Source organism: Rhipicephalus microplus, chromosome 3 (genome assembly GCF_043290135.1).
Source record: "Rhipicephalus microplus isolate Deutch F79 chromosome 3, USDA_Rmic, whole genome shotgun sequence".
In the NCBI taxonomy this organism is placed as follows: domain Eukaryota; kingdom Metazoa; phylum Arthropoda; class Arachnida; order Ixodida; family Ixodidae; genus Rhipicephalus; species Rhipicephalus microplus.
The window spans coordinates 215,669,645-215,813,823 of record NC_134702.1 but is presented as its reverse complement, the minus strand read 5'-3'; the positions used below and the strand labels follow the sequence as shown (position 1 = coordinate 215,813,823).

At 45.4% G+C, this 144,179-nt stretch overlaps 3 protein-coding genes across 3 annotated transcripts; 1 reads left to right on the top strand and 2 right to left on the bottom strand.

Moving 5' to 3' along the window:
- Positions 1 to 56,443: 56,443 nt before the first annotated feature.
- Positions 56,444 to 62,913, top strand: LOC142804128 (complement inhibitor CirpT4-like). Its single transcript, XM_075890713.1, has 3 exons — positions 56,444 to 56,945; positions 61,204 to 61,315; positions 62,724 to 62,913. Exons 1-3 carry the CDS (start codon positions 56,849 to 56,851, stop codon positions 62,812 to 62,814), a joined length of 300 nt encoding a protein of 99 aa, XP_075746828.1. The 5' UTR covers positions 56,444 to 56,848; the 3' UTR covers positions 62,815 to 62,913.
- Positions 62,914 to 66,609: 3,696 nt separating this feature from the next.
- LOC119170252 (complement inhibitor CirpT4-like) lies at positions 66,610 to 114,527 on the bottom strand. Its single transcript, XM_075890712.1, has 3 exons — positions 114,316 to 114,527; positions 67,203 to 67,323; positions 66,610 to 67,009 (listed from the first exon to the last, which is right to left on the bottom strand). The coding sequence occupies exons 1-3, from the start codon at positions 114,416 to 114,418 to the stop codon at positions 66,919 to 66,921; spliced, it is 315 nt and encodes a 104-aa protein (XP_075746827.1). The 5' UTR covers positions 114,419 to 114,527; the 3' UTR covers positions 66,610 to 66,918.
- Positions 114,528 to 126,902: 12,375 nt separating this feature from the next.
- Positions 126,903 to 130,443, bottom strand: LOC142804127 (uncharacterized). Its single transcript, XM_075890711.1, has 3 exons — positions 130,149 to 130,443; positions 129,662 to 129,755; positions 126,903 to 129,390 (listed from the first exon to the last, which is right to left on the bottom strand). Exons 1-3 carry the CDS (start codon positions 130,299 to 130,301, stop codon positions 126,995 to 126,997), a joined length of 2,643 nt encoding a protein of 880 aa, XP_075746826.1. The 5' UTR covers positions 130,302 to 130,443; the 3' UTR covers positions 126,903 to 126,994.
- Between the last annotated feature and the right edge of the window lie 13,736 nt (positions 130,444 to 144,179).

Below are 144,179 nucleotides of genomic sequence, written 5' to 3'. Positions count from 1 at the left end.
ATACTTGAGGCGCCATTTCAACCATGTGAAGGCGTTAAGCCCGGAGCATAGCGCTTACTTTGCACGTCTTGCGCTATGCTAGACGCCTTTACACCGGCCGACCGCCCGGTTTTACTGCACAGTGGAATCGATTTGTTCACAGTTTTTTTGTTCGCGGTGCCACCAGCTCTTGCTCTAATGATGGTGCGCCTGCCATCAGCGTTTTTTTGGTGCTTCTTTTACGCTACTTGCATTGTTCTTGTCTCCGATCTTCGCAGATTCTGCCAATAGTTTTTTATTGGCTGGAACGGCACCACTAGACCCAGAGACGCAGATGGTGTTGCGCGTGTCTCCGTCCATCTTCATGCCAAAACCGACGTTGCAAGAGACACCATTGACTACTGGGCCCTGTTCTGATGCAGGAGCAGACGCTCCGGTGACTTCATAGCTTGCGTCTGTCACTGCATTGTCAGCTGCCTCGGTCGATACAGCTGCAGAACCTGGTCGTGTGTCCACAGGTGGCGGTGTAGATTAGTCTACTGATGTTGCAGATTCGCAGTTCAAATTAGCTACGACTTGATCTCCGCAACCTTCAGCAGCGTCCGCCGTTTCCGTCACGTCCATAATGTGATCCGTCGCATCCTCGGCTTCCGTTGACGTGGTCACTGAGGCGCACGAACGGACGCATTCCACGTCCCCGTGCCCAAAACGCCGGCAGCATGAGCACTGTGGCACCTTACACTCGCGACGCACATGTCGTGTTCCACGGCAACGCAAGCATTGCATAGGCCGACCGAGGGCTACCAGTAGGGCTAATTAACCGGCGACTTACATCTGATGAGGCAGGTCCTCAACTTTCATACCGCTTTTCGGCTGAATAAAAACAGCGCAGGTCGTCTGATTCTTCTCACTTACTCCTACACACCAGAGTTCCCGGGTCACTTCTGTAACTTTTCCGAACGCCGCCAACGCCGTCCGGACAACTTTGTTCGCAACGCCGTGTAACAGCCAGCGAAGCCGCAGCCTCACCTGCTGCTACTGAGGGTCGATAACAAGACAGCGGCGTCCCTTGACCTGGAGTTTTTTTTTTCAGTTCAGTCATCCTCTTCGTCACCTCCTGGCTGTTAAAGGGGACGTCCCACACATAATTGATCTAATAGGCAGCAAATGCTGTTATGTCGGGAAACAGCTGTTCCTTGTCAGGGGCATCCCGGAAATCTTCGGCCTGGAAAGGCCTCACTCAAATATCACCGTGCAAAAACACTGTGTTCTAAAGAACACGTCCTGTTGGCACATTCAGCAAGATGATCTCAAAATTCTTGTCATTTTCGTTTAAAATATCTGTTCCGCGGCCACCAAGAACCGCATTCGCTGCTCCGCAGGAGCCCATGGTTCTCGCCTCTGACGCATGCGAGTGTTGGCGAAAGAATGAGCCACCGAAAGGTACCTTCTTCATTCAAACGGCAAGCTATTCATATCTACCACTTACCGCTGTTGGCGGGCGTCTCAAGGTGAAACTATTGTGTTTTCAGCATTACCAGCAGGATGGCGCAATGAGCACGCGGTGGCTCTCATATCTCATGCGTACTTTGGCCTGCGTGTTGAATAAGGGGGTGTACGCTCGATCTCGCGCACTTATCTTGCAGTGAGGAAATTTGCACGTCTTGACTAGCCCGTTAGTTTCGTCGGAACAATCCTGTTGTAGTTACCGGACGCAAAAAAGTCACTGCAATCGTTCCACAGCCTCCGTTTGCGAAAAGGGCGTGCTTTTCAGACACAACAAAGTAATGGCTTTGACGCTTATTCGCGTAATCTGTACCTTTGAGTTCGTTTCGTGCGTTCTTTGTGCGCGAAAAACGCCGGGCACGTTTTGATCACTTAACATTTTGCATGCGACCTCCCATTTTGTTGCTATCTCGTTCATTGCTTCGCCTTTGTGGCAAAGCTGTGACTTCTTCATAACATTTAAACTGGCGAAGAATAGACGAAAGGTGGGGTGGTCGAAAACATTTTTACTTTCAATACTGAACCAGAGAGTTAGGGCATAATGCATGCTCAAATGGCAAACCCTATTCTGGGAGGCCAATAGAGTTAACAACTGCCCGAGAGCGCCTCACCAAGGAGCATTCACTTTCCTATGTGGAGCAGCTGAGCATGTACTACTTCTAAGGATCTCTAGTTGAGACGGTGAAATGCGATGAAAAAGGAGGGAGGCTTGTTGGGGCACGAATCTATAACGTGATAGGTGTCAGCCAGGACCTAACAGGTAGAGCAGGTGCCACTGATTTCCGGGAAATTATGCCTGGTGTCCGCGGAGATGAGGAAGGTGTTCGTTCGGAGGCAGCTTACTATTCAATCGGTCGTCTGCTTTCTCCAGACCACGTGTGGAGTCCGGGTGAAGGCACCGCGAAGCCCGTAATAGGCCAGCATTTCGCTGAAGTGACTCAGGTTTGTGTTTGCAGGATTCGTCCCGGTACATGCAGGGGCACAGGCACCGATAGGAGAAGCGTGTGCACTGGCATTCACCAACTCGTTGCCGGGCAGGTCATAGTGGCCTCAAGTCTGTAATATACGAATGGAGTGAGGATTAAAGCGCAAAAGAGCTGCCTAAAGTAGGTGAACTGGAAGTGGGGCGATAAATGTACTTGGAACAAGCCGAGCACAAGTCCATCAGAATAGCGCGCCAGGTGGGATGTGACCCGGTCAAAGCAATGGCGACCTCCTCAACTTGCATCACAGTGTTGACTCTGAACGAGAGGTCATCGGTATATTTTTTTTAATCTGTGATCACCGTGGTCGTAAATGACCTGAGCAGCAGAGACTCGAGACGTCCACGTGGAAAACGCTAGGGTGATCGGACTGTCGCGCCTGAAGGGCCAACGAAGATGCTAGTCTTCGGCCAGAAGGTCGTTCGGGGTTCATGCTGCGGGTTATTGGTTCTACTTATAGCTTCTGACGCCAATTCTGGTATGCGTTTTGGAGTATCTTAGTGAGAGATCTCATTGCGGCCGAGCCTGTGTAGCAGACAGTATCCTGAGGACGTCTGTGACAGACGATTGATTTGGCTTATGGAATGAGCTTCCCACAGTTTTGCAACGCATGAATGGATGGATGAATGGATGTATCTGGCTGTGCCATTCAGATCGGGCGTTGGTTGACACCGCCTAGCCATGAAGTGAAGTACTATGGCTGTGTGTTTCAAGGATTAAATTTCACTCGCGTCTCAACTGTAGCTACCAATCAGTTAGCCTCCACGTGGTTATTTCTACCCGTTTAAAGTCTATTTTGCCTTCATTGTCCCTAAATCCCAATGCTTTGAAAAATTTGGTGCTTTTATCTTTGACAATAGGGCGAAGCCCTTTACAGAACAATATCCAATGTTCAGCCGTTTTCTCCTCTTCTCCACACGCACTACATATCATGTCTGCGCCTTCGTATTTTGTTCAGTACGTCTTGGTTCGCAATACTCCCGTTATAGCTTCGAAGAGCAGAGAACTACCTCGAGAATTTTTGAAGATCTTTTCCATTGCAATTTCCTGCTTCAAAGTTCGGTAGGTCTCCAGTGATGATTTCATGAGCATTCCCACCTATCACATGTCCCCCTCTGTTTCCTCCACCTTCTTTACCGATGTTTCCTTTTGTCTTGGTATTCTGCTGTTGTCTAAATACTTGCTTGACAATTTTCGAGTTCGTTTGGTTCATTTATTATCGACCTTCTTCATGTACAAGTAACTAAAAACTTTTCTTGCCCAACGCTCCTCTCCTATTTTTCTCACTCGCTCTTCAATTTATATCTTGGTGCTAGCTTCCCTGCACTCAAACGATGTCCATCCCATGTCTTCTTGTACCCCCTGATTTTTGATATCCCCCTGTGCTCCCAAAGCCTACCTATGTCCCGTTGTTTAATTTTCAATGTTGCTTGAACTTCTGATTTCAGGCGCAAGACCGCATTGCCGAACGTCAAACCCGGGACCATGACGCTTTTCTAAATCCCTCTGACAACGTCATATCTATTGTAGTTCCACAGTGCCCTATTTTTCATTGCAGCTGCATTCCTGGTGCCCTTAGTCATTACGTATCTTTCAGGCTCCCTAAGATACTCAGCCCCGTTATTTATCCATACGCCGAAATATTTGTGATTATTCACTATTTATAGCGTGATTTTCGATATCGAATGTTCACTGCCTTTTTTATCATTGAAAATCATGATTGCCGATTTTTCCCTGCTGAAATTCAAATTTAAGCTATCTCCCTTATTACCACGGATGTCTAATAACCCCTTGAGATCTTCATGTTTGGCTAATAATACTATATCATCTGCATTCGTCAATGCTGCTAATAACTGTTCACTGTGTTTTCCTTACTTGGCAAAACAGAGCTCGAATGCGAATTGACTCCCCCCTAATTTTGCTTCGATTCCCCTAAGATACAGCATAGATAACAAAGGTGACAAGGACTCGAATCATGTGCAGTGAATACCTGAGTTCTTATCGCATGATGTTTGCTATGGCATAAGTGAATCAACATTCAAAAGAAAATACGATTCAACAAAAAAAAGGGCAGATCCCACGTACAGTGGGAATCGATGATATGCGAAACATGAATGACAAATGTTGATGAGTCACTTTAAAATTGAGCGCAATGTTACAAGGTGGAGGTAAATGATGACGTACATGACTTCCGTGTCATGATTATCATGTTTTGACGTGTCGTTTACTTTCGTCATCTATCCACGTCACGTGATACCACATTTCCTATATGTGGAGCTAGCGAAACAGCCGCGAGCACGCTATGAGCGGGTCACGTTCTTACACGACACGCGTGTCAGGATTATCATGTTTGCAACAGTTGTATACTTCGTCATTGACGTCACGTAACATAAAACTAGGTACATATGGAGGTAGCAAAACGGCCGCGAAGGGCCCAACATACACCAATGTAGCATTGACGAGCGCATACGCTGGGCACAGCAACGCTACGTTAGCAAAACACGAACATTCACCAGGCGCGACCAGCGTCCGTCAGCGCGGCCCAATGGCAAACGGCGCGAAATACGACATGCTGCATTTCGCGCCGATGCGTTACCTGGACAACACTGCGTCTCCCTCTTTTCGTGACGGAGGGATGCCGGACGCGCTGAAACGCGCACAAGTCAAAGCAACCAAGCGCGGCGCGCAGCTGCGAGTATATGGCAGGACCGGTGCCAAGCATGGCAATGGCGTTGTGACGCGACGAAATGAACGCCGGCGAGCCCGCGCACCGCGTCACATCGAAGTGTATTGGCGCCTTGACTGTGGCATGTAGACATGTTCTCACATTACACGCATCTCATGGTTATCATGTGGGCACCAGTCACATAGGTACCTGTCTCATCTATTGGCGTCAAGTAATAGCAAATTTGGCATATGTGAATCTAGCAAAACGGCCGCAAGCGCATCATAAGTGTGGCATGTAGTCATGTTTCTACATAACACGCATGTAGTTATTATGTTTGGATGTTTCAGTTACCTATGTCGTCCGTTCACGCCGCGTATTACCGAGTTTGGTATATGTGAAAAGAGCGAAAAAGCCGCGAGGGCAGCATGAGCGTGGCATGTAGTCATGTTGTTACATGACATGCATCTCATGATTATCATGTTTGCACAAGTATTATACCTTCGTCATCCATTCACATCCCGTAATACCAAATTTGGTATAAGTTAGGCTAGCGAAATGGCCGCCAGTGCAACATGAGCGTGGCATGTAGTCATCTTGTTACATGACACGCATCTCATGATTTTCATGTTAGGGTCTGTCGCTTGTATTCGCCATACAATCATTACAATCATGCCAAACCATACCAGTTTTGCAACTTGCCATGTGAATGAATCCACCACAAGAGCTGCAAGACTATGAAATGTAAATCATGACATTCATGACATAAATGTCAAGATTTTCATGTTGTGACTGGTACAGTATGTTCTTCATACAGTCATGTCTTGGCATACCAAGTTTGGTATGCATACCATTGTCGAAATGGCCAGGAGAGCTAAAAGTCGTAGGCGGCTAGATAGATAGATAGATAGATAGATAGATAGATAGATAGATAGATAGATAGATAGATAGATAGATAGATAGATAGATAGATAGATAGATAGATAGATAGATAGATAGATAGATAGATAGATAGATAGATAGATAGATAGATAGATAGATAGATAGATACCCTCAAAGTCGCCGAAGTTCGCTAAGAAAAATGCTTTGCATTTAAAACAGTAGCGTCCTGCATGCGGAGGAGTACGGGCAAAAAAGGTTATCGATCATCCCAGTGTATAGCCGTTGCAAAGTTAACTTAGACAGTAAAAAACCTGAAAGATACTGTAGCTTATAATGAGGGAAGCATTCAAATGCTGTATGACAAGTATGATGGAGTATTTGCAGCCGTTAAGAAACAGGATAACAAGTTGTCAGATGTGAAACGGAACATTGATTCCGCATAATCAAGCTCAAACACTCAAGAAATTCTATACATAAAAGGTCAACTGAATGAACTAGAGGAGCATATCAGAAAGTCTAGTTTGGGAGCCAAGCAATGGGCGCGAGAGAATGACGTCCGCTTTGTGTGCTGTGCAAACGGCAAAGGTCCAATGAGACGCGAGGATGGTTTTGCTACCGTTATCGTAAAGAGAAGACAGGATTTCGCGAAATTGGCTTGAAACAAAGATCTCTCGCAACTGTACTTGTTAGGAACCATGTTTATGTTGCCATAAGATCTGCGTAAATACATTGGAGACATCTATATGTCTGGCATAAATTTTTCCCAGCTAAACTGGCAGTGCGCGAGAAACAAATATGCATCGTCAGATTCTTTGTTTTCGGAGATTCATTTCCGTTTTGATATCCGAATGCTGACGAAGACTTGGTACGCTAATAATGATAATCTATTTTCTATGTCTGGTTACTATGTGCATTGTGTTAATTGTGCGCACAGTTGTGGTGGTGGTGGTGTTTGCTTACATGTAAAGAAAACTTTTGATTGTGAACTCTTGACAGAATTTTGTTGTTCAGAACCTGATTCTGAAATGCTGCCTGCTGTTCTTGGCAATTACGTCAACTCAATTACATGCCGTACCCCACCTGAAACTATGAGAACTTTCACAGCTCGTTTGGGGAACTTATTCGAGCATTCTATGCATAAAAACTATTTAACTGCTTGTTGTGGCGACAATAATGTTGATATGCTGTCCAATAAAACTTCTAAACATAAGATGGCACGTTTGTTTGATAGCTTTGGATTGTCTAACATAATAATATACTAAAAATGGTTACTGCCAATTCATCTATAATAATAGATATCTTTTTCACGAACGTTAGTTCTGAGAATGTTAAAGCTGGGACAATTTCATGCGACATAAGCAATCACCTTCCTATGTTTTTTTAGTTATTAAACAACTAGTAAAAAAGAAACAACTTTTATACCATTGCATTCTATAACAATCAAGAATAAAAATAAACGTTATTGCCGAATCAAGAAGATTCGAGCCCGGTGTTTTTTAATGGGCCTCAGCACCCACCGTGGATGCAGTCCTGAGGCCTTGTGTCGAATCGGCATTCTCGGCACGCTGGACGGCCCAGAGTTTTGCTGTCAGGTTCGAGCTGAGCATTGCGGTCTTCCAGCGCGAGCGGCGGCTGGCGCTGTAATAGAGAGATAAATATGCGCTGTTCGAATGGTCTATTAGTCCCTGACACTCCCACAGCATGTGACTAAGGATGGCAAGCTCGACAAGTGTTGTGCATCTGTTTGCAGTGTAAATGTCCGGATACATGGCGTGCATGAGTCTGGGTTCCTGTTTGAATTTCTTTATAATTGTCTGAAGAGTACCACTTGCGTTCTCTTAAGTCTTTCGTGAGGGGAGGGGTATATGCGCCTCTGTAACTGATAGTGTGCGCTGATATGGTGAAACCTGGTCATACAGACCTTCCATGGCCACACGTTTGCAGTACATCGTGGGGGCTCGTCGTCCTCTGGCGATGCTCTGGCCGTCCTCTGGCCGTCCGTTCACCCGTCTGTCTGTCTGTCTGTCTGTCTGTCTGTCTGTCTGTCTGTCTGTCTGTCTGTCTGTCTGTCTGTCTGTCTGTCTGTCTGTCTGTCTGTGTGTCTGTCTGTCTGTCTGTCTGTCTGTCTGTCTCTACTTTTGGCTGTTTATCCACGCTTAACGACACCGGGTACTCTGAACGGACCAGCCGATACCCCAAACGACCGACCCCATTCGCAGCGCCCACTAATGTTGCTCTAGATTTAGCGTTCATACTTCTGCAATTATCAATTAAAAAGCAATCATTGCCCGTATCTGAGCCACCACAACACGAGTATATTCTGTATGTGCGTCTTTTGCTAGAAAAGGCATACGTAGGTAATTCTAAGGACCGTAGCGCTGATTACGCTGCGCTGACGATGCAACGCTTGCACGAAAAGGCGAGCGTTTCCAACGCTTTGCTAAGACGACACGGTGGTGGCACCTACCCGTCGCGTTGCGTTCTAAACATTACCACCTCTGAGACAGGCATGCGCGCCCGTCTCAGAGTCAGGTGCTTCGTTTTTCAAGAAAACTGCCATATAGCGCTCATGCCTCACGTGTGACATGACTTGATGCGGTAGTTTGCCTCCGCTGCACGCTCGAGACACTCTAACGCAGCACCTCCAGATTATAATTCACCAATTTCTCATACAGAATCTCAAATAAATGTTTTGTTCACTCTCCTCACACGAAAGGCTATCGTCTTTTGATGACATTTGCTGATTTACAAGCAGATACGGGGCCAATCTTCTTTGGCGGTATAACGCGTGGCATCAGTGAAAACCGCTTCAGTGTCATTGGAGTATCTTTGGGTATTGCGTTGCGCCCTGGCTTTACGCCGTCCCGCATGGTGTTGGGGGTGCATGTTTCGAGGCGATGGGGCACGTATACTCTCTCGCATACCAATCTTGGAATTTCGGCACCTTGATGCCATGCTGCGTATCGTGTGTGATTCCGAGTTTTTCGAGCAAGTGTTGGGTTAGATTTTGGTGAGGTTTTGGAACCTGCCGTGGCATGTGTGAAAGAGTAGCCGTGTACCAGCTGCGTAGGGCGTTGCGTGGAACTCTCAGTCTGCGTCAACTGTAGCAATAATCACTGATGGCTAATCTAAACGTGTATGAAAATCCGTTGTCAGGAAGACGTCCGCAAAGAGAACCTCCCGTGAGCACGACGCCAGGTCTTGAATGGGCGCTCGAGCTGGGAAACTTGTTGCGCCTTCACGAGTTCCTCGAGGGTGTTATGCAACTCTAGCTGTAGGAGTTTGCTGGTGCTAACTCCGGGTGCCAGTTCCAACGTGAACTTGCACGTATTGCGTAGGAGTGCGTTAAGCTTGACTTTTTCCGCAACTATCTATTTGTGGAACGGTGCTGCGTACGCTAGTTGTGAAATGACAAAGGCTTTCATGAGTCGTATGACGCTGCCTTCGCTCATGCCCGAATGTTTGTTCGTGGTGCGTCGGATGAGTTGCATCGTGCTCGTGGCCTTTGCCATTATAATGCGCTGTGCTTCACCGTCGCCGCCATTCTGCTCAATCATCATCCCCAGTACCCGGATCTTTACCATCGGGATTGGTGAGCTGTTTGATGCTGTTAATTTGATTTCTTGTTTTTCTGAAGGGACGTAGTCTTTGGGCGGGCGTCCCTTTTTGACCAGACTATAAAGCATTATTCAGCATTTTTCAGCAGGTCAGGTGTGCCGTGCCTATGACGTAGTGTTCACCGCAGTCTATGGCCGCCTGTAAGCTATTCTCGATCTCTTTGTCACTACCAGCTGTCGTTCCGGTTGTAATATCGTCCGCGTATAGCGTGTGGTGCAGTCCATCAATTTGATGTAATCGTTCGGGTAACCCCAGCAGGGCGAGGTTGAAGAGCATCAGCGAGACCACCGAGCCATGCGGTGTGCCCCAGCTCCCAATACTGATATGATGTGATAATAGTTATCCCACTAGCATACGTGTGGTTCTTCTTGGGGGGGTAAGTTTCAGACGTAGCTGTGCACTCGGATTCCGAGATTCGGTCTGTCTATTCGTAGCACTATAGTGCTGTGTCGAACGTTATCGAAGGTCTTCTTTAGGCCTAATCTGAGAATGGATGTCGTTGAGCCTCCAGGATTTTCTAGGATTTGAGGTTTCAGTTGCAGAATGGCGTACTGCGTCTACAGATGTCTTCTGAACCCAATCATTGTTTGTGGTAATAGGTTTTTGTGTTCGAGGTAATCTGTTAGTCTATTGAGAAACTCAGGCACCATCAGTTTACCTACACACGATGTAAGGAAGATATGGCACAGGTTTTCTAGCTGCAATTTCTTTCCGGGTTTCGATATAAGTGCTTCTTTCCGTTGCTGGGGTGACTTTCCACGTACCCAAAACTAGTTAATATAATCTGTGAGTTTCTCTAGCGATATGTAACCGAGATCGCGCATTGCCCTGTTCGATATTTGATGTAGACCTGGGGCTGACTTGGTATTGTTTGAGGAGGGCCCCCTCAATTTCGGCAATTGAAAATTGTGCGTCTATGATGGCGTTGCCTTCTCCCTTGTAATCCAGATGTACTTGCGGTGGCGTTTGGGATATGTAATGGAGTTCAGCTTCTCTTAGGAAATCTTACTCTGTTCCCCCGTAACCGTGTAGGATTTTGCATATGCCTTGCCTCTGTGTTGTCTTGGTGTTGACGGGATCTATGAGGTACCGCAGTATTTGCCACGTGCAACTCGTAGTGAGTTGACCAGGCATATCGGTATATTTCTCTTCCCGTTTCTGCTGCTGGAGGTCAAGTGCGTGCTTTTCTATTTCTTTGATGAGCTGTGATATCAGTTTGCGCAGTCTCCGATTGTGTCTGTTGTTTCAGCGGCGCTGCAGTTGGGTCTTGGCTTGCCACATGTGCAGTAACCGGGTGCCTATTCTTTCAACCAGCTGTTGTCGGCATCGTTGGCGTCACCCGCTCGAGGTCCCGCCGATGTTGGTCGGTGCATTGTTATATGACTTTGATGTCCACAACCTGTTGTTTGTCTCGACTTTTGTCGTAGTTCCCAATTGGTGACATTCATTTGGCAACCGGCCTTGTGTTCTTGTGGACCACCTTCTGCTTCTATAAAGTGATAGTTACTACATAAGTCTTGCAATGTGTTTCTCCAAGTCACTGTTCCTGTATTGCACGCAAAAGTAAGCTCCGGCTGGTGTCGGTGCTCACGCTGTTGCCCTGCCTAGTTGGTTCCATGGGTCAGTGACCACCTCGAGGCCGGCGAGTTGCGCTGTTTCCCACAAATTCCTGCCTTTCGGGTGATTGTGTTTGTAAACTCACGCTTTATGCACCGCGTTGAAGTCGCTTCCAATGAAGAGTTGTTGCCCCGGGGTGATATCGAGTGCTCGTTTGAACAGGACGTGGAAGCGGTGTTTGCAGCATCTTTAACTGCTATAGACATTGAGTACGATGGTGCTGTTGGGCGTCTTACGCGGTGGAATTAGCTCTACGAAGATGTTTTCAATATTCTTGACTTGGGTGTCGTGTTCGATAACCGTGATCTCTCGCTTGACCAGCGTGGTAACGTTTCGATTCTCCACCTTGCCTGTTATAGACTGGTACCCTGAAATTTTTGTAGGGCCGTTTCTTTTCAGCAGTATGACGACGTCTGGGCGTTTGGGGATCATTTTCAGTTATTGTGTCAAGTGCGCTCGTTTTTTTGTAACTTCTTCAGTTGAACTACTATAATATGGTTTTTTTTTCGAAGAATGTCGGGCCATGCTTGTGTGGTGCTACATGTGTGGTGCCCCTTCGCTATGCGACGTCACCAGCGTGCTGTTGATAGCTTCTAATCTGGACAATCTGAGATAAACGCTCTCCAAGCTCTGCTGAGTTGTACGCGTGATAGTCCCGGTGATAGTTTCCTTGAGACTGCTGAAGCGAATCTCGAATGCTTTCACTCGGGCGTCAGCGGTTTCTGCGCGCGTGCGCTTGGGACGTACTGCCTTTTTAAGGGAGAAAGCGGGGCAGCGTTTCGTATCGGGGACTTCAACCTCACCGTTATCTATGAGTTATTCTTATGTTTCCTGCAATGCCAGGTGATCAGTCTCGCTGCAAGCGGCACACTGGAGCTTTTGTACAAGTTCGTATTTTGCGTGAATCTGTGCCTGCTTGCATTCCGTTTGCTTTTGCATGGTTTGTATCGTCTGTGTTAACTGAGCTATCTCCGCCTCTATCTTAGTGTGTATTTTGCCGCCAGCCTCCGCGTATGTTGCGCGTTTCCCTTTGACCGCATCTGCAAAGCTCACCTAATCGGTACTCTTGACGTCCCTTGTCATGGTCCGTCCAGGTGTTCGGCTGCAAGCCTGGCAAAGCTGCTGCTTTCGGGGTCTAGGTATGCGGCTACGAGATCGGGATAGCCTTACTCTGGGGAATCTTGGAACTTGAGCGGTGCTTGCCGGTGGAAACGGTGGTGGCAGCGGCCTCTGCCTTCTTGGTTGCCTGGCGTCGTTCCCCTTGCCTCTTCGTCAAGATCTAGGGTATCTTGACCCTTGCGTGTTAGATGCGGTCCGCCGTCATGTATGCAGCACCGCACAGCTGGCAACGGGGGGAACACTGGCTGCTGGGGCCTGGGTTAGGGGCGTCGCAACCATGACACACTTTGTCCTTGGAATTTTGGCACACGTCCATAGGGTAATCAAGTTTTCCGCAGCAGTGACGCATGTTGACTTGCTTGCGATACAGGGTGCAGTGAAGGAGAGCGCCGCCGTACCTACCATAAGTGGGCACTTGCGGTCCTTCACACGCCATGATGACGGTCAGGGTGTTACTGAGCCGTTTGGCTGCCAGGGCGTGAGGGTTCCGTGCGTGAACGAGGTTGGTGTGAATGAACTTGGCGCCCTCTTCCAACGGGATGCCCTGGACTATTCCCATCACCGTGTAGTCGGTGGCCGTCTTGTACGCAATAACCTCATGGGGCCGATCACCGATGGTGACAGCTTGAAGCAGTCTTTACTTATAGGCGGGAGAGGCATGGGGTGTGCTCACGACGATGATGTTTTGATGGTTGTTGGAGCACACTGTGTCCTCCCCTGCTTTATGCGCCGGTACGTTGGCCCCACGGCAAATCGCTGAAGCGACGCGCATGGTTCCAGTGGTGGCCATGTCAAGCCAGTAGCATGTTGCGGGCTTCGCGGTCAGGCCGTAAAACGTCGCCACCATCAAAACGACAACATCGCAGCCTTTCCGTAGGTAAACGCTTTTTGTAAAACAAATGAACTTGAAACATAAAAATAAACAACTTTCTTGTTAGTTTTTATGCAAACATATTACAGGCCAGTAGAAATGTTTAAATATTTGTTTGCGAAACGAGAGTGGCTAGGGCGGGAGCAGACGACAGTAGCAGACGACTCATATGCGGGAGAATCAGCCGGTGCAGCCGCCGCAAGCTGCATCAGTTCATGAAGGCATCGAATTATCACGCATATTGTGGCGCGAAATGGTGCAGCAGCTCCTCAAATAATGACGTGAACCACCTTTTCAGGGTTTCTACAGAAACAGGTACGTTCATCCACGTTATTTCGTATGAATGCCGCTGACTAGTTGGGGGCGAGCAACAACGCGCGGCGCAATTAAACAACGAATCCGTAACGTGAATCGGTGAAAAATAAGTTTTATCGCTATCAGTGGCATCAATATGTAAGTTTTCTTTGATATTTGTCCACACAGTTCATGAGAAATAAAATTACAACAAGCATTTATTTGCTCGCGAAAACAATCTACTGCGCAATACTTTGGTCGGTCATTATATTCGCTACCACACTCTTTACAGTGAGCCTCTTGATAGAATAGGTGAACTTCACGCCAGGCTTGAGAAAGCGTAGGTAACCTGGGCGTAGTTACATTATTAGCTTCAGCGTACATATAGGTATGTATACAAAGAGGTCGCAATTCTCTCCAAATCTCCTTACTGAATGCTGCAGCAAGTTCGCGGCAGCCTGAGGATTTATGCGACACGAAATAAGTATGTAGGAACTAGGAATTGTCAATTTCAGAAACGGTGAGGTTGTTGTATCGGGAATTACCAGAAACAGACTAAACACGATCCCCCCCTGGGGGGTGTCAATTCACACGTGCGCTCCGAATGGTTGTATCGTCCGCGACCTCCCGGTGCTTGCGTAGAGCTCTCACTAATTGGCCCGCTGTGCTGGAACTCCTCTGGCCGTCTTCCAGTCTTTTTCTTTCATATGAAACTTCGCCTCTCTCTCTATCATTTTTAATCCCTTCTTATACCTTTCCTCGTGAGCTGAGTTACGGTAATCACTTTGAATATTTCTTTTTTATACATCACTACCTCCACCCCCCCCCCCTGTCCCGGCCGCAATGATTACCCGAAATCAAATCCTTCGTGTACAACTCCCTGGTGAAAGAACTGAAACTCTTCCACGTTTTTTCGCTTCTTGATGTGTCATACACAATGTCTCTCTCTCACAAACACCAGCAGCGTAGCCAGAAATTTTTTTCTGGGTGAGGTAGGGGTCAAAGCATACTTTATTTATGTTCGTGCATGCATTTGTATGGGTGCATGTATACGTACACAAGCAAAACTCAAATATTTAATGGAGATTCCCCCCCCCCCACACACACATATATTTCATTTTCGGGGGGAAACGCACACACACTCACACACACGCCCATTTTACACACACATATATATACATATATATGAGGTTCAACCTGTGTACCATCCCCTAATTTTCAGATTTGAAGCGCGGCTTCACTATGCCAACCGGCCGGACCTGAAGAAAAAACCAAAAAGGAAAGTTCATGCCACGTATATGCTGTGCTCGAAGCAATCCACAAGGGACTGCTTCTCCAGCGATGCTTGCGAGAGGCTCGCCCGTGGAGCAGTCCCCTCTGTGAAAGTGCAAGAGCCTAGGCTTAGGCCCTTTGTGCACCCAGGTGAATAGAAGTTGGCATTCACCAAGCATTACTGTTGCTCTTTACTAACATCCACATAAATGTCTCCAATTCGTTTGAGTTCGTAATTGCACCTAACGTATTACGTTTTATATTACAAATTTTTTTCAAGAGATGAACGAGCATGGTAAGCCACACAAAAGGGATATTCTGTGCCACAAGACTGGCGCAGTGCAGTAGTCATTCCAGTGTTTAAGGGAGGAATCCGAACGATGGTGAATAGTTACCGGCCTATATCACTGACATGCGTCTCTTGTAAACTTTTAGAACACATAAAAGCTAAGGATATAATTTGTTACTTTGAAAATAACTTTATTTTACCCTCACCAGCATGGATTAAAATCAGGCTTCTCCACTATGACACATCTCGTGCAGACGATTCACGATTTCGCTAAGGCAATTGATACTAGGGAGCAGATTGATGTAATAGCCATAGATTTTGCCAAAGCCTTTGATAAGGTGCCACACAATAAGCTAATTTACAACCTGGAAACAGTCGGACTTAATGTCACTGTTATAAAGTGGATTAAGGCATACCTAACTGATCGCAAGCAGCAGGTAAAATTGGATGGGCATGTCTCTGACTCACTGTCAGTGCTTTCGGGAGTCCCGCAGGGATCTGTTCTGGGACCACTTTTAGTTTTGGTGCATAATAATGACATCTCAGCTCTTATGGAGCCAGGTGTGAACCTTAAACTATTCGCAGGTGACTGTTTATTTTATTCCACTGCACGAACCAAAGAGGATCAAGGTAAAATTAACATATCTTTACGGGCCTTGAGCAAATGGCGGGAAAAAAAGGAATATGAAAATTATTTCTTCTAAATCGACACGCACACATATTACAACAAAAAGAGTCTTTTACTTTCATACACCATCGGAGACAAGTGTTCGATAAATACTACTCAATTTAATTATCTAGGATTAACGATCACGAAAAATTTATCCTGGAACATACACATTAACATTGTTTGTTCAAAGGCATATGGGAGGCTATGTTTTCAACGAAAAAAACTAGCAGGTGCAACAGCCGATGTGAAGCTTGCGGCTTATAAAACCTTTATAAGGCCTGTTCTTGAGTACGCGTCGGTGGTATGGAGCCCTCATCAATAATATTTAAAGAAACAAATGGAAAAAATTCTGAGGTACGCGGTGCGATTTCTATGCTCCCGGTATCCAAGGACGGAATCAGTTACAGAAATCCTCCCTTCTTCTGGCCTCCATTTGTTAGAAACGTGAAGACAGAAAAATCGTCTGAAACTATTATTTCCAATTCTAAATGCCCAAATAAATATTAGCAATGAAGTATACTTACTGCCACCAAGTAAAAAGAGCTCAAGAAGCAACCACAACAGGGCTATTTAAACGTACAGGACTCGTACGGATAGATTCAAATACTCCTTTTTTCCTAATACGATTGAAATGTGGAATGAATTGCCGGTGAGTGTTGTTGACCAGAACGATTTGTCAAAATTTGAACAGACCTTGGATGATTATCTGTACAATTGTAGCGTTTGATCTTGATCCATCCTGTATTTGTGTATTTGCTAATAATGTTCTTTTTGCTATAATGTTTTGTTACGTTACCCTCTCTGTAAGGACTCTCGCATGAGAGCTGACAGTATTGCTAAATAAAATAAATAAATAAATATTGATTCTGTTAGTTAGGCATTGCTTGGGAAGTACATATGATTAAGAGAAAAGTCTGCAATGTAAAGGTGAAATACTTGCTTCAGCATTTTTTAAAGGCAAAAATCGGTCTGTGTGATGTGCATATGCACTCTGTGGTACAAATTTTTTTTGTTACAGATATGTTCGAAAAATACCCTATGTTTGAACACGGTAAGCACTTACAATGTATTCAATGTAAATGTACCCGCTCATAGTCTTCTAAGCCGATTTCTGAAATATTGAGAGTATTTTGTCACTGCGGACTACTGCCGAGCATCAATCGTGGCAGAAGCACAAAACAGCCGTCAAGGAGGTAAGAAATCTGCATTTTTAATGTGCATCTGTGCATTTGAGAGTGTAGTTTGTTTCTTCTCATAGTGACGCCACAGTTTCACCTTTACTGGGAATATGTATCATAAAACATAGTTTTCCCTGTTGGGTTGCCAGCAGCTTTCCAGCCGTGCTGAAACACGACTTGTGCTCATCTGGAAAGATTCTATTTGCTCTATTATATGGCTACAGGCTCCTACTTTATGCATGGCATCTCAGTTGCACTGGTTTACTTCATATAAATGTTTTGCTTGTGATTTCATTACCACGCTGGAGCACAAACAGTATGATGACATGTTATCATGTACTAGTGAACACAAGCAGAGAGAAAGAGACAGTGAGAAGATTGTGGGAAGGCAGACGGGTCAGCCTAAGCTAGTGTGCTCTAGCCTATTACTCTGCGCGAATGAAAGAGCAAAATGGGAGAATAGGAAAAAAATTGTTATGCATATATGCGATGGCTGTGTACAAGAGTTGTTTCACTTGAGTAGCAACTATTCAGACCACCAGCATAAAAAGCTGGTTTGAAAACTTAATTTCAGATGCACACATAGTTGTGATGTATACCTATCGCCTTTGTATGTCTCATTCAATATTTATTTTTTGTAATTTCATGCCGATGACTCTCACGCAGAAGCCATACTGCCCTGCTCAACAGCCGCTGCAGCTTTGTCGTCACACATACCAACCACAGCCACACAATTTGGCACACCACCCTCATCAAAGACAGACAGTGTTCCAGATGCGTGTACGTCTGTTCACTGAATTACATGTTGTTTCACAAAACTATTGCACATTTAACAGCTGTAATTCCCCGATGCAGTTAGGCAGGCATAACATGTAAGGTATAATGATATGAATAACCATGTTTTACGCCTATTGATGAAATTGTTTGGTGTTTGAATGTAACATTCTCATGAGGCAATATGTCAGCCGCACAATAGATTTCGAAGTACCTATAGTTCCAAGATAAATATAGGCGATTAGTAAACCCAAATCGTCTCGTAGAGTGTGGTGCAACAGTTAGAGCAAAGTGTAATGGATCCACCTCCTAAAGAGCTTCAGTGACGGTTCTTTGATTTTAAAAGGTGCAAAACAGCACATGTAAGAGTATTAAGTGTAGCGAAGCACAATGTTTTTCATAAATACCTAAAATATACAGCTGTATAAAAAAGCGAGGGGAAAAATTACCACGGGGTGTCACTTGAGCCAATGATTCAACAAGCAGCCTTGAAAAAAATCTATAATTGTGGTAACAAAGGCTACAGTGACACCCCGTGTCATAAATTTTTTCATTACCTTCTGGTTTCCCCCTTTCTTTAAACTTCTGCCTGTCTTGCACACGAAGAAGTCTTGTTAAAAACCATACCCTATTGCAAAACCAGTGCCACTGGGTACCAGCGTCCAGTGCCTTGCCTGATTATGGGCCCAGTATGGCACTGGTACCAGCGCCTCCCAGCGTAGGTACTGGGACGCTGGAGCAGCAGCGTCCCAGTACTCTGTGCAAAATGGCATCCCAGGGATAAAACGGGGGTCCCATTCGCCATTAATAAATAAATATATTAGTAAAATTACGCTCAATCACAATAAAAATACAAAAACAAAAATTGAAAAAAAAAAATAAAATGCTCTTTGACCGGATTGAACTCGCTACCTCCTGATCTCTAAGCGAGTATGCTTCACACTACGCTCGCCAAAACGTGCTTGCGGGGTTGTAAAACGACAATTATCGGAAGAACGCGCCGTTCAACTTTATCTTTACAAGTCGCACAGTCGAGACTGACACGACATTCCTTTCCAAATAACGATTGCGTCTTTATTCGACAGTGACGAACGGCTTCCGGGCACCGAATGACGTGCAGATGTTAGCAAGAGCTAAATGTTTTTTAAGCATCTACATCTTAACTCTGAAAAATCTCAAATTATCTGGAGGAACAGCCAAAGATTGTCAGCTGTTGCTGCCGATTGTTTTTTTTTCCTTTGATAGTCGTTTCTAGGTCTTGCTACTGGTCAACAAGTACAGATGATTTACATATCTTGTTTGGTAGATATCAACGCACATGAGTGAATATTGTGTATTTTTTTTCGCGCAAGCGACAATTTAGCAGTACACACCCGGCGTGCCAGATTACATATTTGCAGTTATATCGATAACTGCAACTAAGAAAGCACCGAAGAAATGATTATTGCAATCCACTGAAAAAGTACGCCAGTATGTTAGTTAACTAACACGTACCAAATTACCAACTCAAAATGACGCGTTCTTACGCACGAGCCAGAGAAGTACCAGCTGCTGCGCTCAGAAGGAAGCTTTCGGTGACAGCCTACGTTGCTGAAAGCACGACACAATGATTGTCGCCACTTCTTATGCGGGCACCGCACACGCGGATAAATGGTCGATTTAGGCTCAGGGATGCCTAAACTGTACTTTACAGTCATTCTTACACTTTAGAATTGTGCCTGCTTAAAGTGAAAGGCGCTGGCAGCAGGTACACGGACGCGGGCGGCAAGATAGGCCTCGCTGGGAAGGGGCACCGGGTAAGGCTGCTTTCGAAGCAGCAGAGTTGCGATGCCAGAAGTTTCTGCGTTTCAGCTTCGCGATATTTCTAACTGTTACCTAAACTGTACCTAAATTAAGTGTAATGTCAATGAATGCCAGAATTGCATTTACGGAGTGGCGATAGTGAGCGACAGCCGTTTTTTCTGGCCTCCGCTTGCAGTATACAGCGGGCGTGCCAGTGTACAGATATCTGCAGTTATATCAATACCGACAATTAAAAAAAGAACGATATAAACACCAATGCAATCCGCTGAAAACCTATGCCAGGGAGTCAGTTCACGAAGCGTACCGAATTACCAACTTAAAATTGCTTGTTGTTACATATCAGTCGGGGAAGTACCGGCTAAGTGCGGCCGGCAGCTTTCGGTGACAGCCTGCGTAGCTGAAAGCGCAACGTTCGATCGTCAGCGCTCCTTGTGCGAACATCCACACATGACAAAATAGTTGATTTAGGTTTATGGATGTCTAAACTATACTTTACAGTTATTCTCACACTTTAAAGTTGAGTGTACACGAAGCCAGAAGCGCCGGTAACATATATACCAACGCGGCTGGCATGACAGGTTTAATGCTCGCTGGGCCGGGCACTGGGTAAGACCGCTCTCGACGCGTTGAGTTGGTATGGTTGAAGATTCTGTATTTGAGCTTCGGAACATTTCTATTCTTACCTGAAGTAATTAAAAGGTAAGCATGACCAGACATACCTTTACGCGGTGTGGCGGAATCGAACGACAGCTTTTTTTCTCGCCTCTGCTGGGAAACCTTGCGAAGCGATAGAGGGAACTCATTTACACTTCCTCAACTTTGCGGCAAAAACAATTTGCTGTTTCTGTTAGGAGTGGCGTACAGCTACAGGTTTAAAAACACTGCAATTTGGAGTCGTTACAGCAATACACGGATGATGCGAATATGGCCGGTTAAGCAGGGGCATATGCGAAAAAAGGTGCATTTTAGCTGTTGCGATACGTACGTGCGCTGAAAAATTACGAATGCTTGGTATCTATAAGAGTAGCATCTTTCCCTGCCGTCGAATCAAGCGTTTCATATTCAACGATACCGAAACCAACCACGGCACACGCTACAATAACATGCACGCTGCAGCTGCGCCGGTAGAAACAGTGCGTGATCCACTATTCACCAGCGCTTTCCAGCGAAAATTATAGTGCTTCCAGCGCTTCACAGTGCGCACCAGCATCACAGCGGTTGAGCCAGCGCCCCTACCAGTGTGACACATCTTTTTCTCAGTGCGCCCAGCGAAGTTCCAGTGATTACAAGCGTGTATTAATGTCTCCAGCGTGTACCAGTGCCAAAAAACATACTGGCATCACGCTGTTCTTGCAAAAAAAATCGATTGTTCACCTACAGGTAATAAGTTATGTCATTTATTTTATTTTCATACTGCAAGATGCATTATATCACAGTAATAACATGATTAAAATGGTTTTCAAGGTCCTGCTGGTTCCAGTGGCCTCTCTGGGCTTTCACGAACTACACTGACTGCAGCAATTTTCGCAGGTTTTCGAAGCACACCGAAACCAGCATGTAGAAAAAATTCTTCTATGTGCACCCCTAGAACAAAAAACGTATGGATGACCTTGTGAATCGAAAAAACAAGTATCGCAAGGCATTGGCAAGAATTAGATGGTAAATTGCAAAATGATTGGGACCACAATAGGCTTTTCTTGCCGTTGGTCTCCGCGATTGCCAGAGCTATCTTGGAGGCCTGGGCTGCCTTTCGTTGCACACCATTAGCAGTATATACAAATGAATGACAACCATCAAGAGAACATTCTAGCAGGCGTAACAAAGCAGTACAATGAACTGGGAGCGAGAGATCAATGAAGAATGAATTCAACTGCAAAGGTGGAAATCGCCAGGGCTATTCGTGCCGGATGAAGCGAGCTTCGTACCGCTCATCGTATGATATATTTGTCGTGTATGCACTTCATCGCTTTGGCATCATGTGTATGGCCAAGTTTAACGCATTGAAGTGTTACAGAACGCACGTGGGAGTGCTTTCGTGGGAATCGATGTCATGAGATACTAGCTTTCACTTCATTTGCCAGTCGCAGTAGACCGAAATAACTGAAATCGTCTATCGCATTTTACCCGCAGTTTCTTTTGATGAGCTTCCTACTTTTCCGAAGCAAGGTTAGATTGAAAGAAGGGGCTTGATAGGTCTTTAATATTCAGGAAACCGCACCGCAAGAACAACAAAATAAGAGGGCCCATGCAGATTCGCTTGCGTACGGCTCTCTTTGCACTACCCGTTTATGACCGGACCGTCGATGAGGGAGCTGGCGGCGGCGTTTTTCGCAGCGCCGGTGGGGCAGAGTCTGACGTTCATATACTCGAGTACAACTTGTGAAGATCAGCATCAAATATTTGTTAACAAACACATATAGCTCTCATTACTATTGTCTCTCAAAGAAAACGAGTCCTTAAATGTACTTTTATTTCCTTCATATTGCCACAAGGCAGTAGTAGGATTGGTGCATAAAGCGGTAGAGGGTCTCTGCCTTGAGGAAAGACTGCGAAGTGGATAGAGACTGGTCCCAGCCCACCAGAGTGCCAGCCATTGTCGTCGCGTGTAAACATCCTAAATATATGCAAATACACGTTTTTTTGTCAGATTATTGGTGGAGGCGCTGGGTACGCCCGCCTGGCTTTCCCGGCAAACCAACACGGAATTTCGGATTGATCGCCACCTTAATCTTCCTGCAATGGCTCAACAAGCCCACCCACAAGAGCAACAGCAGCCGCAGCAGCAGCAGCTGGCTCCTCTGATTTTCCTGCCTCCCCGAGACCCCGGAACCTTCTCGGGCACAGGCAAGGACAAGGGGAATGTCGACGATTGGGTCGCAATGTACGAGCGCATGAGCGAAGACTATAGGTGGGACCCCACGTTGATGCTGGCCAACGTTTTATTTTACTTGCGGGATACGGAACTCACCTGGTATGAGACGCACGAGTCGGAGTTGACCAGCTGGGACATTTGTAAACTAAAGCTTGTCGAGTTGTTCAGCAGGCCATTTGGACTAAAGCAGGCCGAGAGGAAAGACGTGGAATGTCGCGTGCATACATCGACGAAATCGTATGTATCTTTTATACTGAGCGTATTGGACCTCTGTCGAAAGGTGGACGAGAACATGAGGAAAACTGACAAAATCGCCCACATATGGAAGGGAATTGCCGATGAGGCCTTCAATATGTTGATTGTTAAAGTTTGCGACACCGTCGACGCGTTTGTGAAGGAATTTCAGCGCTTAGAGCACGCCAATAACTGCCGCATAACCCACCAGTTGGTGTGTCTGCCTAATACTGTAGCCACTTCGACCAGCGAAGACAGCCCCAAGTTGACGCAAGCTAAACCGTCCGAAAATGTCACCCGAATCGTTCGCCGCGAACTCGAAGGAATGGCTCCTGCAGTTATCACTTCCGATGGCCCTCAAGACAACGCATCCACTGTCTCCCTCATCCAAGCCGTCGTTCGCCAAGAAATAGCCAATCTCGGCATCGCACCTGTTTGCACTGTTTGCACTAACGAGAGTTCGGATTCATTTAACCAGATCCCGGTGTACCCTTCACGCTACCAGAACCCTGCTGAATGGAGTACGTCGGATGATAGACCGATCTGCTTTCACTGCTCTCGCGCCGGACACATTACGGGCTACTGTCGCAATTGTTGGACATCCATATCATCCTGGAACACTGGGACATAGCGTCGCTTTGAAGGCAACTCTCGTCGGTTTTCTACTCTGTACGATCCCCAGCCTGCTCCTACTAACGTTCAGTGCCGAAGGTTCAGCCGGTCACCATCGCCCCAAGGCCGTCTATCTCTTTCGCCGATGATTCCTAGATCTTGGTCCCCTGCACGACCTGGGCCCTCAACCTCGGGAAACTACACCATGCAGCTCCCGGAAATGACGCTGCATTAACGACCCGGTCTGGAAATCCTCTGTTGAGGATTCCTACAAATTGCAATATTTTGGACTTTTTGGTGGATGACGTATACGTTACAGCCCTCATAGACACTAGCGCACAAATGCAACCATGAGCGCTGCTCTCTGTTATAAACTGCGAAAAGTGATCACGCCTCCAATTAAGTGTGCAGTAATGCTTGCCGATGGAAGCGTATCTACCGTTCTCGGCATGTGCGCCTCTCGCGTGTGTATTGCTGGCCATCAGACCATCGTATTGTTCACCTTGCTTGAGCAGTACCCACATGACGTGATTCTCGGTCTCGACTTCCTCTCTGCGCACTCCGCCCGTATCGACTGCTCGGCGGGCATTCTTCAGCTGGAACTGCCTTTTGACGCCGCTGTTGCCCGTGGTGCTCAAAGTTGCCTTTGTGCCATCGAGTTCCTGCATCTTCCGCCACAAGCCGTGACTTACGTGCAGCTCATGTGTGATCCGCCTGTGCGCGATGGTGAATATGTCGTTTCACCTATAACCGACGTTGTGCTAAAGCATTCCATTGCTGTCCCGCACACCGTGGTGAGAGTACGCCACAACCAGACCCATTTGTCTCTTTTGAACTTTGGTTTTCCGGTGCACATGCTGCCTGCTGATATCTATTTATTGATTTATTTATTTTTGATACTGCCAGTATTATAAGAGACCAAAGCAGAAGGGCATCAGTTCAGGGATACACAATACAGTTTTCAGTTTCACGTTTATACAGCGACATATTTGTCAGAAAGTCTAAGAGTGGCTGGAGGCAGAAATGCCTGTAGGGGTCTCGAGGCAAAATTCAATAAGTACATTCTGAAAAAATGGCATTAATCGTATACGAACACTGAGCAATCGGTACATACATAAAGATTGCATAGAAGACAGCTCTTATCTAGTAGACAATACAACACTAGTTGTACACAAACACAAGAGCACTGGGAACAATACACCAGAAAAGTACACACTTGGGTAACTTTGAACTAGTGACTGCACCCAGCAAAACAAATTCGTTTACGTGCAATTGGACGCGAACATTTATTCATAAAAAATAACCGCTAGTAAAAAGACAATACAACACTAGTTGTACACAAACACAAGAGCACTGGAAACAATACACCAGTTAAATACGCACTTTGATAACTTAGAAACAGTTACTGCAACCAGCAAAACAAATTTGTTTACACGCAATTGAACGCGAACATTTGTTTCACAAAAATAACCACTTGAAAAAAGCGATAATACGGCTCATCAAAAGAGAAAAGGGTAACTGGAAAATTATTTGCAGAACATGTCGTCGATTTTCGAGGTAAACTCTGACAATGACTGTATACTGGTAATGGAAGAATCTAGACTATTCCATTCTATTATTGACAAGGGAAAGAATGAATGCTAGAAGCAATCGTTGTTCAAGGTGTATTCTGTAATAGTTAACGCATGTCTGTGTCTTAGTTTTCTGGATTCTACTAGGGAAATAAGTTTTGATGCATCAATGCGGCTGCGGCTATGAAGGAAGTTTTTAATCGTGCCAGGTTTGCTCTTGTCGCTAGCGTAAGAAGACCGCAAGAGTCTAAAAGGTTAGTGGGCGAGTCGGTGCGTTTATACTTGTTGTAGAAAAACCTTACGGCCTTCCTTTGTACCCGTTCTAACCTTGCGATATGAGTGGCATATTGAGGGAACCAAACAGTGTTGGCGTTCTCTAAAATTGGACGAACGAATGTTGTGTAGGTTAAGGGTCTAGTTTGTGTCGGTGCAAGTGGGCGACGCCTTCTTAAGAAAAACAGCTTGCGCAAAGTGGCAGCTGTGACGTTATTTATGTGTGCTTCCCATCTCAGATCGGAAGTTAATGTGACACCGAGATATTTCTGCAGCTTGACTCTTTGTAAAGGTGTGTTGTTCATTGTGTAAGTAAACTCAGAGGGTGCCTTTTTTCTGGTCACCGTCATACATACTGTTTTTGTTAAGTTTATCGACATTTTCCATTCTTCACATCAGTGAGCAATTTTTTCCAATGAACTATTTAGTGCCTTGTGGTCATCGCTGTCTTTAATTTCCCTGTAAATAACGCAGTCGTCAGCGAAAAGCTTCATTTTGCAGTCTATGTCGGCTGTAATGTCATTTACATAGATAGAAAAAAATAATGGCCCAAGGGCGGAGCCTTGGTGCACACCTGACTTTACAGAAGCCGTCCCTCATAATGCGCATTCGTAAACCACAAACTGTTGTTGGTCGCTAATGAAATTTTTTAGCCAATTCGTATTCTCTCGACCCCCTATTATGTTTTCCAGTTTTGAAATCAGTTTTGTTTTGTATGACAGACACGACCGAACGCTTCCGGTAAATCAAGCAGTATTATATCTGTTTAGAAAATGGTATTTATACAAAGGGCAAGATCGTGTACACTTTCAGTAAGCTGGGTTACAGATGATAACCCTTTCCGAAAGCCGTGCTGGTGGGGAGGCAGAAGATTGTTATTAAACTAGGCATCATACCGTCGTTGCAAGAGTGCGATATTTCCGAACTGTCAGCTGAGCAATCTACTCCGAACGTCAACCTGCTCACTGCGACCAGCCTCTCAAGAATTGACATAGCCAAAATGATAGCGCCAGATCTTTCGCCCTACGAAGCACAAGATCTCCACCCTCTCTTGACATCCTATACAGACATATTCGGCCTTGACAACCGCCCTTTAGCCCAGACATCAGTTGTGACCCATCACATCAACACCGGCAATGCCAATCCAATACATAGCCGCCCTTACCATGTCTCCACTGCTGAACGCTCTATCATCCAGAAAGAGGTCGAGGAAATTCTTGCCAAAGGCGTCGTCGAACACTCGTCTAGTCCGTGGGCATCACCGGTCGTCCTAGTCAAGACGAAGGACAACACATGGCGGTTTTGGTCGACTATAGACATCTCAACAATGTCACTAAGAAGGACGTTTACCCCTTACCAAGAATAGATGACGCCCTAGACTGCCTTCATGACGCAAATCTTTTTTCGTCCATTGACCTTCGATGTGGTTATTGGCAGATCGCTGTTGACCCACGGGACCGAAAAAAACAGCAATTGTAACCCCCGAAGGATTATACCAGTTTAATGTAATGCCGTTTGGTCATTGCAATGCGCCGGTCTTCTTTGGGCGCATGATGGATTCCCTTCTGCGCGGCTTTAAGTGGTCCACTTGCTTATGCTACTTAGATGATATAATTGTTTTTTCAACGACGTTCGCGAGCCATCTTGAGCGACTGTCCAGTATTATTCAAGTATTCCGCAACGCTGGTCTCTAGCTGAACTCCTTCAAATGCCATTTGGGTCTTCGTGAAATAACTGTACTTGGTCACCTCGTTAACGCATCTGGGGTACAGCCCGATCCGGACAAAATTGGCGCAGTGACTCAATTTCCGGTACCCTAATTTGCTAAGCATGTCTGGAGCTTCCTTGGTTTGTGCTCCTATTTTCGCCGCTTCATCCGGAATTAGCCCGATATTGCGCGGCCTCTCACCGAGGTTCTTAAAGATGACGTCCCATTTATTTGGAATTCGCCTCAAAGTGCTAAAGTGCTGCGTTTTCGGCGCTCATTGCAGTTCTCACGACTACGCCAATATTAGCCCACTTCAATCAGACTGGGCCGACGAAAGTTCGTACTGACGCGAGTGGCCACAAAATTGGTGCTGTTTTAGCTCAGCGTCAGCATAGACGTGACTGCGTCATTTCCTACGCCAGCCGCCTTTTGTCCCCTGCCGAAAAGAACTATTCCATCACCGAGAGAGAGTGTCTTGCTCTTGTTTGGGTGGTCACTAAATTTCGCCCGTTCCTGTTCGGCCACAGTTTTACTGTTGTAACTGATCATCATGCACTCTGCTGGCTTTCGTCGCTCAAGGATCCCACGAGACGTCTCGATCATTGGTCTCTCTGCCTCCAAGAATACACCTTCTTGGTCGTGTATACATCTGGTCACCTCCATCAAGACGCCGACTGCCTGTCACGGTATACAGTGGATCCACCAGACGCCAGAGAGAGAGCTACTGAGGCTTGCGTCTTATCAATAACAGACTTCTTGATATCGCTTCTGAGCAACGCCACGACCCGGATTTACTTCCCATCATAGAAAGCCTGAGTACCGCTACTGCACCCACTTCTCTGAACTTGTATTTCATTCATGAAGGTGTTCTCTACCACCACAACATGCGCCCTAATGGTCCTGACCGCCTTCTTCTCATGCCTTCGCGTTTGCGTGTAGATGTTCTCCGACAGCTTCACCATGAACCTGCCGCTGGTCCCCTAGGAGTCACCCGCACTTATGATCGCGTCCGGCGCCGTTTTTTCTGGCCACGCCTATATCGCTCTGTGAAAAGTATGTCGCCAGCTGCGACCTTTGTCAACGTCGAAAACGACCAACATCGCTTCCAGCTGGCCTACTTTACCCTATTGAGATTCCTGGTGAACCATTCTACCGCGTAGGGCTTGACCTTCTCGGGCCGATTCCCACTTCTGCATCCGAGAACAAGTGGCTTGCCATGGCGACCGACTACGCGACACATTACTCGATCACCCGCGCTCTCCCAACCAGCTGCGCTACCGATGTCGCCGACTTTCTACTGCATGACATCATTTTGCACCACGGCGCTCCTGACAGCTCGTTACTAACCAAGGCCGATACTTTTTTATCTCGCGTCGTCCAGGATATCATACGTTCCTCTTCCACGAACTGCAAGTTCACAACGGCATACCATCCACAAACTAATGGACTTACAGAGCGCCTGAATCGCACTATTGTCGACATGTTGTCGATGTATGTTTCTTCGGACCATCGTGACTGGGACGCAACGTTACTCTACGTCACCTTCGCTTACAACTCCTCCAGACTTGACACTGCAGGCTGTTCCCTGTTCTACCTTCTTTATGAACGTGAACCCTCTCTGCCTCTTGATCTACTCCTTCCCGCTTGTTCAAGCTCCCCTGTCACATACGTCCGCGATGCCATAGAACGAGCCGACGCAGCACGACAGATTGCCCGAGAACGACTCATACTTTCTCAAGCCACTCAGAAAGATCGATGCGATCGTCACCACCTTGAATTTTCGCAAACATCCGGTTCTCTAGTAGTATTGTGAACCCAATGTCGTCACATCGGCCTCTCAGAAAAGCTTTTATTTCGCTATGATGCACCATACAAAGTCCTACGCAAGGTCACTAACCTCACCTACGAGATACAGCGAGTCGTCGATAAAGCGCACTCAATGCCACCACCATATACTGCTGTGCACGTTGTAAGACTGAAGCCTTATGTGTCACCCAACACTCCCCTTTTGTAACAAGTGCTGGGTCGGCGCTTTAACACCGCGGGGTAGTGCCACAAGGCAGTAGTGGGATTAGAGCATTAAGCGGTAGAGGGTCTCTGCCTAGAAGAAAAGACTACGAAGTGGATAGAGACTGGTCCCAGCTTTTGTCACGCTTATCACGATTATCACGAGCGAAGGCAGTTCTCGAACGTGCAAGTAGCTGGTCGTGCTTGCTCTAGGGTTTCGGCCTAAGTTTGTGTAGTGACTGTGGTTTCTTAGTCTTTCTTAGGTGTTCCTATAATGCACTTACAGCTAAGTAAGCGCTTTTAGCGCTAGAAAGCGCACTCAGATGCCGTTTTCTTCACCTGGACCAGGGGCTTTCCTCTCGTCTGCTTCACTTCCGCCCTAGGAGATACCAGTGGATCATTTTGCGCACAGCGGCATTCTCGCAGTTACTTTGGCCCTCATCCCTAGCAATGACGGCTTTATTCGGAAGAAGAATCTCAAAGTGGTCCTGGCGGAGCTTAGAGCGGTGACGTCTCACTTCCACAGCATCACAGAGGTCCGCCAGTTTGGCAGAGGTGGTATTCTATGTTTTTAATCTGATCACCTCTGTGTCCAAGACCTACTGAAGTGCTCGAGTTTCGCGAGCAATCCGGAAAGCGCCTTTATTCCCCCGCATCTGGCATGTGTGAAAGGTATTGTTCGCGGTGTCGATGTTAACTTGACCCCGTCTGTGGTATAAGAGATGTTTCCCGTGACTGGTGCTATCTCCGTTTATAGGTGTGCATGACTGGTAGAGAAGCAGAAGATCCCGACTGAGTAGGTAATTATAACCTTTTCTGGAACGAATCTCCCAAGCGAAATCAAGGCATGGCCACTAATATACAGAGTGGAATGGCTATCACCACGGCCACTCCAGTGTACGAAGTGCTGGCGATACGGCCACACTATTAAAGGATGCAGGTCAGAACTCAGATTCCGGGTGTGTGGTGACAACCACGAAACAAATGACTGCAAAGCTAAAGAAGAGAAATGTTGTCTCTGCAACGAACAACATTGTGCAGATAGTCCTGATTGCTCCGCTGAGACTCGAGAAATACCAATTCTTGAAATTATAGGACATAGGCGCTGTTCTAGACGAGAAGCCATAGAGGAAATACAGGCCAGAACTCAGGAGTATGCCAGTATTGCAGCACGACATATCTCGGAAATGAATGGATCGATTTCCCTGAAATCGCGGAGATCATGAAAATGGCTCTAGGAAAAGCCATGGAACGACTGGGTTCTAACCTTTGTGATTCTCTATCTCAAAGTTTGGCTAACCAGATGACTCGCATATTTGGAACAACGGGAGAGTCAGGCCTAGTATCCCAATATGTTGAGAGTTCACGACCAATAATTGACGGTGAATCGAAAACTGCGCCATCGTATTATCTGTCTGCAGGAGCCTCTGCAATAGGCGTCCACAGCCAAAATGAGGAATTTGAAACTGCACCATCGTATTCTCCGTCTGCAGCACCCTCTGCAGTAGATATACAGAGTCAAAGTGAGGACCAAGATGCAGATACAATAAATTCAGATGACATGAATTTGGACCCAATGTCCCTGAAGCCATCTAAATCCACTCTGTCAAGGAAAACTAACTCACCAAAACAGACAAAGAACAAAACGTATCTGAAGGAAAAGGAGAGCCTTTCAAAGAGAGATTTCTTGGAAAAAAGCCCCGCCGTGGTGGTCTAGTGGCTAAGGTACTCGGCTGCTGACCCGCAGGGCGCGGGTTCGAATCCCGGCTGCGGCGGCTGCATTTCCGATGGAGGCGGAAATGTTGTAGGCCCGTGTGCTCAGATTTGGGTGCACGTTAAAGAACCCCAGGTGGTCTAAATTTCCGGAGCCCTCCACTACGGCGTCTCTCATAATCATATAGTGGTTTTGGGACGTTAAACCCCACATATGAATCAATCAATCAATTTCTTGGAAAAAAGCATTCTAGATTAAGCTGTAGCGGAAGCAGCTCTTCTGAAACCATAGGATTGCTTAAGATTCTCCATTAGAATTGCCAATCAATTTATTCTGCATCTACGGATTAGGTATACTTGACTTCTAAATTCCCTCCTGATATTGTAGCTTTTCAAGATCTGTACATAATTTGTTCCAGTTAAATAACTTGCGGTCTTTCAGGCTATACCGTCCTTCAAGAGGTGGGGGTCTAGCTTTCTTTATTAATAGTAAATTTAGTCTGAAAGTCAAATGTTCATACAAACATATGTCGCCAGAATGCAAAATTTTGGCAGTAGACATTAAATTACCCAACTGCAGTCTTTTCACCTTAGTTATTATGTATTTTCCGGATGTAGTTCAAGACACACGAAGTTTGGATCTAGCTACAAAGTCATGGTACAAGGACAAAGCTTTAGCTGGGTACTTCAATTCCCACCACACGAGTTGAGGTTTTAACACTGATCTGAGTGGAAAAAGCTTTTGGGAGTGGACAATGGCTAATTACCTGACTTTCCTCAACGTCAGAACCCCCACATTTATTCGTAATAATTCCAGGTCGGCCTTAAATTTAAGTTTGTCAGTACGGCCATTACTACTTCTTGGAAAGCGCTAGAGTGTGGCACCTACAGTGACCACTTACCAATAAGTATTGAAATTTCTTGCCCGATAAATCCATCTTGTCGAAACGTAAGAGTATCTGTAAATTACGCTAAATTTAAGAATGATCTGAAGTCAGCAGTGGCTTTTCCCTCAGAAAAGAGCGATGATACAAAAGCACTGAAGGTAATACAGTCATTGAAATAGCCTACAAAAGAGCGGAATTTACTGTTGAATCGACAAAAAGGGCATATAGCCATTGGTTGAATGATGAATGTACAAAAGAGCACCGACGACGTCAGGCAGCTTGGAAGCAGCTCTTACATAATCAATCCCCCAAAAGCTGGGCCGATTATAAGCTCATTGTTGTGGGCTTTAGATGAACGGTAGCTCAAGATAAAGAATAATATGACAGAATACATGAATACCTGTCGATGCCTAAACATATGAAAACACTGTTCTGATATAGGAGAGCTCGAAAAATCTTGCCATCACCAGTTAATGCAGCTTGTGATAATCTGTCGGCGCAAGAAATGACCACTACTTTAGAGGCAATCGGTAAAGGTCTGGAAAGCAGATATACCTCAGTAGTGCCAAACAACTGGCACAAGTCTACGACAAAGTCTCACTTTGATGAAGTGACACAGACTGAAAAATCCAGCGGGATTAAACATTGACCCTGTGCGTCTCCTGGCCCAGATGGAATCAAAGTACCCATGATTATAATTTTGTTCTATTTATCGCCTAGTGACATCGCCAATGTTATTAATTACTCCTTAAAAAACCTATGGGTGCCACAGGATTAAAGGATAGCAAAGGTCATTCCTATACTAGAAAATCCGGGTGTAGGACTAACAGTCGATAATATCAGACTAATCTCTCTAACATCTAACATGGCCAAACTAGTAGAGAGGGCCCTACATAGCCGAGTAAGTATCTGGGTGGCAGACAATTAGGTAACAAAACCGAACCAAATTGAATTTCGCAGTGATTTCTCTATTTGGTGTGCCCATGCTGATTTAGAGAGCCGAATACAGCTCGCGCGAAAAAGAAGGCAATCCGCTGTTTTAGTAACGCTTGACTTAGCCAAGGCGTATGACAGTGTGGAGCACTTCATTTTGTTAAATACACTAAAGAGATTGAATTTCCCACAATATTTTATTGAGTGGGCGGCAGAACTTTTAAAATCAAGAGAACTCTACTGCGTCAAAAATGGATGTTCCTCAACTAGATTTAAACAAACGCGCGGAGTTCCCCAAGGAGCAGTCTTATCTCCAGTGTTTTTAATGCTTTATTGAGCATAATCTCAAGAGATCAAGACGTTAATGTCTACATTAATGCTGATGACATCGCATTCTTTGCTGCTGACTGTGATATTTACTCACTGCAACCTAAATTACAAAGATCTATTCACATGTTAGAAATTTGGTTGTTGTCGATTTCTTTATCGTTAAATGTCAGCGAAAGTGCGCTCTTGGTGATTCCGCTTGCAGACCCAATTTCAATTTTAATTCTATATAAACAGGAACACATCCAGCAAGTAGACTCTTTAAAATATTTCGGAAGCATTTATAATGACAAACCTAACTGGGATCCACACGTAGAGTATATAAATACCAAGGCACAGCGGGCTTCAGGCTCACTGCACAAGCTATGTAACTGAAAATATGGCTGACGGAGGCACACCTTGATAATGTTGTACAAGATGTTCATGCGTGCCATTATGGAATTCGGATGCATACTTTTCTCGGGTGGCCCTGCTCATAAAACAAAACCTCTAGTTGTCTTGGAGCGAGAAGCACTGCGAATGTGTCTGGGACTGCCTAGGTTTGTGGCTATCAACGTACTGTACCAGGAAGCGCGCCTGCCTACACTACTTTGTCGATTTCGATTTTTGACCGTAGAATCATTTTAAAAATGTTATAGCTTACCGGCAAAAAGATCTCAATATGCTTTTATCGCAAACACAGACGCATTCTTTCTTGCTCATTAGACACGGTTTCACACACCTCTGATAAGGTTTGTACAAAAGAATCTACAAAGTATAAATGTGAACATTAGACATGTAATTGAAACTAATGACTTGAATTGTCTTGTTATAATTGAGTATGTTGATATATTTCCCCAAAACGCCAAGTTTAAATCTCTCAATAATTTTAAATAACATATTATTAGATTACTTGGAGCATGCAGAAACTAAAAATATAATAACCACAGATGCTTCAGATAAATAATCAAAAGGCAGGTGTAGGCATTGCCTCTGATTCGCTTGACTGATCCTTTTCAGTAAGACTGTCTGATTTTGCTCCAGTTTTTTAAGCGGAGCTCGTGGCGATTATTTTAGCTCTTCGAAAACTTTTGCCAAATCAAAACAACACAGTCATAATGACGAATTCTCTTTCAGTTTGTGCAGCTCTCACAGCTTCAGTGAACTCTCGAATTCTAAGAACATTCAAAATATTAGTGCCCCCGCAGTTGAGACTCCTGTGGTTACTATGGGTTCCGGGACACTGTGGATTAGGATTAAATGAATTGGCCAATTCCTTAGCAAGAGCCGCACTTGATGGCCCAGTTTTATTCATACTGCTAGATGTTGAATATATTACAGCAATAACATATCGAAAATCAGCAATCTCCACTGATATAACAAAAAAAAATAACTACATGGATAGAATATAACCACCTCAAGTTTCCATGGTGACCCCACTAGAGCCAGTCCTGAAAGCTCGAAGTTTTAATTACTGAATTTCGATGTCATGTCCCCCCCCCTACACCTGTATCTACACAGAGCTTGTCAGACAATATTACCCCTCTGCGCATTCTGCGGAGAAATGGAATCACTAGAACATTATTTTTTGCATTGTCGCCGATACGCTACACTTCGAAAAAGGTTACTAGTTATTCCATTTCTGAAAATAGGCGTTATATTGACGGCGGAAACTTCACTAAGCTTTGGTGCCTCAGTTTTGGGACATTACCACAGGGATGCTTTCAATGCAGTTTGCGATTATATTCCGGCAACCAAGCGTATACCTTTGTGATCTTCAATCAAATATTTAATATTTATTATTCCCACCCCCCCCACCAAAAAAATTCTAAATGGCAAAGTGAAGTAAACGCAGCTGAGTGACAATCGCAACACTTGAAATCTCAAAATTTCTCAACTTGACTTTTCAATTTTTTTCTCGTTTGCTCTCTTCTTATGTGGTTTTTCTTACATTAGTCATATTATAATACAAACTCATTACACATAGTTAAACTGATCGCAGAAAAACTGCACTACGCCTTCTTGGCCAATCCCCCTGAGTGGGTATGAGCCATCAGTCCAGGGAAACAAACAAACTGGTCCCAGCTCATCAGTGTGCCAGCCATTTTCGTCGCGTGTAAGCATCGTAAATATCGGCAAATATACGTTTCCTTGTAAGAATATAAAGCGAGGGTCTCGTTTTGGCAGACTTTGTGGCTTCTGGTACAACGCAAGAGCATATTGGTAAACTGCCAGCTCGTAATCAGATCGCTTGTGCGGAAACCAAGCGTGCCCTCCCCTTTGAGGCTTCGTTCTCCCAACTTGCTTGTTAGGCGAAAACACAGCCACCATGATATCGCTGCCAGGCCCTTTTGTCAGGCGCGAGCAATGCGTCAGTGCGGCTCCTCGACTTTCAGGCCTCTGGCAGCTCCCTGGCAGCCAGAGCTACCCAGAGGAGCAGCCAGCTGATTCCGGTCTGGACAAAAAAGAGCGTCGCAACCAGAGAAAATCTAAAGTTGCCCGAAGATTGCAAAATTGAACACTGGGACAGCCAGCGTAAACGTAAATAAACTCTACTGTCGTGGCAGCAAACGAAACAATGCGCCACCAAGCTGTGAGCTTTTTTTCTGCATTATCCACGTGAAAATACGTAGCTAAGCTCGCCAAAAAGCTGAAATATTATCCCCGAGCGAACGCACTTGAGGCAAGACTTCGTAGGCACGCACGATCTCTCGCCGCGTCCACGAATGAAACAACCAGCTGACACACGCCTCCTCGTAAACGATGCAAGGTGAGCTGCCGCGAAGCTGACAGCTAAACACGCTCAAGTGTTTTTATTACATGTAACGGTCACTGCACAATACGACGCGAAATCACGCGAAAGTGATCGTGTCTCCAAAAGAGGTCGACGATATATGCCTGCTCAGCTATCGCACATTATATGTCGCAAACACGTGTTTACCAACTTGTGTTTTTTTCTAAAGTGTAGACATGCATAGGTAACGGTACCACAAGTACGAGTCGTGTCTAAAATAAACTTTTCCACGACACGTTTCCGACTCGTTTTGGTACTTGCTTGGGACTGCTTTCTAGGCCTAAAAGGTACTAATTTGTGTATCAGCTTTCATTCGACCTACTTGGTCATAACAGTACATACTGTGCTACATTATTCTGAAAAGATGAAAAAATACGCGACAATAAAATAGGCAACGAAATGACGTATACATTTCTGAATCCCACTGCGTTTTTTTTTGCTCACATAGTAGCATATTTCACACACATATGCTAAACCATAGATTGAAGTGCACTCGCACGCCATTGGCGACCGGCGAAAATCACAGACTTGAAGACAACAGTCACGATCTAGGGCCTTCTATCCCCATCGAAGATCGATCGTGTAGTCAAGTTCTAAGAGGTTCACGCACGCAAACATACGACGGAGTGAGCTAGTTCAACCACAATTGCTTTCGCTAAGTGTACAGAAAATAGGCACGCCTCCACAAGCGAATACTATCGAAAAAAAAACACTAACTCCGAAGTTGTCTTCATGCGTGCGTACGAACGTCTAGTACCGCGGCCGCTGGAGCACGACGCAGTTAGCAGGCAATAGTTCACAGCGTTGTTCACAGAAGGAAGCTTCCCAAGGAACATAAGAAAAGCGATGAACAGTAGCTTCAGACACTCGCCGCGACTCTTCATCACCTGATCTCGCAAGGTGGCACAGGCTTTATAAGATAACGCCACGCGTAATGACAAGCGAAGGCGCAGTCGACAAGCGCCCACATTGCAGTCCATGGAGACCTCACAAAGATGGCGCCGAGCACGTATTTTATCTTTTCGGCATCTGCTAGCCCAAAACCTGCTCAGAACCTTCGAGAGAGCTTCCACGACAAAATTGTCCTAGAGGCATCTGGCGGCCCTCGGGCTAGAGTGTACTAGAAGTGTTGCCTGCACTCGAGCTTCCTTCGGGTCGCAAAAATTGCAACCAGAGAAAAACGAACGCAACCGAACGTGTGCTGTGGAAGGGGGGGGGGGGGAGCAGCCTGAAAAAAATGAGTGCGCTCTGTGTGGCTCAGGCAGCCTGTGGGTAGGCGCAAGTGGAAACTCGAAAACCTGACCAGACCTGTATAAATAAAAATATAAGAGGCGTAATTCGACAATGAAATTTCGTGAAGCATACTTACAAATTGCGAGTGGAGACCATTTGTTATTTCAAAGAAAAGTAACGTGACAAAATTGATTAACTGGCAACCTAATTTTTATGGAATACTGAAGTAAACAATATTAAGAAATCAGCATTCAGTGAAAAAAACGTGTCAGGGAAGATGAACATTGCAGGGCCATCCAGAAACCACCACACTAGAGCGTCCCTGTGGTGGTTTCTGGATGGCCCTGCAAGTAAGTATACCTCGGTGTCCTGGGACCCCTGCAAACCGCACTGTATTCAAGTGGTTAGTAATTAAATAGTCGAAAGTATTCCAAACGGAAGACACCCAATAAGAAGTTAAAGTTAATGATCTACACAAGTAGAGTGTTTCAAGAACGATAACAATTGGCGAATTATTCTTTGAAAGAGGGATTTTTTGTTGAGGCTTTTAAAAATAAATGAATAATGGTTTTCTCTACGTGAAGGTTTCACCATGAAAACAGTTCTTTTAAACGTTGGGTTGGCGTACCTGTAATTGCTCCCACTAGTAGGGCACTGGTCGATGAAAAGTTTTTCTTGTGCGGCCTTTCAGCGCCTGTACTCTCGCTCACAATTACAATCTCTCCAGACCCTTATAGGTGTACTTCTATAAGGATTTAGCGAACTGCGAGGTTTTGATAGTGCGTTTTAACACCGAACAAAAGCTCAAGGCTTTAACATCATTTTCAAAGTTATTGAAAGAGAACAAAGCTCACAGCGACCTTTATTAAAATTTTTTCCTTGGCTAAGTACTGACTTTTTCAATTTTAGTGAACAGTCTGGTAAATTGTAGGATTTGTTCAATTTATGTGACACATACCCTTTATGATGACGATGATGATACCTTTCTGAATCGAGTAATGCACAAGGAACGATTTGGTGAACAGTTTTGCTCGTAAATGTACTTACGGCTCGATAAGAAACCACAGAACACTACCTTCTTTCACAATTGACGGGCAGGTGTGTCGCGGCTCTGCGGGTGGAGCTGACATTTTTTTTTTGCTCACGTTGTAAACGAGTAAAGCATTCTGCTTTTATTCTACGCTTGAAATATGGGGAGAAAATTTACCCGCAGTGCTTTGGACGGGCACCTCTGCAATTGAAACATAACCATTGGCTGCGTGGCACTCGGCGAGCACCACTGTTGCAGTGAACAAAAAAAAAATTGCTCAGAAACCACATAGCAATCTCATCTGCGTATTAGCAAACTTCGACCGACTCGAGGAATACAGAGCGTTTTTCCCGACTCACTTCTTTGTGTGCGTCGAGGAACGCAAGACAGCGTAAAAATAGTCTTTCTCGGGTTTTTTCCCCGCCTCTCAACCACTACCCGTCTTTCGCAGTCACTCAAAGCTTGCCGTAACTTATCGTTTATCGCTACAGACGCGATGCGCTATTTGCGCAGTCTAACGTTTCGCTCAACACGAGGCCATGACCGCAGACGTTTGACAAGCAGCTGCGCTCGAGAAGACAGGCGAAAATTTAAGGTCGCTTTAGTCGCACTCAATCAAGGGGCTCTGCAACACTTTTTGTGCATGGTCACTAAACGCTGTCAATCGGTAGTAGAGGCTCCCGACGACACGCGAGCCAAACAATATAGCGAAGCACGCGGCCGAGAATTCACAAATAATTATGAAATTGAGCTAAAGAATTAGGGGACCCTAACGCATCGCCTTTAACAGTTCAACGTGATAGTGCCACCCTGTTCCTGGTGCGTAATTTAAATACTTATAGTAGATGACGACCTAATAATTATTATAAGCTCCACACAAAAGGCCTCATTGCCCTTACTTTCTATGGCTACGCGCTACAAATGAAGTAGCTCCCATAAAGTGGCCCTAATTTTCACGCATACAATCATTATCTGACAATACTTCATTGGTATTGAAATCAAGATTCCGAAGCTCGGTAAATAAACTTGATAAGACACGGACTTTCACGTCAGCTTAGTAATATATCTGTTGTTTATTTATTTATTTATTACAATACTGCTGGTCAGATCTTCAGACCTTAGGAAGAAGTTGGTACAAGTGAATACAAAAAAAGGGTTACAATAAACACATATGAAGCATTGCGGCAATAATAACAACAAAACAAGAAGAGTACAATGAATTCATACAAGCAAAGCAGCAAGCTATTTCAATAACCAGTGACAACATAAATGCTTAAACATGTGGAAGAAAGGCATTATTCGCACCCTTCACTGCGCTTATCTCAGAGTCCACGAATAAGCCATTTACATCTCTTGAAGGCGATGTTTCTGCGCATGCCATACTTTGCTTTCACGGGGAAAAGCAATACATTCATTCTTGGTTTATTGGTACTCTATTTTTTAAACTGGTTATCTGTATGCGTAATACAATCACACATCACATGTAAAATAAAAAAAAAATTATACAAAAAGTAAGGCTTCCTAGTCAGATATCGTTAAGCATGATACAATGTTTTAAAACACGAAATCTTTCTTTCTTTTTCTGCTCAATAAATGTTTTAGCCACTTCGCTTCAGTAGCGATCACGATCAATGTAGCTGATCATGATTAATCGTGATCGCTGCGTCGATCACGATCGATGCAGCAATAATACATCGCTCACGCCATTTCCCGATTTGAAGAACTTCGCAAGGCGTTTTGCATGCAAGACGTTCGTACATCGAGCGTAAAAAACGCGCTTACGCAGTGGACACTTCAATCTGGCATGTAATTATGAGCCGATGGTAATACATTTTGTTCGAATGAAACTGCTTTGCCAATTGGCTCTCGTCAAAATAATCAGACACACACAAACACACAGACACACACGCACACACACACACACACACACACACACACACACACACACACACACACACACACACACACACACACACACACACACACACACACACACACAAGGCTACATTCCTGGTTGGAGCACCTGCAACCCAGCGCGCCACGCGTCAGCCGCAACCAAAGAGAGTTTCCTTTCCCAGACATGAATGAGGCAACCCATGTGTTCGTGCGACGTGACACAGTGAAAGCGCCGTCGACTCCGGCGTACGACGGGCCCTTGCGTGTGCTTTCGCGATCGCACAAAACTGTGACCATTCGTGTTCGCGACAGAGAGGACTTCGTTTCTCTCGATCGCGTGAAACCGGCTCACCTCATGGACAACCACGCACATTTGCTCGTTTTTTTTTCCCAGGCTCCGCGGTCTAGGGGGGACCCCTTCTAGCGGGTGATGACGCCGGTGAGCGCGATAATTTTATTTGTGTGCGCATACCGATTCGTATGCCGAGGCGCACGGTGCAGACGCGGCCAACATGCCTCACGTTATCTCCGGAGGGCCGCGGAAGATACGCAGCCACGCCCCTTTTGGTTGTTGCTTTCAAAGCCTGTTTTCCTTGGAGAACAAACTAGTCTTGTCCCAAACTTCAAGGAGTGTAGGTGCCTTCTTTTCGCGCCTCCGTGGGGCGAGTACGCTACAAAGTGTACGAGAGTACGATAAACACACACTTTAGGAGTACGACACACACACACACACAAATACACACACACACACACACACGCACGCACGCACACACACACACACGTGCGCGCGCACACACATGCACGCACGCACGTACACACACGCACGCACGCACACACACACACACACACGCGCGCGCGCACACACACACGCACGCACGCACGCACACACACACACACACGCGCACACACACACACGCACACACGCACATATATATACATCCCAAGACCATACTTTGCTTTATATTGCATACACTGGTGCACACCTGGTTTGTTTACTTTCGAATTGTGTCACGCTAGCAGGTTCTCTCGGTTGCCTTTTTCTGACATAAATTCCAAACTTACATCTCCCACATAGTTGCACAACACAGCGCATATCGCAAAATATCAGTAAGATTCCCACGCTGTGGCACCAAAGCAACACACTCACTCAAACAAACGTGGCAACGTTGATGCCATGGCTTTAGCGGGTGTTGCGACTGTCCCTTCCAGCACCGGAGAACCGGGTTGAAGACACCGAGGCAAAAGGAAGGGGGACTTGAAGTCTGATGAGAGTTTATTTACATCATGTACATTTCGAGAGCCTTATAGAAGGCTCTCGGTGGCTCATTATGTAGAGTACTTTCTCCCCAAATCCCTAGATGGGGGAATGGGTCGGGGCTTCAAAGTCCAATAACACGTCATACAGCAATTCCTAGCTACATCATGCCAGTACCACCCTCAACATACACACATACACAACACAAACACGTATGTGGTCCCAGCGATGCTGCCTCCCCTGGCGAAGCTTCCTTCCCGCGAGCGGGGGGCTCCGGTCGACCATCCATGCTTTGTCGGACGGCGGTCACGCGCTCGGCATCTCCGAGGGCCAATGCTTCGACATCTAGTGCTGATTTGAGCGTCGGCGGCCCATCAGTCATTCAGAGCGTGGTGATCCAAATTTCATTTCGGTGGAAACGCGGTACTGTGGCCTTTCCTCCAAGTCGATGAAAACCAGCTGGGCGTCTTCACACTGCTCCTTCTCTCCGCAAACTGAAGCCGCTGCCTTTCTTTGATACCAGCGCCCACGGAAAGGGTAGGGCTCGTCGAACCAAGCACGGGCGTGTCCTTCTTGTCTCTTTGTTGTCGTTTTGTCCTCATGCTATAACTAACGGGCGGTAAATCACAAACGTGCTCAATTCACAAAACGCAGCTGCGCACATTCAGACTCAACCTTCGCCTTACTGCACATGAATGACCGCGATGACAATCGTTGAGAGCAGTCACCCTCAGGCGATACGCTTGGTGCATACAAGTGACGCAGAGAACGGACACCGTGTTGCTGCTTCACGCTGCCGAACCGACGAAACGCGATGAAGCTCTGCCGCCTCGATACACTTCAAACACTGCAAAATCATAAATGCCAGCATCGAGTGACGGTCAACGAGGATGACGCTGAGTACGAGTCATGATGATGATGATTCCACAGCCATGGCTCGCACCCACACAGGGGGATCGGCCAAGAATCGATGACCTAATTCAGTAAGATTTTTTAAATTCAATATTGAGACCACCCACCAGAGAAAAAAGAAAGAAAAAGAAAAGACAGCAAAGGCAGAATGAAAAGAGTGCAATAAGTGTGGATCACTCGTTCAGATCAGACAATCATTGATTACCTTGAATAGAAATCAGCGTGGTTAAACAAAGCTCCTCTGTATGTTGGAATTTTAGGCAGGAATATAATCACGCAACTAAAAGCCTGATTCTTTTTCTTGCATTAAGGTACTTGCAAGCTGCATAGAAAACGTTCTTGTGGCTGAAGCCCAGATCGGAAGCACCGAAGGAAAGTATAATTTATATTGTGAAGTTCAGCCCCAGGCTAGCGAATGGGAGGACTAAGAGTGTTTTCGTGAGCAATTTGTATCGGTGACATGATAACAAATAGTTCTCTATTGTTTCTGATTCTGAACAAAAGTTGCATAGCGGTGATATCACCAGACCAGCCCTATGTGAATAGAAATTTAACGGGGGGACACGACATCGAAATCTGGTTATTATGGTTTCCAACTGTCTTGTAGGACACCAATGAGTTTTCCACGGAAATCCTAGGCGATTAAATTCTGTTGTTGATATTATTGCATTCATAACGTCTGCAAGAAGCGCAAGTTTTCTGTATCTTGCCGCAGTTAGAGTGGCCTTTTCGGGAAGGACTGATAGTACTGGCCCTTCCAATGCTGGCCGTGTTAGAGAATCGGCGATTTCACTTACTTCTGAGCCGCAATGACCATGTACCTATACTAACTTTAATAGCTGCAGCTGAGGAGGGCTAGCATAAGGAGCGTCTTTAAAGCCATCGATTTTGTTGACGCCGTAATCGACGTACAAACTGACAGGGAATCCATGATTATGATCGCGTTATCGGCATTCAAAGGTAGCTTTCGCAGCGCTAGAACTATTGCCAACAGTTCAGCTTCAAAAACTGGGGTTAACCCGGGTAATAATAATGAAAAAGACCAGTCAAGCGAATGGGAGTATATACCTACACCTCTCTTTTCATCCATTACTGAAGCATCTGTGGCTATATTATTATTCGTTTCGGCGAGCGCAAGATAATCCTGCAGTCAGCCATTCAACACCCTATAGGATTGTAATTTGGGCTTGGAGAGAAAAATCTCATCGATTTTGTTTTATTTACAAATACTGCTGTCTCACAGTTCGAGACATTGCAGGAGTGGGTCCATAACAGTGAATACACACTAAACTAACAAAACACATGGTTTGGTAGTTCATTCAAAAAACTATTGGTAGGCAACTTTCGGAGAGAAACATCCAGATTATTCTACAATTCCACTGTGAAAGGCAAAAATGAAAACTTAAAACAATCTAGAAATGGCATGAAGGGTGTGATGTTAATGGGGTTTGACCTGCGAGTGTTTGCAACGGAGTTGTCAAAGGAAAAGGGCATGTCAATGGTGATTATCTTGTTCACGATTTTATGTAAAGTGCCGATACGCTCACAAGTACGTCTGTGTTCGAGTGATTTGAGTGATAGACGTACAGCGTGTGACGAAGGCGAAAAATTGTGATCATAACGGTGATATATGAATCTTATTGCTTTTTTTTGAACACCTTCCAAGTGTGCTATGTCGCATGCGCAGTGAGGTGACCAGACAACGGAGGCGTATTCAAGAACAGGCCGTATCAGGGATTTGTATGCTGTTAGTTTGCATTCGTGAGTTGCATCTTTTAACGTTCGCTAATCTATCTTAATATTTTGATTTGTAAGCTGCGCCGCAATCACATCTCGAATTTTTACTTTTATCCTATCTAGTTGTTTCTGGACAAAAGCAATCTGAGGTGTTTGAAACCGTGGCCAATGGGCCAGAAAAAATGTGTCTGGGTCCTTTACAAAAGCATATTCAGATAATCTTGGCGCATAGCTATAAAATTTCAGAAACGTCTGAACCGCTAGGATACGAAAACGACGAGGCAATGTAGGTAATCATGCTTCCTGATACAAAACATTGATTGTTACAAACCTAGGAGGTCCTAAACACAATCCCAAGGATTCTCGTTCAAGCATAACCAGAAGCTTCATTTTGTAAGCAGGGCCACCTGAGAACAATACGCACCCAAATTCTAGCATTGGTCGCATATACTTGTTATATATCATCCCCATTGCGCTTCTGCGTAGACCATATCGACGGCTGCTGAATACCTAAGGCGCATTGTGCTTTACATTCCATGCTTTCTATGTGGGGAGTCCAGTTTAGGCTGGAATTATAAATTACTCCCAAATATTTAAGAGATTCCACCTGCGGAACGGGCTATTGTTTATAACATATTGAAATTGAGATAGGTTCTGATAACGGGAATATCAATACTGCGCTCTTATTTACATTTAGGTCATACAGACTGCATCTAGCCATCTCTCCAGCATTTTCACATATCTCTGTAGATTTTGATATAAAGATTATATGTCACTATGTGCCGTGAAAAATGCAATATCGTCAGTATATAAAAGCACCTTCACGTCCTGGCAATGCAGGATAGTGCTAATTAGGATCTTAAATAGAACTGGCGATAATACAGCGCCTTCGGTGGACGAAATAGCTTCTTCACGAAGAAAACGCCACACTCTCCAAGAACCTAAAGGATGCTTGAAACGACACATCGTCTCCCCTTGCGAACAACACCTGCTGATTTTGTCATTGGTTCATCCTGACTGTTACGTTACGTCATGGTAATGTGCGGACGCAGTTGGACGAGCATATTGCAAATGGACAGTGATGCACTTCACTTTTTATTCTTATCTTGCCACCGACTATAGTGCATGAAACCTGTTAGAATTTGCTATGCAGCTACTACGTGGCCTTAAGGAAATGAGTGGACTTGCGTGTGTGCCTTTCGTAGTAGGTATCCGCTTTTACTCACGGAGCCAGTGTGATAATCACATATTCTGACGCCCGTTGGCGATGAACGCTTTTACTACGCATTTCTACTGCAATATTTCATGTTGCATTATGAAGCAAGTATACAAGATGCGTGTGTTTGTGAAGCATGAAAGCTACTTTCCCTGGATTTCCAGACAGAAGTTCTCACTGTTTTCGCAAGAGGAGGGGTGGCCGTGTGGTAGATGATCCGCTTACCACGCAAACGTACCGGGTTTGATGCCCACTTGAACCCAAACAGCCTGAGTTCAGTGCCCACTCTCCTCCTGCATTTTTTACATTTTATTTTCATCGTTCTTGATTTTTCGGTTGCGCATAAAATGGTGATTTCCCGCTCAAAATCAATGATGCCGACGCCGGAATATCTGCGAAATGAGCTCTGAGGCACTGTCTCGTTAAAATTACATTGTCTTTTCCGACAAATGACCGAAGACGCTAAAAAATTGTTTGTAAAAAGCCTATTTATGAGCCATTGTCTGATTTTACCATAGTGCGCTTGGTCGTTGCAAAGATCGCCGCGGGAGGCCATGACTTGTCCATACATGCACCCGCGATCACACTGAAAAACCGCAAATTCAAAGAAAAAGTAATAAAAAAGTGCTCAAGGCCATGACGCGCGCGTTGATGTATTCTTTATATCGCTGCCATCCCTCCTTACTTAGCTTGCAGCCTTTTTATAGGGATGAGAGAAGAGAGGGTGAAACTGCAGCATGCGACAAATCCTTGTAACTCCTCTCGTACGGAATGAATTCCTAAATTTTTTTCGGCGTTGCATTCGTGAGGCAATAAGCTCTTCCATTGAATTTATTCCACGCTTGCTTGAAAAAGTGTTTGAGGGCCCCTTCAACGTCATCCTAATAAATATAATATGAGAAGCTTTTTGCAGTGAACTGGCTGGTATTGCTTGCATAAGTTGGTGCGTCGCGCAAGCGAAGCGGATATGGTGCTAAGCCGCTGACCCACCGGTCGCGGATTTTATTCTGACCACCGCGTTTGCATTTCAATGGAGTGGAAATGCTAGAGGCCCGTGTACTTGTCAGTCAACGTTAAAGGACACCAGATTGTCGAAATATCCTGAGCCACACTTTATGGTGCCTGTCATATACATATCGTGGTTTCAGCACGTAAGACTGCAGATTGTTGTTGTTGTTGTTGTTGTTGTTGTTGTTGGTGGTGGTGGTGGTCTTGTTGTTGTCGTTGTCGCCGCCGCCGTCGTCGTCGTCGTTGTTGTTGTTGTTGTTGTTGTTGTTGTTGTTGTTGTTGTTGTTGTTGCAGCAGAAGTTCTGCTTTGGGCATGCTTCTTTCCCACCGAGTAATAGGCCGAAAGGCACGATGTGGTAGAGGGACGGTGTTCGGAAGCAGACCCGAATGTATCAGGATCGATTTTTTAATTTTCAAGGATAGAGGAAAATGTATTGCACTATAGTATAAAAATGCGCTTTCAAATATTCGGTCCCATAGCCTAAGCGGCTGGTGAGGGGGGGTGATACAGAAAAAAGATGCACGGATTATAAGAACCTCGGCGTGGCGCCCACATTTTGCATGAGTCGAAAATGCTAAATGGCCTTGTGCAAACACGCGCGCATGTTAAAGAATCCGGGGTGGTTGAAATTTCAGGAGCACTCCAGTGCACTCTAAAAAAGTTAGTGACTCCTTTAGGGTATAGCAGGGACTTGCCATGTATACGGCTCCCTTGAAAGGGGCACATATGCTCTTTTGTATATATGCCAAGACTGTCCGAAGAATGTATTCAATGTAAAAGGGGGTCTTGAAGGCGGGCTGGTACATGATACTACGTGCAAAGAGATACATCATACTGCGTTGAGTAAAGACGGGTCTAAGTAGAGGTAATACGTACAAGAATAGAAGCTCTCACGAACAACTAGCGCGTATCAATTACGTAAGAAAGTGTATACCGAAAGTGTGAACAAAAATTACAAAATCATGAACTGCTACGCAGAGTGCAACAATCATTCAATAAAGATAATGTGTCTCTTTAAAGGGAGTTTTATACGTGGCAAGTCAGGGCCGAGCGAAATGAGCCAAGGAACTCTTTTTTATACAGTGTACGGCGTCTCAAATAATCATATTGTAACATGTGAGACGCGAAACCTCATCAATTACATTGACAAAAAATGCCGCTACGGTGAATTCCGTGGAGTCAATTGATTTCATCCAAGCGTCGAAGCTTTGTAATGTACACCAGTTAAAGCTACTGGACTTAGATAAATTCCGTATTACCGGGTGTTCAAAGCGACCATTAACTATCGTTGAAGATACTCAGAATGAGCGCATTATTCTCGATACAGTTCATGATGCCAGCACTCTGCTTGTGAAAACACGCTCTCGATATGAGCGAATACGATAATCTAGATTGTGAATTTTCGCCTACCCTGATTTCCTGTGTTGTTGCGCGACTGTTCTGCTATGTCTCGCATGACTGCCGAGTTCAGTCAAATAATTTTTTTGTCTTTTTTTCTTGTGTTTTCAACTGCACAGGCACGAGAAACCGCGCGTAGCCGAAAAGCACAAATTTCTCATTGGCTCAGCGCTGATATTATCTACGTCTAGGGACATTTGAAGAACAAGTTAAAAAATTGGACCAAAAAAATGAATCACTTATCATCCCTAATCTGGTTGAATCGGGCTGTGACATATTCAATATTGTTTGAAAAGTGTGTTGTTTCATTGTCTTATCTGATACATCAATCTGTCTTCCTGTTCTTTTTATTTCTTTTTTATATGAAAGACTTGTGTGTCTGCACTACTTTAAGTGTATTTTGTGTTGCATGTTTTTCTTACACTATTCAATTGTTATCACTAATGTGGTACTTGACATGTGAAAGTTTTATTGTCTATTGTATCTGCAAAAAATGCGTATCGATGATGAAATACTGGTGCAGAGGCCTTTGTCAGGTGTATGAAACTCTTTTTGCCTCTCTATTCTTTTTTTCATTCCAAGAAATAAAATAGGCTTATTACTACCCCTACTGGTACTACTACTTCTACTACTACTACTACTACTACTACTACTACTACTACTACTACTACTACTACTACTGCTGCTGCTGCTGCTGCTGCTGCTTGTTTTATGAAAAGATAAGTGGCGAGGGGGACATGAATCTTGTAGAGGGGGAATAGAGGATGCTAGAAAGTTAACAATTCCTCGTCTATGAACTCCCAGTTGTTTAGAGGCCCTTTTAGGGATGTCTTACCTGTGTAATGACGAAAAGCGTCAACAGACTAAGGCACTTGCAAGGAGTGGAGGGCGGGGGAAGACAAAGATCAGAATAGGAACAGCCAGCTTAGAAGGAAGCGATAGCTGTCAGCCAGAAAGAGGAGATGACTCTTGCTGCTGAGCCTTCTTTATGCTGCTGAGCTTGGACTTTGTCCGGGGGTTTATCGGAGCCTCTTGTGAATTTGACCAGTGTTAATTTCTGAGTGATATTCATTACTATTGTTTAGACAATCGCAATTGTGCTAGTGACTAATTAGTCTCCTGGTCAAGGGCATAACCCTTCGTCAGCCTCTTTGCCTATGATGAACTGCGCTTGGAATGCTCTTTTTACAGTTGTCTTAACAGCATCCCTGTTGCGCTGGACTCTTCTTCGAGCGGGAAACTTATCAGGCTGAACAACCCGGGAGCTGTCCAGGCGGAGCTCCAGGCCATGACATCGCACTTTCAATTGATAAGCGACATTCGACAGTTTGGAGGAGATGATGTTTTATGTATATCGTCAATTTCCTCGTGTGCTGCGGACCTCCTTAAGTGCAAGGCATTTGCGTCAGTTCCAGTGAGTGCCTTCATTGCTAATCAGTTGGCATGTACAAAGGGAATCATTTGAGCAGTCGAATCTCGATTGTCACCAATCGAGACTCGGGAAAAGCTGTTGGATGCTGGCGTCATAGCCTTAAACCGGTGCAACCGCATAGTGAATGGTAAAAACATTCCCTCCGAATCGGTTATTGCCACTTTTGTCGGCTATTTTTTGCGATCTGAATTGAAAATATGGCCACTCATCTTTTGTGTAGAACGCCTAGGTTCTACACAAAAGATGAGGTTCTCGGGCTTTTGGCCAAAGTTTAGGGCGTTGCAAATCAAGTTCCTGATGCCGAGTATGTGGTGCTGACCATCCCTCTGATAAATGAACTGCTGAGATAAAAAAGTGCTCTCTATGTGTAAGAGACCATACAGCTGATTAAATATACTGTAGGCGAGGTCAAAGGAAATCCAGTTGCTAGAAATAACGGATAGGCAAAAATGTTCACGACGAAAGCCATTGCTGTTGTGAAACATTGAACCTTCGGATATGCTGGTATTTCTGCGACGCAAGAGTCAACAAATGAGGTCAAACTTTTGCAGCCTATTGAGTCAACAGTTGAAAAATCAATGTCGAAGTCGATAGATTAGGTAATCACTACTGCAACTAAGTGTGTCTCGCAAGTGTGTGGCTCACCGGTGACACAGCTACATTCAAAAGCTGCAGCACCGATGACCAAGCTGACGCCTTGCGCAACAACAGTAGCAGCCACAGAGGTGTCAAATTCAGCACCGTATCAGGGACATAAGGCAGGTCCAACGCCTACTGTATCAGAACGTTCCATTTTGAAAGAAGTAGGGTTTTCGGTTGAGATGGAAGTTAGTTATAATAGCAGGCGTCAGAATCAAACTGGTTTCCCAGTAAAATATCCGTGCCCCAGTGATAAAACCAAAAAAGGTAATTCTAATGCTGCCCGAATTCCTAAAGAAAGTATTTTCGAAACAGTTGTTGGCGATGTCGTTCGCGCATCACCATAAATTTTTCAAAAGTTCTGTAGTGGAATCGTCGTTCTTTGTTTTCTGCTTAAACAGTTTTGTTCTGCTTAGTTATTCAGTTGTATCCCGACGTTATTATATTTCAAGAAACCTGAATTATGCCTATTAGAAAATTATCACTTTGAAAATTTTTTGATATTTTGGTCAGATAGGCATTCACTAGGGGAAGGTGCAATGATGCTAATATCGAACAAAGTTTGCCACGCAGTGAGTCTGGATTTTCAGCTTATGTCTTCGCACTTCGAAATTCTGACAATTGATCTCTACATGGCACGATGCCACCATTTCTCAACTCTAAATGAATATTTCCCCTCAGGCGTACACAATACACAACAGTTGGACGGTTTCCTAACAAGATGCAAAAATGAAATTATTCTCACTGGCGATTTCAACTCCCATCACATGTCATGAAATTTTAAAACAGACCCTGCTGGTACGCTTCGGTGAGACTGGATTACGCATAAAAATTTTACCTGCCTAAATATGAAGCAGCTAACGTTTGTTTGAAGTCGAGCACGATCACTGTTAGATCTGACGTTCTGTATCGCAAGTGTTTTGTTGAAGTTCCCGAAGAACAGTTGATTTCGCTTCAAACAATGATCAACAAACACTTCAGATCTTGTGATTACGTCGGCGTCCACCAAGAGTGCTCCAGTACACTGAGTGTACGCGCGACTACAAAAGAAGGAAGGCTGCATAGAGAAATATTATACGAATTCATAATTCACTAATTTGGTAGTAGTATGAATTCATTGTGGCAACATTTAAACGTACAGTATCACGCGTGAAAAAGCAATATTGTAAGAATCACTTTGACTATACCTATTTAAATAAAAATATCGAGCACTACTCAGTTTCTTACGTTGCGCAAAGAAAAGTCCAAAGCCAGAAAATGTGGGCTCAATAGTTTGCACCTCAGAAGAATTACAGGAAACAATAATTCAATCAGCTCGATGGTTAAAAAATAGATTAGCACCGCGCCTTCCAACATCGGTTTATACTCCAGCGATTTTTCCGTACTTATGGTAGCAGTATAGATTTCCGTAGCAGTATGGATTGACAAATTAGATCAGGCTATGTTAAGGTTGCCAAACTCCGCACCAATGACAGAGTTACAAACCTAATGCCAAAAAATATATCAGGAATTTATCAAGGATCCATTAAGCCTAATTACCTACTCATTTAAAAAGACATAAATGGCTCATGAATGCAAGATTGCTAAAATCATACCACTGCTTAAAAAGCAGGAGGCTTGATATACTATCAACAATATAAGACCAATAGCATTAACATCAAATGTAGTGAACCTTATTGAAAGTGTTCTTCATGGTTGTATAATAACATTTGTTAATGAACAACAGCTTTTAATCCTCAGACATAATAGTTTTATATCTGGAAATTCTATCTGGAATGCGCACGTAGACCTTGAAAGTTTGGTTCACATTGCTCAGCCTAAAAAAACAGCACGCTGTTTTAGGTACCTGAGACATCTGTAATTCATACGATAGTGTTGAACAATCGTTTACCGTGCCATGGACTCCCTTCTTACATCGTAGCAGAGGTAGCAGAATTTTTAAAAGAAAGGGAGTTTTACTGCTTTAAAGGTGGCTCTTCTTCCTTGAAGCACAAGCAGACGCGAGGCGTGACCCAGGGATCAGTACTTTCACCAGCAATATTTAACATATTGATGTGTGCTATTACTATTCGATCATTATGTTTATTATGTTTATGTGGACGACGTTGGTTTTTTTTCCTATAGATGCTGACATACATCGCCTTTACAATAATTTACAGTCGTACTTTCATGAACTCGAGAAGTGGCAAAGTGTACTACAGCTAAGTCTTGATACCAATAAGTGTGCTATTCTGGTTTTTCTTTTAACGATCTGGTGAGAATATCTCTGATTTACAAGCTGAAAAATATCCCGCAAATGGATTCAGTAAAATACGCCTGAGTCATATATATTGAGGAACTAAATTGGCAACATCTTATTCAATATATAAGAACAAAAGAACCACGGGAAATGGGTGTATTTAACAGGCTGAGCAGCCACAGATCGGGTATGAGAAGAAAAGCACTCTTGATTGTCTGCAGATTGTATTTGCGACCTGTATTAGAATTCTGCTGTGTTGATTTTTTCAGGACGCCCACATACAAGCTTCGGCCACTAGTCCTATTAGATACAGAGACTCTACGGCTGTGCTTAGGCTTTCTAAAATATGTGGCGAAAATATTATGATACCTGGAAGCGAGAACTCCACCCTTGTTAAAGCGATTCAACCTACTGACGGTGCTGATTTTCGTACGGTTTTACAAAACACTGTCTAGTCATACTAAAATATTATCATCTTTAATCCCGATTTAGTTTTCTCCCAGCACTGGCCAAGATTACGCAAGCCAGAAATTATATTTGTACAGACAATACTTGACTCCCTTGATGTACAAATTCGGGATGTGCGTCTTTTGACCACACAACCTGAATTCGCAGATATTGTCTACCATGACGTTTTTTAGAACTTTGCGAAATTATTACCTCACGGAATTTTCAATGAACTGTTACAAGAGAATATATACTTTGAAAGAGTAAAGTGTTCTTTGAAAGTGTAAAAACTTGAGCTTGTCAGCATGAGCTTATCGTAATCAACAGAGTGGTTATACGAGAGAAGAACGACAAGAGGACCGAGTTTTGTCGTTCTTATTCTCTCCTATAACCAGGCTGTTTCCTACGACAAAAAAACGTCATTCGTGCTATCTGGTTCAAAGAACTTTATCGATTTGAGTTTTACACGGAAGATGACAGCCAAAACACTGCACCTGCTAAACAATACAAAAGTTCTTGTATATTAGTGAATGAGTTGCCTAAACAGGCAAAAAAGTTACTACGAAGGTAAATTTCTACAGAATACGAACAACCGCAAGAAGCAGTGAGAGCTACTAAACTTTTCCTAAACAGGTAATCTAATGATACGCCTATTACTAAAGCAAATTATAAGGGTCTTAGTTTTTCGGCGCCAATTAGATCGCGTATGCTTTCTCGAACGAGTTCTCTCTTGTTTATTCTAATAACTACGGACATGTTTAGTTCCTTAGCACTTAACGCCACATGCCACAGTCATTCTTTATATCACCCGCTGCGCCGAATGAAGTGTTTTCCACGATTAACAATCCTAAAAATGCCGGACCTGCTGTAGATAGCATCTTCGTGAAATATTTAAAACTAGTTGCACGTTTTGTCTTGGACAGGCTGCATAACATTGTAAACCTGATGTTTAAACAACGCTTATTTCCTTCTTTCCTGAAAAATGCTAAGAGTGTTCCGATTTTTTAAAAATGTTGACAAACAAATAGTGACTATCGCCCAATCACTATTTTTTCCTGTCTTAGTGAACACATAGAGAAAATATTTGTTAAGCGTCTTAATGAATACCTAACTACGTTCGAGTTGTTGAAGAATAACCAATTCGGTTTCCGCCCGGGAAGTTCTACTAATCTTGCTGTGTTGTCTCTAATTTATACATTAAAAAAATGCATCGATTCTGGAAATTTAGCAGGATAAGTTTTTTGAGACTTGAATAAAGATTTTGACACAGCTAACCATAACTTAGTGATATGACATAACTGGCCCTGCGCTAACACTCCTAATAATCTATTTACTTGACAGGCAAAATACGGTACACGTAGTGGATGCATATTCAGCAACTAAATGCATTAACCAGGGTGTACCACAAAGCTCAGTTTTAAGTCCTCTGTTTTAATTTTATATGTTCTTCCTGATTCTCCTAACCCCTCCAATCACTATCATGGCATCTTATATAAAGATGACACCACCACATCTTCATCCAATCAATCTATCACTGTTCTTAATTTTAGGCTGAATATTACATTGATAAACATTATGAATTGGTGTAGCAATGACTTTCTAGTTTTAAATTATTTAAAAGCCAAATATATGGTATTTATGTCTGCTAAAAACCTAATAATGATTCTCAAACTAAATATTGGGTCCCACTCTATACCTCCTTGCAGAATGTCCTTTTTTTAGGCATACATCTTGACCCTAAACTCACATTTCACCGTCACGTCCACCATCTCAAGCATAAGACTTTGTTTGGAGTCCACGCGTTATTGAAAGCTGGCCTTTTTTTCTTTCTCGCGAAGCTCTGCTCGCGTTGTACTTTGCTTTCATTCATAGTCACATTAACTATACGGTATCGCTTCATGAGAAAATGCATACGCTTGTGACTTGTCATCAACTCAACACATCCAAAATTAGTCAATATGCATCATCACTTCCACTCCATAGAATATTAACATGTCTCTGTATTACTCCGCTCATACAACATCTTGCCGGTCATTTATTTGTTCCATTCAAGATTTTCATCTTATTTTACATAATGCTTCATAACAGCCTCGCGCTTCCATTTATGTCACGAGTGTTTTTGCACAAAAAGAACTTTACGAGATTTGTAGCAAATAAAATTTTTTGTCACCCACATTTCGTAGCAATTTCGAAAAAAAAGCACCTGCGTTCCCTGCAATTTCACTTTTGAATGATTTGCCTACAGCTATCAAATCTCGTATTTCTCTGGCAACCTTCAATTATGACCTCAAACACCGCTATCAGAACTAAGGGTCTCATGTCACATCTCTTTTCATATCCACTTATTTCTTTACTTGTACCTTTGTTTTTCTCTTGATGGGCTTTTCATGTTCCACTGATGTAATTGTAGACGCTTTATCTCATTTTTTAATTTGATTCATATTCCATTAACTTGTTTTATTAGTCATTACGCTCTGTATTTGTATACTTAACCAAGGGTCCCTCTACAGTTTCCTACATCAAGACCCTTGCCTGTATATATGTTGGTGTGGTTGTATTTTGTTTTGAAAGCAATAAACTGAAACTGGAACTGAAAAATTAAATGCGCCTGTTATGTTTATTCAAATATTGTTGCAATAAATTGCACGATGCTGTGCAGCAGCGGAAAATGGCACGATATAAAAAAGCTACTTTTACCACACGAGCACGAAACCTTTTGTTTTGTTTTGTTTTTCATTTGCACCAATATTCTTATATATATCATATCACAAAACTATCATTTTTAAAGGTTACGGAAGTGTGGTTGCAGTGGCGCTTTCAAGCGAACAGAATGCGCAGTTTTGGTTGTCTCGTTTTGAACATATTATACTTATTGTAAGGGGTCAAGTGGCCAACCAGGCATTGCAACAGCTTTCATTCCGTACTATGTAGTCAAGGGGCTAGCAAGGGGGGGGGGGGAGAGCATCGCAAGCAGAACAGTTTGCAAGTTTTTGTGTTGCACGGACTCCTCTCCTTTCTGGAAAATAATTGTTCTGCGACAACTCGTGTTTTTGCCTAAGTACAGTGAGTGAAATATTCTGCTGTATTGAAGCTGAAAAATGACTAAGATATTACTCGGGGCAGAGTTAGTTTTCGTCTTTCGCCTACTGTGTGCTCCTCCTTAAAATAATTGTGCGGACGCCGCTGCTTTTGGTATATGCTGCGTCGCACGTGCGTTGTTTCCCTTATATATATACTTAGCATCCAGCATGATCGTGGGTGCCTTCATATCAATATAGAGCCTATTTCGTAAACAATATCAAAAAGTTAAGAAGTCCCCACTGATTGGCCACGCTTAACTATTGCGATTCACACTGCACTTCATCTGTCGATATAGTTACGTACTATAACACTTCTTTTCTGTGCAGGCTTTGGTGGTGTAATCTGCCTACGATGTCTTGACGAAGCCTTTTGTCCTGAAACTAATGTAGGCGTTTTTTTTTCGAAATAATGAAATAAAACAAGAACCTGCTGTCATTTCAGGAAATGACGTTTCACATGATGCCTTTAGACACGACCACTACAGTGATCGCGTGGCCAAGTCTCTCATGCATTCGCCAAATGCGAGGCGAAACCCTACTCTTCCTCATTTCCTTCATATGGTTCTACTAAATCCCCCCCCCGGCCTCAAAAGCTTTAGGGACCAAACATACTGGTTTACCACAATATCTAAGACTGGACAGGCGCGCGAGCTTTTTGAACGTGGCATCTAAGTGTTGCAGTGCTGCCAAGAAAGGCCCACACTTCCCCAAGGCATGGTGTCATATGCGGACGTCATCATATGACATCACAAATCTTGTCACGCTATGACGTCGCTTCTCAATGCCATTTTATGATGAATATTTTGTGCCTCTTCGTGTTGACTGCGACACCGCCGACGGCCAATTTACGTGTTTCGTGGGGCAGCTTGGCCTTTCGCCTTGATAAAAAAAGCGAATGTGACCTTGTTGTTTAAACGCATGGCGGCATAAACCATGACGAATGCAATTTAACTTTGGCATTAGCACAACTTGTCACGGCTACACAGTCGAGGACATTTGCCGCGTGAGTCCAGGCAATTGTTCATAATGCTAGGATTGCTTTGATGAAGGGAGCGTAGTGACTGTGTCGTCCATAGAAGCTAAAGGTAATCGTGTCATCTATACCACGCTAACATAATCCATGGGATTGATAATGGCCTGTTACACGAGAGATGTTCTCATCATTGGTAAAAACAGTTGCAGCATTTTGCGGTCGCTGTGTACTTGACTCGAGTGGTTAAGCACAAGCTCGGGGGCCCGGGTTCAACTCCCGGCCACGGCTACCACATTTAAATGGTGGTGCACTGCAAAGATATCCCATCTCCCTAGCTTTAGGAACAAGCGTTTGATAATGGTCCGGAGTCCACCGATGCTTACGTAATAATCATATTGTGTTTTAACACGTAAAACTCCAGCGACTCTTAAGTAAATGGTTAAATAACGGTGGCTTCTATTCGAACGATGCGTGCTCACTCGTCGCTTCTATATTCTTTATTCGAGGAAGTAGTTGCGTTGGAGCTATAACTAACACGCAAGAGTGCCATAATTTAATGGATCACTTATTTATTGCTTGCGTGCATACGAAGTGTAGGCTTAACCATTTTGACATCTCGTTGCGCGTGGCGACCTTGACAGCTTGTCCTGCCAGTTTCTTTCCTTTCGGCGTTTTCCTCGCGTGTCGTATGTGGTCTATGAGCGTCCGTATTGTTATGGGGTCAAGGTGATGTGTCAAGCTGATGACTGTAGACGCACGGATAACCATGAATTGGACAGTGGTGGCGTCGCCAACACGGCAGTTGTCACGTGTTCACTGATTTTTGGGAGAGGAGGAAAGGCAGGAAACAAATAGGTGAAACACACCCGGAAGAGATCACAGCATAGTCCGCTGGTTAGTACAGCGACAGAAACTGCTTTTCATGGCTCTCACGAAGGCAGTCATCTTCTCGATGGCTCTGTGCATGTGGCGCAGTTCTGACGGATATGCCGCCATCGGAAAAGTCCCCGTGCAAAACGGTAAGCCCTCAGATTGTTTCAAGGCATAGTTGAATGCAGTATATGTCGCCCAGTGCATAGGCGTGCTCTCAAGGAAGGAGGGGCCTTAGTGAGCTAAATCTGCCCCCTTTTATCAAAAGGGTGCTGCAACGAACCTTCGTCCTTCTTTGCTGGGGAGCTCTTTTTCGCACGCCTAAGGCTCTGAGTGTATGCGTATGCTCTCTTTTGTCCGCCGTCGTCTTCAAGCGTTTTACCTCGATTCATACAGTACCTATAGGCCCGCTTCTTTACCCAGCGGGTTTTCAGGGTTGGTTGATGAATCATCTTTTCAGATGCGTCACGTTTCAGGAGTTATATTGAAGCTTGACATGACATGTGTGTAGCCTTTAGTGAAAGCTGAGGACATTTCGCCTATAATTACCTCTTTAGTGCGAAACACTGATGCGCACGCGTAAACCACTCTGAGTTGAAAAACTAGTGAGGGCTTGCGAACTCTTCACTTATTTCTTAATCAAACATGTAGGCAATAAGAGCACTATGGCCTGCATTCACAAACGCTTCTCGTCTCGAAAGTCGACCTCAAGAGGTCCTCGAGACATTTCACGATGCAGAAATTACAATGCGAAACACTCCTCAAGTATCTCTTGATGTTGAGCTTCGAGTAGAGGAGCATTTGTCAATATAGGCTGAAGTGTTACGCACACTAAAATGCTCAAAAAGAGGTGAAGTTGCTTCGTAGCACGTGATAGTCGCTACGACACGCTTATGAAAGAACTGTACTTAGGCATTTTATATGTCGCGTAAACGTCATGCGCACCGTCGTATGATGGTGTTAATGAGCGTAAACGCAGTCTAGGGTGGCAGAACAATGTATAATCCTGCCTGGCTAGAAGAATCGTATGCGTGACTGACGGTTGTCTGTAACGCTGAATATTGGCAACAGTCCATGGTTGGTAAATTGAAATACATTAGGAATTTTTTTTTCTTTCTACAGAATAAACCTGTGTTATATATCAAACTAATGGGAGCATGAATATATATATATATATATATATATAGTTATAAACTTCGAGAATAGTGCAGTATAGGAAACAAAACAATAAAATATTTATTTAATCCTAACAGTTTCGGCTGGTGGACCAGCCTTCTTCGGAGGATCCTCCGAAGAAGGCTGGTCCACCAGCCGAAACTGTTAGGATTAAATAAATATTTTATTGTTTTGTTTCCTATACTGCACTATTCTCGAAGTTTATAACTTTTATTACGGTAGCCGGAAGAAACTCTGATCATCTATTTCATCTATATATATATATATATATATATATATATATATATATATATATATATATATATATATATATATATATATATATATATATATATATATATACATATATATATAAATATATATATATATATATATATATATATATATATATATAAAGGAAAGAAGTGTATAATTATGGGCTCGTTTTTCTATGTTTTGACACAATACAATGAAATCTAACAGACAATAATGCCAAGGAAAGTATAGGGAAGGTTATTAGACAGAAGTGTAGGGTGAATGGAAGAAAGAAAAGTGGGTGAAAAAATAAACTTCTGTGATCAGGAATCGAACCTATGACCTTCTAATAACGCGTTCGATGATCTTACCACTGAGCTATTACGGCGCCCTTCGCCCATCCACTTTTTTGGGTTTATATGTGAATTTAAACGTGAGAGTGTCAGTGAGCGCCATCTGTAGCCAAGCGGCGAGTGCGGAACACCGTTCTATGAGCCTGTGTGGCGTCACGTAGCAGGTGAGCATATTACGGGTGGGCAGCTGACCAATAGTCCCTCATATACAACATAACGGCACCAAGTCTGCCAGTACGAGACCCTCGTTAATGAATAAGAGAAAGAAGTGTATAGCTAAGGGCTCGTTCTTCCGTGTTTTGACACAATATTAATGAGATCTAACAGACAGTAATGCCAAGGAATGTATAGGGGAAGTTATTACAACCAATGGAATGTAAATAAGAAAAACGAAAAGTGGGTGAAAAAATAACCAGCCGTGAGCAGGAATCGAACCTACGACCTTCGAATAACGCGTTCGATGCTCTAACCACTGAGCTATCACAGCTTTTTTTTTTCTTTATTGCCTGTTTTCGGCTCACGTAAACAATACACATATTAACAGATAATTACACAACACAATCCAAAACATTGTAAAAACCGTGGCTCAAATGATGTGGCCACGCATCTGTTAAAATGTTTTTATCGTCGATAGTAATTCGACGCGCGGCAACCATTCTGGGGTGAATTCCTGCAACTTTTGTTCATCCACAAAATTTCTTATATACTCTTTGAAGTACTGGGTGGGTGCTCGTGCATCTACATCAAAGTGCATGGCTGCCATCCTGGATTTCCAAATGCTATGAAGAGCCATAAGCATTATCATATCATATGGGGTACCGTCGTCACTTTGTATTTGCAAATAGCGGATGCCATGTGCATCAATGGGGAAATCTTTTTTGATTGTGCGCTGGAGCACGTCCCAAAGAAAGATAGCATCCCAGCAGTCAATGAATACATGCTCAATTGTCTCCTCCTTTCTGCATATTATGCAATGCGTGCCCCAAGGAACGTAAAACCCCTTTGCAGCCATCCAGGTTTTGACGGTCAGCGTACCGGTATGTAATTTAAAAAAGAAATTCTTAGCACCTGGCGATATTTTCATTGCCTTGACGCGCTTTAGTACAGTGTGGCCATGGCATACATTGTAAAGGGACCGATACAAAGGCACTGGTAAAAACACAACACATAGGTCCTGAGCTATCACAGCGGCCTTCCCTCCATCCACTTTTTTGCGTTTATATGTGAATTTATATGTAGGAGTGTCAGTCAGCGCCATCTACAAGCCAAGCGACGAGTGTGAAACACTCTTTTATGCGCATGTGTGGCGTCCCGTAGCACGTGAACTTATTACGAGCGGGCAACTGATCAATAGTCTCTCGTATATAACCTAAAGACACCAAGTCTGCCAGTACGAGACCCTTGTTAATGAATAAGGAAAAGAAGTGTATACCTAAGGGCTCGTTTTTCTGTGTTTTGACACAATATTAATGAGATATAACAGACAGTAATGCCAAGGAATGTATAGGGCAAGTTATTACAACCAATGGAATGTAAATAAGAAAAAAGAGAAGTGGGTGAAAAAGTAACCTACCGTAAGCAGGAATCGAACCGACGTCTTTCAAATAACGCGTTCGATGCTCTAGCCACTGAGCTATCACGGCGGCCTTCCCGTTCGATTCCTGCTCATGGTAGGTTATTTTTCACCCACATTTCTTTCTTCTTATTTTTATTACATTTGTTCTAATAACTCCCCTTATACATTCCTTGGAATTATTACATTTGTTCTAATAACTCCCCTTATACATTCCTTGGAATTATTGTATGTCAGATCTCGTTAATATTGTGTCAAAACATGGAAAAATGAGCCATTAGGTATGCACTTCTTTCCCTTATTCATAAACAAGGGTCTCGTACTGGCAGACTTGGTGCCGTTAGGTTGTATACGAGGGACTATTCGTCAGCTGCCCACTCGTAATAACTTCGCGTGCTTCGTGACACCACACAGGCTCATAAAAGTGTGTTCTACACTCACTGTGGTGGCTACAGATGGCGCTGACTGACACTCCCACGTTTAAATTCACATATAAACTTAATAAAGTGGCTGGAGGGATAGCCGCCGTGATAGCTCAGTGGCTAGAGCATTGAACGCGTTATTCGAAGGTCGTAGGTTCGATTCCGGCTCACGACAAATTATTTTTTACCCACTTTTCTTTCTTATTTTGATTACATTAGTTCTAATGACTTCCCCTATACATTCCGTGGAATTATTGTCTGTTAGATCTTGTTATATATATATATATATATATATATATATATATATATATATATATATATATATATATATATATATATATATATATATATATATATATATATTTATTTATTTATATATATATATATATATATATATATATATATATATATATATTTATAAATATCCTGTCTTTAGAGGGTTAAGAAACGAGGGTAACTCTAATATCCTTAATTATTGGTAGGCAGCTGACCTTGATTCTGGATTGACGACTAGCTCAATCCAATACTCTTTTAAGTGATGGCGAAAGTGAAAAAAACCAAATAATTTTTCTCCGCCATAATAAACAGTGAGTCACTCTAGTTCATTTCAGAGTGATTACTTTTTCTGTACTCGCCTTTTTCGTTCAAGGTAGCTGTATGTACAACGGAACGGAAGTACCTTCGCATGAGCCACTGAAATTGGAGCATCCCTGCGAAGAATGGGCGTGTGACCTAACTACAGGGGAACTCTCCACCATAGGGTGAGTTTAAAGCGTGCATATATGATGCATAGTCATTCTCGTATACACATCCGAAAATCACTGATTGTATAGTTTCTGGTTCGATGAAGAAATAGATAGCACGAATGCGCCTTCCTCGCACGCATTACTCGTTTCAGGTTAGCTATAATGCAACGGGGACGGTTTGATTTTCTCACTGCACAAGCGCAAGATACTGTAGCGATGTGTCAATACTCGGGAGGCAGAAATAAGTAAATGTCTACGTTATATTCGCAGTACGCGTGATTTGTGCTCTCATGACAACTGCTCTTCCAAGGACGTGTGGACCGTCCGACCACAACGACACTCACCTTGTCATAGTTGCGTTTCAAACATGGCAACACACAGTCACGGCACGAAAGAGAGCGCATTTTTTTTATGGTATGTGTCCTTACTCGCTCCTTAAAATAATTACTAAACTTGCTAACATTCACCCAAGAAAATGTTCTCCTAGGTGTAGTTGTGTCCAGCTCTGCGCGTATTTATTTACCTACTTTGCACCTAAATTTTAAAGAAATAGCAAATAGGCTGGCAAGCACTCTCATTAGAAAGCAACATCCGTCATGTGCATATCGCAGCTCCTTCAACACAATATGTGCACAGGACCCAACATATCCCCGTTTCCTTAAGTATATACCACCATTGTTAAGCAGCCGAGCATTGCTAATTAAGGAATATAGCCGCAGACCTAAAAGCGTGTAACCACCGATGAGTGCCTGTTTCTAAGAGGGTGCGCCAGAACCGTCCAGCTCTGCTTAACATTGATGAGCAGAACACACATGGGCTACCGTTTATAGACTTATTTTCGCGCTTTAGTGATGTTTGGCGAAATGTTGGTAAGTTTTGTTTTTACTTCCCTATCTTCCTTCCCACGCTGTCATCTCTCATGCCTGAAGAGTAGGCAGGCACTGTGTCCCTCTAGGTGGTACTTATCAGCCTGCCCCCTGCACATTTAATTTGTGTCCTTGTGTGTTGCTAATAATAATAATAATAATAATAATAATAATAATATAACTTACTTTACTTCAATTGAACTTGCCTGTTTATTCAATGTAGCGGCGTTTACACTTACCAAATAACTTTCGCGCCCTCCGCATCTGCTAAAACTACCAAATTGATCAGTTTAGCAACGTGATAGCTCTGTTGACACGTCAGTGCTCCGTTCAATTCCACGAGCTGAGCTTTCTATTCCTCGATTGTAAAGTTATTGCTTGCCGCAACCATCACGCTTTTCTTTCGAAACCTCAACGTCATTTTAGAGGGTTGCGAGAAACTTCAGCTTGATGGGGTACGTCTCTTTGGTGAATCATGGGCTTGGACGAGTTAGAAAATTTAATTACAAGCTTTTTGTACTCTTCAATGAAATCAGAATTCCCGCTTTTTCTTTCAGGTGCCATCGAGTGGAACCGGGTCGCGGCTGTATTGCACTCAAAGGCCGAGGAGTTTATCCAGATTGTTGCGAGCAGATCGCTTGCTACTAGACGTCAGCGTGATTGCGTTTCGCTGATAACAACGCACGCATGAGAGAACTGCTGCATTCTATTGGTTTCGCTTTTCGAATAAACAGCGGATATCTATCATGTGACGTTCTGTTATTAGACATTCAAGGTCATCACATGCTCAGACCCGAAGCACTGCGTGAGAGGCCTACAAAAGGTCAAACCATACACAAAAGCAAGAATCTCGTCATATACACCGATATGTGAATGGATCTTAAAAAATATTGATTGACGTCATACTTTCTTCAAGGAGAGATAAATTCGTAAAAGTGCAGTGAAGCAATTTTAACACAGGCTCACGTGACATCGACACATGAACAAATCAATATGAGCCTTTGAAATGTATAGTCCTAATTCAGTCCTAAAAACATGATTTTCTGCTTCCTTCTTTCTACAGTGTTTGTTTCTTTGTTTGCGCTAATATTTATCGATTAAAGCAGAATGACCGTTTTGAGTAACACACCAAGATCCAAGCTTTTACCAACTACTAGTATGAGACATAATTGATGCTGTAAATATCACGTCCAAAGAGGCTAAAAAAAATTTACATATGCCTAGATATGTTGGTGCTGTCAGAAGTTCCAAGCAGGTGCGCTTTACACTTGTACAATTGAAATTCTGATCGCTTTTCGAACTCGACTTAGTGGTCATTGACAGGAGGAATAACCAGAAACTTCTTTTGGGGGAGGGGGGAGCTCATTTTTGATTTCGAGGAGGGCACCCACTCAAAATTGTAAATTTTTTCTCTCTTTAGGCCATGGCAATTTTCTTTTCTTTTTTTTTCGGCAGGGGGGGGGGAGCTGACATGAGTATGGTGGCAAGAAGGGGGAGGTGGTTAGGAACAAGAAGTGTGCTCAGCGCTCTACGTTTCCCTTGACAGAAAGGGTCTCTCTGCGCGCTAGAGAAATTTCCTCAGCTTGGAAACTGCTGTGGTAAACAAAACTTCTCTTGAAAGGAAGCCTTTCTCTGCTTGGAAATGAAGCAAGAGTAAGATCCATGCTTTAAAACTTACGCGTACTGTGTGCAAGCTTCATAAGAGAACAAGTTTTACCACAGTACTATCTCGTGGTACAAACGTAAATTGCCGCCGGGTGTCATAACATGCGGTTAATCACAGCGGCTTCATAGTTTGAAGCCGCCCCCCCCCCCCCCCCCATTGCAAGAGGACCGCACCTTACCGCGCTTATTCCCCCAGGGCCACGTAGTGGTTGCATAGCAAGTTCGCAAACAATTCACGCGAATACTTGCTCGGGCTTTGAAGCATGCTATTCATTACACGGCATGCAGCATATGTGGCAACTGCCCGCATTTTCCGCTATCGTGTTCAACCCTAAAGGCGAAGCTTATGAGTCACCCAGATTTTAAATACGATAGTTTTCTTGGGGACCTTCGACACAAATTTTGGTCTGTCTGTCTGTCTGCCTGTCTGTCTATCTGCTTAGAAATTTGGCGCAACCTCGACTCACGCAAACACTCACACAAGCACACACACTTACACCAGAGCAACACACACGACACGCAGCGCTGGTGTAAGTGTGTGTGCTTGTGTGAGTGTTTGCGTGAGTCGAGGTTGCGCCAAATTTCTAAGTATATGATGTATAACCAACTAGCCCAACAACAAGTTTTATTATGTCTATCTGCTGTCTGTCTGTCTTTACACTTGTCTGTTTGTCCGTTCTTAACGGTACCCTAAATGGCACCAAAGTGGCCAAACGATACTCCAAACGGCCGACTCCATCCACAGCGCCCACAAATATTGCTCAAGATTCACCGTTCTCACTTGTGAAATTGTCAATTAAAAGCAACTATTGCGCATATTTGAGGCACCATATAAGCACGTCAATATTTTGCATGTGTGTCTCTTTCTAGGAAAGGCATACACAAGTAATTCTAAGGACCGTAGCGATTATCACGTTTCGCTGACGATGGGACGCTTGCACAAAAAGTCAAGTGTTTCCAACGCTTTGCTAAGACGACGCGGTGGTGGTACCTACCCGTCGCCTTGCGTTCCACATCTTATCACCTCCGCGATGGGCGCGCAGGGCGCGCGCACTTCGTTTTCTGTGATAACTGCCGGATAGCTTTCATGTCTCACGTGTGACGTGACTTGCTGCGCTCGTTCGCCTCTGCTGCACCCTCGAGGCATTCTAACGCAGCGCCTCCAGAATACCGTTCACCGATTTTCTTGCGCAGAACATCAAATAAACGTTTTGTTCCCGCTCCAGATACAAGGCTATCGTCTTTCGACGACATTTGCAGTGTAACATGCAGATGCGGGACCAATTTTTTAATCTGTTCTCTCTCCACCAGAATCATTACGCGTACAACGTGATTGCAGTGCTTTCAGAATTGGGAGCTATGGAAGCTGTGTACTTCCAGTGTTTTCCAGCGCACTCATAATCAGACTAGATTTGACCAATGACGTCATAGTGACGTTGTGATGTAACTAATTTTTGCAATCTGGCATGCCATATAAGTAAACGTTCATTGAGTTTCATACAATAATACATAGAAAGGAGCCTGACGCTGCGTTCGTGTACCCCTTCGTATACATTCTGGCAAGTACGGGTTTCGGGTTGGATTGAGTATGCTACGGATCTGTTTTTAGAGTTTCAGTTTAGTACTTCGAGCAGCGTGGGTAGTGCGGTATGTTGCAAAGCACTTAAGCGGGGCCTTGCAGTTCAAAGGGACTCACGACCGCGTGGTGTCTTCGATTTGCTGTGCTGTTGGAGCTTTACAAGTTGTTTTTGACAGTTTAAGCGAGGCGTCATCCACTCACCACTGCGCAAATATGTGCGTCCGATGCCGGTGCAGGATATTGTATCGTGTTCATGTTTTTTCACATTTGGTTCTTGTCAAAACTGCTGTAAATCGGCTGCAAAACGACAGAGAAGACAAGTAAACTCACCGTCACGCTCGTCTGACTCGATTTTACAACGAAACTAGAGGTGCGTTGGTGGCAGACAATGCACCCGGACAGATGCACCTGGCACTGCAGCACACGATACGTTAAATGTTTCTCATATAATACTGTACTGCTATTTCTATAAATAGATGATGCGTATTTTCCAGCGTGAAATAATAATGTTTGTTTTCAAGCGTTGTAAAAAAATAATATATCTTGATGCTAAATTTGGAACGCAATGGCAGGGCTATGCATACTCTGGTGGTTAATTTATTCATGTTTCACTTCTACCTCATGGTCACAAAAGCTTTTTGGAAAAATATTTAGGTACAAATAATAAAGCACCTTTCAATTCGTTTTAATTTTTGGAAATTTAACATACGTTTGCTTTGGCCTTAGAGTGAGGTGAGCAACCCTTGATAAGCTTGAAGCCGTGGTGGCTGAAGTTATTTTTTAGGCTTCAAAGTTTCAAGCACAACGATTTTCTTTAAACAAAATAACCGCGTCACAATAACTACAAAAAATGAAGAAATCAGTGCCAGAAAGATAGAAACAAAGCAAGGATTTCCCAACGTGGATGCATTTATAACACCGATGATGATGATTGTGTTTTCGGAATTATCAACTTATACCTTTGATGAAAAATAACTTTTGCTTTGCCTTTTATCACTTGCCACCCTCCTGAACTTTTTAAGCTTGTTACCCCTCTTAGAAGTGGTCAATCCCACCCCACATCTTAAAGCATGTGCATTAGTCATTTAAGTGAGAGAGGTGCCCTGCGCGGCAGATAGTTTAGGAAGAAAAACCTTGAGAAACATTCACAGCGCTAAACAACCCTAATTAAGACTAGTAGCCGGAAACTTCAAGGAAAGTTATTTATAATAAGAGTATATTTTAATATTATTTTTAAAAAGCATCAGAACAGTCAAAAATCAAAGTCTCAGAGGGCTTGCAAGGCAGAGCCGACGGATAGATTTGTATTAGGTATGATGTAAGTATGAAGAAGGTGAAGCGGAATATTTCCGTCGACGTCAATGCATCAATACCGGCCTATACGGTTAGAACTGGTGCTCAGATTGGCAACTTGATCCACATGCTAAGAACACGGCAATGTAAACATCCAAATTAGTGCTAGAAGTTCCCGTCAATCTTTGATAGCCTTTCCGTAACCAACGAAGCTCTCAATCGCAGATCAAATTTTCACAACAGCCTGGATAGACACCGGTACCCTTGACTTTTTGGCAGCCGGCACCAGCCCCCACGGTTCCGCATCTGAAAGGTGAAGAAAGGAAAATAACAAAAAACAATGTCGTCATGTGGGACTGCAAAGCGCAGCAGCATCAACCGCTATGACATTTTACTGATCCATTATTTTATCTTAGAAACAACTGAGTGATGAGGTAAACAATTGTTTGCTAACTTCATTGACTTGTGTTCTTGTGTTAAAGATTGAGCTAAAACGCACCCTTCTATTGAAAGGTGACCGGTTTGCCCATCGTGTGTGCTGCAAGTCCACATTTCGCAAGGCTCTTCCAGGCTCAGGGGATGCCCTGGTGCTACTTTTGTCCCGTTGAAATCACATTCACCTGAAAAATGTAACAAAATGAATGCGTTCATCGGCTTCATAAGGGGAAAGAAAAGAAAAACGAAAAGATGCATGGTAGCCAGTTATCGGACTGACTGGCTACGCTGTACACAAGGGAAGGTGGTCAGGGGAATGACAGATGATCGAAAAGAGTGTTTAAAAAAAAGAAGACGAAAGAACACTAATCAGTGGGCACGGTGAAGCGGCTGGAAGGATGCTGCTGACGAAACACTTCTTTTTTTTTGCTGTACAGACCATGTTGTTCATGCTCGCCGGGCTATCGGAACCTTGCACTGCCGGGAATGAAGTTGCACCGACTGCACTTGTCACTGCTGGCTACTGCCCACTGCCCTCATTGAATCTGCACAACCTCAATACGCCCCTTCTTAACAATGCATGTCTGTGACGTCTTTGTTGCATCACCCTTTCAAAGACAGGCTGCATAGTTGGTCCTTCAGTGGGCACGGTGAAGTGTATGGAAATATGCCGCTAACGAATCGCTTCTTTCTTCTTTGTTGTACAGGCCGTGCTGTACATGCTCGCGGAGCTATTACAACCTTGCACTACCGGGAATGAAGTTGCGCCGACTACACTTGTCACTGCTGGCTACTGCCCATGGGTCTCATCGAATTTGGACAAGCTGGATACGCCCCTATCGGACGACGCACGTCTGTGACGTCATTGTTAGATCACCTTTTTAAAGACAGGCTGCACAGTTGGTCCTTCAGTGGGTATGGCGAAGAGGCTAGAAAGATGCCGCTAACAAATCGTTTCTTTCTTTTTTTTGCTGTGCAGGCCATGCTGTTTATGCTCGCCGGACTATCGGAACCTTCCACTACCGGGAATAAAGCTGTACCGGCTACACTTGGCCTGGCAGAGAGTAAATAGAAAAAAAATATTTGAACTGGGGATAAAAAGTTTATCTCGGTGGAGTATTTGAATGGAACAACTGTTTGTCGGGCGAGGTGCAACTGTGAGGGCTAACGGTAGCCTGGTAAGGTGTAAAAGTGGGGAATAACAGTTGCCCGACAAGGTGTAAATGTGAGGACAAAACATTAGTCCTTTGAGGTGATTTGTGGGACTAACAGTTACCCTAACCGATATGCTGTAGATGTGATGACTAAATGTTACTACATTGAGCTAGTCTGTGCGGAGTAACTATTATAGCTGGTGTCGTTAGTTTCTAAAAAGAATAATCGTTGTGGCAGCCCGATTAGTCCCCAAAAGGACACACCACACACCCTTTTAACACCCTTTTGCCTTTGAGTGTACCAGAGTTCCTCAAGTCAGAGCGTGGTAAATTTTGGCACTACATTAAACAAAGTAATGAAGCAGTTTCTAACATACTAGTTGTTGAGGTCTTAATAACTGCTCTGGCACTAATTCCTGATCATTTTAATAAATACTTTGAAAATGTCTTTTTCGAACCACAGTATTATGAACTGCGCGACCCTATTCCTATAAAACGACATGATGTTCTCATAACTCGTGATGGATTGATTAATTTGGGGGGTTTAACGTCCCAAAACCACCATATGATTATGAGAGACGCCGTAGTGGAGGACTCCGGATATTTTGACCACCTGGGGTTCTTTAACGTGCACCCAAATCTGGGCACACGGGCCTACGACATTTCCGCCTCCATCGGAAATGCAGCCGCCGCAGCCGGGATTTGAACCCGCGACCTGCAGGTCAGCAGCCGAGTACCTTAGCCACTAGACCACCGTGGTGGGGCCAACTCGTGAGGCTGTTCTGCAAATGTTACTTAACGTTAATCCTAGAAAATCGCCAGGGCCTGACCCTATTAGTAACTCATGCCTACTTTGCTATGCAGAACAAATTACTGACTACCTTACTGCCCTTTTTGATGCATCACTCAAATTTGGTGAGATGCAAGACGAATGGCGTATAACTCGTGTTGTGCCAAATTTGAAACAAGGTGACCCCCATTCCTTTTCAAACTACCGACATGTTTCTATCACTAGTAGCTGCTGTAAAATCTTAGAGCATATTGTTGCTAATCATGTTAACACAATTTTATTCAAAAACAATATTGTGCCGTCATATCAACATGGTTACCGAATAAATGTATAACACGGGTTCTAGTTATATCTGGGCAGACTGTGTTTTGTTTAGATTTTAGTAAAGCCTTTGACAAGGTTCCTCATGAAAAACTTTTGTTCAAGCTCAAATAAATTGGGCTTCTTTCGGGAATAATGTGGATACATGTGTATTTACGCAACTTAATACGCAACAAATTACGCAACTTTTAACATCCAAATCTCGACAGATGATCTCGACAGATGATCTCGACAGATCTCGTTTAAATCTCGACAGATGATCAACCAACATTTCTACACAAAATTCTTCCCGGTTATGTTACAATGAGTTTGTTCATCTGTGTGAAACGGCTATCTTCTAGAAAAACAAGTCAAAGCCATAAATATTTACTGGCGCTTGTATTTGCTCGTACTAGGGCTTTCAAAAATAGTGTTTCCTCAGGACTATTGCCGACTGGAACAGTTTACCAATAAGTGATTTCAAATCCGAAGATATTGAAACACAACTTGAAGTCTTTTTTTGTCTAGTTTACTTTCGAATGATGTATGATTAAAGCTTGTTTGCAGTGGCCGAGTGAATTATTTGTAGGCTTTTGCTGCGCATGTTTATTGTTTGTCTTTCGTAGCACTGCTACCTAAGAGCTCTAGAAGTCATCTGATAATGTGCTGTGACAGTGTACGATTTTTATTTTTGTTGTTGTTCCTCCTGCTTGGGCCTAAGTATAAGCCTGCAGAATCTGTAAATAATAATACAATATACGACATTGCATGAAAATTCTCTCAAGACCAATAGTCCGTGAGAAGTGCAATAATGCTCTCAAGAACTTCTGTGCCGATGATGGTCTCGGCCATTGTTCTAAGACCCCTCCTTTGACAAGGAGCGATCTTCAAGCCCTGTTAACGCTTTCAAAAGTTATTTTCTTGGTACACTGAAGCGAAGACACTCATGGGGAAGGGTCTGAATTGCCTCATCGCAGCTACATTTATTACATGTCAGGTAGCTGGTCATTTCCATTGATTTTCAGCAAGCATTTGTGAAGACCATACAAGCCACAGGCGGCACAGGGGCGTCTTGTCAGGTATTCGAGGTGGGCGACGGAGCTGAGGACTTTAGACCATAGAGTAACATAAAAACTTCAAGTGTGGTCACTCGGGCCAAAAAGCGACTGAGCTACGCAGCTTCACTCCAGCTATAAGATTGCATCACATCACTCACTGCTTCAAGAAAACAGGCGCACTAGTTCTTTACTACAGTACATTTGCTAGAGCATTATACGTCTACGTGTTTTTGCGACCATGATAACGGCCTAAATTCATTTTTATTGTCTGTGATTGTGCGGTGCGATATCGTCGTGCTAGGATCAGGCATAAATTGGATGAATGAGAAGTGCACATTGCGTCGACGCGATGTCAACATTTGTCACGCTCCGTGTTCATGAGCGTTTGCGGTAATGAAGAAGTGCGGGTAGCAGAAAGAACGCGCCATAAAAGATGTGCGATAACGTACCCAGCGCCATGGTCTTCGTTTGTTTCGTCTGCCTATCAGCCTGGCTGCAGCTAGTTACGAACGCTATCAATACTACGGCCGCTGGATCAAAGCGCACAGGTGCGGCCTGCTGCGTGTAGCCGCCGAGTGTTGGGGACGGAAAGAGAGCGTTGTCGACAGTTCCTGCTGGAACTTTTGAGAGCGGCGCTAGTAGTAGGAGATACTTCGGCGAGGCGTGCTAATGAGAGCGCGCTTTTTTTTTTTTTTGCGAAGCGGTGTGAGTTTACGGGCAACGATAGCCAACAGTCGGATTACTTGTGATGATACCGGCTCATTGCGTTACACTGGCGAGTGAAAAAGCAGATAAAACGGCCCGAAAAGGACTTCAAAAGCAAAACTACAGGCGAACCTATTTCACTAAGTCAGATGCTTCCCAGCTGGCTAAAAGGCTTGCTTCCGAAGAAAAGAAGAGGCTCTGGAACCTTCCGACGCATCATTATGCTTTTCTCTACTATATCGGCCCGCATCTAAAACTAGGACTCCCATCCAGAATTCCTTTACACCTGGAAACTCTCTACCATCGACTCAGACTGAGCAGCGCTCATGAAAACAACTTACGGTACCGCTTTGGTCAAGTGGAAAGTCCATACTGCAATAACTGTGACTCCATAGAAACTAGAACATATCGTGTTTGAGTGCCAAGCGTGCGCTCTATGAACACTGCATGCATCCGTTAAACCAAAGAACTTTACCGGTTGATTGTGTCTTGGACCCTTTCCCCAGCTTCACGCAAGACAGGCATGCGATGAAATTTTTATTTACGTATTTAGACAATATCCGTCATCTAGACAAACTGCAGTGGCATCTAGAAAACTCGTCATGTCATTCTGTCAGCACACGTCCCCACCGAAGAGACAAAAAATGTCTGTATCTTTACTTTTTCCTTTCTCTTTTATTTTAAATATTTTCCTCTCTCTCTCTCTTTTCTTGTCTTTGAGTCCCCAAATCTTTTCCCAACGCAGAGTAGCAAGTCAGTGGTATACACATGCCGGCTGAATTCTCTGTTTTTCGATAAAGAGCTCTCTCTCTCTCTCTCTTGTGGTTCTTACAAACCAAAGCGTAGATCAGCTGGGTAGCTTGAGCGACAGCATGCCGAAGAACTGTTCCGTTCCCAGCGCACGTCAAGCGCAAAAAAAAAAAGATTCCAATTTGGCCTATCATGAATTTCCGTTAGATGCGGAATGCCTACAGGCTTGGCTCAGAATCATCTCCAAGCTGGGTACTGGAGGAAAGGAAACGAGGTGCGTACCAAGCGACCATTCTTTGGTTTGTTCCCTGCACTTCACTGAAAATGACTACAAGAAAGATACTAAACTGCGATTGCTCTTAGCAACTACTGCCCCAGCGCTGTTTCCGAATTACCCTTCAGATATCCTAAAGATGTGTGCTCCTAGGATTAGGAAGCTGCCTCGACGAGAAGTAGCAGATGGCGGTACATAAGCTCGCACGAACAATAATGCCCGAAGTGGCTCAGATCAAAGCAGGCACGGATATGTCGAGTCTGAAGAGAAGATGAACATGTTGCGGCTGCGGCATTTTTGGAGGCAACGTCTGCCTTTGCGCTGCGTACTGAAAGCGAGCACAAAACAAGCTCATGTACGGCTAAAATGACCCAGACAGACCTTGATCTGAAGCGGATAATGAAAGAGACGAGGAAAAAAATTAATATTTTGCAGCAGAAAATCACCCGCCTGAAGAACTCACTGCAGACGTTGCAAAGCGAGCATGATACGGTCCGTGAATGGCTACAAGCTCTCGAAAGCAACAAAAAATAAAAAAAAATATCCTCCTTTTTTCAAGTTTACTAAAAGCAGGCACCTTTCCTTGTTTAGAATTACAGGGCACCCTTCCTTGTAATCAATACCACGTTTCTCGTTGTCTTTTTCATTCTTTCTTTTTTGCTTTTTGCATCAAACGGAGTATTTCATACATGTTCATCCTTGCTGGATATTTGGACGCTTACAACATCAAAATTGAATAATTTGTAAAACATACAGCCGAATAAAACAGGTAAGTTCTAAAAGAATCACCATATATATGTACGCCACTCTTTTTTTCACTTAATGTTACTTTTCCCGCTGTAAAAAAACGCAGATCGTACTCTTGCCTTGTTAGGCTAAGGCATGGTATGCACTCTTTTTTGCATTGCGATTTTGATAGAAGCTGGTGTTTTTACTTGGTTTTATTACTTCGCAGTTGAGCTGTGAAGCGTGCAAGGTTCTCCTACAAAAACCAAACCCATGTGGTGGCATGTATGATTTCTTGAACAAGAATATTAATGGGCATCTTCAGTATCTGAAAGTAGAGATACTGCAAATTCGCAAGCTCACATGTCATTTTGTCAGTGAAGTGATGAAGCATATTGAAGTCCGGAGAAGTGTACACTTGTGTAAACTTCTTCACTCAGCCCTCGACCAATATGTTACAGTGTGCGCTGCACTACAGTGTGGTTCGGGCAGCCCTTTGCACGCGAACCACATCCACTATGTCTGTTTCTGAAACTGCGCTGCTTTGACCACGGCTTGCCAACGGGACACGCAATGTCAACGCAACTGTGGAATGCTTCGTAAAGTTCGGCACACAAGCCCCTCTTGAGGAAAGTGCTCCGCCTTTGAAATCAGACGGCACACACTAACTCTATTTTGGTAACGTGAAAATATTCAGCTCTGAAAGAAGACACGTGCATACTTAGACCAGCGAGTGAAATAAAAAAATATTTGGTATCATTCTTTTCATTCACAAAACACTGCTTTTTCATACTTTTGCCGGAAAGTTGTAGTATTGAAATAGCACAAAATGTTTTGCGATTGAGATTGGTGGAAACATTGCGCAATACTCAAATAGCCCGAAATCCTGCAATGGCGCTTTTGGTACTATGTTTAAAGGAACTTGAAACACAAGTATCAGTCCTGCGACACGAACACGGGACAAACTTCGTCATTAACACATTCTAGTTTTCAAGCATGAGGTCAAAGCTGGCTGCTGCCGAGACGAGGATGTTTAGTAACGACCGGCCCGTCACTCGCAGAAAAAGCAATACCCTCTGCATCGGAGGAACAGTCCTGTTGTAGCGTAAAACGATGAACTGAGTGGGCACTAAATTTCACGTGTCCACTCGCAGAACTTCGACGGGAACACAGAGAGCCTGCAAGCGCTCCACAGGCGCGGCTTATCCGACGCGAATTGTCCTTGAGCAGAGGCGCTATAGTGGCAGCCAAGTAAACTAGGCCTCTCCCACGGTTGCCGCAGCACGCAGCATGCCGAACCTGCGCGCTTTGATCAAGCGGCCGTGTGAATACTATGTTAAGTGCGTATTGCATATGTCATTGAAGCCTTAACCTAATGATTGTGGTGTTGTGCTGTGCGGCGCAGAGATTCTTTTGTGCTCTTCACTTTGCATACTGTTTTCGTGGATTGCTTCACACGAAAGAGAACTGTTTCAAATGTTTCGCAGCACGTTTGCGAGGAAATTCTTTTTTGGTTCAAGAAATTCAGTCGCCTCTCGCGTTGGTAGGTTTTCTTTGTGAAACCACATGTAGTCAAATTCACTGCATGAGTGAGATTTTGTGAAAAGTGCAGCTATGCTGCATATCGTTCTCCACTCCGTTCGCAAATTGTGTGAAGCTCTAACGAGTGCACAAAGAGAGAACTGGTGAATCTAGAAAAATGTTTCTTAGCTAAAGCTAAGACGTAATCTTTGAGTAAACACTCCTGCCTTATGAACGGCTTGCATGTTACATAGTATTGCTTTGTTTTTGCTGCGGCAACTGCTTGTGACTGTTTTTCGCGAAAGAGCGATGTAATATGCGTAGGATAAACTTAGTGCAAAGATGGGAAAGAAAAAGTCGCCAACATTTTTCTTTTATTTTTTCAGTTCATGGCGGAGCCAAGTGCTGATGTTGCCGTGTCGCGTTGTGCACTCTATGTGTAGTTGTGCGCGTTTATTGCAGTTTTATTCGGTTGTGCTTCCTATTATAATATTGCCTGTATGTTCATTTCTCGTGTGCAATTTGTAATCATGATATGGCAGCTGTATTTCTTCGTCTTGCAGTGCAATAAATCTTTGTCCCTGCATTTATCAAACATTAAAAAAGTGGGCATGTGCTTACCAAGTGTTTCACTTGAAATTAAAAGATTTCGCTCTCGCCCCGCCGCGGTGGTCTAGTGGCTAAGGTACTCGGCTGCTGACCCGCAGGTCGCGGGTTCAAATCCCGGCTGCAGCGGCTGCATTTCCGATGGAGGCGGAAATGTCGAGGCCCGTGTGCTCAGATTTGGGTGCACGTTAAAGAACCCCAGGTGGTCAAAATTTCCGGAGCCCTCCACTACGGCGTCTCTCATAATCATATGGTGGTTTTGGGACGTTAAACCCCACAAATCAATCAAGATTTCGCTCTCGTAATAAATATCACGTTTTGATCAAAACGTGTGCATAGACGCACATTGGCATCGTGTGCTTGCCGCTCTAGCAGTGCAGCTTACACGAAGCTCATTCATACATGCAAATGACGCGTAAAAAACAAAATAAATTATGGCCTCAGAGACCAGCATGCACGTTGAAGTGGTCTCGGGGGCTGTATAATATTCTTAGTCACTACAAGATAGCCTTCAAGATAGTTTTTCTGCGGTCCGCTATCTCTGAGTCTGCAAAGCTTCCCCGCACCCAATCGGTGCGCTGCGACCCTAAGTCAGCCGCCGGGGCTTATGAAAGTATGCTCTCTCAACCTCTATGGCGTTTTTGTAGCCCCACCTAGGCAGACCCTCACGTCCATATATACGGGTTCCACTTGTGAAGATGAGTATCAAATATACGGTAAATAATACATAGTTCTCTATATTATTGTGTTTAAAAGAAAGTGAGTCCTTATATGTACTTTTATTTCCTTCAATCAAAGCGAGGATCTTGATTGCGCAGACTTGGTGGTTTTAGGTACACTACGATAACATATTGGTCAACTGCCGCCTCGAAAATAAGATCACTTGTGTGGGAATCAAGATGCCCTCCTTTTTCGCGCTTAGTTACACCAGATTGCTTGGGCGACGGAAACACGGCCACCATTGTATGGGTGCTAGGCCTTTTTGTCTGGCGCGGGCCTTGCGTCAGTGCCCCCTTGTCGAGACGCATGTTCAAACTTGCCCGGACAACGTGCCTCCCACTCACGCAACGCTAGCTTACGTCACGGTGCTCCACCTATCTGATTGGCCGCCCGTGAGCCCCCTTTTCCGGTATCTTGCGTTCACACGGTGCTCACCCGCCACCGGGCAGATTCACACAGGCATGCACTTCTCTAGCATGCGTCTTCACGTTCGCATGCTCGGCTGTTGCCTTTTGTGTGGCAGCCCTAGCGCCTACCAGCAAGCGTACACTCAGTCGGTCTTGCGGAGTTTCCGGCGGCCCGCAAGCACGCGATTCCGGCATTGTGCTGTATCTTGGACAAATAAACACATGTTTGTTGACGACGTGGCTCGAGTGCCTCCTTTGCGCTGTATTGGAGGGTTGACGAACCCGGCCGTTTAGTCTTTGTGCGAGACGGCAGTGCCCTATTGGTCAGCTGCCAGCTCGTAATAAGTTTTCGTGCTACGTGACGTGAAACAGGCTCATAAAGAGTGTGTCCTACTCACCTCCATGGCTACAGGTCGCGCTGACTTACACGGCCACGCATTTTTGGCTAGCATTTTTGGATATCAAGGGAGCGTACGATAGCGTGGTTGAAAACGAATTGTGGGGAATACTGGATACTAGGCGAGGAAGATGTAGTCACTAATCTTTCAAAGGATATCTATAAAGGTAAAAAGGTAATTATAAAGTGGAAAAAACATGTATCCAAGCTTGCAGAGTTATAACAGGAACTTAGGCAGGGGTGTCCTCTGTCACTCTTATTATTCATGATGTACCTACAAGGATTAGAGGCCAAATTAGGGGGAAGTAGACTGGGCTTCAACCTCTCTTTCGTCAAACAAGGAAAACTCATTAAACAGGCACTACCAGCATTGATGTACGCAGACGATATAGTGTAAAGGCCAACAACAAGGAAGATTTGCAGAGATTTGTGGACATCTGCGGTAATGAGGGAGATAGGTTAGATTTCAGATTCGGTCAGGAAAATCAGCAGTCATTATATTTAATGACAATGAAGGTAGTGAGCTTAGAATACAGGAGGTCACGCTAGAGATAGCAGATAAATAAAAATATCTGGGTGTATGGATGAGCAATGGGGCCGAGTACCTCAGGGAACACGAAATATACGTGACGACTAAAGGTAACAGGAATACAGCGGTAATGAAAAACAGGGCACTGTGGAATTAAAATAGGTAAGATGTTGTGAGAGGAATATAGAAAGGGGTCATGGTTCCCGGTCTGACGTTCGGCAATGCAGTATTGTGCATGAGATCAGAAGTTCAAGCAAGATTAGAAATTAAGCAACATGGAATAGGTAGGCTTGCCTTAGGAGCTCACGGGAATACACCAAATCAGGGAGTACAAGGTGATATGGAATGGACGTCATTTGAGGGCAGGGAAGCTAGCAGCAAGATAATGTTTGAGAAGCTATTGAGAGAAATGGGGGAGGAGCGTTGGGCTAGGAAGGTATTCAGCTACTTGTACATGAAGAATGTCGATACGAAATGGAAGAAGTGAACCAGAAAATTGACTGGTAAATACTTAGAAATCTGCAGGTGGCCAAACCAAAAAGAATTATCGGTTAAGAATAAGGTAAAGGAAGCTGAGACCAATATGTGGAGTATTGGCTTGATTAATAAGTCCCCACTAGAGGTCTGTCAAATTTTTAAGCAGGAAATTACCAAGGAAAGGATCTATGATAATACTCTGGGTAGTTTTCTACTGTTTGAGGTCAGGATGGGAGTGTTGCGAACCAAGGCATATCGGGCCAAATACGACGGAGTAGACACGGTATGCAGTGCGTGTGGAGAGGAAGAACAAACTGCTGAACAATTGATATTGATTTGTAAAAGACTTCACCCTATAGCTCAGGATGATGGCGCAGATTTTTTCAAAGCACTGTGGTTTAGGGACAGGGAGGGCAAAATAGACCTTAAGCGGGTAGAATTAACTAGAATGAGGTTGTCTGATTGGTGGCTAAAGTCAAGGCACAAGTGAAAATTAGAACCTTCACTGCAAAGCACGAATCCTCAATCTCACTATTTACAGGAAAAAAATAAATCTAGTTTTTGGTTCATTAGGTATTACGGCTTGGTGGCGCTAGGCACCGCCCGATCTAGAGGGTACAGCCATATCCATCCATCCATCCACGTTAAAATTCACTTATAAACCTAATATTGTAGCTGGGGGCATAGCCGCCATGGCAGCTTCTAACGCGTTATTCGAAGGTCACAGGTTCGGTTCCTGCACACGGCAAGTTATCTTTTTATCAACTTTTCTTTCTGCACAATTACACTACAATTGGTCTAATACCTTCCCCTATAGATTCCTTGGCATTATTGTCGTGTTAAATATATATATATATACATATATATATATATATATATATATATATATATATATATATATATATATTGTCATCACCAAGAAAGACGCTGGCGCTTCAGCGCGCGGGTAGCTAGAGCAAAGAGAAGAACGAAGACAGAATAAGAACAGCTGGCCCAGAATAGGGTGTTGTCTCTTTTCTCTCCGTTACAATGGCGCAGTCGACGAAGAAGAAGGCTTACGTCCCGGTTTCGTCATCCAGGACAGCTGCGATAAGCGCCGCTTGAGGACGGCTTCAAGGCCTTCTTGGCAGCTGTTCACGTGCCGCCACTGCCACCACCGTTCGCGTACGGCGTCAAGGCTTCCTCGGCGACTGCAGTACACGTTACCGGTACCATTTTCCAAGGGACGCCGTCCACGCGTCCTAGGCTATGGATTCTGCCGTCAGCACAAGCCGACAAGTGAACACTCTGCGGGAAGCCACCGGTACGTGTCTTCGTGGTTTGTCGGCAGTGCGGATTCTCCATCAAGAAACGCCGTTCACGCTTCCTTAGCGATGGGGTCCCACCCGCCCCTTCAGCCACCTTTCAGACCACCTGTGGACGGCGTCCAGGCCTCCCCTGTGGTTTTACGACATGACCTGATTGAAACCCTGCCACCGTTTCACGGCAGGGATCCACACCGGCTCCTGTCCCTTGGAAATGCCGCTCACGTTTCCCATGGCCTACATTCCCGTTGCGATACTCTTACAACAAACGAGCCGCCACGATATGCCGTCCAGGCTTCCCTGCTCATGTTGAGTGCTGCAATTGCTACTTACTCAAAGACCACGATCACTGACTCTTCGAGCTTAATGCCCGACAGCACCGCGGACCTGCGGTGTACCATTGCGCTAATTCGCGTCGAGACTAACGAACTGACAGCGTTAATCGTCGAGCAAGCTCCTACAAAGTTGCCAGCATTGTGTGACATTAACGCAGCGTTGGATGTAGCTGCCTCATACGACTTTGAGGCAAGCACACTGGAGCAACGCAGGCAGCTTCGGTCTTCTGTCATCGAGCTCTCACACCAGCTCGACTGCTTCGCGTCGGTGATCTCTGCGTTGCTACCTGCCACCTCACAATCACCAGCCGTCTGCGAACTACCGGATTTCCGCGGCGTCCGGAACGACGCCGACGGTTGGGTGGCAACCGTCAACGCGATAGCAATGCGTGAGGCCTGGACAGAAAATCAGAAATGGTATGCGGCCGTAGACCATCTTCGGGAAGGTGCAGTGGTGGTGGCACCGGTATGAAGGCTGGAAGCAGCAGTCATGGGTGGAGTGGAGCTGGAAGCTGATAGCTGCTTTCGGTCGTAATCCTTACCACCTCTCCACCACCACCCCGTCCAACCTGGTCGGTATAGAGGAACATGCTCCAGAGGCTTTCCACCTCGAGGCAGCAGCTGTGCGCTGCAGCTTACCACACGAGAAGTTAGACACTTTGTCGATACCCGAAGAAAGTTCACTGCGGCCAGAGGCCGCTACCGAAGTCGGACCTCTTGATGGGCGTGGCTCCAACGAAACAGCCGCAGAGAATCATCTCGACTGTGCTGCATTGCCCTTCACCGACGCAACCTCATTCGCACACCAAGCTGAAGTGGAGCAACACCTCGAAGGGTCCTCAGAGCCCTCCAACCGCGCGGCAGTAAGCTTCTCCACCTGCCCTACGAATGACGTCAGACACATGTGCGACACGCCACTACTGCTCTCAGTACCCGCGCCCGTACGCGATGCCATCATGTCAGTGGAAGAGGCTGATACCAGTCCTCATAGAGCTCAGTTAGAGAAGCCAGCCCCAACATCACCTTTACTGAGGCAAGTGGAGACACCAGCATCGCCTATGCTTGAACCGCCTGCGGTGATGGTGCCAGTAGAGCCCAAGGTACCCAGCGCGTCTTTTGGGATACTCTTTCGGCTACCCTCGTCCGGAGTGCAACGCCTGCCGCTGATTTTGCGGCCTGTCCGAAGCGCGCTGTCAGGTGCATGTTTAGCTGCTACACACAGAGAGTCTCTGCATGGCCGAGACCGACCACAACGATGCAGCCAGTCTCGACCTCCCGATAGACTTGTGGCAGATTCTGGCACCCAGTTTCAGCGTGGCCAAGGCCGACCTCCGAGATGCAATCACTATATCAACCACCAGATCTACCTTTGGCAGATACTGGGACCAAATCGCGGCCGAGAGCGTCGGCCGCAACGGGGCAGCCAGTGCCGGCCGCCCGAGTCCACAGCACTTTTTCAAGGGACACCGTGGCGTGCAAAAAGGGACCAGCTCGAGGCAGCCAGTGCCGTCCACCAGAGACACTTCCCCCAGACCGTGGCTCCATGTTACATTGTGGTCCGGGCTGACCACCATGATGCAGCCAAGCCCGCCCACCAAAAACTTTGCCGCCAGCTCCACGCGCGCGCAGTCGTGGCCGATTGTCACAACCAAGACAGCCGCTGGCGCTTCAGTGCGCGGGTAGATAGAGCAACAAGAGAAAAACGAAGACAGAATAAGAACAGCTGGCCCACAAAGGGTGTTGTCTCTTTTTTCTCCATTACAATATAGATATATATTGCCACGAACGTAATAACAGAGAGCGACGAAACGACGTCTTGCTTGCCCTCAGACCAGGACGCAAAAGCCCTCTTCTTTCTTCACTTCCAAGGGATTCCCCCTACAGTTGATGGCTCATACCCATTACCTGTGACATTACTCCCTCTCCTCGAAAAGCATCGGCTCGATGCTGGTAATGAGCGTTGAGAAAAAAAATGCGAAAGAAAAGATGCTACCATGGAACTCGACAACTCCGTCGTGAGGGAAAAAAAATGGGCTGGCATCGTAGAAGAACTCAACAAAGAAAGGAGTAAGTACACAAGACAATAAAAAAGAAACCAAAGTGGCAAAAAAATAGTCATTGCATGGTAAGTTAGTGCACGTTCGATGGATGACGCGAGAAATATGGCTTGAGTCTTGACACGTGCACCACATCACTTTGTGGAAACCGACGGGAACGTCTTGAGGTGCCCTCAGGGAGAACTTCATACGTAACGTCACTGAGTCGGCGCAGAACTTTGTAAGGGCCGAAGTAGCGCCGAAGCAACTTCTCAGAGTGACCACGCTGTCGGATGGGAGTCCACACCCAAACTTCATCGCCTGGTTGGAAGGTAACCTCTCGGTGTTTAAGGTTGTAGCGGTGTGCGTCGGCAGTTTGGCGAGCCTGAATACGGCATCGGGCGAGTTGACGGGCCTCCTCGGCGTGTTGAGCAAACAATGCAGCGTCCGTGTTGAACCTGCTCAAGTTGTTGGGAAGGAGCATTGCGTCGAGCATTGTGGTGACCTCTCGACCATGAACTAAGCGAAATGGGGTGAAACCTGTACTCTCTTGGACTGCTGTATTGTAAGCAAAAGTTACGTAAGGGAGTATATCATCCCAGTTCTTGTGATCAACGGCCACATACATTGACAGCATATCTGCAATTGTCTTGTTCAACCGTTCAGTGAGCCCATTTGTTTGGGGGTGATAACCCGTGGTTTTCCGATGTTCTGTACCACTTAGTCTCAGCACTTCTTGAAGCATCTCTGCGGTGAAAGCTGTACCACGATCAGTAATTATCACAGCTGGCGCTCCGTGACGAAGTACGATGCTGGTGACAAAAAACTGTGCGATTTCGGCTGCGGTAGCTTTGGGCAGGGCCTTTGTTTCGCTGTAACGCGTTAAATAATCGTTGGCAACCACAATCCACCGGTTTCCAGACGAAGAGGTGGGAAATGAGCTGAGCAAGTCAATGCCAATTTGATGAAATGGTGTCTTCGGCGTGGCGATGGGCTGTAGTAGTCCTGCTGGTCGGACAGGTGGAGTCTTACGGCGTTGGCAGTCGCGGCATGTGCGGACGTACTGCTTGACTGTCTTTGCGAGGCGGGGCCAGTAGTATGAGCGGCGAATTCTTTCCAATGTGCGCGTGTAGCCAAGGTGTCCGGATGATGGTTCGTCGTGACAAGCATGTAAAATATCGTCCCGAAGTGAGGTCGGCGCAACCAGTAGGTAAGTAGCCTGGGTATGGTCGAAATTTTTCTTATAGAGGACTCCATCCCTGATGCAGAACGAGGCCAGCGAACGTGCGAAGTTTCGAGGAAGGCTGCGTTTTCGGCCTTCGAGGTAGTCAATCAGCGGGCTTAGCTCCATGTCGTCGCGTTGTTGTTGAGCCAAGTCGGTTGCTGACACAGAGGAAAGGAATGTATCGTCCTCTTCAACGTCCGCGTTCGTACTTCCAATTGGTGCACGTGAGAGACAGTCCGCATCAGTGTGTTTGCGTCCTGACTTGTGAATGACTGTAACGTCAAATTCTTGCAGCCGAAGGCTCCAGCGTGCTAGACGACCGGAAGGGTCTTTGAGGTTGGCGAGCCAGCATAAAGAATGATGGTCGCTAACTACCCTGAATGGTCGACCGTACAAATAAGGGCGAAACTTTGTTATAGCCCAAACAACGGCTAAGCATTCTTTTTCTGTTGCAGAGTAGTTTTTCTCTGCAGATGATAGTGTTCGACTTGCATAGGCAATCACGCGCTCTATGCCATTTTGCCATTGAACCAGTACAGCTCCAAGTCCGACGTTGCTGGCATCTGTGTGTAGCTCTGTGGCAGCGTTGTCGTCAAAGTGACCGAGTACAGGTGGGGCTTGGAGATGGTTTCGTAGCGTGTCAAAGGCGTGATGCTGATCATGGCCCCAAACAAATGGTACGCCGTCTTTCGTAAGTTCATTTAGCGGTTCAGCGATTTTAGAAAAGCCTTTGACGAAGCGTCTGTAATATGCGCAGAGTCCCAGAAATCGGCGGAGGTCGCGCTTGTTCGTTGGGACAGGAAATGCGGCAACAGCTTTCGTTTTCTCAGGGTCTGGGTGTATACCGGCGTGGCTGACGACGTGACCAAGAAATTTCAGTTCCTCGAATGCAAAGTGGCATTTCTCAGGTTTGAGAGAAAGTCCAGCTGTTCGAATCGCCTGAAGAACTGCCTGTAAGCGCTGGACGTGCTGCTCAAACGTGTCCGAGAAGACGACCACATCGTCAAGGTAGACAAGACACGATTGCCATTTTAGCCCAGAAAGAACCGTGTCCATCATTCTTTGAAAAGTAGCTGGTGCCGAGCACAAGCCGAATGGAAGGACCTTGAACTCGTAGAGTCCGTCAGGAGTAATGAAGGCGGTCTTTTCGCGGTCGCGCTCATCAACAGATATTTGCCAATAGCCGCTGCGTAGATCCATGGAAGAAAAGTAACGAGCAGAGCGAATGCGGTCCAGCGAGTCGTCAATTCGTGGTAAAGGATACACGTCTTTCTTCGTGATCTTATTCAACTTTCGGTAGTCGACGCAAAATCGGAGAGTACCATCTTTTTTCTTTACTAACACAACAGGGGACGCCCAGGGACTGGTCGATGGCTGGATGACATCGTCCTTGAGCATCTGCTGGACCTGTTGGCGTATAACGTCTTGTTCTTTTTGCGAGACTCTGTAGGCATGCTGTCGAATGGGTCTCTCGGTAGGTTCGGTGATGATACGATGCTTGGCAAGCGGTGTTTGGTTAACTTTCGAAGTCGTAGCGAAGCAGTCCCGAAATGAGCCAAGTAGCTTCAAAAGACGTACCCGTTGTGCAGACGGTAGACCCTGGTTTACGTCGAGATTGCTTGCAAATGTCATGGCGGAATCGTCGCACGACGAAAGAGCAGATAATGTTGAGCGACCAGGGACGTCGGCAATATCCTCAAGGTATGCGATCGCAGTGTGTTTGGTAAGATGGCGATACTCGTCGCTGAAATTCGTGACTAATAGGCAAGCCTGCTTTCTACTGGGCTGAACAATACCTCGGGCAACGCAGATTTGTTGTGCAAAAAGTAGAGACAAATTTCCTTCTGCAATTACAGCATCGGGGACGTCTTGGTCACATTCAACATTGATAAAAAGGCTGCTGCGGGGAGGCAGAGTAACAGATTCGGAGGATACACGTAGGGCAGCCTTCGACGAGCGGGCGTTTTCCGGTTCAGGATGAAACGGGTCCTCGAACGACACCTGCAAGTCTCGTAAGTCAATAATTGCGCCGTGTTCGCGAAGAAAGTCCAGCCCCAGGATGAGTGGACGGGAGCACACAGGTAATACGAGGAAAGACCCTGTGAACATCGAAGCACGGACTCGAACACGGGCTGTGCACATTCCAGTTGGCGTCACGAGGTGGCCCCCTGCCGTGCGCAACGGCGGTCCTTGCCAAGGCGTAGTTACCTTCCTCAGTTGGGATGCTAGGGCGCTGCTCATAACCGAATAATCGGCGCCGGTGTCGACGAGGGCAGTGACGACGTGATTATCGACGTGTACGGTGATGTCGGCGGAAACAGTCTTGTGACTTTCGGAAACGACTGGAAAGTCAGAACGGTCTTCGTCGGGTCTTTGCGTCGAAGGAGGCTCTTTGACAGTTCGTTCGGACGCGGCTTCACCCCCAGGAGCCGCGGTTTCTAGTTTCCCCTGTGGGGACTCGGTGACCGGCCTCTGAAAGGAGCATAGGATGACGAGGGAATGCTAGGTGACGTGGGGCGGCGAGGTGATGGAGATCGTGATTGGGGGCGTGGACCAAGGCGGGGAGCTTGCTGGCCCGTAAGGTACGCTTCGATGTCGCGGGGACGCTCACCGTAACGCGGGCACCGAGCATCTGGGTGAAAGCTACGGAGACCAAGTCGGCGGTACTGGCAGTTACGGTAGACGTGACCCGCTTCGCCACAGTGGTAGCAGAGTGGACGGTTATCGGAAGTACGCCACACGCTGGCCTTTGTGGCGTTCTGCCGCGATCCAGACGGACGATAAGTTGGTGCACTCTGAAACCTTGAAACGGGTGGCGGAGTCGAAGAGGTGCCCTGGAATCGATGGCTAGCCTGATCCATTCTCCCCATGGTGGGATCAGGGCCATGTGGTGCAGGAGATCGCACAGCCGCCGCATAAGTCAGCACAGGGGCCTCAGGTCTTGTTGGCGCGAGTGGGGTGACCACGTGTCTCTCATTTCGGATTAAGTCTTCGAGATCACTTACGGGTGGTTGGGGGCCCGCTGCTTGGAGTTGGCGCAGCTCGTCCCGCACGACGCTTCTTATGAACTCAGCGAGGGCATGCCTCTCACTGTCAGCCCCGATAAAGCATGCAGCAGGGGTCAGGTCGTGGCGTTCATACTGTGACGACCTATACTGGAGAGTACGCTCCATTGTGGTTGCCTCATTTATGAACTCTGCCACTGTCGTCGGTGGATTGCGCACGAGTCCGGCGAAGAGCTGCTCTTTTACCCCACGCATTAAATGCTGCACCTTCTTTTCCTCGGACATTGCAGGGTCAGCACGCTTGAAGAGTCGAAGCATGTCCTCGACAAACATCGAAACTCTCTCGTTGGGTCGTTGGTTCCGAGACGAGATAGCCTGCTCCGCTCTCTCTTTCCTTTCAGTGCTGCGGTACGCATCACGAAACTGTCGGCTGAACTCATGCCACGTCGCAAAGGAACCCTCGAGATTCTCGTACCACGTTTTGGCAGAGTCTTCTAACGCAAAGTAAACTCTCCGCAGCTTGCGAGCTTCATCCCATTCGTTGATGTTGGCAACTCGATTGAAGTGGTCAAGCCAGTCGTCAACATCTTCATAAATGTCTCCATGAAATGAGCGTGGTGTTTGCGGCGCATGAAAAACATGCGGGAGAAAAGAATAGGCGTCGTTGGTTTGACTCGCCTGGTTGTTAGTTGAAGTTTCCATCTCGTCTTGAGAGAGGGGACCGTACTCGGGAGATAGTCCTCGCAGGCGGCGACTGCTTCGTGCCGTGGGAGCTGTAGCTGTCTCCAAGTAGCTCGGTGTGTCGGCTGAAAATCTGCAGCCGAGGCGCATTTACCCCGCACCTCCACCAGTGCCACGAACGTAATAACAGAGAGCGACGAAACGACGTCTTGCTTGCCCTCAGACCAGGACGCAAAAGCCCTCTTCTTTCTTCACTTCCAAGGGATTCCCCCTACAGTTGATGGCTCATACCCATTACCTGTGACAATATATATATATATATATATATATATATATATATATATATATATATATATATATATATATATATATATATATATATATATATATATATATATATATATATATATATATATATATATATATATATATATATTTATATATATATATATATATATATATATATATTATGAGGTAGAGTTAGCAATGACCCCCGCTGGAGCCCCATTTAGTAGAGGATCGACGCGTGTGCCATTGGTTCAAACAAAACTTGCGGTTTTCTATGTATGTACAGTCATTCAACATTCGTTCATTCGAAGAGTTACGAATTGGACAAGCTCTTCGTACCCAACAGAATGTGCGTTGTCTAATTGCATCAAGCTCGGCAATTTCGTCTTGCTTGGCCGCAAACCGGATGATTCGTACGTTGCTCGGCGCTCGCCAAGCGCGAAGAGCCGACCATGCGCGATGCAAATTTAAGGACCCAAAACAGCAATCCCCGACAGCCAAAACTACTCTCACTTCACTGCTTAGCAAAACGTAATGTTGGAGGTAGAAACGACTCGCCCTGAACTGTTTACGTGCGTCGCCTTTAAGTATAAGCCACCAAAACAAAAATACGACGCTTGCAATAAGCCGCGCAAGGCTCGAAACAGCAAAGCTGGACGATTATGAAGACTAATCTGGTTACTTTTTGGTTGTTTGCAGATCTTAGCTAGGCGATGTACGCTCTTGGTTGCTCCTAGGTCATTGCTATGCTTTACATGTTAGGTTAATCATTCCAACCTTGCTTCTCAGGGCGGAGACGTTTGAAGCAGGCAGTGACAGACACGTGCGCTCAAACCCCTGAGACTACAACTCCCGCTCAGATGAAGCGTTCGCGCATCTTATTGAGCACGTCGTCTTTGGCTATCCATCACTTCGGAGTCTTCTCACCTTGTTCTCTCTTTGAACGTGTTCGGGATTGCCACCATCGCTTCTCGGCCATTATTTGTTTGTTTGTTTGCTTGCTTTTGCTTATGTTTGGCTCGTACTCACTACGGGGGATTGGTCATTGAACCTGCGCGTATTATATTGAGGATAAATAATTTTTAATTTGATTAAGGAAAATGTATAAAACAGACATCTAGGGCATATGAAATTTAACATTCCTCAAGGCGCGTAAGGTTAAAGTAGATATAGAACTGTATTAGAAATTATTAACTGAATTTGAAAAAAGACTTCCTTCAGGGATAACCTAACAAGAACATCTTCTGGTGCCTCTAAAGAATTCACAGATTGCTATGCAGACGTTCCTGTGATTGTGGCTCAGAGAAGAACCTCAATGGGAAAGAATATTGTAGGAATTAGGAGTAATGCTTCGTTCTCTGAATAATACTTCTATTTTTTCTATTGTTGTTGAAACGTCGGCATGTGAGCAAAAGTCATAAATGTTTGCAGGCGCATGACAGTAAAAACATAGAGGAGATGACGCCTGACCAGACCTGTATAAATAAATATAGAAAGGTGGGATTCGACAACGAAATTTAGTGCAACATACTGCCAAAGCGCAACTGGGGCATCATTTATTATTGCAAGAAAATATAAGGTGACGTTATTCTTCAACTGCTAACCCAATTTTCATAGAATCCTGAAAGTAAAGAATAATTTCGAAATTAGGATTTAGTAACAAAAACGGTGTCAGGTACGATGTACATTGCAGGGCCATCCAGAGACCACCACGCTAAAGCGTCCGCCATTTCGTTTATAAGTATACCTCGGTGTCCTGGTACATATCGTTATGAATATGTGATTTCGATATGAGCCTCTGTGTTGCGGGGAACAGGCAGATTAGACAAGAGAACGTTCGGCTAGCGAGATAGGCCTCCGGTGCACGACCCCTTCAAGTCTACCAGTACGCCACAGCGTAATAAACACATTTCTAAACGTAACCGAGTGGTGAAAGTGCTGGGTACAGCACTTCGGCGAACCACGGAGCCACAGCTGTTTGAACTTCGCGGGAGCCGTTGTCTTGCTGGTCTGCCACCGACAACAACCGTCATGACTGAGAGCGAAGGTCACGGCTTCTCAACCACGCAAAGGTCAGTGCCAGCTGCAACTCGGTATCGCTATATGGAATCCCGCTCGTTCGCGGAAAGAGCAGGAGAAGATGTGGATGCGTGGCTGACACTTTACAAAAGGGTGAGCCGGTACAACGCCTGGGATCCCACCAACCAACTGGGAAATGTCACGCTCTTTCTCACAGAAACCGCCTTGATGTGGTACAAAAACAACGAAGATTCCTTAACAACATGGGATCGTTTCGCCAAAGCACTCAAGAAATGCTTGGGTGACTCTGATTTGAAACAAAGCGCGGAGCGCACGTTAGCTCAAAGAGCCCTGACTCCTGGAGAACCGTGTACCACGTACATAGAGGAGGTTCTAATGCTCTGCAAGATCATAGACCCGTACATGTCTGAAGAGGACATGGTCGGACACCTTCTGAAGGCTATAGCAGAGGACATCTACAATCTTTTGATAGGCAGAGAAGACCTCACTTTCGTTTTTGCCATCCAACGTCACTGCCGTACTTTCGAGAAGCTGAACACCTGTCATATTGCGCCGAAATTTGGTAGGCTGGCAAAGGTAACAACAGTCGCAGCATCGACGTAAGCCCACCTGCCGACCTTGCCGCTACTATCAGGGCAATAGTGCGCGAAGAGCTACAGCGACAAGACACACTGGTCGACGACACCATCCATCATCCGCGTATACCTGTTCATCCTACTACCCGGCGCCGTTCGCTCGTCTGCTACCATCAGTATGTGCGACAGACTTTAGCGAAGCTGGAACTTCCTGGCCATGCCGAGACTCATGCGCGCCTGGCCAGCAGTATGCCCGACGCGTTCGTACCAGCCCCGCTCCACAGAGACGGGCAGTTGCCGTTCAGCAAGCTGCTCCACTCCGTTTGGGTAGGCGACTTGACACAGCGCAGCGCTCTCAGCAGTGATTCGGCGAACGACCCCTACCCGTCTGCTACAACTGTGGCGTTGAAGGCCACATTGCCAGGTACTGAAACTACCGGCAGCTGCCAAAGTACGACTGCATACCGAGATCCCACCTGTCTGACTTTGCACGAGCACCAACGTTTCCTAGAAGCGCATCCAACGAGATACCAAGGCCGCTGCGAAACCGTTCTCCGGCGTCTGACCGCAGTTTGACACCCCCGCCAGCCCCTCGCTTTAATCGGTCGCCGTCTCCTAGGAGCCACTACCCTTCGCCGCCTCCGGAAAACTAGTCGGCGCGACTGTTGAAGGTGAGGTCGCTGGACAGTCTTCGATTTCCACAGAAATGCCTCCTTTAATTTGCATGTTTAGAAATATGGTTCGTGTGCTAATCGACGGTGTCTCAACAATGGCCTTAGTGGACACAGGTGCAACCATATCAGTGATGAGTCTAGCATTCAAACTCCTTTTTGGATGAAAGGTTATGTTCTGTTGGGACCGTGCTGATACATTTCGAGGAGTGAGCGGAGATATCTTACAACCTGTTGGTGTCTGCACAGTGACTGTTAGTGTGAGTGGCCAGAATTTTATTTCTGATTTTGCTGTTCCCTTTAATTCAACGCATTATGTAATTCTAAGACTCGATTTTCTGAATCTTTGTGGTGCCTCTGTCGATTGCCGCACAGGAGAGAACAGTAGATTCAAATATTCCAGTAGCGTTTATGGAAAGCCCGCCCCTTATGGAATGCATCCTTTGCGTGTTCATGGACACAACTGTATCACACTCTAAAAAATTTTACACCCCTTAGGGTGTATTTGTTTTGTCCCATGGGCAACACACTGTTAGGGTGTCTAAGAACACCCTAAACAATACGGTGTTTAGGAACACTCTGAAACCGTAGGGTGTAAGGAAACGTTACACCCTACTTCAATAGGTGTTTATGAACACCCCTAAACTATGGGTGTTGGATGAAGCTACACCCTTGCGAGTTGGGTGTACACTGAAAACCCCCTTGAAACGATGGCAATTATATGGATGAGCATACTTGATCAAATGAAGCGCAAATAACGGGCAACAAAAGCAGAGCCACAGGAGGTGACGCTTAGACTTGTGTGTTGACGAGAGCCGTTCACAGCACTTCATTCCATCAAATATGCATCACCAACTGGCCCAAGCCTCAATTGTTCTCAGGAAGAAGCATATATGAACCTTCTCTGCGGCTGACTGGACAGAAGGAATATACTGGTGTCACCCACTGCACTTATACCTGCATGCATGCCGCTGATAAAGTAAGGTGCCATGGTCTTGAATGAGATGCATGAGACCAGTGTTATATGTGTACGTAGACTGGGCCGTAAACGACAAAGACGCGGAAGGCACTTACACACACACACACACACACACACACACACACACACACACACACACACACACACACACACACACACACACACACACACACACACACACACAACACACACACACACACCACACCACACCACACCACACCACAGTAGTGCAAGCAGTAACCTGTATCGTAAGGTCCAACCGAACATAATGCCGAAGCAAAAAACAATTAAGCCGATATGTTAACATCTGCCTTTATTATAGAAAAACTGCATATCTGACAAACAGGACTCTGATGGCATTCTGCGAAATTTTCAAATATGTCACGGGACCAAGTTTCTTTCTCTCTATACTGAAAATTCATTGTTTTCAATACAATAAATCTGCACAACTTTCAAAAACATTTGCGCTAGTCGGGCAAACGACTGAGACGTATGACGTTTGATTGACACCTTTACAATAGAGAAAAAAACACGTAGCAAGAGTAAGCGAGTTTCTGGAGTCACATTTACAACCTATTACATCTCGCAGTATAAATATCGACATTAAAAAAGAAAACATTCAACAAGGTAGTGTAGTTGGGCTTGAAACAATGTAATGTCAGTGTTGGTAAACATCTAACTGCAAAACCACTCGTCACTGCTGCTTGCACAATCATCTTCAGCTGCTGAGATGACTGGTGTCTTTAAGAGAAGTAGGACGAAGCTGTTCTTTCTTTACAGGAAATTCAATTCCGGAAACCTAAAATAAATACACAAGGAAGAATGACTGAAATTTCACAAAGAGTGCAACATACGGTGTGCATCATGCATAACTGACTGCTTTCTCATGTCTAAGTATAAATTGAGTGCATAGCAAGCATATTCAGAGGCATCGGGATCCACTGCAGTGAGAAATGGTAGAAAAGGTATGCTGAGCAATAAAAGCAATAAAAGCACGCTATGGCAGAATCATTATACCTTTCGTGCCCTAGATATGAACCTTACTTTACCCTTTCAGCTTGCTCGCGCAGGCAAATAAAAAGGTGCTGCTCCATGTTGATATTGTTCTATTAGCTGCATGCAACGACCAATCTAAATGAATGTCAAGTTCTATGCTTAAGCATGCATCAACACAGCTGCATGTGTATTTCTGCAGATCTACCAGATTAGTTTATTAAAAGGAATAGAGTACGACGCGCAACAACATATATATATTTTATCTGGAATGGCACAAAAGCACAATGCCAATGAGCATACATGACGGTATGCGCATTAAGAAGGTATTCAGTGCAGGTAACTTGTAAAATTAAGTACTGTACAGTTACGTATCAAATGCGAATCATACTAGTGTTCTTGGACTGGCTCACATTGACACGATTATATAGTGGAAGAATTGGCTATTGGGTCATTCCGCATAAGACATCCCAACCATTTTGGTGACCCCTGCAAATGTATTCGAAAAAAAATCGCGCTGATTTTGCTGCATAAAAAAGGTAACTGCTAGAATATTTCGCAAAGAAATAATTTATTGGTCCCGTGGCTGCCTCCTGAACTTCCCGGAATCTCGTATAGACGTTTGCGAAAAAAAAAATATTTCATAAGTATCTCTTCTCCCGTGACCAATTTGGTCTAAAGTTTAATTGAAGGGCTTGCGTAAAGTGTTTGAAGCTCAGTGATACTATTACCATTTTTGACCACATACGCCTCAAATATTTTAGCCGAAATGTGTTATATCTGCATTTTTCTATATCAATACTGCACTTTGAATGAATATCTGAGGAGTGAATACTTAATCCACATAAGGTATATTTGGAGGAAAGAATATTTTAGACCTCCCAAGCTGTCAAACTTTACGACAAAAAATCGCAAATTTCACAAAATTATTGTTTTGTCTATAATGAGACGTAACTTTCACTATGTGGTGGATGAATTAAGATAGACTTTGTACCTAAATCGAATAAAATAAACAGTTCTTTTCATGTGCCAAATTTTGTCATAGCAATTTATGTTTTGAGAAAGAAATCACAGCATATCTACGGAGTGATTGATGATGAGTGGGGCGTAGCGTTCATCCGTCCGGACGCACAAACGGATGGACAGAAAGTCTGACGCCAGTATGGACGAAAAGAAAGACGGACGGACTCACGGACAGACCGATACACGGAAGCCCGGACGGATGGATGCACAAACAAATGGACGAAAGCACAAATGTACGGACGAACGATTCGCCCCACGAATCGTCAATTTGTCCGTGTATATGCTGTGAAAACCACTAACGCTCTCTATTGTGCAACTCATCAAGTGGCTACATAATACTAGTACGACTACAGAGGAGGGAACGACCCGCGGCCTCAAGAGCTTTGTCCCTAAATGATTCCCCATTCGCCATTTGTTCATACGGCAGCCGATGCCTCGAAGTTCTCCATTGCCGTTGATAGGAAAATTCAAAAAATATTTTATTCCTTGAAATAGAAATTCTAATGATGAAACTTGTCACATACGAAGAACTGGTTATTTGCTTTCAATTTAGGTAAAAGATGATTTTTAATTGGACCAACACATGGTGCAAATTGCGTCTCAATACTGTTAGGAATTTGCTCTGTCGCGATGGTAGCGGTGGCGAAGAGCGGCGCACCGTCGAGCGGACTTCGATGAAGCCTTAGCCCGAAGGTGAAACAGGGAGGCAATCCGTTTGGAAAACAGCAACAAAAGTAGCGTTTACTGTAGCAGGTTGTCGTTTTACAGAGCCGGCCAGCACGACAACGTCGGCTGGGGCAAAAATCTCCTAACATGGGGCCGGCTCGGCCTTAAATAGCGTCTTTGGTCCATTCTCTCAGACCAGTTCTCGGGCTCGGAGGGGGAGACGTAGCCATACCCGGAACTGCAAAGTGGTTCGGCGGAGGAAACGACGTTATCCCCGGACTGCACGGTTCTCCTTCACAGAAGGTGGCGCTGGGAGGGGGGGGAGACAGTTCGTCGAAACAGGGCTCGATCTTGGAAGACGTGCTCCCGAACGAGGAACATGTCTGTGGCACAACAGCACCCCCGCCGCCAGACAATGCATCCGGAGTTTTGAGCCGTCAGCGCGGCTCGGAAGGAGGGATGCTGGTTGACCATCGGTAGCCGTTCCGCTCTCTCCGCCCGTTGAGACTTCCATAGGCCTGCAGAGGTTCACTGGAACGACGGAGTCGAACACAAAGGCGAACCACTCCGGCCAAAGCAAGCACCCTCCAAATGCTGATCAAATCGCCAGACCAGCAGAAACGAAAATATTTCCTCGAGATTTAGCTGAGCTAAAAAAAAATAGCATCACGAGCAATGCATCTGAGGAGCAATACATAATGTGGACACACCTTTAGCCAAGTGTCAGTGCATGACACCGTTGAACCAAACAGAATTCTTTTGAGCGATTCTCAGTCATGATTTAGGCAGATTATGGACGATCGAAGCTGCTGAGTTTAACTCAATTTGGCCCCGAAACTACAATTTAGAATGCCAAGCAATTCTGAATCACGCACATTGTCGTCGCTTGCAAGAGTCAGACTGTTACACATAACAAAGTTTGTCATCCTACAAGGAAACATTCAATGCGCGCCGCCAACGATCATCAAAACAAGGGAATGCACGCTTGAAAAGGTAAGAAAGTAACACTAAAATTTAAACTTGTGCGCGTTACACAAAACAAAGCGAAAAGTTGACCTACATTTACGTACATACTAACACGTAATGCAAAACACAGAAGGTACTTTAAACAGGGGTTTTTATTAATAAATTATAAATAAAACACACTGACTATTACCTTTTTGAAATATTATGAAAACAAAATTAATGAAACAAACATACCAATGCGCGCTTCTCCAATCAGAAGGAAAGTAAAACACAAAAATTCAAACACATTTATTACTGAATGGCTTACGACAAACTAGAAAAACAATTTTCAAAGCTGATTACATTGTCCATTCATAGTAATGGCAAGACGGGGCCCCTCTCAGACGAACTCTGGGGAGTCGCGCACTCCACAGCTTTTGAGGGTTGCGGTCTGGACAAAAGGACGACGAATCGACCTGTTCGCCGAACTCAGTAGCAGCGACTTTTGACCCGCAGCCGCTGAACTCGAAGAAAGGGGCATCTGCACTGCATCGCTTACGCTGCCCGTTCGACCAGTAACCCCCTCGCCACGGTGGCGAACTACAGCCTTTGTTGCAACTCAGAGGTACGCGATGTTTCCTCTCGTGGTTGCCTCTACGCGGCTTCAAAATTTGTAAGGCCAGGCGAAGATCTCGGCGTCCGAATTTTCCCGAAAGCCGGTTTTTCTGAACACGCTGTCCGCCAAATCTTGATGTGCGTGACAATCTGCGCTTCAAACATTTCATGGGATGCCCTTTCGTGCGCCTAGCCTTGAACCTGGCGTCTCGAATGAAGACGTCACGGCGCTTAACAGCGGCTCTAGCGCACGTGGCGCGCGTCGTCTTTACCACGTTACGCTTACGCAGATGCCTCCTTTTGACGCAATGGCTAGGAATGCCGGCTGTTTCGACACACCTAATTTCAAGTGCGCTGCCTTTGACAGGCACTGCCAAAACTCTAGACTGGTTAGCTAGCCTTTCTTCGGGCCCGTTGCTAGCTGTCTCTGCTTGCGACAGAACGGGATTCCCGATGCCATCAAAGCCAACCAACACGCCTAGAGAGCTTTTGATGTGTGAGGGTCTATGGCTGTCGCGGATAGCCCTAATTCTCTGGCCTTCGAACTTGGCCTCATGCTCTCTTTGACGCGATTCATTCTGTAGCGCTTTATCTCGCGCATACTGCTCAATATTTTGTCGACATGCGTCAACCTCTAGCGCCTTGCGATGCGACTCGCCGTCAAGCTCTTTTTGACGCGATGCATCTTGATTATGTGCGCTGCGAAGCGGCTCCGTCTCTGGCGCTTTACGATGTGCCTCTGCGTCCCGAGGTTTCCGATGGGCCTCCGCCCCTAACTCTTCGTGACGCTCCTCAGTGCCCGGATCTCTCTGACGCACTTCGGTGTCTTGCACCTTGTGACGGGCCTCAACGTCAGATGCCTCGCGACTTTCCTCATCCTGACGCGCTGCGCGACGGGCCTCCATCGCTTTACTGCGCGCGTCGTCCTCCAGCGCTTTACGACGCGCCTCGTCCTCTCGCTCTTTTCGGCGGGCGTCTACCTTTAGCGCCCTTCGACGCGCTTCAGCGCTGTCTCTATCGCTCTGACTTTCCCAGTCAGCAGGACTCGAAAGAAAAAAATATCTTATCAAGGCATGTCTAGCATGACTGAAGTCTCCTGCTTCCTCGAAGGGTAAGCAATTCAAAACATGCGCGATCTTGCTCGGCAACAACGTGGCGAGCTTCTCCACCAAAAGGTCGCGGCTAACACCCACATTACTGCAAACAACTTCAAAATCATCCAGAAAATGCGCGATGTTTTCGCCTGTCTGAAAGTTGTGCAGCTGCTGTTTGGCTCGCTCCCACTTAAGTGCTTGAATTTTAAGGTCAAGCTCTCTCATTTTGAGAGCATGCTCTTTCCTTTTGCAAAACTCCTCGGCCTTCCGCTTTTGCTCACAAACGAGCTCCCAAAACTCGTCAGCTTCCTCGGCCGTCACATTCTCTGCCTGCATCACCTCAAGAATCGCTTCCCTTGTTTTAGCGGGCCCGGCGGAAATCCCCATGGCTCCACAAATTTCAAGGAGGTCCTGCACCAGGTACTGCTCCATCGCGATCTCGTCCCTCGTGATGCTCTACTACTGATATTCACCGTACTCTAAAACTAATCTCGTGGTTTAAAGTAGGTGAATATTTAAATTACAACAAAAAAAACACAAAACGCTCTCCTAACATCTGCCTGTGCTAGAGAGGTCTGGCGAAATGAACAGTAAACGTTGGGCACTCACCCAACCTAAGTAGCCGACGATGGTCCAACTCGTGGCTGCCGTCGAACAGTATCAGGCCTTCTGGGATCCGGTCCAACTTGCCAATGTTGAGATCCGGGGTTGCTTGTCCCAGCTTGCCGAACGATGAGAACAGGGGTAGCGTGTCGCAGCGTAGCCAAACGCTATCACGGCGGTCGTCCTCGTGCTCGGAGATCCGATCCAACTTTTCAGCCGTTGAGATCGGGGTAGCGGGTCCCAGAGCAGCAAAACGTTGAGGACAGGGGTCTGATCCGGCGTGTCAAACGTAGGATATCGTATCCCACCGCTGCCACCACTGTTAGGAATTTGCTCTGTCGCGATGGTAGCGGTGGCGAAGAGCGGCGCACCGTCGAGCGGACTTCGATGAAGCCTTAGCCCGAAGGTGAAACAGGGAGGCAATCCGTTTGGAAAACAGCAACAAAAGTAGCATTTACTGTAGCAGGTTGTCGTTTTACAGAGCCGGCCAGCACGACAACGTCGGCTGGGGCAAAAATCTCCTAACATGGGGCCGGCTCGGCCTTAAATAGCGTCTTTGGTCCATTCTCTCAGACCAGTTCTCGGGCTCGGAGGGGGAGACGTAGCCATACCCGGAACTGCAAAGTGGTTCGGCGGAGGAAACGACGTTATCCCCGGACTGCACGGTTCTCCTGCACAGAAGGCGGCGCTGGGAGGGGGGCGAGACAGTTCGTCGAAACAGGGCTCGATCTTGTGAGACGTGCTCCCGAACGAGGAACATGTCTGTGGCACAACAATACGGACAAAAATGACAATTCTGTGAAATGGGTGATCTTTCGTCGTAGAGGTTAACAGCTTAAGATGTCTAAAAATAATTTTTCATCAAACTATCTTTTCTGTCAAGTAAGTAGCCACAGCTCAGATATTCATAAAAAGTGCAGTATAGCAATGAGAAAATGCAAACATAACACACTTTGGCTGAATTGTTGCAGACGTATGTGGCCAAAAATTTCTATTATTATTGCTGAGTTTCAAACACCTTACATAAGCCCCTTTACTTCACATGTACCGAAATTTGTATAAAAAAGGTGCGGTACTTGTAAAATATTTTTTTTTCACAAACAACACTCAAACAGCAGTCTGAAAAGTTTGAAAGGCAACCACGTGACCAAAAACTTTTTTCTCTCCGAAATAATCAAGCAGCTCACTGTTTTCAGTGCATAAAATCAGCACAATTTTTTTTCAATTACATTTGCCATAGCCACAAAACTGGCTGGGAAATGTCGAATAAAGTAACCATGTTACCTTCACTCAATGACCATTGCATACTGCTAAATTAGGGCCATTTGTTTCAATCATGCTGTCAGGGTGAGAAAGCATAACTCCTTCCCGATGCACCGTAGGCTGTTCAGTGGCTGTGCGTGTTGTGTTCCCAGATAGATATGCTGCCCAGTCTTACATTTTGGCTGCAACACGTGCTTAGATACCGTGCAGTATGTATAACATTAAAGTGTTTTTGTGCAACAAAAAACTAATAATACGCTTCACATAGTGAAAGTACCTTTAACATCTGAAGTACTTAGCGAAGTTAAACGCCAAAGCGAGGCGATAGCAATAAAACTCTGAATAACAAGAATACTTTTTAAAATTACACATGATGGAAAAAATCTGAATAAAATGTGCTCAAACGTTAGCAGTTATGTTCAAACAAGCGTTTGCGCTGTTCAAGTAGGCAATTCGACCACACACACAAACTAAAGGTCTGTTCAAACAAAAGTCCAGCTTCCGTGCTCGATCCGCCACATAGACACGGCTGTCGACAGTGTCACGCTACGTTGCGGGTGAACGAAAATACCGGTGCACACAAATTTAACGAAATTGAATGTATTAGCAAGTAGGCAAACTTCGTGAGGCGCACCTAACGCGAAGCAATATGCTGTGTTGTCACCCGATGCATCAACCCGAGTTATCACGGTAGTGTTACCGCACAAAATGAAAAAGAACCGAAAAGAACGACATGGACACCACGCCCTTGTGTTCCGTTCTTGGTCTTTTTGTGCAATAAGAAAAAAAAAGAAAGTAAATGAACTACCGACATGCCCAAGCATATGCATCTTACATACGGTTGATGCTTAGAGCTAACAGGCGCCGTCCCCACACATGTAATAATTAGTAAACTAAAATTGATGAGCAGCACGAGCGGGCCCCGTTAAAAACGGCTGCCAACAAAGGGCACCGCAAAAATTTGTTCGGTTTCTTCGCTGAACCTCAGCGGCGCACGCTCACTCTGCTTTGTACTCCAAAGAATCTAAACAAACAAACAAAAAAACTTGCCCACAATCACGCTTCGCCATCATCCTCGTGAAACAGTTCGGACAAATATGCTCGCTAAGTAAACAGATGCTGATTTGTCATCAACTACTTGAAAACAAAATTGTTTGAAGGCGTTATTCTCGTGCTCACGCAGTTAATAAAGCGCTGAACGGAACTACGTGAGAGCGGTACTCACTATTTCACTTCGAGTGCTCCACAATACGAATACACAGGTCCAGTCTTCAGGATGGTGCACCTTCGTAATAATCAGCACTGACAAAACACACTGGTGGAGCACAGAGTGCAGGCACATTTCAAACTAAACACCGACTAATAAACTCTACCGATCGAGAAGCCACACGCACCACACGCACACACACGAGAGGGTTTCTCGCCAGCGCACGCAGTGACATGTACGACGATTTCGACCCCTTTCCCGCGCTGTGCTCCCGGCGTGCAGCAATACCGGGCAGCCAAGGTTGTCTAGGCGACGAGACTTCATGGCATCGGCGCGCTTTCAAAGCGGTTAGATGCGGTTTAGCGCTAGCTTCGGCCCTCTGGTGATAGCGCGGGCGCTGCTTTTTTTTTTCGGCAGCGATCTGTTGCGGTATACTCGTTCTTTAACAGTGCATCTGAATTGCAGTGAACTTTGTTACGGTGCAGTGCGGCCAGCACGAGCTACTAGTCAGAACGCGCATTTGTAATATTCAGGAGCAATGTTTAGCGCACCTTCACCAACCTAATGTAGTGAATTTTGGGAAAAAAGCTTAGCTGATGTTTTTTCTTAGCTCTATGGGTCTTTTGGGACTGCACATTCAAGGTCACGCAGGTGATATTACATAAGCACTTTCATTTCGGTAAAGACATTGCAACATTGTACGCATCAGCCGTCACACTATTCGATGAGAACATATTGCCACGTACGTACTGCTAGGAAGACGAAGACGACAGCGCATACACGCTTTTATGCAGCAAGCAATAACAAAAAAGAAGAGGAACGCTCTGGAACGCAGTAAATAAAAATACTGACCTGCTGCTGCTTTCTCAACCTGTTAATTACTACTTCTGTCTTCACGTTGCGGCTATATATTTGTACTTAGCTTGGAGTCCTTGGAACAAGACCACGGCTGAAAATATTTCATCAACGTTGTTTTCTCACTACTTACAAAGTCAAGGCTTTGACCGTTCGTCTGCCGGGGAAGTTACATAAATTAAAAGAAGGGGATCCACAAAAAAAAACGGAGAGAGAGAGAGAGATAACTAGAGAATGCGTTTCGGCTCCCCTGAAGAGAGCTTTGTTCGCAATTTAGTCCACAAAGCTCCTGTCATTGTGAGCAAGGCTGCGTCAAGGTCACCGAAATGTCCTTATTCTGCTTTTTCCTTTATGGTCGGTGTCCTCTTCCTAATTTCCGTAACGCACTCCTAAGGACACATGAAGAGGAACATTTGCTACAGTAATTAAATAAAACGTGCCTGCTGAAAATACATGCCGTCAATGTTCGTTTTTAAGGGACCTGATGGACTGCTGACGTGGTGGTTATGGCTAAACAACTGTGCTGTTGTTTTTTTTTTTTGCAGGTGGTGGACGTTTTATCTCAAGCTTTAAAAGCTTCGATCTTATGGGGGATGGGAGGATGGGGCAGTGTTCTATGCGTGGCTACACCAATGTGCGCTACATTACCTTGTTCAGGCAAATCAGTACACTTTGTGAGTGTTGACTAATCACGCAAATGACACAGATGAAAGAAACAGGTACAGGAGAATTGGCCCTTACTCTATTGAACAAGCGTCGCTTCTATTGTATCTTCCATCTTATAGTAGTTTGCGATCTTTATCGATGAAAACTTCGTTTCGCTCACGTTACTTTCTGCTTCGATTTATTACTAGAATCGCAAGCAGCTAGTAGTGGGAGCCTTGCATGTATCAAGATGGTTAACGCATACTAACAGTATAAGCAAGACGGCCCGAAGATGTCGTGCATTTGTAGCCTTGTAGGCACGTGTGCTCAGATTTGATGCACGTTAAAGGACCCCAGGTGGTCGAAATTTCCGGCGCCCTGCACCACAGCGATTTTTCATAATCATATGGTGGTTTTGGGTCGTTGAAACCCCACATATCAATAAACTATTTGTAGCCTTGGTCATTACACCCCAATTATAAGGGTGCAAATAGGGTGTTTTGAGGGTTTTTACTTACGAACACCTCAAAATATAAAAATGGGGCGTAAAAAGGGTGTTCATATGGGTGATTTGAATGCGTACACCCGTTTTACACCTTTTAGGGTGTACAAATTTTTAGCGTGCACGCTTTTTTGCCAAGTGTGTTCCAGTCGTCAGTTCCCCATCAACCGAGACGACATTTGATGCCACCATAGAGCCCATTCACCTGAGCTGCATAAAGAAAAATGTTCTCATACCATATTGTAGGTTGTCGGTTGTGCAAGGGCATACTGGTTTGTGGGTGATCAACGGCACCAATGAACCTTCGGTACTGCCAGAGGGTCTAAAACTTGCTAAGATCCGTAAACATCAGGTGTTCTGCCTTGCCATCCTTGCAGAGAGCAGTGATTCTCCGGATAAGCCCGATTCCAATCATTTGCACGCCAGGGACACCTCCCTAATGACAATGATTGACAAGTCTCTTAGCACCGACGAGCGTAATGCCCTGGCGAGTATTCTACGCAAACATGCTGGTCTTTTTGATTTCGCACAGCTACAGGCTCCACTGTCATTCCCCGCTTCTCGTGTAAAGCACCGCATAGATACGGCATACCATAGACCTCTCCGACAAAAACCCTACCGGGTAGCGCCTCCGGAACGCGCAGTGATAAATGAACAGGTAGGCGAGCAGCCAAAGAAGAATATGATTCAGGAATCATGCAGTCCGTGGGCTGCTCTCGTAATATTGGTCAAGGAGAAAGATGGAACATGACGATTTTGCGTTAACTACCACCATCTCAACGCCATCACAAAGAAGGACGTGTACCCACTACCACGTATTGGCGATGCTATAGGCTGTCTTTAATCAGCCTCCTACTTTCCATCTGTTGATTTGAGGTCAGGGTATTGGCAGATTTCAATCCAAGAGGAAGATAAAGAGAAAACTGCTTTCGTTACACCGTATGGACTTCTTGAATTCAATGTGATCCCATTCGGACTACGCGATGCGCCTGCAACTATTGAGCGCTTCATGGACAACATTTTGCGTGGTTTGAAGTGGGAAGTATGCATGTGTTATCGAGACGATGTTGTGATTTTTGGGCGCACTTTCCGTGAGCACAACACACGCTTCGACCTTGTGCTGGACTGGCTGAACAAATCACGCTTGGTGTTCAACTCAAAGAAATGTCGTTTCGGAGAGCGCCAAACACTCTTCCTTGGACACTTGGTGAACAAAGAAGGCATACGGCCGAATACCGCGAAAACGCCTGCAGTGGAGGCGTTCAAGCAACCTCACTCAGCGAAAGAACTACGCAGCTTTTTGGGCCTTTGCTCATACTTCCGTCGATTTATCCCTGGATTTACCAATATCGCGCACCCACTCACGTGCCTGCTTCAGAAAGGCGCACCATTTGACTGGACTCCGGAAGGTACGTCCGCTTTTTCTGAGTTGAAGCTCGTTTTGACTTCCCATCCGATTCTTCGACACTTCGATCCTCTCGCTCCCACAGAACTTCACACAGACGCTTGCGGTGTCGTTGTAGGCGTCGTGCTGGTTGAATGCTTGGATACCAAAGAACATGTCGTTGCGTATGCAAGTCGCTCGCTAAGCCAGTCCGAGCGTAACTCCACCGTCACAGAGCAAGAATGCCTCGCAATAGTCTTTGCAGTGCAGTGCTTCTGGTCCTACCTGTACGGGCGCCCCTTTACGATCATGACAGACCATCATTCGCTTTGCTGGTTGGTCAATCTGCGGGACCCATCTGGTCGACTCACGCGCTGGGCACGCCGTCTGCAGTGTTGTGCCACAGACATGTTCCTCGTTCGGGAGCACGTCTCACAAGATCGAGCCCTGTTTCGACGAACTGTCTCCCCCCCCCCTCCCAGCGCCGCTTTCTGTGCAGGAGAACCGTGCAGTCCGGGGATAACGTCGTTTCCTCCGCCGAACCACTTTGCAGTTCCGGGTATGGCTACGTCTCCCCCTCCGAGCCCGAGAACTGGTCTGAGAGAATGGACCAAAGACGCTATTTAAGGCCGAGCCGGCCTCATGTTAGTGGATTTTGCCCCAGCCGACGTTGTCGCGCTGGCCGGCTATGTACAAACGACAACCTGCTACAGTAAACGCTACTTTTGTTGCTGTTTTCCAAACGGATTGCCTCCCTGTTTCACCTTCGGGCTAAGGCTTCATCGAAGTCCGCTCGACGACTCGCCGCTCGTCGCCACCGCTACCATCGCGACAGAGCAAATTCATAACAGTGGTTGGCAGCTTCGGGATACAATATCCTATACGTTTGGCACGCCGGATGAGACCCCTGTCCTCAACGTTTTGCTGCTCTGGGACCCGCTACCCCGATCTCAACGGCTGAAAAGTTGGATCGGATCTCCGAGCACGAGGACGACCGCCGTGATAGCGTTTGGCTACGCTGCGATACGCTACCCCTGCTCTCATCGTTCGGCAAGCTGGGACAGGCAACCCCGGATCTCAACATTGGCAAGTTGGACCGGATCCCTGAAGGCCTGATACTGTTCGACGGCAGCCACGAGTTGGACCATCATTGGCTACTTTGGTTGGGTGAGTGCCCAACGTTTACTGTTCATTTCGCCAGACCTCTCTAGCACAGGCAGATGTTAGGAGAGCGTTTTGTGTTTTTTTAGTTGTAATTTAAATATTCACCTACTTTAAACCACGAGATTAGTTTTAAAGTACGGTGAATATCAGTAGTAGAGCATCACGAGGGACGAGATCGCGATGGAGCAGTACCTGGTTCAGGACCTCCTTGAAATTTGTGGAGCCATGGGGATTTCCGCCGGGTCCGCTAAAACAAGGGAAGCGATTCTCGAGGTGATGCGGGCAGAGAATGTGACGGCCGAGGAAGCTGACGAGTTTTGGGAGCTCGTTTGTGAGCAAAGGCAGAAGGCCGAGCAAAGCCGCGAAGAGCTCGAAGCTCAAAGGCACGAAAAGTGGCAAGCCGAGGAGAGCAGAAGAAGGACAGAGCATGCTCCCAGAATGAAAGAGCTTGATCTTCAAATTCAAGCACTTAAATGGGAGCGAGCTAAACACCAGCTCCACAACTTTCAGACAGGCGAGAACATCGCGCATTTTATCGATGATTTTGAAGTTGTCTGCTGTAATGTTGGTGTTAGCTGCGACCTTTGGGTGGAGAAGCTCGCCACGCTGTTGCCGCGCAAGATAGCGTATGTTTTGAATTGCTTACCCTTCGAGGAAGCAAGAGACTTCAGTTATGTTAGATATGCCTTGATAAGATATTTTTTTCTTTCAAGTCATGCTGACGAGGAAAGTCGGAGCGATGAAGACCAGGTTGAAGCGCCACGAAGGGCGTTAAAGGACGACGCCCGCCGAAAAGAGCGTGAGGATGAGGCGCGCCGTAAAGCGATGGAGGTGGAAGCGCGTGAAAATGAGGCTCGTCGAAGAGCGCTAGCAGTAGAAGCGCGTCGAGAACCGCGTAAAGATAAGGCATGCCGAAAAGCTATGGAAGCTGAGGCCCGTCGCGAAGCACAAGCCGCAGAAGTGTGCCAGAGAGAGCGAAAAGCCGAAGTGCGTCAAATAGAGCCAGACGCCGAGGTGCATCGCAAGGAGTTTATGGTCGAGGCCCATCGCACGGCTAAGGACGCCGAGGCGCATCGCGAAGCGCTAGAGACGGAGCCGCTTCACAGCACACATGATTCGGATGCATCGCATCAAAAAGAGCTTGACGACAAGTCGAGTCGTAAGGTACTACAGGTTGACGCCTGTCGACAAAAGCTTGAGCAGGATGCGCGACATAAAGCGCTACAGAGTAAAGCTCGAAAAAGAGAGCATGAGGCCGACTTCGAAGGCCAGAGAAAAAGGGCTATCCACGACAGCGATAGACCCCCACCGATTGAAAGCTCTGTAAGCGCCTTTGTTAGCCTTAAATTAATCAGGCCTCCCGTTATGCCACAGGCAGAGACCGCTAGCACCGGGCGCCAGGAAACGCTAGCCAACAAATTGGGAACTTCGACTCCCCACAAAGATAAGTTGCTTCAGCCGCATAGAGTTTTGGCAGAGCCTGTCGAAGGCAGTGCGCTTGTGAATAAGCGTGTCGGGGCTTCCACCATTCCTAGCCATTCGAAGAGAAAAAAGCGTCGGCAAAAGCGTAACGTGGTAAAGACGACGGGCGCCACGTGCGCTAGAGCCGCTGTTAAGCGCCGTGACGTCTTCATTCGAGACGCCAGGTTCAAGGCTAGGCGCACGAAAGGGCATCCCATGAAATGTTTGAAGCGCAGATTGTCACGCACATCAAGATTTGGCGGACAGCGTGTTCAGAAAAACCGGCTTTCGGGAAAATTCGGACGCCGAGATCTTCGCCTGGCCTTACAAATTTTGAAGCCGCGTAGAGGCAACCACGAGAGGAAACATCGCGTACCTCTGAGTTGCAACAAAGGCTGTAGTTCGCCACCGTGGCGAGGGGGTTACTGGTCGAACGGGCGGCGTAAGCGATGCAGTGCAGATGCCCCTTTCTTCGAGTTCAGCGGCTGCGGGTCAAAAGTCGCTGCTACTGAGTTCGGCGAACAGGTCGATTCGTCGTCCTTTTGTCCAGACCGCAACCCTCAAAAGCTGTGGAGTGCGCGACTCCCCAGAGTTCGTCTGAGAGGGGCCCCGTCTTGCCATTACTATGAATGGACAATGTAATCAGCTTTGAAAATTGTTTTTCTAGTTTGTCGTAAGCCATTCAGTAATAAATGTGTTTGAATTTTTGTGTCTTACTTTCCTTCTGATCGGAGAAGCACGCATTGGTATGTTTGTTTCATTATTTTGTTTTCATAAAATTTAAAAAGGCAACAGTCAGTGTGTTTTAACAGAGAAGGCTGAGTAAAAGGCCTGTTTAAAATACGTTCTTTGTTTGGCATTACGTGTTGGTAAGCGTGTCAGTGTGGGTTAACTTTGCCCTTTGTTTTGTTTAACGTGCGCAAGTTTGATTTTCATTGTTATTCACTTACTTTTTCAAGCGCGTTTTATTTTGTTGGGATGCTCATTGGCTGAACACTTTGAGTTAGGGCTTATCGAATGGCTTTGTTTTGTTTAGCGGTCTTATGCTTGCAGGCGACGCAAATGTGCGTGATTCGAAAACTCTTGGTATTCTAAATTGTAGATTCGGGACCAAATTGAGTCAACATCGGCAGCTTCGATTGTCCCTAATCTGCCCGGGTCACAATCGAGAATCGCTCACGAAAAAAAAAATTCTGTTTGGTTTAGCAGTGCCATGCACTGTAAAGGAGTGTCCACATTATGTATTGCTCCTCAGATGCATTGCTCGTGATGCTATTTTTTTTAGCTCAGTTAAATCTCGAGGAAATATTTTCGTTTCTGCTGGTCTGGCGATTTGATCAGCATTTGGAGGGTGCTTGCTTTGGCCGGAGTGGTTCGCCTTTGTTTTCGACTCCGTCCTTCCAGTGAACCTCTGCAGGCCTATGGAAGTCTCAACGGGCGGAGAGAGCGGAACGGCTACCGATGGTCAACCAGCATCCCTCCTTCCGAGCCGCGCTGACGGCTCAAAACTCCGGATGCATTGTCTGGCGGCGGGGGTGCTGTTGTGCCACAGACATGTTCCTCGTTCGGGAGCACGTCTCACAAGATCGAGCCCTGTTTCGACGAACTGTCTCCCCCCCCCTCCCAGCGCCGCTTTCTGTGCAGGAGAACCGTGCAGTCCGGGGATAACGTCGTTTCCTCCGCCGAACCACTTTGCAGTTCCGGGTATGGCTACGTCTCCCCCTCCGAGCCCGAGAACTGGTCTGAGAGAATGGACCAAAGACGCTATTTAAGGCCGAGCCGGCATCATGTTAGTGGATTTTGCCCCAGCCGACGTTGTCGCGCTGGCCGGCTATGTACAAACGACAACCTGCTACAGTAAACGCTACTTTTGTTGCTGTTTTCCAAACGGATTGCCTCCCTGTTTCACCTTCGGGCTAAGGCTTCATCGAAGTCCGCTCGACGACTCGCCGCTCGTCGCCACCGCTACCATCGCGACAGAGCAAATTCATAACAGCAGGAATACGACTTTACGGTTTCCTGTATAAGCGGCCGTCATCACGCCGATGCAGATTGTCTTTCGCGACTACCGCTTCCATCGACGGACTGCTGCGCGGGAAACTTCGACACCTACATCGCGCCATTGGACCTGCCATTTCCTGATACTAACGCCTTTAAGATTGAGCAGCGAAGGAACCGCACCATACATGAGCTCCTTCTTACCAAGTCAAGACCGTCGGCGACTCGCTTCTGCATGCGCGACGAGCTTGTGTACAAAAAAAAATTATGCTACGACCGGCTTACGATATCTTCTCGTGGTTCCGAAGAGCCTTCGCGTTTCCGTCTTGCAGGCTATGCATGATGACCCAACGTCCGGCCATTTAGGCACAGCGAAAACTCTTTGCCGGCTTCAAGAAAGATTTTACTGGCCGAAAATGTGCCAGACGATGGAACAGTACGTTTCTACTTACAACGAGTGCCAACGCCACAAGCGCCTTACCAGTGTCTTTTAGGGCGACTACATCCTATTCCACCCCCTATAACTCCATACGAGCAAGTTGGGATTGGCCTTCTAGGTCTCTTTCCGAGGTCTTCGAATGGCAATCGCTGGATAGTCGTATTTATCAATCACTTAACACGGTACTGTGAGATGGCTGCTATACCATCGGCAACTACAGCTGACGTGTGTTTATTCATGCTGCGTTTCGTGGTTCTACGACATGGACCTCCTGAAATTGTTATCAGTGATCGTGGGCGACAATTCACTGCAGACGTGGTGGACAAGATGCTTCGTCAATGAGCTTCAAGGTTTCGGTGCTCTACGCCATTTCATCCCCAAACAAATGGCCTAACGGAACGAACTAAGAGAACTCTCACGAACATTCTTTCTATGTATATCGCAGCAGAACACAAGAACTGGGATGGCGTGCTACTTTTCATCACTTACGCGTCTAACACCGCACAGCATGGGACCACCAGCTACAGTCCGTTTTTTCTTCTGTATGTTCGGCCACCTCGTCATACCCTAGATACCGTCTTCCCGTTTTTGGACCACCATGATTCCAGTATATCCAAGATCGTCTGCCGTGCAGAAGAAGCCCGAAGTCTTGCTTACCTGCGCAACCTCGCTTCGCAAGATCGCTCGAAGACACGTTTTGACCATCAACGTCGACAAGTGATGTATAATTCGGAGACCACGTGTTGCCGTGGACGCCAAATAGGAAACGTGCGATGTGTGAAAAATTTCTGGCACACTATGCGGGACCTTATGTTGTTCTAGACCACATAAGCGATGTAACTTACTGCGTAGCACGTCTTCAATCAAATGGCCGACGATCTGCAAAGACTGAACCAGCCCATATAGCACGCTTGAAGCGCTATAATCATAGACACTATTTAACTCGCCCGGTGGGCTTCGTCTGCGCGCAGGGAAATGATATGCATATGTGATTTGGGTATGAGTCTCTGGGCAGCGGGGAACAGGCAGATTAGAGAAGAGGACGTTCGGCTAGTGAGATAGGTCTCATATCATGATTTGTTAAATTTTTATCTCAACAAATTAGGATTTTCATTAACTAACCTATGTGCAGTTTGCAATGAACCGGAAACAATAGATCACTTTCTTCTCAAATGCGGCCGCTTCGCCTCTATGAGACGAATAATTCTTGAAAGACCGATTGGTATGCTCGGATTGCCAGTCAATTTATCCACCCCATTATCGCTTGGAGCCAGTCAGTTAGGTGTGGGCCACAGTGCTATTCTGTCAGCGCTACATAAATTCATTCAGGCAACCGGAAGGATACGCTGCTAGTGGAACTGCCAGATATGTTTGATTCCTTGTTCCCCTTCCTCATTCTTGTTAATTTGTTTTATATATTCTGGTTTATCGCATTCTTCTGCACTTTTTCACGTTTTTAAAGGAACATTATTATTGTTCCTATCTAATTTCTCTTTCTTTTTTTAGCAAGCGTTGTAAAAAATTATATATTATGAGGTACAGTGTGGCCAATCCCCCATGTGGGTATGAGCCAAGATATCCTAGGAAACAAGACAAGACAAGACATAGGCCTCCGGTGCACGACCCCTTCAAGTCTACCAGTACACCACAGTGTAATAAACACATTTCTAAACGTAACAATATATCAACCGCACTGTATTCAAGCGTTAAGGGGTTAAAGAGGCGAAAGCGTTTGAAACGGAAGACTCTAATTAGAACTTGAAGGTGAATCTGCATATGGAGACTGAATCAGTAACTATAACAATTCACGAATCATGCATTGAAAGTCTTCTAAGGTCTAAAATAATTGCTAAAATCTCTGCTTCAAACATAGGAGTATAGTACGGGAGAGGTACTCAGAATGACAAAGAAACTTTCTGAGAATATGCTTACAGCTGCTTTCTCTTCACACATATATGCATCTGTGGCAATTACATTAACATTTCACAATTGAAGTAGACAGTCTTCTAAGAAACCTAGTATATATCTATGCGGTAGCAGTTTGGCATTTGATGGAATTATGTCATCAAATTCAGTTTTTGGTTTTTCTAGTGATTCATTTTAAACAATGCTACATATTTTAAGGTTTATATGCTCTAGCTGCTTTTGACCAAACACAACTCAAGGCCTTTCTAGCGTAGACCAAGGCTCATAAAAATGTTTTCGGTTGAGATATGAATACAGACTGTATTCGTCTAAGTGAGAAAGCGTAAATTTTTAAGTATGTTTTGACGGTGAGCATGCGGAGTCTACAAACTACGGTGGGAATTTGGGCTACTTGATATAACGTACTGTTGGCAGTAAACTTTGGAACCTGCAAAATAAGTTCGAAGAGCCTCTTGTTCAAAGATAACGAGGGGATGAATCTTATATGCTGGCCCGTGGAATATAAAACGCAACCAAATTCTAGAATTGGGCGAACATACATACGGTAAACTACAATTAGACTGTCCCGGCGTAGACCACTGGGTTGTCGACCAAGTTTTAAAGTAGATCCAATAGCTCGAGTAGCCTTCGATTTATTATGTTCAATTTGGTTTTATTAAGTAACCTTTTTGTCATAAAATACGCCTAAATATTTAAAACAGTCATTTTGTGGAATAAACTTATGGCGACATTGAACAGAATTGCGAAATGAAGAATTCAGGAGAAAAACGTGCACAGAGCTTTTGCTGACGTTTGGGGTCATTCGAGTATGTTGGAACCCTAATTGTAATGATACAAATTATGACTGTAGTGTTGCTTGCCAAGAATGACTATCACTAGAAGCAGCAAAGAACGTGATGTCGTCGGCATATATGTAAAATTGGACGTTATTGTTAAGGCTGAACGTAATAATATAATATATAGAACTGGAGAGAGGAATAAATCTTGAGGGACCCTTCTGTATTGATGATATTTTGGTGAAGATATACTGTTCACCAACAATAAACTGTTCTGTCCTTTAGAAACTCATACACCCAATTATAAAATATAGCGGGAAGTTCAAGCTTTCTAATGAATCGAGCAGCATTGCGTGTTCGACACTGTCAGATGCCTAAGCCAAATTTAGAGTTACTATACTCTGCAACAGCTTTCTGTGGCAGCACAGCCAAGGCTACGAACCCCAAGCACGCTCTGGCATCTAGTCCACGAACGCTAAACTTTACTATACCCCATATAAAACAGGAAGATATAAAAATAAATCAATAATATGTTCAAGATTGTTCGCATTCTTAATAAAAAAAACTTGCACCGTGCAAAAATGCCGTTTCTTGTTTTGTAGTTTTCTCGTGTCATTTCAGATTTTTCCTGCCCCGTTAAACAACGATTGCGTCGCTTGGTTCCAGCATGTTCACATCAAAGCTTGTGAGCGAGCATAAGTGTCTGTTCATTAGGTGATCTGTGTTGATCGAGCAGGGACAAACGAAGACAGTGATGCGTCGGGAAATGTTTTGTTCTCTGCATGTGCAATCACCGAGAAAGAAGACGTTTATAGGTGTTATCATCACTGAAAGTGGGGCTCTAATTGCTATAGTCATCTCGAAAGTAAAACAGGTGACCTGCCAGTCTTCAGCATAACCAACTGCTTGAAAGCATAAGTGCCATTGGAAACTGCACCTAAAATCAGTGGCCCTCTTTCTAAATTACGTTGCATAGGTAATAGGCATTTTGTTTGCCTAATATTGTTGCTACGATTACGCTGAAGGTCACGTACTGTAACGCCGTACCCGTCAGCGTCTATACGGAAGAAGTGGTTCTTTGCGCTTGACTTACGAGGATAAAATTACCAGCGCAAAGTTTCGCTGGACAACAGATGTGTTGCTGTGTAATATTCTGTTGACTGTGCGAAAACAGCGTTTCATTAACTTAGAGCAACGAACGTCAGACGCCCGCTCATGACTGGTCGTGGACGTGATTTTTTCACGTTCCCCAAAAAGATAACGTGAGCGTCTCCAGAATGTTTTCAGGGGCGAAGCTCCTTATAGCGGCACCCGTTCATCCCTCGTAGCCGTTTTAGTGTGTAACAAGTATAACGTTGTGACCTCCAAGGTGATGCCGGTGAGAGATTTCTTCTGTGTGTTGATGAACTATAAAAGACAGCGTTCAATGTACATGCCAATGGCTGCTAATCGGGAATGAGAGACAGGAACGTTCGGCTTTTAGTTAACGCGCACGCTGCGATCTTCATTAGCAGCCATTGGCATGCACATTGAGCACTATCTGAGAAGAAAGGGTTGCTACGTTATACTCGCTGGGTGTAACCTCCTTAGTTTTAGAAAGGTTTAGCGAGCGTTGAGCCGCAGTGCCATGAATACAATGAACTAGTATATACCATGAACTCAAGGTGGTTAAAGGTGGGAAGTAGATACGAAGCGCAAGCCGTAAAAATGTAAAAGCCGAATTCTCCTGTGTCTCATTTCCCATTAGCAGCCATTGGCATGTAGATTGAGCACTATCTGACAAGAAAGGGTTGCTACATTATACTCGCTGGGTGTAACCTCCTTAGATTTAGAAAGGTTTAGCGACCGTTAAGCCGCAGTGCCATGAATACAATCAACTAGTATATACCATGAATGAACTCGAGGGAGTTAAAGGTGGGAAGTAGAAACGAAGCGGAAGCCGTAAGAAAGTAAAAGCCGAATTCTCCTGTCTATCATTGCCAATTAGCAGCCAATGGCATGTACATTGAGCACTATCTGACTGGAAAAGGTTGCTACGTTATAATCGCTGGACGTAACCTCCTTGGTTTTAGAAAGGTTTAGCGAGCATTGGGCCACAGTGCCATGAATACAGTGAACTAGTATATACCATGAACTCGAGGTGGTTAAAGGTGGGAAGTAGACCCGTAGCGCAAGCCATAAGAAAGTGTGCGTGTGCCACCTGTCGTTTGGTCTTTGAAATGTCCACTGGATGGCGGTACTTCTATATAGGAAATATATGATGAACATGCGAGATGGTGGTACTTGGAGTGTTGAATAGATGGACGAACGGACACAGACAGATGCATGGATGGACGCATGAACGGACGCAGGGGCGGATGCATAGACGAACGCAGGGACGTACGCACGAACAGACGCATGCACGGACGGGCGGATGGATGCATGGATGGTCACATAGACGGACGCATGGACGGATGGAAGCAAAAAAGAATGGACGGACGAATGCTTCGCCCCGCTCTTCATCATTCACTCCGTGGATATGCTGCCAATTATTTCTAAAATAAATGGGAACTCTTAAGTAAAGCCTAGTTATTGTTCTTTTCCTTAAAAATGAGCACTTTATTGATTACCTCCAAAAATTTGTTGTTCATTTTAAGGCACTTGTACTGTTGAGTGCGCTTTTTAAACTAAAACCTATAGCACTCCAGACGGACTACTTGGGGCAGTAACACATGTGCATAAGCTCCTCCCACGTAGCTTTGGTCGTGATGCCACAGAAAACTCATGCCAAGTATAGTGCTGAAAAGTGACGCATGTGGCATGCAAGCTTAATGTATCACTCTAAATCTATATGTGCTTCCTATATGGTATATTGAAGTCTAAAGCCGATCTGACAAATACTCAGTACTGAGTGGTTTGCAATAAATTTATTGATTCTGAAGTATAGAAGGCTGTAAACTAACTTCAGAACATGAGAGATTATAGTGATGGGCCTTATATTAATAATACGAGCACCCACTCCTTGTTTTTTAAGAAAACAAGTTATTTTTGCCATTCTTCTATGTGGATGAATCTAGCCATTCCTTAGTGAATGGTTGACAATATGAAAGAGGTCCTGAGGAGACACCTCAAATAGCATTTTTAGCACGTATGTTGTAATTACATCTGGCACGTGATCTGAACTAGGGAGGGACCGAACAACAAGAGAAAGTTCATGTACAGTTACGCTCACAAAATCATCCACAATGCAAGATTTGGGGAAGAATAATTGTGAATGTGAGAAAGCGCTGTTGTAACCCTAATGCGATTCCATCTTAGAGATTATCTATTTCTTTAGAAGTGAATACAACGAACTCTGTGGAAGAAGGAATAACTCTTCGAGACCTAAGCAACGTAAAGAGAATTTTTCGTTGGGGCTGTTAGAAAGAAGTGCATAGCGGTTTTCTCCATGCTGACATTTTACCATGAAAACAGCTCTTTTGGACATTGCGTTGGTGTACTTGTAACGGCTCCCATTAGCAGGGCACTGGCTGATAAGAAGTTTTTTACAAGCGGCCTTTCTGCGCCTGTAATCTGGCTCACCAGCGGAACCCCACCAGACACTTATAGGTTTAATTCTTGCTGAGGCTTTTGTGAGATGTAAAGTTTTTATAGTTCGTTTCAACACTGCACAAAGGCTCATGGCTTTGACGTCATTGTCAGAGTTATTCAAAGAGAAAAAGCTGACTGCAATTTTTTTAAATTGTTTGCTGGGCTAACTGCATAGATCCTCATTTTTAGTGGACAGTATGTTGAGTTGTAGGATTTGACCAATTTCTGCGACACAAACACTTTATGGTGATGATGAAACCTTTATGGATCGACTCATGCGCAAGAAACAATTTGGTAAAAAGCTTTACTTTTAAGTGTACTTACGGCTCAATCAGAAACCAGAGAACACTACCTTCTTTCACAAGTGACGGGCAAGTGTGTCGTAGCTCCACGGGTGGAGCTGACATTTTTTTTCCTAACGTTGTAAACGGGTCACGCATTTTGGTTTGACTCTACGATTGAAATACGGGGAGAAAATTTCCTCGCAGTGCTTACCATTTTGAAGGGACACCTCGGCAATCGAAACATAACCATTGACTGCATGCCATTCGGTGAGCACCACGGTTGCAGTGAACAGAAGACGGCTCAGCAACCACATGGCAATCCGTTCCGCTTATTAGCAAACGTCAACCAACTCGGGGAACACAGAGCGTTTTCTCTGACTAAATTCTTCAAGTGCGTCGAGAAACGCAAGACAGCGTAGAAATAGTCCTTCTCTGGTTTTTCCCCGCCTTTGCGCCGCTACCCATTTTTCGCAATCACTAAAAGCTTGCTGTAACTAAATATACTTTATCGCTGCAGACACGATACGCTATTTGCGCAGTCTAATGTTTCGCTCAACACGAGCCCGTGACAGCAGACGTTTGGCAAGCAGCTGCGCCCGAGGAGACAGGCGAGAGTTCAAGGTCGCTTTAGTCGCACCCATTAAAGGGGCTCTGCAACACGTTTTGTGCATGGTCACTAAATGCTGCCGATCGGTAGGAGCGGCTCCCGACAACACGCGAGCCAAATAATATAGCGCAGCACATGGCCTAGATTTTACAATAACTTATCAAACGGAGCTAAAAAATTAAGGGATCCTAAAGCTTCGCTTTTAGTACTTGAACGCGATAGCGAAATCCTATCACTAGTGCGTATTAAATATTTATAGTTGGTGACAACTTAAGAATAAAGATAACCTGAACCCCCAATACCTCATTGCCCTTATTTCGCGTGCCTCCGCGCTACAAAGGAAGTTGTTCCCAAACAGTGGCCCTAATTTTCACGCATACAGTTATTATCCTAATACTTGATTTGTATTGAAGTCAAGAATCAGAGGCTCAATAAAAAACTTGAGAAGACACGGACTTCCGCGTCAGCTTAGTAATATATCTGTCGTTTAAATTGCACCCTTCACTGCGCACATCTCGGATTCCACGAATAAGCAATGTACATATCTCGAAGGCGATCTTTCTGTGCGGTAGTGATGATTGTACTAAACAAACATTGCCCCAATTGACGTGATGAAACTAAGGAATTGTTCTTTAATACTTTCACGAAATGACAGGGGCATTATTCACAAATCATCGGGTCGCTTGCACTTTTTACGAAACATTCGCTGCTAGGTTTCTTCGATGTCTTCTGTAACGACGGCAACGATGACTCAAAGTGAAAAATGGAGAAGTGATCCAAGATTGACTTCATGAATTTAGATTTTTGTGATGCCTTGAATACCGAATGTGTTCCTCGCATCGCTGCGCTTGCCATCGTGTTTGAAGTAAACGCCATTGTGTAATTCGACGTCTTTTTTCACCGAAATAAAAGCGCGTAACGCACTATGTGTTTTACACTGGGAATCATTGCATGCGTTATCGGCAGCGAAAGTGGTGGTGGCTGAAAGCTGTAGGTGATTTTTTTCTTGCTTCGACAACTTGCACTCTATAGTGTGGCCATCACTTCATCAGCACTTCGACCTCTAGTCGCTCGTCCACCGAACCCTACCTACCATTATTCCTGGTAGGCCCCACGGCCTATTCGCTACTACTGTGGAATTCAAGGACACGTTTCCCGGGTCTGTCGACGTCGGCAGCAAGATGAACGTCGTGGTTATGCTGCTTTTGAACGGGACGACACATGTGCTCGACAGTATTACCGCTATGCCGACAGTCCTTCCAACCACCGATCCCCATCTCCTGTGCGCATTTCCAACACGACAAACAATACACGTGCCTCCCGACCACGCTGCCCTTCGCCACTCCGGCGCTCTGTTTCACCACTTCGACCTGTCTCTCAACTGGCTGCCCAGCGATAGGAAAACTAAACAGTGCAGTTTTTGGAGGGAAAACTTCATCGCGGCGAAATGACCCAAGTCCTCCTGAACGACCATCAAACATGTTACTGGTGACTGTGCAAGGTGTGCGGGCGTTGGCTTTGTTGGACACGGGAGCAACAATTTCAATTATGCGTGCCGACTTGTGTTCTCAATTGTGGAAAGTGAAGACACCCTACCTTGAATCATCTTTGATTGGGGCCAATGGAGCGATAATTAGACCATCGGCGTAATGTACAGCGCGTGTATTCATTGATGGTATTTGTCCTCACATTACCTTCGCTGTCTTAATTTCATGTGCTCATGAACTAATTTTAGGTTGGGGCTTTCTCTCATCGGCATCTGCATTAATTTCTTGCCGTCAACGTGTATTCAAGATGACCGAGACCGATCACTGCAGCAAGCGCGTCGACGAAAAACCATTGCGTTTTTTCACAGCTTCCGATACCATGCTGCTCCCGGGTCACGAGCAACTCATCACCATCACTTCTCCGAATATTGCCAATGGTGACGTCCTTATCACCCCTTCCAGCCACTGTCTAGCTCGCGGCGTGGTAGTCCCCTCCAGCCTGGTGCGGTTCAACGACAGTGCTGCGATAATCCTTGGCCTGAACCCTACCCCGAAGCCTGTCCTCCTACCCCAAGGTTCTGCATTGTTGTGTTATGTGGATACCCAACAGGAATCTCTGGTCTCTCTTGACGCCTTAAGAGCTCAGCCACAACAAGTCCAGTCTGTTACTTCCTTCTCCTTTGCTCCCGGGATAAATCCTGACCTCTCTGCTTCTCAACGTGAGGCGTTGCTAAATTTGCTAACGAAACACCAGGCCTCCTTTGACGGCATTGCTTCGGCACTAGAACAGACCACAGTTGCGCATCATCGCATCGACACTGAAGGTCAGACTGATGTACGCCGTCGTCCTTACCAAGTCTCCTTGGCCGAGCGCAAAATCATTAAGGAGAACGTGACCGATATGCTAAAAAGAAACATTATACGACCCCCTACCAGTTCTTGGTCATCACCCGTCGTGTTGGTACAAAAGAAGGATGGATCGGTACGATTTTATGTTGATAACTGCGTGTACAACAAGATTAGCCGAAAGGATGTATATCCGATGCCACGTATAGATGATGCACTTGATTCATTGCAAGGCGCCCAATACTTCTCCACCCTCGACCTTCGGTCCGGGTATTGTCAAATACCAATGGGCGAAGCAGACAAAAAAAAGACCGCCTTTTCTACGCCGGGTGGTCTTTACGAGTTTAACGTAATGCCATTCGGCCTATGTAATGCTCCAGCCACATTTGAAAGAATGATCGACACTGTACTTCGTGGCCTCAAGTGGAAAACTTGTCTATGCTACCTCGATGACATCGTCGCGTTTTCTTCCACTTTTGGTGATCGTCCATAATGCCTAGATCAAGTGCTCACATGTCTCTCTAATGCTGGACTTCAACTAAACACAAGAAGTGCCATATTGGCAACACAGCTATAAAATTTCTAGGATATCTCGTTAGTAAAGCTGGCATCCAGCCCGATCCGGACAAAATTTCTGCAGTCCTCAAATTTCCGCGACCCTTTCGTTCCAAAGAACTGCGCAGTTTCCTTGGACTCGCATCGTACTTACGCCGCTTCATTCGCAACTTTGCCACTATTGCCGCTCCTCTCCACAAGCTCCTTGCTAGTACCGGTTCCTTCGATCGGAATGATCAATGCGAAGCCTCATTTCAAGAACTCAAGCAGGTACTGACATCCCCACCGGTGCTTTGTTATTTCGATTAAAAGGCACCTACGATATTACCCACTGACGCTAGTGGACAAGGAATCGATGCCGTACTCCCCCAGCGCAACCATGCCTTTCGCGAGAAAGTTGTCGCGTATGCAAGCCGCACTCTGACCTCTGCAGAGAAGAGGTACTCGATAACCGAACAAGTGTGCTTGGCTGTTGTCTGGTCCATCCGAAAGTTTCGTCCGTATTTACATGGTTGACATTTTACTGTTGTGACAGACCACCATGCTTTTTGCTGGTTGTCCACAATCAAAAACTTGTCGGGACGACTCGGCCGATGGATTCTGCGATTACAATCACATGACTTTGACGTCATCTACAAGACTGGAAGACAACACCAAGATGCCGACGCTTTGTCACGAGGCCCTTTGCCACAGTCTTCGGTGCACGTCATATCCCCTTGTCAAATTGGCTATACGGAGGACGCCTCATCGATATCATCCATTTCTTCCCTACCTTCATCCACCCGTCCGTCAGTACTTACCACTCACCAGCGAGCCGATTCTTATTGCACTGACATCATTGGTAAGCTTACCAGCGCTTCATCTTCCCCAAATGCCAGGCTCCGGAAACAATCCGACTATTCAAATTGGAGGACGATGTGCTATATCGATACATTTTCCACCCGGAAGGCCACCGATGGGTTCCCGTAGTACCACGCGCACTACGCACTGAAGTTCTGCGCGCTTCCCACGACGATCCGACGTCAGGACACTTGGGTTACTACAAACATACGAGCGCATCCGCAGTCGGTTCTTCTGGCCAGGTCTTTCCACGACGGTAGCTAAATATATTGCCTCGTGCGCACTTTTGCAACACCGCAAGCGGCCCACTACTGCTCCAGTCAGGACCCTACAACCACTTCCTTGTCCATCGAAGCCATTCTCTGTCGTCGGAATTGACCTCTTCGGGCTCCTCCCAACTACATCAGACGGCAAGAGATGGATCGTTACCGCGGTTGATCACTTGACCCGGTACGCTGAGACGGCCTCGATCACTTCAGGAACTGCTTTGGAAGTAGCAACTTTCTTCTTGCATGCTATTTACCTACGTCACGGAGCCCCTCGTGTTCTTTTGAGCGACCGGGGCAAGCCATTTCTTTCAAGCACGCTCAGTGAAGTTCTTCAAGCGTCAAAAACACTTCATAAAACAACATCTAGCTATCACCCTATAACCAAAGGCTTAACAGAAAGATTTCATCGCACGCTGTGTGACATGCTGTCCATTTATATCCAACCGGACCTTCGCAATTGGGATGCCATACTTCCCTATGTCACGTATGCATATAATACGTCAGTTCAACGAAGCACAGGGTATTCTCCTTTTTTCCTAGTATACGGACGCCAACCGACACCACCCCTCGACGTTTCACTCATTTCTGGCCCCGTCAACTCTTCACCATTCGTTTGCGACCAGTTTCTGTCCCGTGTTGCTCAATTCCGTCGTCTTGCCCGTGTACACACCGAAGCTAGCCAAGAAGACCGCAAACATCGTTACGATGCCACTCACCGCGTCGTTCTCTACCGCCCTGGCGACGATGTACTTCTGTGGACTCCTGCGCGAACGCCTGGCTTATGCGAGAAGCTTGAGTCACGCTATCTTGGCCCCTACGAAGTTGTCAAACAGACCTCAATGGTGAACTACCGTGTCACGCCTGGTCATGCCCCCACTGACCAATGCTGCCGCGGGACAGAGATGGTGCACGTTTTTGCGTCTCAAGCCCTATCGTATGCGCCGCACAGCCTGATTCGCGGCCACGCTGGCCGCTTCCGTCGACGGGGGAAATTAGTGTAAGAATTCATTAGACATCATCTTCCTCATCTGTCAATAACCATCATCAGTCTTTGTATCATCACCATCTTGCTGTTGCTTGAATAAAGCGTCAGCTGAACCGTCGTATTTCAATATATATATATATATATATATATATATATATATATATATATATATATATATATATATATATATATATAACCAAAAATAACCAGCCACGGCTGGTAATTTTTTCAGCCACTTTTCACAATTCATTTGTTCAAATTACTTCACCTATACATTCTTTGGCATTTTTGTCTGTTAGATCTCATTATATTGTGTCAAAACACGGAAAAACGAGCCTAAGGTCTACACTTCTTTCCCTTATTCATTAACGAGGGTCTCGTACTGGCAGACTTGGTGTCATTAGGTTGTATACGAAGGACTATTGGTCAGCTGCCCGCTCGTAATAAGTTCACGTGCTACATGACGCCACACATGCGCATAAAAGGGTGTTTCAGACTCGCCGCTTGGCTAACAGATGGCGCTGACTGACACTCCCGCTTCCAAAACTCACTTATAAACCAAAAGAAAAGCGGATGGAGGAAAGGCCGCTGTGATAGCTCAGTGGATAGAGCATCGAACGTGTTACTCAAAGCTTGTAGGTTCGATTCCTGCCCAGGGCTGGTTATTTTTTCACCCACTTTTCTTTCTACTTATTTACATTCGATTTGTTTTAATAACTTCACCAATACATTCTTTGGCATTATTGTCTGTTAGATCTCATGATATTGTGTCAAAACACAGAAAAACGAGCCCTTAGGTATACACTTCTTTTCCCTTATATATATATATATATATATATATATATATATATATATATATATATATGTATATATATTTATATTTATATATATATATATATATATATATATAAATATATATATATATATATGTATATATATTTATATTTATATATATATATATATATATATAGACAGGCATGGTGGTTGAGTGGCCGTAGCGTTGCATATTGTCCAGTAGATCCTTCGTGAGCGGTCCCAACGTGGTTTATTTCGACGTTTCGGCCTAGAGTCTGGCCTTCATCAGGATTAAAGGTACAGTTTGTTGCTGCTGAGCTTTATACAATCTCAAATCAGAGGAAAAGAAAAGAGTGAAAAGACAGAAAAAACGAAAAAAAGAAGAAAAAGAAGAAAAAAGAAGAAAAAGCGAAAAAGAATATAAGGTGGGCTCCCCTCAGCGCCCCCTCCTCATCTCTTACTTCCACATCCCCCTTCATCTCTCTCCCCTTTCTCCCCTTCATCTTTCTGATGTCAGTGGTCTGTGTATGCTTCCTTTCACTAACGCATTCTTCCCGGCCAGACGGCGCCTCCTGGCACTGGCGGTTCGGTGTGGGGCAAAAAAGAACTTTTTTAGGAAGTTCGAAGCCTTAAACTTCTCGGAGCCCCGTCAACATTTTGTCGTAGGAAGAGGGGTACCGCATATTGGAGCAGAGGCTGGTAAGCGGCATTTTAGGAAGTTTTAAGCCTTTAAATACTCGGGTTCCCGTGAACATTTCGTCGTAGAAAGAGGGGTGCCGCGTATTGCGGCAGAGGCTGGTAAGCGGGCGCAATGCGAATTCCTTGCCCGCTTCTGGATTACGCGTGCAGTGGGGGTCTCCCGGCTGTGCATAGGGTTCCTGTTGGGCATGTCATGCATGGCACAATTGATTGGGTAGTAAAATAAAACAGAAAACAGACGACAGCTGCACTTAGGAAGAGTAGTTACACTTGGAATCGTTTTGAGTTGTCCAGTGCCCGTCGCAGCTGCAGTGCCGTAAACTCAGTTACTATTTTCATTATTGCCGTTATTGTTTTCTAATGCTTTAATTGCTGAAAGTGTTTCAGGATTCTCATTTATTCCTCTATCGAGAGTGTTAAATCGGTGGATAAGGTATGACTCTCGTTGTTCACGTTCTCGATTTGATTTAAATCCCGTCTCTAAGAGCTTTACTGATAGTTTGTCGAATGCATGGTCGGGAAGATTGAGATGTTTTGATAGCGGTAGACTTGGGGCTGATTTCGCATGGGGTCTGTGATAATTGAAGCGAATCCTAAAAGGTGTTTCTGTTTGTCCGATGTACTGCATACCACACACGTTGCATTCGAGTATGTATACCACACTAGAGGAATCGCATGTTAGGTTTCCTCGTATGTTAATCGAAAACTTGGATTGTGTGCTGGTTGCTTTGTGTGTTTCTCGCATCACCTTACATACAAGACATCGTGGTCATGAATTATTGGGGGTGATGTGTTAATTTGAGAGTGGACAAGTGTGTCTTTGGGGTTACGTGGTCGTCGGTAACGACGCCTGGAGCGGATGGAAATGCGCGTTTCAGACGTTCACTTTGTTCCAGAATGTTGTAATGTCGTTTAAGGATTTTGTTTACATTGAGGAAGTTTGTGCTGTAAGTCAAGCAGAGGTCTGTTCGTTGTGGGTCTTCTTGCGGTGGTCGCTTTATAACTAAGTCTTCACGCTTTAGTTTTCTCGCTTTTTGAACAGCCTCATTAATTACATGGTAGGGGTATTTTTGTTTCTCGAGCATAAGTTTTGGCCTCTGTGACCTCGTGTCAAAGTCAGCGTCTCTAGAGCAGATTCGCTTAAACCGGTGAGCCTGGCTGTATGAAGTACTGTTTTTACAATCGCGTGGGTGATCACTTTGGTAATGAAGGTATTGTTGTCGATCTGTTGCTTTGCGATATAGGGTTGTAGAGAGCTTCCCTTCTTCTATCGTTATGGTTACATCAAGAAAATTTGCGGTTGCTTGCGAGTATTTGTGTGTGAAGTGTATGTTCGGATGTACAGCATTGCAACTGTCGATAAAGCTGAGAAGTTCGTCCTCGCTATTGGTCCAAATAAGAAAGATGTCGTCTGTGTGTCTTCTGTATAACATTGGTTTCAAGGAACATTGTGCAAGAAATTCAGATTCTAGCTTTCCCATAAATATGTTGGCATAATTAGGTGTCGTTTTTGTGCCCATAGCGGTCCCGTTGATTTATCGAAAATACTCTTGGTTAAACTCGCATGAATTTATTTCGAGGACCATCCTCGTCAAAGTTGCGACGGCAGAGAAATCTGGGGTGTTAGAATGTCTATGGTTTGTGTACATGTTTTGTAATGCAGCTATGCCGTCATCGTGAGGACTATTTGTATACAATGAAGAGACACCAAGAGTAACCAAGTACGAGTTTTTCGGCACACACAGACCTGCAATGTCTCGAAGAAAATGTGTGGTGTGTTTTATGTACGACACGAGGGTGCATGGAGTGTGGCTTATTAGTTTGTCCACGTACCCTGATAAGAGTTCAGTTATTGTACCGATGCCTGATATGACTGGTCGACCTGGGTTGCCGGGTTTATGAATTTTCAGGAGGATTTATAAGCGACCTGGACGAGGGTATGCTGCTCGCATCAGTTTGTGGTCAGTGTTAGTTATCTTTTCTGCATCCAACAGTTTCTTTAGTTCTGTTGACACGATACGTTTGTATTCGTCTGTCGGATCACCTGGGAGGCGTTCGTAAAATCTTGAGTCGTCTAGTTGGCGGTATGCTTCTTGTAAGTAGTTGGTTGTAATAAGGACTACAATTGCTCCTTCTTTGTCAGCGGGTTTTATTGTTATGTCTGTCCTAGATGCCGAATTTCTCATACTTATTTTTTTCAGATTTTGTCAAGTTTTCTTGGTTTCTTTTCTGTCTATGGTATTCGTGTATTATATCTTTCTGTACTGGTGTGATTTAAAGGTCCAAGCACTTGTCTCGATTACTGTACCGTGTCCAATCATCTGATTTACGACGGTGAATTGTTCCGTGGTTAGAAGGCCTGTCCAAGAAACATTCACGCAACCTTAAGCTTCGAGCGAAGTTGTCGAGGTCTATATATAACTATAAAACCCGCTGACAAAGTAGGAGCAATTGTAGTCCTTAATACAACCAACTACTTACAAGAAGCATACCGCCAACTAGACGACTCAAGAATTTACGAACGCCTCCCAGGTGATCCGACAGACTAATACAAACGTATCGTAACAACAGAACTAAAGAAACTGTTGGATACAGAAAATTTAACCAACACTGACCACAAACTGATGCGAGCAGCATACCCTCGTCCAGGTCGCTTCTAAATCCTCCCGAAAATTTCTAACCCTGGTAACCCAGGTCGACCAATCATATCAGGCATCGGTACAATAACTGAACCCATATCAGGGTACGTGGACAAACTAATAAGCCACATTCCATGCACCCTCGCGTCGTACAAAAAAGACACCACACATTTTCTTCGAGACATTGCAGGTCTCTGTGTGCCGAAAAACTCGTACTTGGTTACTCTTGATGTCTCTTCATTGTATACAAATATTCCTCACGATGACGGCATAGCTGCATTACAAAACATTTACACAAACCATAGACAATCTAACACCCCAGATTTTTCTGCCATCGCAACTTTGACGAGGATGGTCCTCGAATTAAATTCATTTGAGTTTAAGCAAGAGTATTTTCGACAAATCAGCGGGACCGCTAGGGGCACCAAAATGGCACCTAATTATGCCAACATATTTATGGGAAAGCTAGAATCTGAATTTCATGCACAAAGTTCCTTGAAACCAATGTTATACAGAAGATACACAGACGACATCTTTCTTATTTGGACCCACAGCGAGGACGAACTTCTCAGCTTTATCGACAGTTACAATGCTGTACATCCGAACATACACTTCACATACACATACTCGCAAGTAACCGTAACTTTTCTTGATTTTACCATAACGATAGAAGAAGAGAAGCTCTCTACAACCCTATATCGCAAACCAACGGATCGACAACAATACCTCGATTACCAAAGCGATCACCCACGCCACTGTAAAAACAGTATTCCATACAGCCAGGCTCACCGGTTTAAGCGAATCTCCTCTGGAGACGCTGACTTTGACACGAGCTCACAGAGGCTAAAACTTATGGTCGAGAAACAAAAATACACCCCACATGTAATTAATGACGCTGTTCAAAAAGCGAGAAAACTAAAGCGTGAAGACTTACTTATGAAGGAACCACCGCAAGAAGACCCACAACAAACAAAGCTATGCTTGACTTACAGCACAAACTTCCCCAATGTAAACAAAATCCTTAAACGACATTACGACACCCTGGAACAAAGTGAACGTCTGAAACGCGCATTTCCATCCGCTCCAGGTGTCGTTTACCGATGACCACGTAACCCCAAAGACACACTTCTCCACTCTCAAATTACCACAACACCCCCCAATAATTAATTCATGCCGACCTTGTTTAAAGCCACGTTGTCTTGTATGTAAGGTGATGCGAGAAACGCACAAAGCAACCAGCACACAATCCAAAATTTCGATTAACATACGAGGAAACCTAACATGCGATTCCTCTAGTGTGGTATACATACTCGAATGCAACGTGTGTGGTATGCAGTACATCGGACAAACAGAAACACCTTTTAGGATTCGCTTCAATTATCACAGACCCCATGCGAAATCAGCCCCAACTCTACCTCTATCAAAACATCTCAATCTTCCCGACCATGCATTCTACAAACTATCAGTAACGCTCTTAGAGACGGGATTTAAATCAAATCGAGAACGTGAACAAGGAGAGTCATACCTTATCCACCGATTTAACACCCTCGATAGAGTAATAAATGAGAATCCTGGAACACTTTCAGACATTAAAGCATTAGAAAACAATAACGGCAATATTGAAAATAGTAACTGAGTTTACGGCACTGCAGCTGCGAAAAACACTGGACAACTCAAAACAATTCCAAGTGTAACTACTCTTCCTAAGTGCAGCTGTCGTCTGTTTTCTGTTTTATTTTACTACCCAATCAATTGTGCCATGCATGACATGCCCAACAGGAACCCTGTGCACAGCCGGGAGGCCCCCACTGCACGCGTAATCCAGAAGCGGGCAAGGAATTCGCATTGCGCCCGCTTACCAGCCTCTGCCGCAATACGCGGCACCCCTCTTTCTACGACGAAAGGTTGACGCGACCCCGAGTAGTTAAAGGCTTAAAACTTCCTAAAATGCCCGCTTACCAGCCTCTGCCCCAATACGCGGTACCCCTCTTTCTACGACGAAATGTTGACGAGGCACCGAGTAGTTAAAGGCTTAGAACTTCCTAAAAAAGCTTACCCCACACCGAACCGCCAGTGCCACGAGGCGCCGTCTGGTCGGGAAGATTGCGTTAGTGAAAGGAAGCATACACAGACCACTGACATCAGAAAGATGAAGGGGAGAAAGGGGAAAGAGATGATGGGGGAAGTGGAAGGAAGAGTGGAGGACGGGCGCCCTAGGGTAGGGTGCCTGAATGGTTTCCCTCGCCCGCCGCTCCGTACAGGGTGGGGACAACCGCGTCGTCTGCTAGAGCGTCCGCCATTACATATCTCACCCCAACGAAACACACTGCCTGCGCGCGCGTATGAGGAGAGTTTGAGAAGAGTTTAGTGCGAGAAATGGTATTTCGCGCTATAAAAAAGCAGTCTGAATATGTGCGTCTGTCATTGGAGACTGTTTGCAGGATAAATCTACATTAATTCATGAAGCGCACGCCTTTTCCTGTTACCTAAACTCACCGCACTCCTCAGTGGCTGTGCAGCGTGCCAGCCACTCAGTAGTGCTCGCATTGTACGCGTTGAACTTACTTCATCCTGCTTTTTCCCCCGCCTTGCGTGCCCTCGCAGCTCTGAATAATCTTGCGGGAATGAGATTCAGATTTGTTACACAGCTATTTTTCTGTTATAGCTGGTTGAGATAGTGAAACAGCGTAAACATCAATTGAATCTCTCGTTTTTATGTGACCACTGAGAAAAAAATCTTACTAAGTTATTGGAAAATACAAGATGAAATGCAGTAATAACGATTTTGATGCCCTATACCTGTTCAGTTTTTCTACTTTCCATAGATATATGTAAGCGAGCAATCTAATTATCCGAGAAGTATCACTCTCGTATTCTGCCTCTGTGACGCTGTGTCGGTATTGCTTCGACCGCAATAATATTAACTTACCATAAACATTCTCCAAAGATCACAACCTTAGTCAGCTTAAAGATCACAACGCTGTTTTTATCTAAGAATGTGATATTGTATAACAAATAAGAAAAATGTCTATGAACTTAAGGAGGAGGATGAAGAAAGGACAGGGAGGTTAGCCAGTTCACAATGAACTCAAAATATTTTAATCAAACAATAAGTGTTCTGAAAGAAAAAATAATAAAATTTATAAGTGACTGGTCCAGTTCGGCTGGTCACGGAAGGCTTACCCCAGCGCACGTCTTGCTTCCGTGTTCATTGACGCCGTTTGAACTAACGTGGCGCAAATGCACGCGAAGCCTCAGTCTTGCATAATTCGCAATAAGGAGTTTTGCTACGGCGTCACTGTGCTCGGAGCAAGTCTTTACGCAAGGGCGCACCATCTCGTTCAAATAATCGGTCACGGCCTTCAACGGGGACCTTAAGCGCAGCAAGCCCTCACTCCAACTTATGATGCCCCTGAAATGCTCTTCACACGACTTGAGTGTCAGCAAAACATCCTTGCTGGGATATGTGAGGTTGCCACCTTCACTCCTGTACTCCTTCAGAATAGTCAGAGTTGCGTGCTCGCTTTCAGTTGAGCCTAACAAGGCAGAATTACAATGCCCGCATCCCGCTACAACACTCAGCATACCTTTTAAAAGGAAGCCGCCGATGTAGAAAAGGATGTTGCATTCGTTTTCTTGAAGTTCTTCAATGAACAAAATTTCCGAGTCATCAATGACATCAGCTTCCACCTCCCCGTGCTCTTGTTTGCCTTTTGCAAGCATGTCGGCGAGGTACTTAGCATCGTCGACTTCGTAGCTTGACGTTCCGGGTGCATGAAGGAACTGACTCACGCACACAAGCTTCAGGGCACACTTTAAGTCATATGCGTTAGGAACAGGCTTCCTGATGCGCACCACCGAAAACAAATTTTCGAGGCAGTCTTGCAAGATTCTGCTCGTGAGGAAGAATTCGTATCCTTCACTGCGCAAGAGAATGTCTTGGAGACGAAGAACGACTTTTGTTGTTATTAGTAAACCTGCTTGCGAAGGCTTCCACTGTGCCTTGCTTCCCATCTTCATTCCTTGAAAAACTTCGAGGGCCGAGTTCAGTAGCTCAATTGATTCGTGGTACCTCCGCATGTCTCGAAGGCTGAGAGCAACTGATGGGTGGCGGGAAGACATTAGCGTGTACCAGTTGAATACTAATTCTAGAAACCAAGCTGTTGTCTCTGCCTCCGGCTCTATCGCGTCCTCTTTAATTAGGTACCGAATCGCTGCAGGAGCTTCCCTGAAGAAGCGGACAGCAACTCCCACTTTCATTTTTGTGAAATGGCCTCGCGAAATGTGTAACTCTGAGAGCCTCGGGGCGACTTTCAGCTCTCGTTCAGCATCATACTTAATTACACTGCGCACATGGTCCACGTTCACTTCTTTTGATGGCAGATTGTGCTGGCATACTGTTGCATCACTCAGAAAGAATACTTCCGATGAAAGCAACTGTGACTTGACATTCTTCAGCACGTGTGCAGCATCTGCTGTGAAAAACAATTCTTTGTCTTCCAGACAGGGGTGAGGCACTGAACATACAGTAATGGAATTCCTGTGGCTGGAGAATCCGAGCTCGCGCCACATAGCCCGATTAGAAGCCCCCATGTCGCAAGTGACGACACGGATTCTTAAAGAGATTTCCGCGCAGAGCTGCACTATCTTCATGACGTAGTCCTTGAGGATACTACCCTCTACATGACTTCCGGTGAAGTGGTAGGCAATCACTTGCTTCCATCTCGTATTCAGGCCTCCTACCATGAACACTAGTGCGTGATGTGCAGGTTCGTCTGGATTTTCTGGCATAGTTTGCCCCCCCAACACCACATCCTCAGCGCGATCGAGCTCGTACCCGCGAGCAATCTCCATTTCATCCAAGAACAAAGCACAGTCTTTTTCAATGTCTTGCATGTTCTCTGCTTTGATTTTGAGAACATCGATGACTTCCGTCAAAATTCCGGGAAGAAACTTGAGGCCCTGAAGGCGACGTGCAAGGGTTTTTCCGGATGGCAAGGGGTAGCCCAGATTTCTTAGTGTCTGGTAACCAGTTTTTCCACAGGAAAACTTAATCTGAAGCGCCTGCTTGATTGTTTCTGCAGACCAAGTGCTTCCCTTATTACTCTGGCGCCCAAGAGCCTGCAGCTGGTCATCATTGAGGAATTTCAAACGCTGTCCGAATAATTCCATTTTGGTTTCCAATTTTTTCACCTGTTTTTTTAGTGCTTGAATGGTTGAGGTGGCTTTCCGATGGACTTGATGTAGCTGAGTGTATTTTCTGCCCATATCGGAGAGCTGCTTATTTAACTGCTTGTTTTCACGTGCCCCGTCAGGTGCATCGGCCGAGATCACAACTTCTTCCCTTTCCATAATGTGCGGTACTGAATCAGGCGTCTGAGAATTGCAGCTTTGCGGTTGCTGTGCGCCAAGACTGTCTGTGCGTGAATTTAAATTCGCCTGTGCACTTGTGAGTGGCGTACAATTAATGGCCGTAGAGTTGTCACCGCGTGTTTCTTGGCATGCATCAGGCAACACAGCAGGTCCTGCCCTGTCCTTTGGCGCCTTCCTTTGTGGAGGCAAGCCTGCAGTGCAAAAAAGGACAGTCACAAGCTGCAAGTATTACAAGGTAGCCAGCTCTAATCACAGGCCTGTACTGGATTTTAGCAGTATTATAGGTTGCAGACATATGCCTTTTCTCAGGTCGCAGGCACGTACCCCGACTTTCTTAATATCCTCAAACGAGGAATTCCACGGATCATCCTAATTTTTGAAACTAAATCATTTTAGCCTTGTACTGTTGCCACCTGTTAGGTTCATACAGAATCTTTGACGCACAGTGAAACAGTAACTTACCCCTGAAAGGGAACACCGTTGGCACAGCGTTCGGCTTCAGTTTTATCCACTGGTCAGCTCGGTGCTGCTCGAAATGGCTTGCTTCAAAATGTGCCTGTAAGTCCGTTATGAACCATGAATTTTAGCTTAGCTTAGCCTAGACAGAATTACTAGAAAGACACAGTATACCACACAACTTTTATTGAATTTCGTGATTTGCAATAAACGAATGAAAAACACTTTTCTGTAAATACGCAATTTAATAACAAGCAGCCTATTTTGTTTATACATATAGTGACTAAAAACTGGTACAAACTTCAAATACTGCGGCTGCGCCACACGTTTCCATAGCTGCACTTTTAGAGATCGCAAAAAAAGAGAGAAAAACTGCAACTTAGACGTGAAGCGTTTACAGCACCGACAAAGTGACCCACAGACACGTATACACATTTAAAAAAACAAGTTTCAAAGTTCTCGACGAGAAAAGAACACATGTCGGGATACTCACACTGCATACACACGAGGACTTCGTAGGCTGCCACTTGTCTCGCTTAATCTTCACCATCCATAGCAGCCTTCTTTTGGGCTCTGTCGGAAAATGGTAGAGTTTCCAACCATTTCTGGAGTTGTTCGTGCACATGGGCACGCAGCACCCAGTCATTTCCCTAAAAAAGTATATGACAGAGCGGCCACAGCTCCTTCTTTGCTCCCGTCGCTATGCGAAGTGAGATCTGCAATGGCGGCGGCCGTCAGGAAAAACCGGTCGCGGCGGCGAGCACCCCGTCAAACAATGTCCCCACCCTGCAAGGAGCGGCGGGCGAGGGAAACCATTCAGGCACCCTACCCTAGGGGAGCCCACCTTATATTCTTTTTCTCTTTTTTTCTTTTTTCTTCTTTTTCTTCTTTTTTCTTTTTTTCTGTCTTTTTCTTCTTTCCTTTTCCTCTGATTTGAGATTGTATAAAGCTGAGCATCAACAAACTGTACCTTTAATCCTGATGAAGGCCAGCCAGACTCTAGGCCGAAACTTCGAAATAAACCACGTTGTGACCGCTCAAGGAGGATCTACTGGACTATATATATATATATATATATATATATATATATATATATATATATATTTATATATATGAAAGTAGATGCGCTTTCACATAACAACTGTTTATTGTGCCGACGTTTCGACAGGAACCCCGTCTTTTTCAAGGCATAATACTATTTACACATGTTCCGTGTCCTCTTATAGCCTGTCGAGACAGGAGAGAAGGGGTCAAAAGAGAGAGAGGGAAAAAAAGAAACAGCGAAACGGGATGACAAACAATAAATAAAATATAGAAAATCTAGGAGAAGAAGCAAGACCGACACGGCGTAATTAGAAAGGGGCAGCATTTCGACAGAGTAGGGCAGAGGTAGATGAGCATTGTCATCATTGTCAACAATACCTCCCCCGCACCCACTCTTCGCTAAGTGGGCAGGGAGCCGCCGTTCTTATATTTCACCTTTCCGTGTAGTCCGCTGGCGGCACGTTCCTCTTTGAAGTGTATGACAAGTTAATGGTTAGGGCTTAAGCGCTTTGAGTGCGTGCTGGTGGCGTCGGGAGGGACGAAGAAGCCAGTGATTGAGGCACCGCCATCGATATTCGTTATATGCATTGGCTCCTTGTCAGTGAAGGAACAGAATGTGCGGTAAAGAATTAAAGAAGGGAAAAAAAAGAACAGGGGGGGGGAGAGACTGTACGACATCCTGGACAGTCACCACACTGTTGCGGTGCACTGGGAAGATATGCACGCATGTATGAAAAAGTTAACGAAACTACCTAGCTGTCAGCTCCTTGTCAGTGAAGGAACAGAATGTGCGTTGAAACCTGAAGAGAAAAAAAAAGGGGGGGGGGACCGTACGACATCCGGGACCACTTATCTTTGGGTTCCGGCTGTGCTTGATGAGGCAAATCATTTCTATGTTGTCAGATGCATAGGCCAGAAGCTTTGTTAGCGGGTAATATTATTGTCGTAATGAAACCGGACTGATTAGAGAGAAGCGTTTGCGTCTTTTAGCGGTCGTAACGCAGACAGAGTGCCTGGGTGTTCATTTATTCCGTATTTTATCGTGTTAAATTTGTAGATAAAATAAGATTCCTGTTGTTCCCGTTATCTGATTGTTCGAAAGTTGTTTTCTAGTAGTGTAACCCTGATGTCATCAAAGCTGTGGTCCTTTAATGTGCAGTGTTTTGAAAGTGGAAGGCCTGGCAGAGATCGTACTTGTGCCCGATGGTTGTTGAATCTAATTCTAAACGGAGTGTCTGTCTGGCCCACGTATTGCTTGTTACATACCCCACCTTCCAGGAGGTATATGACGATGTCTGAGTCACAGTCTAGTGCACCTCTGATCCTGTGCTTAAAATCCGAGTGGGTGCTTTTCGCCACTGTCGCTGTCTGCATGTGTTTGCATACCTTGCATCTGCTTTTTCCGCAAGGGTGACACCCAATTTGAGGTTTCACACCTATCTTTGAATTTATTAAATGATCCTTTATATTTTTCGGCCTTCTGTATACAACACAAGGAGGAGAAGTGAAAATTTTGGATAGTCGCACGCTCTGTTCCAATATTGTTACACGCAAGAAGTACACGAAAAGGTTGAAAAACAGGCGAGCCTGGATGGTTCGCGTTTACTTCCACAAGGGGTCTCGAGACAGCACACCCAACGTCGTCTTCCTTCTTCACCTTTTGTCTGAATGTTCATTCGCGCTGTATGCGCCGTGCATTGCAACCGCTCGTGACATTTCCCCGTTGGCAGACGAAGCCCGCCGGGCGAGTCACTCAGTGGTTCGTGCATTGCATAGCTTCATGCGAGCGACGTGCGCCACTTCTGTTTTAGCCGAGCGCCGTCCAGTGCTTGTGAGCCGTGCTATGCGGTAGTTGACCTCACTGAGGCGTTCGAGGATAACGTAGGGCCCGACATAGTGAGCGAGAAATTTCTGGTACAGGCCACGTTTCCGTAAAGGCGTCCAGAGCCACACCTGATCTCCAGGATTGAAGTGAACATGTCGGTGACGGTCGTCATAGCGGATCTTTGACCGGTCTTGCGAGGTGACGGTGCGTAGCCGAGCGAGGCGTCGCGCTTCTTCTGCTCTACAGAGAATCTCGTTGATCGGCTCACTGTGATGAGCAGAGTAGGGAAGCATAGTGTCAAGATTATAGCGTGGTGGACGAGCATAAAGGAGAAAGAAAGGTGAGTAACCAGTGGTCTCATGTCTTGCGGTGTTGAAAGCATAGGTGATGAAACGCAAAATTGTGTCCCAGTTTTTGTGCGCGGAGTCGATGTACATGGACAGCATGTTGGCAAGCGTTCGGTTCGTGCGTTCCACTAGACCATTAGTCTGTGGATGGTATGGAGTGGAATGGCGGAAGCTTGATGAGCACAGACGAAGGGTCTCTTCGACAACATCCGCGGTAAATTGCCGCCCACGGTCGCTGATTACGATGCGAGGAGGTCCGTGTCTGAGGATAACTTGAAACAGCAAGAAGATGGAAACGTCTTTTGCTGTGGCCGACGGCAGTGCTGCCGTCTCACAATAACGGGTTAAGTGGTCTACGCAAACGATGACCCAACGATTGCCGTCTGTGGATCGCGGAAAAGGGCCCAGAAGATTTATACCAACTTGCTCAAAGGGGGTGCTAGGAGGCGAAACAGGCTGAAGGCGACCAGACGGCGCGTCAGTTGGTCGCTTGTAACGCTGACATTGGGTGCAGCTGGCGACGTACCGTTCGGTATCATTGCGCATCCGGGGCCAATAGAAGCGTTCCTGAGCACGGTAGAGTGTTCTTGTGCATCCAAGATGTCCGGAAGTTGGTTCGTCGTGCATGGCAGATAATACGTGACTGCGAAGGCTCTTGGGGACAACCAAAAGGTAGCGCGCACCGGTAGCCGAGAAGTTCGTCTTATATAGGGCGCCGTCACGTAAGCGAAAACGATTGTCTGCAGCGGACTCCCGCGCGGCCGCGAATAGCGGCTGTAAGCTGTCGTCTTTCCTCTGCTCTGATATGAAGGTATCCATATCCGGGAATCCCGTGGACACAAAAGCGATGTATTCATCAAAGTTGTCCGCGTCACATTCAGTCGTTGGGAGTGGCAGGCGAGAGAGACAATCAGCATCAGCGTGTCGCCGGCCGCTCTTGTAGGAAACAACGAAATCATACTCCTGCAGACGGAGCGCCCAGCGTGCTAGTCGACCAGAGGGATCCCGAAGATTCACAAGCCAGCATAGAGAGTGATGATCCGTGACGACAGTAAAGGGGCGCCCGTAGAGATACGATCGAAACCGTTGCACAGCGAAGACGACCGCCAGACACTCTTGTTCGGTGACAGTGTAGTTGCGCTCGGGGCGACTCAATGAGCGGCTAGCGTACGATATCACATGCTCGCTGTCGCCGACACGCTGAACTAGTACGGCGCCAATGCCAACACCACTAGCATCGGTATGAACTTCTGTCGGTGATGACGGATTGAAGTGGCGAAGAATAGGCTGGGACGTCAACAGTAGCTTTAGCTGCCGAAACGATGAGTCGCATTCCGAGCTCCACTCGAAAGGAACACCTTTTTGGAGAAGGCATGTGAGCGGATGAGCTATGTCAGCAAATTTGGGAATGAAAAGGCGAAAGTAGGAGCATAACCCTAAAAAACTTCGTAGCTGCTTCACAGAGCGAGGTGCCTCGAATGCCTCCACAGCTGTTGTCTTTTGTGGATCTGGTCGTATACCTTCTTTGTCGATCAGGTGTCCCAGCACAAGTGTCTGTCGTTCACCAAAATGGCACTTTTTAGAATTAAGCACAAGGCCGGCCTTCCTCAAGCAGTTTAGTACCAAGTCCAGGCGCTCGTTATGCTCACGAAATGTTCGGCCGAAGATCACAACGTCGTCTAGGTAGCACATACAAACTTCCCACTTCAAACCGCGAAGTATAGTGTCCATGAACCTTTCAAACGTTGCGGGGGCGTTACAAAGCCCGAAAGGCATCACGTTGAATTCAAATAGTCCATCGGGCGTTACAAAAGCGGTCTTCTCTCTGTCATCCGGGTGCATAGGGATTTGCCAGTAACCTGATCGTAAATCCACAGAAGAGAAGTAAGAAGCCGCAAAGAGGCAATCGATGGCGTCGTCAATTCGTGGGAGTGGATATACGTCTTTCCTAGTAACGGCATTTAGGCGACGGTAATCGACACAGAATCGCCACGTGCCGTCTTTCTTCTTCACCAGTATCACTGGAGCTGCCCAAGGGCTAGACGATTCCCGAATTACTCCTTTACCCATCATTTCTTCGACTTGAGCGCTGATGATCTTTCGCTCCGCAGAGGACACACGATATGGTTTTTGACGAATCGGTTCAGCGGATCCTGTGTTGATGCGATGGCGAGTACGGGATGCAGGAATCGATGTGGGGCCGTCGTGCTGTGCAAAGTCGAATATTGAAGAGTGTTTCGAGAGCAGGGCCATCAGAACACGACGTTCATGGTCACTGAGCGATGTAGCTACCATTCCGAGCATGTGTTCGTTTGCGGTGTGCGAGACACTGGTTTGTGCTGTATCCGGTAGTTCTGTAAGCACTGCCATAGGTATAAATGACTCTCCCTGAAACGTAGCAAGTTTTAGGCCTTGAGACAGCACTACTGCTTCAGTGGAGCAATTTAGCGTCCATAGCCCTGCGCATCCATCGGTAACTGAAACCATACAATACGGAACCAACACATTTTTCTTAAGACAGTTTCTATGGACCGGTTCCACTGCAACATCGAACGAAGTACTAACAGAAGACGAACAAACAACAGGAACGCGCATCGCGGATAAAGCGGGCACAACAGTGTCTTCAGAAACACAAAACACACTCTCTTGCTGGGATGATTCTTCTAAGAGCGCAGAGGACACACTTCCGCAAATACTGAGTTCTCCTGTTCGGCAGTCAACATTGGCGCCACACAATTTCAAAAAGTCAATGCCGAGAATTACATCGTGTGTGGAACGCGGAAGCACGGTAAACTCAGTGTTAAAGGTTTGACCACCCAAGGAGACATCCACATTACACACACCAACCGGGTATAATGAGTCCCCACTCACTCCACGAAAGCTTGTGCTGTGGTCCCAATGAAACATAACCTTGCGTCCCAGCAGATTTTTGAACACCACACTCATGACAGAAACAGTTGCTCCCGTGTCGACTAAAGCCATGGTAGAAACGCCATCAATAAGTACATTAACCTTATTCTTCAGCATGAAGATAGGTGGAGGTATCCGAGTCGGCAGCAAAGATTTTCCAGCGAGCTCACCTCCATCGGCCGCGCTGGCTAGTTTCCCGGCGGTGGTGACGCGAAGCGGCGTCGAGGAGATGATGACGTCACACGCCGTCTGGGAGATGGAGATCGAGACGCTCGGAAAGCTGGTGGTGGTGTCAGAGTACGTTCGGAGGCAGGAGAGCGGTAACGGTTTCGATACCTTTCTTGTTCTCCAGAATAGCTGTCCAGAGGGAAGTGACGGCTTCTTTCTTCTCGGAAGTAGCCTTCAAAAGTGGTGTTTCCTGGCCTATTAGTGTCCATTGCACGACCACCGTGTTGCATAAACGATCCCGACTGTCCATTGCTGAATGCCCGACGTCGGTTACAATACCTAGCTATGTGGCCAGGCGTGCCACAGTTGTAACACACGGGCAGAGGGCGAACTTCCGGACGCTGATTGAAATATTCCACAGCGGCCACAGGCTGAGAGTAACTCATCCCCTCCCCTTGGATGTCGTAGGCAGTGCTGGGTCTTCGTGGGCGAACGTCGCGTGGATGCTGATCAAAACGCCGATCAATCGAGTCGTAATGGCGTTGTTCGGTCTGGCCATAATGCGGGTCGTGTCGGTAGCTGTTACAATCCGCAGCATTCACCGAATGCTGCCAAGTAGCCGGAGGAGATGCGCAGACGGCGTCTCGGAAAGCGACGGAGGCGCAACGCGGCACCGCATAACGCGTTTGTTCTTCGTGCCGCAGGAGCTCCTCACGGACAATCTGCCGAATGGTAGCTGAGAGGTCTGTCTGCGGACTCGCGTCAACGCTGGCCACAGTCGTGACATTGGCTAGCCGTCCAAACTTCGGCGTGATTCGGCGAGTTTTCAGCGCCTCGAATGTGCGGCAGTGCCGAATCACGTCTGATACGGTGTTCAGGTTGTCTTTTCCAATGAGGAAGTTATAGACGTCTTCCGCAATACCTTTTAAAAGGTGTCCCACTTTATCTTCCTCGGGCATTCGAGAGTCGATGGTCTTACACAGCTTGAGAACTTCTTCAATATATGTCGTGCAAGTCTCGCCGATCACCTGAGCTCTCTGAGCTAAAGCTGTTTCCGCTCGTTTCTTCTTAGTGTCCGAGTCGCTAAAGCACTTCTTCATTTCTTCAATAAGACTGCTCCATGTAGTAAGCGTGTCGGCGTGGTTTTCATACCAAACCAGGGCCGTGTCCGTCAAATAAAAAACGACATGCCTGAGCTGGCTGGCCGGGTTCCAGTTGTTGCATTGGCTTACCCTTTCGTAATGGGTCAGCCATTCATCGAAGTCTTCCCCTGGCTTTGCTGAGAACGGCCGTGGCTCTCGGTAATGCTGATACAGCGGTGGTCTTGCCGAGGCATTGCTGAGGGGGTCATTTTGCTCCAGAGACATGTCGGGGCGCGATGGCGAAAGTCCGGCAAGGCGACGGCTTCTACGAAGTTCTGGTGCTGACGGCTCCGTCGTAGGTCGTGGGAGGTACCCAGCACAGCTCCACCAAATGTTACACGCAAGAAGTACACGAAAAGGTTGAAAAACAGGCGAGCCTGGATGGTTCGCGTTTACTTCCACAAGGGGTCTCGAGACAGCACACCCAACGTCGTCTTCCTTCTTCACCTTTTGTCTGAATGTTCATTCGCGCTGTATGCGCCGTGCATTGCAACCGCTCGTGACAATATGTTAAAGTGTTTTTTTAGGACCTTGTTTATGTTCGGTGGGTTGCTCGTGAAAGTTAATAGCAAGTTTTTGTTGCGATGTTGGTCGGCGTTTCTCTGGTGGTTGAGAAGAATCTGGCGGTCCAGATTTTCAGCTTTTTTGATGGCGTCATCGATGATAGCTGGCGGGTATTCTTGATTAAGGAGTACTTCGCGCATATGTGTGCTGTTTTTGTGGAAGTCCTCGGTGCGGGAACAGATTCGTCGGAATCTGTGTGCTTGGGAATAGGGAATGCTGGTCTTGCAATGTCGCGGGTGGCAGCTTTTGAAGTGCAGGTATTGTTGCCTGTCCGTAGGTTTTCTGTATACGTTAGTTACCAACGCACCATCGTCAACTCGAATGAGTACATCAAGAAAGTTTCTTTCAGTGTTAGAGTAGGTGTGTGTAAAATAAATGCTGGGGTGTACCTGGTTGAATGCCTGTATGAATTTGAGGAGCTCGTTTTCCGAATGTGTCCAAATTATGAATATATCATCTAGGTACCGTTTATAGAGTAATGGTTTGATATTACAAGATGAAAGAAAATTGGACTCTATGTGGTGCACGAATATGTTAGCGTAGTTTGGGGCCATTCTTGTACCCATTGCCGTACCGCTGATTTGAAGATAGTACTGGTTGTTAAATTCAAAGCTGTTCAAATCGAGTACAAGTCTTGTGAAGATTTCAATTACTTTTTTGCTTGGATAAGCGGCAGGGTTGTGTGTGCCATACGATTCAACAAGCGCCCTTACACCATCGTCATGTGGGATATTTGTGTAGAGTGAGCTAACATCAAATGTTACGAGAAATGCACCGTCTGGAATTTTCACGTCTGCTATTTCCCGAAGAAAGTGGTTTGTGTCACGCAAGAAGGACTCATGTGTGGGTGGTATGTCTTTGATTACAGAATGAATATAACTGGAAATGGGTTCCGTTAACGTTCCCGTGCCTGATATAATGGGTCTGCGAGGGTTATACTCTTTATGAATCTTTGGCAGCATGTAAAAACGACCAGGCGCCGAATGTACCGTAATAAGTGCCTTTTTAAGCTTTGAATTAATGGCGCCTTCCTGTGTGAGATCCTCTAGGGTTGTTACAATGATCTTTTTGTGCTCCGTGGTAGGGTCAAAGTCGAGGTGTTTGTAGAATTGTTTGTTATTTAGTTGTCGCTTGCCTTCCTCAATGTAGTCCGATCTATTCAGAACAACAATCGCGCCTCCTTTGTCTGCTGGTTTAATGACGAGGTCTTCGCAGTTGCTCAACGTGAGTAGTGCCTCTTTTTCTCTTTTTGATATGTTATTCATGCTTGGTTTGTGCACCTTGTACGCATGTATAACATCTTTTTGAACCGCGTCTATATAGAGATCCAGATGTCGATCTCTGTTGGCGTCTGGGGTCCATTGCCGTCCGATTACCCCACGAAAAAGTGCGTTATCTTTTTCGGGTTTATCAAAGAAATATTCCTCCAATCGTAAATTTCGTGCGAAGTTGTCTAGGTCTTTTAGGAGCGTGAATTCATCATACCTTTCGTTGCCAGGGCAGAATGTAAGTCCGCGTGATAGTATACTCAATTCTTCTTTGCTAAGTTCTTTGTCGGAAAGGTTAATAACGTTTGGCTCTTTGGGGTGTGGTGGCAAATGTTTTTGAACGTGAGATGATTTGGTATTTTTTCTGTAAGCAGCAGTGGGTATGGCTTGTGACACATTGTCCCGCGCACATTTCTTCCTCTTAAGTTTTTCAATTTCCACAGTTTTTTTGTGTTCAAATACGTCTAGTTCCTTAGCTTCCCACTCCGAAAGAGAAAAGTTATTTCTTAAATACCGCTCCTCGTCTGTCAGTGCATTTAGAGTCTTTCTACAGTGTTCGATGGTGACCTTCGTTAGCTCCTGTGTGGCGTGATCGAGAATTTCGTTCAACCGTTTCATTTCCCCTTCGGCAAAGTTATGCATCGATGGTGTTAGCGACAAGCGCAGCCCCTTCGGAGCCGTACCCGCCAGTACATATTGTTCGAGGCTTTGCACGTGAAGTTCGTGCCGTATTCTTTTGTCAACCACTTTTCTAAGTTTAAGAAAGTTTGGACCCGTATATATATATATATATATATATATATATATATACATATATATATATATATATACCGGTTGTTTTCTGTTAAGCTTTATCCATTTTTGTTAAATAGACGCTCGAAGACATCTGAGAGCCACTTGTGCAAACAAGTTAAACGGCAAAGAGGACAGAAAGTTAGATTATAATTATGGTGTTAGCAGCCCATTTTACTAAAATTTAATACAGAACGTTTCACAGGCTCCGGTAAGTTGGCATATTTATATCGAAAAAAAATTTGGGATGGTGTTTGTGCACGGCTTCACTTGGAACATTTTCTTTACAATGCCTGTGCTCCGAAAATATTTCGCTCCAAATGTATTGTCTTTCGAATGCTACATGGTGAGGGTCCACGGAGGAAAGCTCCTCCTTAAAGTGACGAATCTGTTGCATGTGGTGTTTAGTGTGTGAACACTGAGGACGCGTAGGCATACATCATACTGTTACCGTTGCCCTCACGGCCGGCGAAATGAAAATGTGACAGCGCAGTGCCCCATGAGCCTTACGCATGATTCTGATGAACGCGTTAACAGGAGACCGTTTTTAACGTTTTTTATGATTTTAGATCACACGGAAACATTTTGCGAATGCGTTAGTTTACCCGTCATGTACTAAGTTGCCTCCTAGCTTCTTTGCAATGAAGATCTACAAATGAGATCGACGTGGACTCCTTTTGAGCTAATATGGCTGTTTTTGGCATGAGGTATTCTAACAAAGAAAAGTAGACGTAGTGCTTGCATTGATTAAATGCATTGCAACGCTTTGTTAGCAATAAGCCTTACGCGTCTCCACACCCACACCATCATATTCCATATAAGCCCAGTTTCAAAATCGATTTCGACATCTTTGCACAAGTGGCTTCGTGCACCTTCGAAGACGGACCACGAAGGCAATAGTGGATGAAGACTTTGAAATCGGCGGTGTTGCGTGGACAACCTCGATGCCACCGCTCAGCATCTGACAGATTGCCGATCAATACGGTCGCAGCGTCCGAACAGTAAAAAATGTTCTAAGAAAGCACAAGTTCAATCCATATCACGTTTACCTTCATCAGGGCCTAAATGAGGCATACTTGGAAAGGCAAGTTGAATTCTGCAATCGGGGCCACATCAAAACTGATGAAAAAAAAAACCTTGCCCAGTATACCTTAAAATGATGAAGTTAAGTTTTTCGGAAATAGAAGTTTTAATCTTCGCGATGTGTACCCAATCTTTATGTGTGTACCTTGTTTGTGGTGTCTTTTTTAGCACATTTGTTTCTGCATAGAATGCACCTACTAGCCCCTACAGACGTCCTGGTTAATTTGGACACTACTCTTTATAGTCAGATTGAAGTTCTTGCGCCGGGCTAATACCAAGTAATATGTTTAACTTCACATATGTTGACAATGTACAGGTCGGTTCAAAATCGTGTAACCTCCCAAACTATGAGCGGCAGGTTCAATTAGCTTTGAACAAGTTCTTTCAAGGGGCAGAAGAGAATAGATTTTAGTTCAACGCGAAAACTATCTGCAGATAGAGAGGCTTCCATCCCTACCGTGGAAGACCCGCATGATCAGCGTCTGTCTATGAATACTGAGCAGACGTTTCTGGCCATAATTTCTCTCATGAAACTAACGTTCTTTCTACACATTGAGCATATAAAAATAAGTGTCTAAAAACTTTAGATATTCTGAAAGTGTTGACTCTTACTATGGGTAGTAGCCACAAGAAGTGCCGTCTCAACCTATCGAAGCCTCATCTGCACTCACCCGGACTACGGGGCCATTGCATATCAATCTGCCACACCAAACACTTTGAAGATTTCGGAACCTGTGAACCATCTGGGCATTCGCCTTTCTACGGGCGCTTTTCGCACTAGCCTCATGGAAAGCCTCTACGTGTATTCGAGTGAGTGGTCATTCTACCTACAAAAATGTTACGTGTCTTTTGTGTACTTTTTCAAGGTTACGGCAGACAAAGAACACCTCCGTCTTTTGCAATCAATGATTTGTCTAACTCTGCTTTGTTAGAACCGTCTTTCATTATGGGAACAAACACAAAATTTTCTACGTGAACTCCTCTTGCCTTGGGGGGTGGTACACGGCCCTGGGAGAAGGTATCATGTGGTTTGGTACACCGCAGCAGTAGTCCTCCAAAAAACGCGCGGAATGACCTAATATTCAGGCCTCAATTATTAACACATGCGAAAGATGTCGCCATTTCGCTAGCCGCCGCAGACCTGGTCTCACGCGTCGCCATCATCGACTCAAGAGGGGCCTGCAGAAACACTGAACAGGGCTGCATTCCTCACCTCGCGTATCGCATTCTTCTAAGTAGCAATTACGTCGGGGCCCTAGCGTCTTGTAGGATCATATTGGCTCTAGCTTACATGGGCATCTGAGGCAACGAAACGGTTGACGCCACCGCCCGCCCACTCACTCTCCGGGCCGAGCCTTTTAACCCTTTCTAAACGTATCGAGAACGCAACACGCCTTCACTTTTCGAGAGTATGATAAATTCCAACAATCGGGCCCTGCAATTTATGCTAAGCACTATAAGACAGTGGAGTGAACACTTCTGCGCCTTTCCACCAATACACTGCAGTGCCCGGCAGTACTAAGACACTTTGATCAAGCGGGTAGAGAAAAATGCCCACACTGTGTGGAGACTTCTTCGAATACTTTGGCCATGACCTGGACATGCCAATTTACCCTGAACCTTGCCCCGAAACTACATCCTGCTCAAAGGACTGGGAGGCGGCCCTACTGGGTTACTCCGATCTGGCGAGCTAGAAGGTCCTGTACGACAGAGCCCGAGTTGTGGTAATCACTATTACGCTTCTGTAATGAGCAGTCCACCTAGTGATTGTGAGAGGTGACCCTTTCGGGGGATTCTCAAACTTACACCAACCGCTGCAGAAATAATTTCTTTTCAAGCAAGCGTTCAAAGGAAGCGACATCCACACAGAAAAGCACGTAAAGTGCGCCCATCCTTATATATGAGAATCAAAGCTGAGTAAGATAATTGTGAGTTTATTACAATAAATTACTGAATGACAATAATGCAAACAAACCGAGTGTTTAACAGGTTGCCCGACCTGATAATATAAGTTTCGGTGGGTTCTCTTTTCTAGAAAGGGCGGCTTTCGTGCTCTCTTCTTTCACTTCCAGTTCGTTTCCTAATGAGTTAAGAATTCAGATTTGAGAATTTTCTTCTCCATCTTTTGTTATCGCAAGCGAGCCCAGTATTGAAACACCATTATCATACTTGGTATATGACTTTTCATGCGTGTGGATATTCGACGGGTGCTCTGACACCACGATGTTTTGAAAAAAATCTAGACATGCAACGAGCTAACTGCTTGTAGCCAAGATTACTGCTTTGCCCAGGACACGTTTTCGTGCTGGTCTGGTGGGATTATTTCACGCAGTAAGAAAAATGGGCAAGAATAAAATAGAAGAAACAGGTGGAGTGATTGGTCTGTTTAATATAGTATGCAGAATTATTACACACATATGTGCATGTATTGCCACAGGTGATAGCTTGGTTATCCCCATTAGATTTTTGAGATGTTGATTTCAAGTAACAAATTTCAATGTATAAGAGCATTGCTAAGTAGAGCAGCGGTGCTATAAACTAATATTTGCTGCTTGGTTTCATTTCCCCCAGCTACTTGCTCACGACTGTACGCGGGCAAGCAAAACAACCTCTTCGAATGCACACACTTTTTGTAACCTTACATTTATTTTTATGCAGAAAAACATCTTTTCACAGGAGAAAATGAAGTAGAAAGAAAATCAACAAGATTCGTAAAAAAGTTACGCGAAGAGATCGAAATGTCTTTCGATTTCAAAAATACATACATACATACATACATACATACATACATACATACATACATACATACATACATACATACAATCAGTTTCAAATATACGAGCCCTAAACAGTGTAACATACGAGAGAATTCCCCCAGCCCTGTATTGTCTAAATTCGGTGTTTCTAAAATCATCTTAGAACAACTTAGTTTACACAGTAGAAACAGGATAGTAAACAGTTGAAGAAGACGGACAAGCATAATACAACATCACACAAATATTATAACCGCGTTTTGAATATTCTAGGAATAGTGACCATTCTCTTCCACACAAATACTTTACGTAAAAACATTTCCCAGACCTCATACAGACATGAAATAATTGGTGCTCTACAAACATGCGTATTCTGAACGATTATATCGACCAATGAAAAACTACGATATGAATGGCTTCACTTCTTTTACTGCAAATTTCGCAAACGCTGTTACCATTGTCGACAATGAACGCTGTTTTAAATGGCAGTGATATGCAGATTCATGCATTCACTTTGATTAACATGCATGTAAGAAACTTCAAGTAGCTCAAATTCTTTTGCTCACTACCACTACAGTGTAAGTTATATTAGTGCCGTGGTTTTGTATCTTTCATTCAAAGTTATTTT

What these genes read in the sequence shown, in the direction of transcription:
- LOC142804128 (XM_075890713.1), top strand. Translation starts at nt 56,849, where the DNA reads ATGGCTCTCACGAAGGCAGTCATCTTCTCGATGGCTCTGTGCATGTGG. An exon ending in AAAAGTCCCCGTGCAAAACG is followed by an intron (nt 56,946 to 61,203) that starts GTAAGCCCTCAG and finishes TTTTCGTTCAAG; the next exon opens with GTAGCTGTATGTACAACGGA. An exon ending in GGGGAACTCTCCACCATAGG is followed by an intron (nt 61,316 to 62,723) that starts GTGAGTTTAAAG and finishes TTTTTCTTTCAG; the next exon opens with GTGCCATCGAGTGGAACCGG.
- LOC119170252 (XM_075890712.1), bottom strand. Translation starts at nt 114,418, where the DNA reads ATGTGGTTGCTGAGCCGTCTTCTGTTCACTGCAACCGTGGTGCTCACC. An exon ending in CGAGGTGTCCCTTCAAAATG is followed by an intron (nt 67,324 to 114,315) that starts GTAAGCACTGCG and finishes TACATTTTTCAG; the next exon opens with GTGAATGTGATTTCAACGGG. An exon ending in GGTCACCTTTCAATAGAAGG is followed by an intron (nt 67,010 to 67,202) that starts GTGCGTTTTAGC and finishes TTCACCTTTCAG; the next exon opens with ATGCGGAACCGTGGGGGCTG.
- LOC142804127 (XM_075890711.1), bottom strand. Translation starts at nt 130,301, where the DNA reads ATGACTGGGTGCTGCGTGCCCATGTGCACGAACAACTCCAGAAATGGT. An exon ending in AGTCCTCGTGTGTATGCAGT is followed by an intron (nt 129,756 to 130,148) that starts GTGAGTATCCCG and finishes ACGGACTTACAG; the next exon opens with GCACATTTTGAAGCAAGCCA. An exon ending in AACGGTGTTCCCTTTCAGGG is followed by an intron (nt 129,391 to 129,661) that starts GTAAGTTACTGT and finishes TTTGCACTGCAG; the next exon opens with GCTTGCCTCCACAAAGGAAG.